The 144,179-nt window shown below is 37.1% G+C and overlaps 4 protein-coding genes and 1 long non-coding RNA gene across 6 annotated transcripts; 3 read left to right on the top strand and 2 right to left on the bottom strand.

Moving 5' to 3' along the window:
* The first annotated feature begins 42,982 nt into the window (after positions 1-42,982).
* On the top strand, positions 42,983-54,026 carry Ambn (ameloblastin). Of its 2 annotated transcripts, none has more exons than XM_070012265.1 (11): positions 42,983-42,997; positions 43,925-43,993; positions 45,757-45,822; positions 47,115-47,162; positions 47,670-47,780; positions 49,474-49,665; positions 50,085-50,123; positions 50,426-50,485; positions 50,583-50,627; positions 51,027-51,071; positions 53,053-54,026. In XM_070012265.1, exons 1-11 carry the CDS (start codon positions 42,983-42,985, stop codon positions 53,590-53,592), a joined length of 1,230 nt encoding a protein of 409 aa, XP_069868366.1. In that variant the 3' UTR covers positions 53,593-54,026. The 2 variants fall into 2 exon arrangements, with proteins under 2 accessions (XP_069868366.1, XP_069868365.1); XM_070012264.1 differs by having other exon boundaries at positions 49,429-49,665.
* A 19,348-nt stretch (positions 54,027-73,374) lies between these two features.
* Positions 73,375-90,980, top strand: Enam (enamelin). Its single transcript, XM_070013176.1, has 9 exons — positions 73,375-73,428; positions 74,163-74,231; positions 74,353-74,397; positions 75,433-75,474; positions 77,411-77,668; positions 79,353-79,415; positions 82,105-82,161; positions 86,909-87,431; positions 87,501-90,980. Exons 1-9 carry the CDS (start codon positions 73,375-73,377, stop codon positions 89,825-89,827), a joined length of 3,438 nt encoding a protein of 1,145 aa, XP_069869277.1. The 3' UTR covers positions 89,828-90,980.
* A 16,280-nt stretch (positions 90,981-107,260) lies between these two features.
* Jchain (joining chain of multimeric IgA and IgM) lies at positions 107,261-115,772 on the bottom strand. Its single transcript, XM_070013200.1, has 4 exons — positions 115,632-115,772; positions 113,867-113,993; positions 108,941-109,021; positions 107,261-108,173 (listed from the first exon to the last, which is right to left on the bottom strand). Exons 1-4 carry the CDS (start codon positions 115,693-115,695, stop codon positions 107,963-107,965), a joined length of 483 nt encoding a protein of 160 aa, XP_069869301.1. The 5' UTR covers positions 115,696-115,772; the 3' UTR covers positions 107,261-107,962.
* Positions 115,773-124,834: 9,062 nt separating this feature from the next.
* On the bottom strand, positions 124,835-139,280 carry LOC138821086 (uncharacterized). Its single transcript, XR_011370043.1, has 3 exons — positions 139,067-139,280; positions 125,753-125,804; positions 124,835-125,203 (listed from the first exon to the last, which is right to left on the bottom strand). It is a non-coding gene; the product is annotated as an uncharacterized lncRNA (long non-coding RNA).
* Positions 139,281-139,440: 160 nt separating this feature from the next.
* Utp3 (UTP3 small subunit processome component) lies at positions 139,441-141,084 on the top strand. Its single transcript, XM_070012442.1, has one exon. It carries the CDS (start codon positions 139,592-139,594, stop codon positions 141,023-141,025), a length of 1,434 nt encoding a protein of 477 aa, XP_069868543.1. The 5' UTR covers positions 139,441-139,591; the 3' UTR covers positions 141,026-141,084.
* The last annotated feature ends 3,095 nt before the right edge of the window (positions 141,085-144,179 follow it).

Raw genomic sequence — 144,179 nt, 5'->3', positions numbered from 1 at the left:
TGTCATGATGTATTTTCCAACTTAGGTCAGAATTGGATGAATTTGGAAGTAGACTGTACTTCTTCCTCTATCCCCTAACACACACACCATAAAAGACACATTTCAGCTCATCATGACTATTTCTCAGTGCAGTGATTGGAATGAGCCACACAACTTAAATAATAGTAGAAGCAGCTACTGGTAATGGGCTATAGTTAGATGAGTCGAAGAATCCATCTACATTTCTCACGGAGAGACTTAAAGATGAGTCAAAAAATCTATCTGCATTCTCCACAGAGAGACTTAAAGAAATATAGTAAAAATAAGCTTCTCAAATGCCAAGTAGCAAAGACAAGTATTTTTAACATATGAGTACATGGGCCAAATATTTTCTGGTTAGAAACAAAATGATTTGATATATTAATATTTCTGAAAATGAAACTTGATCTCATTTTTGTTTTTCAAGAAGGTTTTTGATGTTAAAACGCAATATGCTTATATCTACATTTAAGAGATATTTTGTTTTCTTCTAGGAAGTGAGCAAACTATTTGAAATTTCTTCAACTAAACAACTTTGAGTTTGCTGATACATGAGCATCTTTTTAAGTAATGATACCATGGAATAGATTGAGACCCACTGAACAACCTCAGATGAAATTCTTATATTATCGGAAAACTTAATGGAAATTTCAGGAAATATATTAAATGTAGAAAATACTAACCTCTGAAAAATAATAAATAAATGTATTTGTCTTTGAAATGCTACAGTATGCTTCAGAGCTGAAGTATGCTCATTAAAACATATTTTGAAAACTGATTCTTTTCTTCCTTGGGGAAAGAAGAAAAATGGATAACTTCAGAAATTATGTTACCCTGAGAAAGTTCCATGTCATATTAGCTTTAGGACTTTCTTTGGAGTAAGGAACACTTTGGTCAAAGAAGATGACAGCCAACAATATGACATATTTCAGTATCCTTTCAACTACCTCAAGACCCACTCTTCCATAAGAGACACATTTTTACTTTAATTTTCAATTAGCAAATTATTGTGATTTATAGCACAGTGTTCTTAAATTGCTTTACAATCAAAGTCAGTGATTATGGCATTTACTTTTTGTATCTCTGAAAGTCATAGGCATTGATAAAAAAAAAAAAAAAAAAAAAAGTAATCACTAGGCCTGGGAAGGAGGCTCAGTGGTAGAGCACTTGCCTTGCATACATAAGGCCCTGGGTTGGATTCCTCAGCACCACATAAGCAGAAAAAGCCAGAAGTGAGGTTGTGGCTCAAGCAGTAGAGCTCTAGTCTTGAGCTGAAGAGCTGAGGGACAGTGCCCAGGCCCAGAGATCAGGCCCCACAACTGACAAAAAAAAAAAGTAATCATCAAAGCAAATTAATGAAATATTCTTGCTACATCCACTTAAAAGAAATAATTTTTCTGATCAAAATGTATTACTTAGACCACTGCAGTTCATCCAGAATGAAAAAGAATAAATAACATTAATATACACTACTGTAGATCTCTACATAGAAGAGTATTTCTCATCATATGAATTTTCCCCATCAGTATGGAGCACATGTAAATACAGTGAAATGTATTGCACATCAATTTTTTCATGTGTTTAAAAATTTACTGGTGGCTAAAGATTATCATTTGTTGTTTCAGATTTGCAGAATCAAATGAGATAATGAGATAGATAGGTACACAGACAGACAGACAGACAGACAGACAGACAGACAGACAGACAGACAGACAGACAGATAGATAGATAGATAGATAGATAGATAGATAGATAGATAGATAGATAGATAGATAGATAGATAGATAGATAGATAGGTTTTTCAGGACCAAATTATAGTAAATTAGATTCAATCTTCCAGAAATTTCCATTAATGACCAGACTTTCCAACTAACACTCTATTAAATAAAAATTTTCTCTAGTCCTATTTCCTCATTTTTCTTATCTCTAAAATGGGGGGGAAATCTACCATAGGGTTAATCTTATTAAAAGGATCTACTTATCAAAGATTATTGATAGTACAAGTAAATACGTGATAACTAGTCAACTCCAAATCATTTCAGATATTCATTTCCTTTTTAATGCCCTGCAGGCCAACTGAGGTTATCTATCTTTCCAAACCCACATTTGCCTCCAAAACTCCAACATACATATCTTTCCTACAGCAGTAACACACTGTACTTTATTTTGTTTCACTATATGACTACGACTTAACTAATTTAAATCAATTGTGCGCCATTTGTAATATGCTACTGCTGGAGGAACCTGAAGACTTTAGAAGGACTACAGACAGATGAATTGTTTTAAAAAAGGGCTAGTTTCTAGGTTCAACTCTCACATTCCTAATTTGTTAAAAATATATCTGCCTTAAAATACACTCCCTTTTTCATTCTCTTCCCTCATAGTTACTTTTTCCCATCTTACTAAAGACCTATGCTTCATTTGTCAGTGATCTTACCATAGAAATTTGCTCTTCAGAACCCAAGACAAATGAGAAATTTGGAATACTGATGCCTTCATTAGAATGAGAATGAACTTTTGCAACTGAGGTACTTCTGGTTCTTAATTTTCAACAAAATTAAATAAAAACCTGATGGGACTGTCAGTTCACTAACCAATAAAAATAATTTTTGATAAAATTAAAACTACATAAGAGCTGGGTTCCCCTAGCTCACACCTTTAATCCTAGCTACTTGGGAGAGTGAGAGCAGTAGGATTGAGCTTTGAAGACAGATTACACAGAAAAGTTTAAAGTCTATCTTAAAATAACCAGCATAAAAACAAGTGGTAGATGACCAGCCTACAAAGTATGAGTACAGCACCAGTGTCTCACACCTGTAATCCTAGCTACTCAGGAGGTTGAGATCTGAGGATCGCCATTCAAAGCAGCCCAGGCAGGAAAGTATGTGAGACTCTTATCTCCAGTAAACCACCAGAAAACCAGACGTGGAGCTGTGGCTCAAGTGGTAGAGCACTGGCCTTGAGCTGAACTGCTAAGGGACAGCGCCAAGATCAAGAGTTCAAACCCCATGACCGACCAAAAAAAAAAAAAAAGCTACATACACAAATGACATTCTTTTTTTTTTCAGAGGTGACATTCTTGAAAAGGCAAAAATATGGGAGCAATACAATAATTAGTGATTTCCTGATAAGAGCATGAATAGACTGAAGAGAGCATTTTCAAGGCAATGAAACTACTCTATACAACATTGTGATTTTAGATATACTGTATGTTATCACACATATGCTGAAACTCATGGAATATACAACACAAGAGTGCAGTCTAGTATAAAGAATAGGTTTAATTTCAAAATAATCTATCAATATTGAGTCAGCAATTGAAACAAATATACCATACCACCATAAGATTATGATAAAATTACAATGGGAGAAAGGAAAACAGGGTAAAGGGTAAAGTTATGTGTTCTATAAACACATAACTTCTAAAAATTAATCTATTAATATTTATTAAATCACAACTTAGTACTTCAAATACTAGCCCCACACTGTTTGCAAACTGGTGTAATTTGCTAGAAATCCTCCCCTCGTACCTTAGACAGTGATGAACCAGCTGGAACCAAGGAAGATAACAACCCATACAAGACATTACTAGAAACAAATTATCTCTAATCTGATAGCCATTCATAAACCCAAGTAAGACCTCAAATAGTCAGAAATAAGGATGATTAAGAATGACATTTAGGAGAAAATTGTCACCAATGTAAATGAGTTAGTACTACCTATAATACCATGCTAGTGCTCAGGGAAAAAGGGATAACAAAAACCCACTGAATGAAGATGGCAAAATGTCATTCAATGAAAAGCTGCTGAATAATAAGAGGTGGTAGGATGGGGAAAGCAAGATTAAATGAGGAAGTTAATCGGATTAAAGTACTGAATATGTGAAACAACTTTGAACAATCAATGTACACTTAAAACATGAATGACAAGAAAGTAAAACATGTCTTGTCTATGTGAGGATACTCATGAGAGAGGGAAGGGTGAGCAGAAATGGTCAAGGAGATTAAATATATTCAAAATATTTTGTGTGCATGTATGAAAATAGAACACTGACGTTTGTTGAATTGTTTTGGGAAGGAGAGTAACAGAAGAGGTAAATCTGAATGAGGTATATTGTATGTATACATGGACACGTCCAAATGAAAACCTGTTGTACAACTAATTGATGATAATAAAGATGTGAAAAAATAAACTCCTCTAACAGTCTAAATATCCCTTGGCTCTGGAGACTCAAGAAGCTAGGAAAAAAAGAGTGAAATGAAAATACAGATCGTGTATGACAAACTTACAGCCAGCATTATACTTAATGGTGAAAAACTAAAGCTATTTCCTCTAAATTCAGAGACAAGACAAGGATGTCCACTCTCTCCACTTCTCTTCAATCTAGTATTAGAATGCCTACCTACAGCAATAAGACAAGATGCAAACATAAAGGGGATCCAAATAGGGAAAGATGAAGTAAAACTCTCCCTCTTTGCAGATGACATGATCTTGTATTTTAAGAACCCCATAGACTCCACTCCCAAGTTACTCGAGCTGATTCAAAACTTCGGCAAAATAGCAGGGTATAAAACTAACCCTCAGGGCTGGGAAGGTGGCTCAGTGGTAGAGCAATTGCCTTGCATGCATGAGGCCCTGGGTTCAATTCCTCAGCACCACATAAGCAAAAAAAAAAAAAAAAAAAGCCAGAAGTGGTGCGGTGGCTCAAGTGGTAGAGCGCTAGTCTTCAGCTGAAGAGCTGAGGGACAGAACCCAGGTCCAGAGTTCAGGCCCCATGACTGGACCTCTATGATGAAAACTTGAAAAAGGAAATCAAAACAGAAATTAGAAAGTGGCAAAAACTCCCATGCTCCTGGATTGGAAGGATCAACATCGTGAAAATGGCAATACTTCCCAAGGCTATCTACAAATTCAATGTGATACCTATCAAAATTCCAACCTCATTCTTCAACGAAATAGAAGAGGCAATCCAAAAATTCATATGGAATAATAAAAGACCCCGAATAGCAAAAATGCTCCTCAATGGAAAGAATGCTGCTGGAGGAATATCAATACCTAATTTCAAACTCTACTACAAAGCCATAGTAATCAAAACAGCTTGGTACTGGCACAAGAACAGACCTCAGGACCAATGGAATAGAATTGAAAACCCAGAAATGAACCTACAGACCTATAGCCATCTAATCTTCGATAAGGGAGCTAAAAAAATAGAATGGAAGAAAGCCTCTTCAGTAAATGGTGCTGGCAAAACTGATTAACTACTTGTAGAAAACTAAAGCAAGATCTTTATATATCACCCTGCACCAGAATCAACTCCAAATGGATCAAAGACCTCGGAGTCAAAGCAGACACTCTGAGCAGAAACCCTAGGTCTCCTTGGAGCAGGCCGAAATTTTCTTAATAGAGACCCGGAAATACAACAAATCAAAGAAAGGTTGGACAAATGGGACTGCATGAAGCTACAGAGCTTCTGCATGGCAAAGGACATAGCTAGAAAGATCAATAGAAAGCCCACGGATTGGGAGAAGATCTTCACTAGCCATACAACAGACAAGGGTCTCATATCTAAAATATACTTAGAACTCAAAATATTAAATCCCCCAATAACAAATCCTCAAAGAAACAACTGCGCAATAAATAAGTGGGCTAAAGACTTAAAGAGAAACTTCTCTAAAGAGGAAATAAGAATGGCCAATACACACATAAAGAAATGCTTCCGCACAACAGACAAAAAAAAAAGTAGTAGATGACATTTATTGAGGCTGGGAAGGTGGCTCAGTGGTAGAGCGCTTGCCTTGCATGCATGAGGCCCTTGGTTCAATTCCTCAGCACCACATAAACAGAAAAGACCAGAAGTGGTGCTGTGGCTCAAGTGGTAGAGTGCTAGCCTTGAGCTGAAGAGCTGAGGGACAGTGCCCAGGCCTCATTACAAAAAAAAAAAAGAAAGAAAGAGAGAGAGAGAGAGAGAGAGAGAGAGAGAGAGAGAGAGAGAGAGAGAGAGAGAGAGAGAGAGAGAGAGAGAGAGAGAGAGAGAGAAAGAAAGAAAGAAAGAAAGAAAGAAAGAAAGAAAGAAAGAAAGAAAGAAAGTGCTCAACCTCCCTAGCCATAAAAGAAATGCAAATCAAAACAACATTGAGATTCCACCTTACCTCAGTTAGAATGGTTATAATCCAGAACTCTAATAACAACAGATGCTGGAAGGGATGTAGCCAAAAGGGAACTCTACTGCACTGTTGGTGTTCAACCACTCTGGAAATCAGTGTAAAGGTTCCTCAAAAGACTCCACATAGAGCTCCCCTAAGACCCAGCAATCCCACTTTTGGGCATTTACCCAAATGATCACAAACAAGACCATACTAAAGCTACCAGCACAACTATGTTTTTGCAGCACTATTCACCAAAGCTAAGATATGGAACCAACCCAGATGCCCCTCAGAAGATGAATAAATCATACATGTGTGTGTGTGTATGTGTATATATATATATATATATATATATACATATATATATATATAATGGAATTCTATACTTCCATCAGAAAGAATGACACTGCCCCATTTGTTAGGAAATGAAAAGACTTGGAAAAAATCATATTAAGTGAAGTAAGCCAGGCCCAAACAAATATAGGTCCTATGGTTTCCCTCATTTGTAATAATTAGTATATGTGTAGGATAATCTTATCAAATGAGCAGAAAAGGTAAAAAGCTATGTATATATGACCATATAAGATGATGCTAAGCAAAATGAAACCCAAGATATGGACACAAGAGGTTTTTCTTTGTTGCTGTTGTTTTTAATGTACTATGTAATTGTTTTGTTTGTTTCTTTTGTATGTTCTTCCTCCTATGGTATATCCCTGTTGTCACTGTATTTGATTTTGGTATCTTGCATCTTGTATACACATTTATCTAATTTGGAGAAGGGAGGGGGAATAACAAAATTCTGAAACAAGGACACAGGGTGACCCATTGCAACAACAATACTCACAAGACACTATGTTGGAAATGAACTTTACAACTTTGGTGGGGGGGGGGGTAAGAGGGGGTGGTAGGGGAGGGGAGGGACAGTAGGAGAAAAACAAAGGAGGGGGTAACAATGCTATATAAGAAATGTACTCATTACCTTACTCATGTCACTGTAACCTCTCTGTACAGCATCTTTACAAGAAAATAAAACTGTAAAAAAAAAAAAGGGGGGGGTGAAAGGTCATAAAAATGCAAGTTCATTCTTTCAATGAAATACTGGCAGATCTGATTAATAGAAATCAAACATGAGATTTAAGAAGCCACATTCAAAAGGCTCAATGGGACGAAGAAAACACAAGTTGAATCTTTTTTTTAAGTACTGGAGTCTGAACTCATGGCACTGCACTTTCTAGGCAGGTGCTTTATCACTTGAACCACACCCTCAGCCTCCTTTGCTTTTAGGTTTTTTTCAGTCAAAGACTGAATTTTTGCCTGAAATTTATGCCTAAGCTGTACTAAACTGTGGTCCTCCTATTTATACTTCCTACATAGCTGGAGTGAAAGCTAGGTACATCATTACATTCATCTATTATTTTATTGGCTGAGATGGATGTCCCACTAACTTTTTCCCTGGGCTGGCCTCAAACCATGATCCTCCTGATTTCTACCTCCAACATAGCTAGTATCACAAACCTTAGCCTCTGAGCCCAGCTAAAGAATCTTTTAATATAGAAAATTATAATAAATAGACCTGGAAGTGTAGTTCAGGTGGTGGAGGTGGTGGAGTGCCTGCTTAGCAACTTCAAGGCCCTGAGCTCAAACACTATTACCATCACCAAAAACAAAAGAAAGAACATTATAACAAATAAAATTAGTCACCCAGTTCCATCCTTTACATGCTATTACCACAAACTCTTCAATGATTATATTCCATTCACTTTTTTTCTGTGCCTATATATTTCTTCACAAAGTTAAGTTTATACTGTTGTTTAACAGGCCTTTTGCACTAAACTGTAGCTGACATGTTTTATGTAATTATTTTCCTAAATCAATTTTAACAACTACATTGTTTTTTAATTTTATGTTATTGTAAAGATGCTGTACAGAGGTGTTACATGAGTAAGGCAATGAGTGCAATACTTTTCAATCATTGCTACCCCTTCCCTTGTTGGTGTCCCACTATCCTTATCCTCTCCCATCTCCCACACTCCTCCCCACCCCCACCAGAAGTTGTAAAGTTTGTTTCCAATATACTGTCCTGTGGGTATCCTTGTTGCAATGGGTCATCCTGTGTCCTTGTTTCAGCGTTTTGTTATTCCCCTTCCCCTCCCCAGATTAGACAAATGTATATACAAGATGCAGGGTACCAAAATCAAGTACAGTGACAAGAGGGGATATACCAAAGGGGAAAGAACAGACAAAGGAAACAAACAAAAAAGAAATAAAAATAATGCATTTAAAACAGTAAGAATAAAGACAGACCTCTTATGTCCATATCTTGGGGTTCATTTCACTTAACATCATTTTATATGGTCATATATACATAGCTTTTGAGCTTTTCAGCTCATCTGATAAGATTATCCTATATGTACACTAATTATTGCAAATAAGGGAAACCATGGGACCAATATTTCTTTGGGACTGGCTTACTTCCCTTAATATGATTTTTTCCAAGTCTTTCCATTTCCTAACAAATGGGATGGGTATCATTCTTTTTGGTGGAAGCACAGAATTCCATTCTATATATACATATATATATCAGATTTTCTTGATCCACTCATCTACTGAGGGGCATCTGGGGTGGTTCCATATCTAAGCTATGGTGAATAATGCTGTCATAAACATAGTTGTGCTGGTAGCTTTAGTATGGCCTTGTTTGTGATCATTTCGGTAAATGCCCAAAAGTGGGATTGCTGGGTCATAGGGGAGCTCTATGTGGAGTCTCTTGAGGAACCTCCATATTTCATTGTGCTTTACTTTAATGATTAACCCTAATTCATAGACATCAATTCCCTAACATACTTACAGATATTTTGTACTAGAAATCTTTGTCTATGTTATCTATCCATATCAAAAGTAAAATTGAAATTTCCTATCACTGTGTGTATGTTTTTCCTCCTCTCTATCCACAAATTGGAATCCATGCAATGATTTGGTGATTTTCTTTTCCTTTTTCCCTCTTCATCACAAAGATTAGTAGGTACAAAAACAATGAAGTGCATCTGATCATGTAAATAATATTTCTTGAAATGAACTCCAAGAAAAAAGTTTACTCTTTGTTTCAATTTTTGTTTTATTTTTGTCATGTTTGTTCATTTAGCTGTCTTTGGAAGGTAGGGGGAACACAGAAATGGAGGGACTAAAGGTAAACAAATGTAACAGCTGTACTCACTAGACTACTTTGAAAATGAAATACACAACTTATAGCTAAGGATGGGAGGAAAAAATGTAGAGAGCAAGGAGAAGGATGACATTGTCCAAAAAGAAATGTACTCTTAAGGTTCATATTTGAGTATGCACAGAGTAGCATAAAATCAGCAAGCAAGGTGACACAATTCCTGAATTGAAAAAAATATGGGGACAAAGGAGTTGGTAGTAAAACAGGAATGTAATATCTCTGTACATGACTCTGGAAAACCACATTACTTCAAATGGGATGCTAACCAATCTTTCTCCTATTTTAAGATACAAAAGTCTGATATTGAACTAGCTATTCTCAAAAATCAATGTAGTCACAATAAATTCAACTTTTAAACTTAAATTACTGATCTATAAAGCCACACCTAAACAAACTATTAGTATCTATGAGCAATATTTGTCCTTCTCTCTATGTATGTGTGTACAGAGAGGAGGAGTCTGGTGATATTTGAAAAAAATCAGTCTTGGCTATGTATGCATATATTTTCCTATGTGCTGTTAAACAGATTCATATAACTGTAAACATAAATTTTATCATCTCCAGTCTCCACAGCATCCTTTTCTCAGCTTTTCTCTAAATGTCACATAATATCATAAAAAGAATGACAGAAACAGAAACTAACATTGTCATGTCACAAGCTGGAAAGAATTTACAGTAATTATGGTATGTATGAAGCTGAATTTAGATGAACCTATTCTGGCTTCAGTCCATGATGTAATCTATGTTTGCTTCACGAATCAGAGATTTCCTAAAGTGGATACAAAGATGTTTCTTAACACTGAGAACAAAGACCAATATGCAATCTGGGTAGCCAATACTGTGCATGCCTTGGGCTCTCTATTTCTGAACCTTATTTAATTACTTATTTAATTACTTATTTAATTACACATTCGTGATGGTATTTTCATGAGTGTCAGCTTAGGACGTCAGAGTGTCACCTTGTGCATGCGCCAGCTTCTTCAGTAGTTACTTTTCTCAGAGCAGCTATCTCCTAGGAGAAATCGTGGTGTGGGTAAAAGACATAACCAAAACCTAAGAGCAAGCACTCCCAGCTCAGGAATGAAGAAGATGATTCCAAGATGGTAAAGATGACAAAAATACTTTTCATTTATGTTTTTTGCCAGTACCTAGCTTTGAACTCAGGGCCTCAGTCCTGCTCAGCTTTCTTGCTCATGGTCCATACTCTAACTTGAGCCATCTCCAACACGACTTTTTGCTAGTTTTTTTCCTATTTTTTATTGTGAAAATACCATACCAGAGGGGTTACAATTACATGAGCAAGGTTATGTGTATATTTCTTATCAAGTATTGTTGCCTCCTCCTTTGTTTTCCCACTACGGTCCCTGTCCCTTCCCATTCTCCCCTGCCCTGCCCTCCTCCCATGCCAAAGTTGTAAAGTTCGTTTTTCAGCATAACATCTTGTACATCTCATTGTTGCAATGGGTCCACCTGTATCCCTATTTAAACAATTTGTTTTTTCCCTTTCCCTCCACAAATTATAACAACATCAAATACAGTGAAAACAGGGGTTATACTGTGGGGCAGGGACATACAAAGCAACAAAGAAATATCTTATAAATATGTTAGAAACAATAGCAAGAAAGAAAAAATATTTGAGTCCTTATCTTGTGGTTCATTTCACCTAACATCACCTTAGCTGACCTTTTCTGCTTGACTCAGACATATACTAGTTATTACAAGTAAGGGAAACCATGGGACATATGTTTCTTTGGGCCTGGCTTACTGCACTTAATATAATTTTTTCCAAATCTTTCCATTTCCTAACAAATGGGACAATGTCCTTCTTTCTGATGGAGGCATAGAATTTCATTGTGTATATATACCACATTTTCTTGATCCATTCATCTCCTGAGGGGCATCTGGGTTGGTTCCATATCTTAGCTATGGTAAATAATGTTGCAATAAACATAGTTGTGCTGGTACTCCAGTTAGAATAGCTATAATCAAGAACTCTAATAACAACAGATGCTGGAGGGGATTGTGGCCAGAAGGGAACCCTACTGCATTGTTGGTGGAGTGTAAACTTGTTCAACCACGTTGAAAAGTAGTATGGAGGTTCCTCAAAAGACTCCACATAGAGCTCCCCTATGGTCCAGCAATCCCACTTTTGGGCATTTACCTGAATTATCACAAACAAGACTTGCTAATTATTTTTGAAGACAGAATCTCACAGGTTTTTCTGCCCAGGCTGACATCAAACTTTGCATCCTCCATATCTCAGATTCCTGAGTAAGGTTACAATAAAAGATGATGACATTGTTGTTGTTTTTAATGTACTGTGTGAAGTTATTTCTTTCCTCTTTCATTTTTTTCCTTTGGTTTATCCTCTGTTTTCTTTCTTTTTTTTTAATTGTGAAAATACCTCACAGAGAGGTTATAATTACATGGGCAAGGTAATGAGTACAGTTTTCAAGTTCAAGTTCTTTTTTTTTTTGGTCGGTCTTTGGGGCTTGAACTCTGGGCCTGGGCGCTGTCCCTCAGCTCTTCAGCTTAAGGCAAGCGCTCTACCACTTGAGCTACAGCACCACTTCCGGTTTTCTGGTGGTTTATTGGAGATAGGAGTCTCATGGTCTCTCCTGCCAGGGCTGGCTTTGAACCGCGATCCCGCGATCCTCAGATCTCAGCCTCCTGAATAGCTAGGATTACAGGTGTGAGCCACCAGCGCCCGGCTATGAGTACATTTTTTATCAAGCATTGTTGCCTCCTCCTTTTGTTTCCCCTTCCCAACCCTTCCCATCTCCCCGCCCCACTCCCCCCCAACTCCACACTCTCCCACCCCCATCTGAATTGAGGAAGGGAAGAGTAACAACAAAATGGTGGGACAAAGGGTGAACCAATGCAACAGCGATACTCACAAGACAATGTGTTGGAAATGAACTTTACAACTGGGGGGGGGAAGGAGATTGGGAGGGGAAAGCAAGTGGGAACAAAACAAGGGAAGGGATAACAGTGTTCAGCAAGCACTGTCCTCATTACCTTACGTATGTAACTATAGCCCCTCTGTACATCACCTTGACAATAAATTTTTAAGATGAAAAAATTGCTCTTTACTGTAACCTCTACGTACATCATCTTTTTAATAATAATAAAACATTAAACATTAAAAAATAACAAGGTGGAGCATGGAAGGTAGGTAAGAAGCAGTCCATCAGAGGCTCTCCAGCCACAGGATGGGAGCCCTTCAGTCAACCGCTGCTAATTTCAAATCAGATAACAGCGACAAGTTTCTTAGGAATTCTGGGACCAAAAAAAAAATATATATATATATATGAGGCTCTAATTTAATCTGGCATCCACGGAAAAAAATTTAAACTCAAAAGAGATATTGTTTTCCTAATGTGAAGTATAAAGTAATACACCAACATTAACATAAAATGATGTTTCTCAAAACGAACTCCACGAAATGGAAACGAGGTTTTTTGTTATTTTGCTTTTTTTTGTTTGGGTTTGGGGGGTGGGGAATGCCTGTGTTTTTCTCCTCTGTAGCTATTTTTATTTCTTTTTATTAAATTTTTATTTTTTATTTTGAAAATACTGTACAGAGGGGTTACAATTACATGGGCAAGATAATGAGTACATTTCCTATCAAGCATTGTAGCCTCCTTTGTTTCCCCTTCCCATCCTCCCCTCCACACCCCATCCTGCCGGCTTCACCCCCCCCCCACCCCCTCCACCCCCCTCACCCCCGCCCGACCTCCCGCACCAAAGTTGTAAAGTTCATTTTTCAACATAATGACTTGTATATCTCATTGTTGCAATGGGTCCACCTGTATCCCTATTTAAACAATTTGTCTTGTATGCAAGTTTATCCCTTTTGTGGAGAGGAAGGGGAATCACAGAAATGGTGGAACAAAGGGTGAACTAATGCAGTGATGATACTTACTAGACACTATGTTGAAAATGAACTATATAAATTGTGTAAGAAAAAGGGTCCAGAGGGAAAAACTGGGAGAACATGAGGGAAGAGGTGACATTTTCCAAAAAGAAATATCTTCATTATCTGACTTATGTAACTGTAACCCCTCTGTACATTGCCTGTACAATAGAAATAATTTTTTAAAAAGATGGAAGAACCCTCTTTTTGGAAGAGCTAATGTTTTTAATAACCAGTGAGGATGAGTGACTGACTACTATTTACAACTATATTCTGGTTAGAAAACGGGATTCTGTCTTGAAGAATTGTTTGGAACATTGTGTGTACACTGTATGTGCTTGGTCAGCTGATATAAGATTGCTTAATAATTTGCAGTTCCTCTTACCCTTTTTCACTTCAAAATCACAGTTATGTAGTTACAGAAAAGAAAAATCCATATACTATAATAAGTAAATGTGTATAAAAGTGCACATTTCTTGATCACTACTCAAGTCAGACTTTATGTCAGCAAACTTCACTTGGTTAAATACCAATCCTTTATTCCCTCCATAGCCAGTCTGGCCTACAAACTGTAATTGTGGGCTCATTTGTCTCGCACAGGAATGTCTCACCAAACTAACTGAAGCTAGCTATGCTAATGCAACCCTCAGAAACATGCTTAGGAAGCATCAACCCTTTCCCAGCAAGTAACTACTAGATAGTAGATGAGTCTGCTGAAAGTTATGGTCTTCTATCTGGCACCTGATCAAATCTGTCTTTAGTGCAACAGTAAGCACATTTAACTTTTTAAGCAGTGACAAATTATTCTAAGTATTTTAAAGAAGTGAGAGTAAGCATACCTGCCCAGTTCATAGTACACATATGACACATTCAAAAATGAAATCATCTTCCTTCATATTCCTCTTTCTTTTTTTTTAAAATTACCAACCCCATTAACATTTATTTATTTATTTATTTAGGACAGAGTTTGCCATGTAACAGCTCAAAATGGTTCATCGTTTTTTTCTTTGTTTGCTGTCCTAGGCTTGATACAGGGCTTAGGCATTGTCCTTGAGCTTTTTGTTGTTGTTGTTATTTATTTATTTATTTATTTATTTATTTATTTATTTATTTATTTATTTATTTATTTATTTTTGTCAGTCATGAGGCCTGAACTCTGGGCCTAGACGCTGTCCCTCAGCTCTTCAGCTCAAGACTAGCACTCTACCACTTGAGCCACAGCGCCACTTCCAGCTTTTTCTGCTTATGTGGTGCTGAGGAATCGAACCCAGGGCCTCATGCATGCAAGGCAAGCGCTCTACCACTGAGCCATCTTCCCGCCCTCACATTCCTCTTTCTATACCTTCTCTTTTTGTGAAGGATTCCAACACATTCCATGTCAACTAAGCTCAGAATCATCCTTTTTCCTGCCCTCTTCCTCCCATCAAATACAGTCCAATTCAAATTTTTTCCATGTCTGCTTCAGTCAATATTTTGCACTCTTATTAGAGTGCCAATATTGTACTTATTAGAGTGCCAATAGTATACTAGAATAGCAATCATATTGGTACTCTAGTATACTATTCGAATTCAATAAAGCCTAATTATGATTATTTATTACAAGTATAACTGTTTTCTGGTCTACAAATACAAGGGAATTTAACTTTCTACTTTCGCTCTCAAAAGATATAGGAAAAGTTCATTGATTCAATAAAGAATACCAGTTAATAATTTACTCTGTAGCCCTAGGCAACATCTCAGAACCTGTATTTTTAAATATGTAAGGTATACATTCTAATAAGAATTACCCTGTCTCAGCCGGGACCAGTGGCTCTTGCCTGTAATCCTAGCTACTCAGAAGGCTGAGCTCTGAGGATCATAGTTCAAAACCAGCACGGGCAGGAAAGTCCGTGAGACTCTTATCTCCAATAAGCCACCAGAAAACCAGAAGGGGCTCTATGGCTCAAGTGGTAGCAAGCTCGCCTTAAGCTGAAGAGCTGAGGGACAGTGCCCAGGCCCACAACCAACAAAAAAAAAAAAAAAAAAAAGAATTACCCTGTCTCATAGGAATGAAACATGAAGATGAACATTTAAAACCATTTTTCAAAATATAAATTAATATGTCATCATAGCGTCCATTATCTTTCTTAACTACAAACTCAGTATAAGCAATCTAAACTATAGGAGAGATCTAAAACACTGTTGATTGTGAAGAAATTTTGGATTACACAACAAGTGCAACTTTCATCTTACAAGATTAAGGTTTTACAGGCAGTGGAGGTGTGACAACTTCCCAACAAGGCTGCTTCTGCATTCTATAATAAATTAGTCACTTTTTATGAGAGGAAGTCATGTGTGTGTGTGTGTGTGTGTGTGTATCTTTGCTTCCTTTTCATGGAGATTCATGGTAATGAATCAAGAAAAGAGATATAGTTTAACTTTTCTATTTTGTATATAGTTGCTTTTTTTTTTTTTTTTTTTTTTTTTTGGTCAGTCGTGGGGCCTGAACTCTGGACCTGGGTGCTGTTCCTCAGCTCTTCAGCTCAAGGCTAGCACTCTACCACTTGAGCCACAGCGCCACGTCCAGTTTTCTGGTGGTAGCTAGAATTACAGGCGTGAAGCATTGGAAAAATAATATAGTGAGCTTCAATATAGTGTACAACCATTTCCCCAAAATATTAACCTCTTCCATAACCATGGCACCATAATCAGTGTTTAAAAACTTCATATTAGAGCAACACTATTGACTGGGTTTCAGGCTTTGTCGGGTTTTGCCAGCTTCTTACCACATCTTTTTTTCTGCTGCAGAATTCCACATTCATTTTGTTGCTACGTTTCTTTAGCATCCTCCAGGTGATGATAATTCCCAACTCTTTCTTCCTTTATCAGTCTCAACATTTTTTGAAGATTATTGGTTTGTAAACTAGACCTCAGTTTTAGGGTTTGGGATAATTTTACATGATTGTACTGGAGTTGTAGATTTTGAGGAAAATAGAACATAGTTAATGTGGCTTCTCCGTGCATTATTTAGAGAATAAAGATACTAATATTTCTCTTTTTCTTTTTTTTTTTGTCAGTCGTGGGGCTTGAACTCTGGGCTTAGGCACTGTCCCTGAGCATTTCAGTTCAAGACTAGTGCTCTACCACTTGAGCCACAGTGGCACTTCTGGTTTTCTAATGGTTTACTGGAGATAAGAGTCTCACAGACTTTCCTCCCTGGGCTGGCTTTGAACTGTGATCCTCAGATCTTAGCATCCTGAGTAGCTGAGGATTACAGGCATGAGCCACTGGTGTCCGGCTTCTAATATATCTCATTAATACTGATGCTGAAGTGGTATCTGCTAGATTTCACTGATGAATATTTATTATTTTGCCTTTGGCATTAATAAATAATTCATGAAAATAATATTAAGCTATTCAAATACCTTATTCTTCCTTAAGAAATATAGAACTAATTTTATAGTTTATCCATGCATCTTGCCTTCAATAGTGAAAACTGACATTCTAATTATGATTTTGTGTCCCCTCAAGCTTCTACATATGACAGAATTGGAATTATTGTATGGAAAAGTTGTCCCTTCACTAACAGAAATCACTATTCAATAATTCTCATGGTTTATGATCCAAATGTCCTAACTTATCATGGAAATTAATTTTTTAAAAGTGTTCACAATATATATATGGATGCAGTGGATGGGGGCTATGTTTCTTCCATTATTAATTTGTAATATTTGGTAACCTCAGTGTTTAAGCCATCCAATTAACACTCAAACAATTGCATAAATAACATACGTATTATTTAGTTAATTTCTTGCACATAAGTTGTAAGCTCCCAAGATAAGAAAATTAACTTCTTAATGGCCACAAGGTCTCATAGAAGTAGGACAGTATAACATATAGAAACAACCAAGAAATGCTTTGGGTGAATTAACAACTGAGTATCTGATTCAGTCTTAGAGACAAAATATAAATTCTAACAATTCTAAATAATGGAAGATCATCCTAAATGTTCTTTCTTTGGGATCTTTCCTCCATCTGCTTTTTGTATTATTTTTGTATTTATTTCTATATAGATTTAAATTTTTATGTCATTAGATTATTATTTTATAATTCATTCTGGGTTTTTTTTTTCATTTCTCTGAACATCTGGAAAAAAATCACCCTCATTTAAAATAGGCAAAAGATGGGAATGGACAATTTAAAAGAACTAGGTAATAACAATAAATTTATGGAGATAACATTTTTTCTTAAAAGTTAAACTTGCTAAAACTTAAATCCAAATTCAATGAAGCAGCAAAAGAAGCAGGGATTCTACACTTTTCATGATTGCCTAGTAATGCCATTGCTACTAAACTTAGAGATCACATTTTGAATCTAATCTTCAGGCCAATTGCAACCATAATGCAGAGTATTGGTTAAAATAGCTATATTTTATATGTTCCTTACTCTCCTGTAAATGATTACCATATTTTTGGAAAGTAGTTTGTCTATGCAGTTCAAAGGAGTGCTTCTATATAATAAAAGACCTCAGCCAGTAGCTTCTGCTTGTAATCCTACCTTCTCAGATCCAGAAGACTGCAATTTGAAACCAGTCCAAGCCTCTATCTCTAAAATTTCCTAGCTAACTTTATAAAATTCCCTGTCACATTCCAGATTAATAAGTATTTTCAATAAAAAATGAATATTTTATTGAATAAAGTTGACTATATAACTAATAAAATATCTAGAGTTTAAAAATAACAGAAAAGGGGCTGGGAAGTTGGCTCAGTGGTAGAGCGCTTGCCTTGCATGCCTGAGGCACTGCCTTGCATGCCTGAGGGTTCGATTCCTCAGCACCACATAAGCAAAAAGAAAAAAGCCAGAAGTGGCTCTGTGGCTCAGGTGGTAGAGAGCTAGCCTTGAGCTGAAGAGCTGAGGGACAGCGCCCAGGCCCAGAGTTCAGACCCCATGACTGGACCCAAAAAAACAAAAAACAAAAAAACAGAAAAGCCGGGCACTGGTGGCTCATACCTGTAATCCTAGCTACTCAGGAGGCTGAGAGCTGAGAATGGCGGTTCAAAGCCAGCCTGGGCAGGAAAGTGCCATGAGCCTCATCTCCAATAAACCACCAGAAAACCGGAAGTGTCGCGGTGGCTAGAGCCTTGAACTGAAGAACTGAAGGACAGCACCCAGGCCCAGAGTCCAAGCCCCACAATTGAAAAAAGAAAAAAAGAAAACTCAATATAATGCTAATCTTAAAATAATCATTCAAATTATTATGTATAATCTTTTTTTCAACAATGTAATCATTTAGTGCTAATAAATGTGCTAGACACTATTCTAATAGGCTCCTTAAATAACTCAGTAAGTAATTCAAAACTTCTACTCCTTGAAGAATTCTTAGTCTGTATGTTGTATATTTAGCTATAAATGTTAAGTACAGGCTACGTACAGTGGCTCACATCTGTAGTACTAGTTTCTCAGGAGGCTGAAGTCTGAGGATCATGGTTTGAAGCCAGCCAGAAAAGAAAAGTCTATGAGAATTTTATTTCCAATTAACCATCAAAAAGCTAAAAAGGAGCAATCTGGTAGTCTTGAGCACAAAAGCTCAGAGACAGTGCCTAGGCATTGAGTTAAAGCCTGAAGAGCAGCAAACACACACACACACACACACACACACACACACACACACACACACACACACACAGAATAGAAAGTACAAACTAAATTTGTATCAGTCCGTTTTTCCTTTAAACTTATCAACAGTTCTGTTTCACAAATAAAAATATTTTTCTTTATCACGTAGTGCCGAGATTAGTTATTACTCTAGTTAATGAAAGACCTAAATTAATCTCTCTGGAAGGAAGTAAAGGCTTTCTATGTGAAGAATATAACTAAGGATGTGTTTGTGACAAAGCTTAAGCTGGTGTGCTTGATATTTGTTTCCTCTTTTGGTAGTTACATTTCTATAATTAGAAATTTGCCCTTTATCCCTAACCATTTTCTGGTCTTAAGGTGGATCTTAGTGGATCTTGGATTCTTCCTGCTGGTAAGACCAACATCCGAGTGAAAAAAAGCCAGGATAAACAAAGCACAGCAGCTATCCATCTTATCCACACATTTGTTTTTCCCTTCTAATTATCCAAAACATAGTTACTGGGTGGTTATTACATTCGGCAATATGAAAAGTGCTGAAACTGTAAAAGTAATGAAATTCTCATTAAAATCCTCATATTTTTCTCCAAGAAACTGCCAGATACCAGATTTCTTGGGCCGGAAATGGGACAAGTGAGAATTCTTCCAAGAAAGAACACTTGGTATGTGTTCAACTAGGCTATGAAAAATATGGAACACTTACAAAACCATCTCCAGAAAGTCAAGAGATGTTTAAGCTTCAAGTTTCCATAAACAGCTATTCAGTCTGCACACAGTAAAAGAATTGAATGTGATCACTAAAACAGAAAAGTGATCCAAAACCTTGAAAAGTCCTACATAAAAATGTGGCCAGTTATCCCAAGGAAAATCAAGAATATTCTTGAGATTTTTTTTATCTCAGACATGATTTAAAGACATCATTGGAAAACTATAAAACTTCTCAGAACAAAAATACTGGCAGGCACTTCATTATTCTTACCCTCTTCACTACCTGAGCAGTAGTTATGTATTTGATTTGAAGAGCCAACAATTATCTAGGATTCCTAAAGAGAACATTAATGATCTCTTTTGAACTGATGTTTCAGCCACAGATGTGGACGACAGCTGGGATGTGAACACTGCTTAAATATCCACCAGTAAGTCGATACAACTTGCAAACTCATTGGGTTGGTTTTTGTTTTCTTGTGCTGTGTTGGGTTGTGTTGGGTTGTGTTGTGCTGTGTTTGGGGGAATAGTTTTTCTGGAGGTTTTAAGAAAGGGTCTCACCATGCATCCCAGCCTAACCTATCAAATGCACATTCTTCCTACTTCAGGATCCTAAATGCTGAGATTACAGGTGGCATGTTTGATCTTTTTGATACATGTAGGAATACAGAAATTGAGCTGGCCAGTTGCCAGTTGGTTGTAATCCTAGCTGTTCAGAGGCTGAGATCTAAATATCTCAGTTATAAACCAGCCAGGAATAAAAGTCTGCCATGAAAATGGCAGGCTGGAGGCGTGTCTCAGTCAGAAGAGCACCAGCTATGATTGAAAAAGCCAAGTAAGAGTTGCAGTTACCAGTTCAAATCCCACACCTGTAACTCCAGCTACTCACAAGGCAGCGATCACAGTTTGAAACCAGCCCAGTAAAATGGTAACAAGACAAGCTAAGTATGGTGGCACATATTTGTAATCCTAGCTAAGAAGAGAAGTACGGGGAGCAGAGTCTACGCCAACCAAAAAGAGAGAGACAGAGAGACAGAGGCAGGTAGAGAAGGAGGGAGGGAGGCAGAAAGGGAGGGAGAGAATGAGACAGAGAGAAGGAGGGAGAGGGTGAGACAGAGACAGACAGACAGAGACAGAACAAGACATATCGGTAAACTATTTAAAGCCAAAAGGCCTTAAGTATGGTTTAAGTGGTAGAGCATCTGCCTAGCAACCATAAAGCCCTGAGTACAAACACTTAGGACCATCAAAAAACTAAAAATAAAAACTGCAGAAAATGTAAAACTACCAAGTTGTAGATTTTAGAATAAGCTAAGACATTAGAACTTTCCAGCAGTCCTTCAATACTTTTTGAAAAAAAAAATCTGCAGTTCAATTTGTCCCTTAATCTGTTGGCTCTACACAACAAAAGGCTCTATCATTCTCTTAAGTCCACTAGTTTTACAGAATAGCCTTACTTAGTTCAGGTATTTTTCATTAATGTGGAGTAATAAAATTCATTATAGATAGGACTCCCCTTGGGGTATTTGGGCAATTTTATGGACATGTTTAACTGTCACAATGATTGGAGGTACCGTGTGTACTGTGTACTGTGTACTGTGTGTGTGTGTGTGTGTGTGTATGTGTGTGTGTGTGTGTGTGTGTGTGTGTGTGTGTGTGTGTGTGTGTGTGTGTGTGTGTGTACTGGCAGGGGACAGTGCTATGAAACATGCCACAATGCACAGGCAAGTGCCAAACAAGGCACTTGGTTACACCTTACATAGCTTTCAAATGCCGGTAAGATTTCCATGCAGAAATATAAATATAATTGTCTTATCTGAGCCTGGAGTCTAATTTTTTAATCTATTACACAAGATATTTTGTACAATGTTAATCTATGTACATGAAATAGAAAGGTTGTGCTTTGGGGTTTATTTCCCTAAATGTTTCCAGGAGTTGCTCTTCTGGAAAATAATGTCTCTCAATGCAGCACCACTCATGGCACTTGAGCCCAAACCAGCACATACTTAACCCATCACATTTGTAGTAAAGGCAAATACTTTCCAGTGAAAACCTGAGATACTATTTAGTGTACATTGGTGCATGGGAAAAAAGCAATGTACCCCCAATATTGTTTTATTTAATTTTGACATAAGAAAGTTACAACTAGTAATTATTCAAGCTATCTTTTCAATCTTAGTATCTGGGGTTGCTATAAAATTTCTCTATTATCCTCTGTACTGCTATTTCTTTTTCCCATGGAATTCCAATTTCCTGTTGACTGGCAAAACAATCTTGTCAAGTGGTCCTGTTAGACATCTGAGACAGTTAACACACCTCACTGTGCAGTTTCAAAATAGAATCCATTTTCTGGAATATACTACTGTACATTTCAATCCCACAGAAGATGGAATTATTTTAACACACACTCATAAAGGAGATCTAGTCCATTTACAAGAATACCATACTTCCTTATTTTCTCACTTTAACCATCTATAATTTGTCCAACATGCTATCTTCAGTATAATTAAGGTGGTCTCTCTTTCTATTAGCATATAGAGTCTGTTCTAGCCTGCCATTACTTATCCTAGCAAGACTTGGGGTTTTTTCCTAGTGTCCATTGTACCACTGCTCTTTCATTTTCCTCTACTTGTTCAGCAGGGCTTTTAATTTTGCTTCTGCTAGGTTCTGTCGTAGTCATGAAAAGTGGGTGCAAACATCTGACTACTTCATTTTGTCTACTTGTGGAGTCATGTACTGAAATATACAATCTTTAGTGTAACTTTTCCCTCCCCCTTAAATTATGCTAAGGACATTATATTTTTATATAATGTAGTTCAGTTTTTAATTATGAATGTAAATAGGTTATGCCATAAGTTCAAGCTCATAAAATGGATGTTTATTATTATAAAAAGAGGATTTAGAAAGAAAAAAATCTGAAAAAAAGCAAAAAATAGACACTATTTTGTCACATACTCCCAAACCCTAGACACTTTCTCCCTCCTTTCTGCCAATGGTCCAATCTGCTACTCAAGGCTTATTAAAGATGCTTTGCAATTAGGTTTTGCAGCTATTCCTGTCTGTGAAGTTCTTTTCTCTGAGAGACCTTGAAAATGTCTTTATGATTTGTGACTGTATCTGCTATAATAACTGGCACTTAATCTCTTTACTGCTGCCTTGAATTTAACTATCTCTGTTGTCATTGGATGGGGCATGGGTGGGTATAATTGTTTTACCAACTAGACTGGAAGCCTGTAGAAGTAAAATTAAGTGCCATGACCTTATACTTTATTCTAGATTGTAGAAAATTAGAACTTAAATTCTGGGTGAGTAAATAAATGAGCTTATATGATGATAGAACGGTACTACCCTCTGTTATACTACTTGACAGACCACACACTTCTTTACACATCTGACTCTCAGTTCCTTGAGGAAAGGGACCATGTTTATTCACTTTAGTCATCGCTGCATCTGAACAGACTGACTAGTTAACACAAATCATCCAGTAGGGGTTCATGAATGGCTAGATGAATACATTGAATTAATGAAGGAAATTCTGATGGAACTGCAGATGCATGGAATCTATTTAATATTGTTAATACATCTAAATTCACTGTAATATAAGAAATCATAGAAGTTCCCAGAATTTTACCTTCAGATTCATGTCATCATTTTGTTCCAACATTGTATCTAATTTTCAATCCTCTTCTCTGTAGATATTTTCTGAAATAAAGATATTTTCTGAAAGAAAACAGATAAAGAAAAAGATTAGGCCAATTCTAATGTCCAAAGAACTTTCTTCTTTTAAAATGGTAAGAATTATATTCAGGGATACATTATGTGCTAAAAACAATCCTAAATATCTAAAAAAAATTATTCCAGTTTATTCTGTCACATAAACACTACCCCAAATGTGGTATATTTTATAGCATCTGTCTTATTTCATTTTAATAAAATATTAACATTCATTGGAGAAGTTCTGGAAAAAACATATACTCAAATTTTAAATGATTAATAATACTAACAGTGATCATAACTGTTTCTGTGTATTTCTTTCCAATATCTTCCCAATATATCCACATGTCTGTGATTTTATACAATTAGGATCACATAACATAAACAAATATTTTTCCAGTTGTGTTTTGTTTTGGTTTTTGCTGGTTCTGGGGCTTGAATTCAGGGCCTGGGCACCGTCCCTGAGCATTTTTGCTCAAAGCTAGCACTCTACCACTTGAGCCACAGCTCCACTTATGACTTTTTAGTGGTTTACTTTTTAGTGGTTCTTGCCCTGGCTGAGGACTGGCTTGGAACCATAATCCTCAGATCTCAGCCTCCTGAGTAATTGGGATTACAGGCCAGAAACCCAGAACCCAGACTATTTTTCCAGTTTTTAAGTTATAGGACTATTACTGAAAGGTATTTTAACTTTTTAACTAATCAAAATCAAAAGTTATATCTTACTAGGAATAAAATATTTATATGGATAACATATCTATGTGGATATTTATAAAGTATTCATATAGACAACATATTTTCCAAAACAAAATAAAATCTTTAATAGTAATACTGATTGATTTTATGTATTGATAAATCTCTTTACTAAACAAAAATGACTAGACCCTGACATTTGCATGCATTTTTGTTGTTATTATGTCCACTATTCAATCATGGGAAAGTGAGAGTAAAAAGGGCAAATGATATCTTGATATTGTTGCAAAAGTAATCTGAACCTAAGGACGCCCAAAAGGTCTCAAGGACACTCTCCATGTGTTCATAAGCCATACTTTGAGTAGCACTGCCCTCACAGTATAAGATAGAGGTGAAAGTGGAGGGAGGGAGGTGGGGGAGGGAAAGGATAGGGGGAGAACAACAAAGAAGGGGTGATTGCTCCACACGAAATGTACTCATTCCCTTACTCATGTAAGTGTAACCTCTCTGTACAGCATCTTTACAATCAAATAAATTCTTTTTTAAAAAAAGATATAGGTGGGAAAAAAACTGTCAATGGGACTTTACTTCAAGGGCAAACTGTATTCCAAACACTACTAGAGTTCCATATTGACTAACCCATGCAAAGTAGACCCTCTCTTCCCAGCAGACCCTTAGCTATGGTCATGTCACAGTCCAAAGGACAATAGTTTACAAGACTACTAGACCTAGATTCCACAAGCAAAGTGGCACCGTAAACAACCACAGATTGTGCTGTGTTTAAATAAGTGTGATAGTCACAGTCATAAGGGCCACATACTACTGTTACAATACAAAATAAGATTTTTATTTTTATGTTGAAAAGAAGTATGAAGATTTCCACTCCTAGTCCGTCCGCGCTGGTGGTGAGTAGAAGCCATGCGCACTCTGTTTCTGGGTGCCTTTGTCTCAGGCTCTGTCTGCTGCTATGACGGTGGCCAAGACTTTAGCAAAAACTAAAGATTTAAGTACCATCCTAGGATAGTATAATTTTGTATGTCAATTTTGTATGTCACTGTGTGCCACAGTGTTTAGCTATTTGATCAAGAACATCTTGTCTGTGTCTATAGGGATCTTTCTCAAGAAGATTAACATTTGAATCCATAAAGCCAATTGTCCTGCCCAAGGTGAGTGAGTCTTGTTCTCTGGGTTGAAGGGCTGAATGGAGATGGAAAGAGAAAAAGGGATTCCTGCTGTTTGCCTACTTAAGCACTGTGACCTGGGGTTTTCTGCCTTCAGACTTCACTCAAATAGCACCTTCATTAACAAGCATATTTTGAGCCACACAAGGGGGCCTGGCTCAAGGGTTAAATGTCCTAACCAGCAAGCATGAGGCCAGGACCATGAGAAAAGTAATTTTTAAAAAATAGATAAATGAGTAAGTTTAGCCTAAGCTAAAGAATAAGCTCAAATCCAACCTGAAATCTGTTTTTTTTAATATATATTTTGTTCCTTACAGTTCATAACGTTGTACCCATGCATTGCTTTCAGCCACATTTATTCTGCAGATATGGTCTGACAAGGGAAAGAGAAAGCATTTAAGATATACAGCAGGTCTGAAAAACCACAGTGTCTACCCAGACAAGGATGGTAACATAGATAAGTGAAGCCAACTACATATAACATGACTATAAAGGACGTTTGTCCTATTAATGACAATGATTGGTCCCAAGCTTTGGTCACAGTTACCATTCAGTAGAATAGATGTTATCCCTCTGTACAGTATTTTCACAATTAAAAAAAAAGAATAGATGCTTCTCCAAGGTTTTAAATGAGATAATGCATGTCAAGTAATAAAAATACTGTAGCATATTGTATGAATTCTTCAATATTAATTATTTTATATAATTAGTCTTTATTAGTAGTCACATATCTAAAGGAATCATTCAGAGCAAAGAAACTACTTGGCCAATTCACATTTTCTAATTCCTTAGCACATTTTTTGCCTCACAAGTGTTAAAATGCTCTCCTAGTTCTAATTGCTTTCATAACTGTTTCATGAAAACCTAAAATTTAAGGCATGCTGACTCTTCTCATTTACTTTCTGCTCATGATTCACTTGTTTGAAGGAAAAAGTCTACCCATTTATTTCTTCTTCCCTAGATAATTATCCCCTGACACTTTCAGACATTGCCTACCAGGCAAAAATGAACAGTGGACAAAATACAGTTTTCTCCAAGTTGATTCAGGCCTTTAATCAAAGACTCCCAGTTCTGACCAGTTGTTCCAAAGCAAATCAGTAAGTTTTCTTGTCTTTGAAATCTTAACGCAATGAAGTTAACTAAGAAATGAGCAAGGAAAGTATTGAGCATGCACAATACTTTAACATTATTAACAGCTCTACATTTCACAGTGGTAGAAATTGATTTTATTTTTTAATGGATAAAGGCCTATCATCAAATGGCAATAACTGAGTCAAGTATGTGATCTTCCTTCTATTTAACAACTATTATGAATTAATATCTATAACATTTTTGAAGCACTCAAGATTTCACAGACAGGATTTATCAACAGACCCTACTGAATCTAATTTCCTGCCTAAGGACAGTAGAAATAGATTAGTTAATACATGAATTTTGAAATTAGATTAACTTGGGTGCAAATTATAACTTGTTTATTGGAAGTATATCTTTAGCACATTCCTTAAGTTAAGCTTATCTTATCTTATTATCTTTAAAGATTGAGACAATAAAACATTTTTTTGCTGGTCCTGGGGCTTGAGCTCTGGGCCTGGGTGCTGTTCCTGAGCTTCTTTTGCACAAGGCAAGCACTCTACCACTTGAGCCACAGCACCACTTCCAACTTTTTTGAGTCGTTTATTGGAGATAAGAGTCTCATGTAGTTTACTGCCCAGGCTGGCTTAGAACTGAGATCCTCAGATCTCAGCCTCCTGAGTAGCTAGGATTACAGTGTGAGCCAGCTGCTGCACCCATTAAGTCAATAAAAGTTTATAAGGCTGATGTGAAAACTAAATGAAACAACATATAAAAAGTTCCATCGTCTATCATATAGCAGACCTTTAAAAATAGTTATTTTCTTCTTTCCATTCAGTCTTCCTCCAGGGCAGAAAGGATCGAGTTGCAAATGGATTTCAAATAGAGAGATGATACAAATGTCCTTAGACACAAAACTGAAGCATATGAGATCTGCTCCTTCACACATTGTGTAAGCACAATGTTCCCCTCCATCCCAAATAGATGGAGTCTGGAGTAGCTGGAGTGGACTGTTAGTTGTTCACTTCTTTATCTAACAAATACTGACCCTCATTATGTGATAGGCATTGACAGTAAGCGGTTCCGTGCATCCTACGCTGTGGCAGGTTCACTTTAAATGAGCATTTCCTAATGTGGGTTGTGCAGAACACCAATCCCATGGGTAATTGTTCTGAGAAAAAACAAGTTTGGAGAAAAGTTTTGAAAGTTCCTTTACCATGAGGTTTTTTTTTTAGGAGGGGGGCCATTCTTTGGGACATAAAATGCAGAGCGTATCAAGAGGCTAGTTGTGCTTATTAGCACATGCCATGGGCATGTCTATATAGAGAAGTTCCCCCACTGACTGCCATTTGATGGCCCTTGGAGGAGACAAGTGCGAAGTGGGTATTCTTCCCAAGTGCCATTGTGCAGCACCATGTCAGTCCTGTGTGCTCTGGAGTAATCGGACCGCTGTGAGCTTTGGACCCAGACTAGACTGAAATTTGATACTGAGCTTAACTGAGGAGATAATACAAAAAAAAATATTATTCTTATTTCCCTATCTAAAAGTTCTTAGATCCTTATTTCCCAATAGAGATCATAAAATAATATATAAACATAATATATAAATCATAATATCTGTTTACTGGGGTTCCAATGAAGAATGAATATAATATCATAGGGCATGTACCAAGTATGGAATGAATGCAGAACTTAAGAGATACTATTCCCCCTCTGCCCTAGGTGTAAGCTATATTTTATTATATCCTAGGAAGTGCAGGACAACCAGTCAGAGATAAATACATTCTGCTACTTTCAAGAACAAATTCATATGCTTCATCATCTTCACTTCCTCTGCTATTTTGCTCTCAGTTTTGTACCTCTTTGCATGTCTACATTTTAGCCAGAAGTGCTGAGACAACATTTAAAAAGAAACAGGTCTTTTCGTCCTATGAGAAATCCTGACTGCTTTCTGCATAAAGCAGTTCTTATTTTTAACCTGTCAAGTGATTCAGAGTCCTACCTTTTTACATCAACCAAGCATCACCTGCTCTATCTAATACCCAGTGAAAATTATACATTGTATTCATAAACTGCTTTTTAAATGGCAATTCCTTTATACAACCACTTAAAGGTAATTTTTAATTTAATTCCATAGCCGGGCACCAGTGGCTCACGCCTGTAATCCCAGCTACTCAGGAGGCTGAGATCTGAGGATCAAAGTTCAAAGTCAGCCTGGGCAGGAAAGTCTGTGAGATTCCTCTCTTCAATTAACCACTCAGAAAACCGGAAATGGTGCTGTGGCTCAAGTGGTAGAGCACTAGCCTTGACTAAAGAGCTAAGGCACAGTGCCTAGGCCCAGAGTTCAGGCCCCAAGACCAACAAATAATCATCATCATCATAATAAAATAAAAATTTAAAAACTCAGTAGAAAGTCTTCCAACTTTTCATCTGAGACTTTCATGATCAAGAAATTCAAGAAAAGGATGAAGGAAAATATTTTCAAATATGTTCAATCCAACATTCCATATACCTTATGAAATGCAATGCCACTCATCTAGAAATACTTCAAATTTCTTTTAGTGATTAAGTTTAGTTTGAAAGAAATAATCATAAGAATAAGAATTGCCTTATCATGTGAAAGAATGAACATGTTTACATGCAGTATATAATCAATCATGTTCCAGGGCTGGGAATATGGCTTAGTGGTAGAGTACTTGCCTAGCATGCATGAAGCCCTGGGTTTGATTCCTCAGTACCACATAAACAGAAAAGGCCAGAAGTGACACTTTGGCTCAAGTGGTAGAGTGCTAGCCTTGAGCAAAAGAAGCTCAGGGACAGTTCCCAGGCCCTGTCAAAATAATAATAATAATAATAATGTTCCATTCAGTCAATATGTCCAAGAATGGTCTGATGATGATGATGATGATGATGATGATAATAATAATAATAATAATAATAATAATAATAATAATAATAAAATGTTCCATTCAGTCAATATATCCAAGAATGGTCTTATTTCATGTAAGTAAATTTTCCAAGTGAATGAAATTTATAGGTCACACATTTCCTCCCCCACTTATCCCAAATTCAGTAAGAAAGGAGCTCTAGGAAGTAGAAAAGAAAATGGGTATGTGAAGAAAGGAAATTTCCCCACTGAAAATTCAGAGTAGCTAGCCTGAGTGGAGATGCTTCTCCGCCTCTCCATCCTGCCAAGGAGACGCTCTCAGAAGCCACTGACGTATGGTCTTTGCTGAAAGGAATAAACCATAGGATTTAGAAACAAAATTTCTGAATTAAAACTTTTGTGGGGTTGTGGTCTACAGTGATTGTTTTAACATTGAAGGACTTGAAGGAAATTAGTCTTCATAGTCTTTGGAACTTATTGAGACTCTAAAGGCAGGTATAGGTCTTAGGATATGTCGGGGTGGGGTCGAAAACAAGGAAACTCATTGATGGGACTTGAGCTTGTTCTATGTAGTATTTAGTCATTTATTCAATTTATAAAATCTAAATGCATTTTTCTCTCTAAATGATTTGAAATGCCAAAGAATAATATCGTCTATAAGCACTTTACAAGTTATAATTTTGTCACAATTAACACTCATTTAATATCAGAGTAAGTTTGGTATCAATGTTTCAGTACATAGAATCCTATAAAATTAGAGTTGTGAACTATACTAACGTGACACAATTGTAAAGTGTTGACAAAGGGTAACAACACAATATTGAGCATTCAAATTATGAGTTCTTTTGCCTTATAAATTTTTTTTTGTTTTTTTGTTTTGGGTCCGGTTGTGGGGCCTGAACTCTGGGCATGGGCGCTGTTCCTCAGCTTTTCAGCTCAAGGCTACCACTCTACCACTTTAGCCACAGCGCCACTTCTGGCTTTTTTTCTTTTTGCTTATGTGGTGCTGGGGAATCGAACCCAGGGCCTCATGCATGCAAGGCAAGCGCTCTACCACTGAGCCACCTTCCCAGCCCTGTAGTTTCTACTTTTTTACCATGCATTGATATATGTTCATTTAACTGCTCAAAAAATATAATTCCTTTTTAATGAAGTAATCATTCTAAGTCAGTAATAGATTACTGCAATTTTATTTTTTCCCTTCACTACTCTGAAAAATAATGTTTTCATACCACATTTTAATGAGCATACAATTGTCACATTTCATTGTGATCATTGCAGAGAGCCATAAAATGTACTCTGAACACATTCGCTTCCTCTATTGTATTCCCTTACCCACCCCCATCTCTCCTACCTCCTTTGCCAACAGAACTTGGTAGGTTTCGTTGTCATCTTTCTCAAAACTAGCTTCCTAAGTACAGAGATACAGATGAGTGACATTGTTTGATTAGTTTCCCATTTTAAAAGAAAAGGGAATAGAAAGGTTCTCTGCACTTTCTTCAAGTTTTTTTTTTTTTTTTGGGGGGGGGTCCGGTCATGGGGCCTGAACTCTGGGCCTGGGTGCTGTCCCTCAGCTCTTCAGCTCAAGGCTAGCGCTCTACCACTTGAGCCATAGTGGCCACTTCCGGCTTTTTTCTTTTTGCCTATGTGGTGCTGAGGAATCGAACCCAGGGCCTCAGGCATGCAAGGCAAGCGCTCTACCACTGAGCCACCTTCCCAGCCCTTTTCTTTAAGCCAGATATCTCTGTGAGTTCTACAGAATCCTTGATGTTCTCACTACAGAAATTGAAAAGGGTGAGGAACTGCAAGACCATTTATTTATTTGATCATTTTACCTGTCTTCTTGACCAAAAAGTCAACATATAATAGAACCCAGTTTCAATGACACAATAATAATGACATTCACACGTTCCTATGTTAGCAAAGGCTTTTAAGGCAATGAGAAACATTAGCTTCTCTGATATTTTTGTTTTATTTTGTTTATTTTATTGTCTTTATGTTTTTCCTTGGTATCAGCTCTTATTCTGGTGACTATAAACTTTCCTAACTCTTGGGCAGACTTATCTTTTCCTTTCAATTTGCTTTTTCTAATATCAGATGATCCAAATGAAAAAAAAAAAGGTTTCATTTAAAGATGCCTCAGATAAAAATAAAAAGGAACTAAGAAAGTATCTTGCATATTCTTTTAGTGTAATATCTTCTTGGCTTGGGGTGGCTGTAAAGCAGTTTTTTCTCATTTTTTTTCTTGAATATATTCCAGGAATTTGCATTTGAAGAAATATGGCTTCTATATTAGTGAAGAACAGAATCACTTGATGAGTTATGTGTCACTGTTGTTTGCACTCTTTTTCTCTCTCCACATAAAGTCCATCATGCTTCATTCATTTTAGCATTCCCATTCTACCCAACCCATTATTCTCTCTCAGCTGAATGACTACAATGTCTTCAAACCTGTGTCTATATTTTTACCTTTAACCCCTTCAATTTGTCAGACAGCCAGAACGGTCCTATTAAAATACTGTCACACATGCTTTGTCCTTGTTCTGCTCAAAACCCTCCAATGCCTTCTTATTTCATTCAGAATAAAAACCATGCCAGGCATGGTGGCACACACCATGGAAGGTTGAGGAAGAAGATCATGAGTTTGAGGCCAGCCTGTACTGTGCTACGTGACAAGATATGTTCTCAAAAACAAACAAACAAACAAACTATCATCATGACTACTGAGATCTTACATGATTTCATCTTTGATAACTCTTTCTCATTTAGGTCATTTCTACCCACACTGGCCTCCATCTCTGTTCTTCAAGCATACCTACAACCATCTCCCTGCATCTTGGCTTTTATATCTACCCAAAACATGCTTCCTTCAGATATCTCTATGCTCTTCTCTCATACTTCTATAACCATTTTACCTAATGTTTCAGCAACAATTCATATTTCCCTTAGCTACTTAATTTGTTTCTGCATGTCATACTATATGTACAGTATATGTCTTATTTACTATTTCTTCACTAGAAAGGTAAACTCTTTAGGGATTTTTTTCCCTAAATCTTGTTTTCTTTTATATCTCCAGTGTATAGAACAATATCTGTACATACTGGCTGCTAAGTAGTTGAATGAACAAGGAAACCCTTTCCACCTCTCCTTTAAGTTACAATGAAATTCAAACATTTAATTGATGTATTTGTGTTCCTCTCACTGAAATTTGTTTAATATTTTGGTTCAATCTGCCTCTATCACCAGTCAGTCTTAGGTAGAATCCGGATTGCCTCTTTCTAAGTATATGACTTTGGACAAATTATTAAATCTTATTCAACTCGCTTTTTTTTCATCTATAAAGCACGGGCATTAAAATATCACTTGCTCGTTGAGCTGTTCAAAATGCTTAAATAGGGATACAGGTTGACCCATTGTAACAATGAGATGTACAAGACACTATGTTGAAAAACGAACTTTACAGTTTAGGTGGGGAGGGGGGAAAGGAGAAGGGGTGAGTATAGTTGTGGAGGTGGGAGGGAAGGGATGGTAGGGGAAAAACAAAGGAGGAGGTAACAATGCTTGATAGGAAGTGTACTCATTACCTTGCTCATGTAACTGTAAGCCCTCTGTACCGTATTTTTACAATAAAAATTTTTAAAGATTTACATAAAATAAATGTTCAATATCTGGAACATAGATAGACAATACATGGAATTTTATTATTTTCATATAAAATTTTAAATGTATGTTTTTAAATGTCAAATTTTTATATTATGGAGGACAAAAAATCCAAACACTAAAATAAAACTTTTAATTTTTATGGTATTATATTTTGGCTACTTGTAGATTAAATGCAAAGAAAGACAGAGAGAGAGAGATTGAGAAAAAAACAAAGGGGAAAAAAGACTGATTCTAATTTGTCTCCAACTGTACTAAGCAGTTATTACATCTATCTTCCAAAAGGAAAAACCATTGTTCCTGTATGTTTGGCATCACAATCAGATCCAATCCAATCAATCAGATGCATTTTACTAGATTCCCTAGCAGTAATCAACCTCAGCAAATTTGCTTATATCTCACTACATAGTTCATTTCTTTTCACAAATTCTTCCTTCACTACATAAGTCTGCCTGTCAGTCCATATTGTTTATCTTCTGAAAACCCAAATTAACTTTTTTAATTTCTGTAAAAATACTTCTGTGATTAAGTCTATATTATTCTAATAACCTACACATTCCTTCACCATTCGTGCTAAGTCAATGACTATCTGTATTAACTGTGTGCTTGCAATGTACTAGACACTTCCCTTAGGGAGCTATTTCATTGCTAATATGTAGGTTCCCTTTTTTATACTCTTTTAGAGTTTAGGGAACTAAGGTATGGAATGGCTAAATCATTTATCCAAAGCACAAAGCTAGAGAATAAAGAACTTCTAACCCAACTAAGCAACTGATCCCAGAGCCACATTTTTCACAACTATGCTATTCATGACCTACTTCTTCTACATAAAGTTTTTGCAAAATATCACCGCTAGCTCATGCATCAGTGCAATAGTTTCTCCCACTAGAATGTAACATTTTGAGGGAAAAGTTGTTCTCTTTCCCCTCACTAAACCTAATATGATGTCTGCACAAAGTCGTTGAAAAGCATTCTTTAACAAACTCAGCTTTGAAGAATAGCATGTGACATGTTGCTTACTCAGTTTCAAGTTACTTACACCAGAAACGTCTCCAAAGCAGAGAGACACTGCCATTATGTAGCACCAATGTCTGGAGAGCTCAACAGATTGGATATTAGCTTTTTTCCAAAAGAACCTTGGAAGCAACTTTACTAAGGCTGTCCATAGCAAATAATAATCCAACAGAGACTAAATGCATTATTGTTTTAACATGCAAAGCAGGTAGGCATTTTTACCTGGCAACAGCTACTGTATCTATTTCACATAATCCGCTACAAACCCCCTTATTTGTAAGGTTGCAGTGCCAGATTTGTTCTCTGTTGTTAGAGTTTCTAAGTATGTGACTTTAGAATCTACTGTGCCAAGAAATACAGGCGGGGCAGAAGATGAGATGAACCTGACTCCAAAAAGAACATATGAAATACATATTATATAGAAATTAGGGTTGGGAAGGTGGCTGAGTGGTAGAGCGCTTGCCTTGCATGCCTGAGGCCCTGGGTTCAATTCCTCAGCACCACATAAGCAAAAAGAAAAAAGGCAGAAGTGGTGCTGTGACTCAAGTGGTAGAGTGCTAGCCTTGAGCTGAAGAGCTGAGGGACAGCGCCCAGGCCCAGAGTTCAGGCCCCACAACCGGACCCAAAAAAAATATTTTTGTATATAGAAATTACTATGAAAACTATGTATACATACATACATGGAAAGAGGAAAAGAAGGAGGAGAGAAAGAAAGGAAGGGGGAGAGAGAGAAATTCTTCTGCAGCAGTTTTCAAAGCTTGAAACATGGTATTTGGAGCTCAATGTATTTGTTTGCTTTGTGGAGCTATAAACTCCTGATCTTTACTTAATAGATGTCAGCAGAAAATTCCTTCTCTTTTCCAAACCATAAAAAATTGTGATAACCAAACATATTTCATCCCCCATTCCTATGGGAGCAAATGTTCTCCAGGGTAAGGAGTAATCTTCTGTAATTAAGAATCACTGTTCTGTAAGATTCTTTTTTGAAGGTTAATCCACGCAGGCTTATGCTTTTTGATAATATATTTCTTTTTTAATGAAGTTGTTGATAAATTACATGTTTCATTAATGATTGGCTATATCTTTTCTTAAAAATCTAATTAATTTCCCATAGTATAACACAGTGCATCAGTCTTTTACTTGGAAATTTATTTTATTTTTGACATGATAGATAAAAACAAAGACTCTAGAACAGATGACTAAGTTTTATCATGTATAAAAAGAAGAAGAAAAGCAGCTGGGCACTGGTGGCTCGTATCTGCAATCCTAGCCACTCAGGAGACTGAGCTCTGAAAACTGCAGTTCAAAGTCAACCTAGGTAGGAAAGTCCAATTAACCACCAGAAAGAAGGAAGTGGAGCTGTGACTCAAAGTGATAGAGCACTAGCCTTAAGCGGAAAAAAACTCAGAGACAGCACCCAGGCCCCAAGTTCAAGCCCACAACAGACAAAAAAAAGAATACAAGAATAGCATCTTCTTTACAGAGTTCTTTTGAGGATTAAATAAATACATGCAAAACAAACACATGAAAGCCAAATACTGAATGGTATTATATGCATCAAACACAAAAGGATGTAAGTTAACATGTTGAGTTTTACCCTATAGAAATTTTTCATATCATTAAAAAGTCACCATTTTTATGCCATATTCCAAAAGTAGAAGAATATTTATAAAGTAAAATGCTAAAGATCTATAATAAGCAAGATGTCATAATGTAATGTGCGAATGATTGCCAAATGAATGGAACATATATCTGGAATTTAAAGAAGGGAAAAAAGTCATACTGGAATGGAATGGTGGGTAAGGAGTCATGGAAGAGGTAGAATTCAAGGAGGACTTTTAAAACCAAATTGAAAAGAAGCGGGGGGAGGGAGGGGGAGGACGGGGGACGGGGAGAAAGTTTAGGAAAAGCTACTGTGTTCATAGCCACATTATTCCCAACAGCTTAAGATGTAAAATAACCCAAATGTTCATTGGCAGATAGATGCATAATAAAAATATGGTATATAAATATAGTGCTATATTGCTATATTATTCTATCCACAATTTTTTTGGAGGGTCCAGTGGTGGGGCCTGAACTCTGGGCCTGGACACTGTCCCTCAGCTCTTCAGCTCAAGGATAGTGCTCTACCACTTGAGCCACAGCGCCACTTCCGGCATTTTTCTTTTTGCTTATGTGGTGCTGAGGAATCGAACCCAGGGCCTCAGGCATGCAAGGCAAGCACTCTACCACTGAGCCACCTTCCCAACCCTGCTATATTATTCTATGCAACTATATAAATGAAACTAAAAGACATTATGCCAACTAAATCAATTACATATGGTCAAATACTACATGATTTCACATGTGAGATATCTAAAACTGTCAAATACACTGAAACAGAGAATGAAATGGTGACTGTCAGGACATGAAATAAAAGAAAAATGAAGAATTTGTTTACAGTGGAGAACAAACGGAGTCCATCATTCATCTGCAGAGCTATAGAGCTGCTATAGCCTGATGCCTATAATTAACATATTTCATACGAATTAAAACATGCTGCTAGTTGGATACAATGGAATACTTTCACAATCACAGCTACCAGGAAGTATGGCATTAACATATATAAAAAGACTCAAATTAATGCCTGCCCACAATAAATACTATCAAAATAGAATGGGATGTAGTTCTGACAGCCAGGGCATAATCACGATATCCTATTTGAAAAATAAATTAATTTAAAAGGTCTAGGAGTCTATCTAGTGTAGTAGAGTGATTTCCTAGCCATCACAAGACCCTGAGATCAGAACCTCAATTGGAAGGGGAAAATGCTACAACCTGGTTCCGCAAGGCTAGTATTACTCTGATACCAAAACTAGAAAAGGACACAATCAATTATATATTCCAATTATCTTGATGAATATAGATGCAAAAATGTTCAATAAGCAAATGCTTGCAAACTGAATTCAAAAAGATCATACATTATTATCATTTTATTTTCATTCTAGGCATTAATGGATGGGTAAACAGACATAAATCAGTAAACACTATATACCACATAAACAATACAGGGCAAAAATCACATAATCATCCTAATAGCTGAAAGAAAGAAAAGGCCTTTGACAAAGTAATGATAAAGGCCCTAAGAAAACTAGGAATTGAAGGAACATACCTCAATAAAATATACATTCTATAGGATAAATTAATAGCCAATATCACATGAAACAGGGAAAAACTGAAATCACTCCTTCCAAAGTCAGAAGCAAGACAAGTACATCTACTTTTTCCACTTATTCTATGTTCTTCAATTTTTAGTCCAATAAGCTCCTAGCTTATTTTCTCCTAGAAAGACTTAGGAATACAAATAAGAAATGAAGAAGTCAAATTGTCCCTACTTGCAGCCATATGATCCTATCTGTACATAAAAGATCCTAAAGACTCCACACACAAAAACAATCTTAAGTTTGACAAATATTTTTGGGAATTACCAGGATAAATAAATCAACACAAAAATCAGTAACTTTTCTGTATACCAATAATTAACGTGCTAGGAATGTAATCAGGAAAAAAATACCATTTACAGTAGCCTTAAAAAATAAAACCTCAGGAATAAACCTAACCATAATGATAAGCATATACTATAGTCTGCAAGAAAGACTATGAAAGTTGAAAAAATTAGTAGAAGCTGGAAAGACTTTTCATGTTCATAATCGGCAAAATTGATACCATAAAAATTGATATCCTACCAAAAGCAATACCTATCAAAATTACAATGTCATTTTTTACAGAAATAGAAAAACCAATCCTAAAATCTATTTGAAAATATAAAAGGTCCTGTGGCTTAAAGGTAGAGTACTTGCGTAGCATGCATGAAGCTCTGGGTTCAGTACCACATAAACAGAAAAATCCAGAACTGGTACTATGGCTCAAGTAGTAAAGTGCTAGCCTTGAGCAAAAGGAGCTTAGGGACAGTACCCAGGCCCACAGGTCAAGACCCAGGACTGGCATCAATAAATAATGATTCTGAATAGCCAAAATAATATTGATCACAATGTCATCTTTCACAGAAATAGAATAATCAATCCCAAAATCTATTTGAAAATATAAAAGATCCTGAATTGCCAAAATAATACTGATCACAAAGAAAATTTGTGTGTGTGTGTGTGTGTGTGTGTGTGTGTGTGTGTGTGTGCAGAAATTCTATGCCTCCATCAGAAAGAATGACATTGCCCCATTTGTTAAGAAATGGAAAGACTTGGAAAAAATTATATTAAGTGAAGTAAGCTAGGCCCAAAGAAACATAGGTCCCATGGTTTCCCTTATTTGCAATAACTAGGTCAAAAGCTATGCTCATATGACCATATAAGATGATGTTAACAAAGGAGGAGGCAACAATGCTTGATAAGAAATGTACTCATTATCTTGCCCATGTAATTGTAACCCCTCTGTATGGTATTTTCACAATTAAAAAAAAAAGATGATGTTAAGTGAAATGAACCCCAAGATAGGTACACAAATTTTTTTTCTTTCTCGCTATTGTTTCTAATGTATTTATAATATACTATGTGATTTTTTTTGTTTCTTTGTATGCTCCTCCCCCATGGTATAACCCCTGTTTTTACTGTATTTGAATTGGTACCCTGCATCTTGTATATACACTTCTCTAATTTGGGGAGGGGAAGGGAAAAAACAAAATGCTTAAATAGGATACAGGTTGACCCATTGCAACAATGAGATGTACAAGACACTATGTTGAAAATGAATGTTACAACTTCGGTTGGGATGGGGAGTAGTTGTGGAGGGGGGAGGGAAGGGATGGAAGGGGACAAACAAAGGAGGAGGCAACAATGCTCGATAGAAAATGTACTCATTACCATGCTCATGTAACTGTAACCCCTCTTGCAGTATTTTTACACTAAAAACATACAAAAACAATAATAATACTGATCACAAAGAACATTTCAGGTATCATAACACATGATTTTAATTATACTACATAGCATGTACACAAAAAAGACACATAAGACAATGAAATAGAATAAAGACCCAGAAATAAACCCAACAACTACATCAATCTGATTTTTTTACAAATAAGAAAAAAATATCTTTTCAATAAATGATCTATGGAAAACTGGATAGTCCCATATAGAACATTGAAATCAGGTTCTTATTTGTCATTCTTGTAGTAAAATCAATTCAAAATGGATCAAAGACATTACTGAAGACCTGAACTTTGAAACTACAAGAAGACAGAGGAAAGACTTAAATAAGTACAAGCAACCTTTCTGAATAGGACACCAATTGCTGAGGAAATAAGAACAAGAATTAACAAGCTAGATACAGTGCTTCATGCCTATAATCATAGCTACTTTAAAGACTGAGATCCGAAACATCAAGGTTCAAGGACATTCAAAGCAAAAAGGCTGAGAGACTCTATCTCAACCAATAAAAAGCTGGTTAGGTTGTTTCTCATGACTGTTATCCCAACTATGTGGGAAGCGTAAATGAAAAAACCACAGTGATACCATATTTGAAAAATATATTAGAGTGTGGCTCAAGTGGTTGTACACCTGCCAGCAAGTTCAAGACCCTGACTGAGTTCAGCCAGGTACTAGTTTCTCACTCCTAGTTACTCAGGATGCTGAGATTTGAGTTTCATGGTTCAACACAAAAGTCTGTGAGATGTATACCTCCAATTAGGCTCCCAAAAGCTGTGTCTCAAGTGGTAGAGTGCGAGCCTTGAACAAAAAAAAGCTCAGGGACAGTACCTGGACCCCAGAGGTCAAACGTTCAAATCTCAGGACTGCTGGGGGTAGGGTGTAGAGGGAAGGGGACTCTGAGTTCAGAGCACTCAAAAAAAACCATGACAAATGAGACTATATCAAATTTAAACAGCTTCTACATACCAAAAGATGTTATTGCCAGAATGAAGAGAGAGTGCACAAAAAGGAAAAATCTTTGCCAACTATTCATCAAAGGATTAATAATATCTAGACTATGTAAAGATCTGGACATTTAAACACCAAATGAACAAAATGAATTAGACAGTCTTCAAAAGAAATACAAATGGCAGTTAAGTACATGAAAAAAATGTTCAGTATCCTTGGCTATCAAAGAAATGCATAGCAAAACTACACTTAGATTCCATCTCACTCCAATCAGAATAGCTATAATCAAGACAACAACAAATGCTAATGAGAATCAGTGTGGAGATACCTCATAAAACTAAAAATAGAATCACCTTGCTATCCCTATTTCTGGGCATTTACCCACAAGAATATTATTCTGCATACAATCAAGGCATCTGCACATACTCACATTTATAGTAGCAGTATTCACAATAGCCACATTGAGGAGTCAGCCTATGTGCCCATCAACAAATAATTAGGTGAAGAAAGCATGGTGCATACACACAGTGGAATATTATTCAGCCATAGATAAGACTTAAAAGTATATATAGGAAAATGATGGACCTACAGATCATCATGTTAAAAAAAAAGTAACCAGATTCAGAAAGATAAATACCACATTTTTCTCTCATATATAGAATCTAGACCTAAAGGAAGTTGGCATCAATATAAAATAAGAATTCATGGGGGCTAAAGCCTGTCGGAGGGGTAAAACAAAAGAAGACAGTAATGAGAGGAATGTAAATATGATCAATGCCCTTTATCTGAATGTATACAACTGGGCGAATAAAAACTTATTAAAATTATAAATAGCTAGGAGTGTGGCTCACACCTATAATCTTAGCTACTCACAAAGTACAAAGGGGGAGGATCGTGGTTTTTACTTACGCTAATTTCTAATTTGTTTGTAACTAAAATATGTTTCAAGTAATTTACTAGGGACATAGTAAATATATATTTATATTCATAAGTATATATTATGTTACTTGTATATTTATAAATAAATATATAACATATATTATATCATTAGACTGTTATATATTATATAAGAAACCAATTATATATATGAAACCAATTTCAAGTTATTAGAATAATCATTATTACTATTATCAATGCACAGGACCACATATAAAGTAGTAGATTATATTGGAAAAGTGAAAGTAAATGTTCAGTTCTCTATACAATTATAGAAGGGGAATTTTACATGATAGTCTTAGGGATCTTAAAAAGTTATGCATTTGGTAGTGAGTTGCTAAAATTAATACTTCTGGAAAATGTTTGGTGCTGGTAAGCAGGATAGTGGAGGGGAAAAACTGTCAGGCAAACATCTGAGAAAAAATAATCCATAAATGTGAAGGGATTTAAAAACAGGAAGGAACTATAGTCACTATGAAATGCTTTGTATTTGGCTCAACAGCAAAGCAGAACATATGACTCATACTAAACATCATTATTGCGTGACATGAAAAAGAAAACTGTGATACACACTTACATGTAACATTTGCCAGTTGAGTCATCAGCTGGGAAGGTCAATGCCATGGATTCAGCATCACCATCAATACAAAGGAAATGCCTTTCATGGGGTCTTTCTCTACCTTCATGAAATTCATGGAGCTAACTGTAATACACCTCCTCCCCTCCCCAATGTACACACACACACACACACACACACACACACACACACACACACACACACACACCACACACAGAAACACATACATACACTATGGTGTCCTTAGGGCTCCATGTTTATACAATTTCTCCCACAAGAAGGACAATTAACTCATTTACTGAGAATCTATTCTTTGCCATCTTCAAGACAAGCCTGTGTTAATTTTTTAAAAATCCATATAGAGAAAGAAAATGGGGCCCAGACAAATTGAGAGGCTTGATCAAGCACCATAAGTAGAACAGGAGAGAATAAAATGTTGCAAAACACATTGACATTGTTTCTTTGCTTCCTAAAATAATTCTATTACCCATGGGAGGAGGAGTTTTTTTTTTCAGGGATTCCTACTTAGGTAACATTATTTGAAGCTACTAGGCCTGTGTTTAGGCATGGTGATGACTTTCATCCAAAATACTGGCTTCCTCAAATCTCCCTGTAATTGAAAAAATCTCTACTTCCCTGAAGACTGTACTGACTCATCCCTTCTTCAAAAACTAATCTTAAATGCTTACTCCATATTCAAAATCATACCCTTGGAAAGACTTAGAGGGGCAGAGAAATAATAAAAGCAATTGATGTATCCATGTATAAGACATTCTTATCTGTTCATGTAGACAAAAAAATCCATCCATAAGATTCAATTAAGTAACCCAAATGTACCTTAGTAGTCGGGCTGAGTGCCTGATCTAAAAATAGGAAAACACAATAGCAACTATTAAATGCTGAAGTAAGAGTTCTACTCATTGATTTGTTTGGTTCATGGAGACTATTCTGAATTTTGCCTTTTTCACATACAAAGAATGTGAGTAATAGGTTTATCCCAACTGATTCTTATAAAGAGTCCAAATGAAATTCCTTGTAAAAGCTTGACTATCTCTAATTAATGATGCTCAGATACAAAAATACCTAGCAAATACTGAAGGAAAAATATCACAACATCTTTATTGTTCATCTAATGTGTTCATAGTCTCTTAAAAGTCCAGGAAAATTTTGGTGTTTCACTGTAGAATTTGTGTGTGTGTGTGTGTGTGTGTGTGTGTGTGTGTGTGTGTGTGTGTGTGTGTGTGTGTGTGTGTGTGTGTGTGTGTTTTCCCTGGAGAAAAGGAAAGAAGTAGTTTTATCACAATCAAGAAGGGGAGGAAAATCCTGAGTCTGCTAGCATTGGGTCACTAACTTTATCTACAAATAAACAAAACAAATAATGGCTTGCTTTGCATGTATTTTACATATATCCCCCCACAGCTCCCCAAAATGATTATTTTCAGAGCCTATATCCCTTTACTGTCTTCCCTGCAATCGAGTTCTCTGAATAAATACAGGGGCTGACTTACAATTAAAAATAATGAGACCCTTCAGGGCCAATGTCCTTGCATGAAATAAAAGGGTGTGGACTAATTGCAGGAGCAGAGATTTTTTTTTTCCTCCATTTTGCTTCACTTTGATTGGTGGATTGGCACTTTAAATAAAGGTTTCTGATCTTCTCCGAATGAGAGGTAAAGAGTGAGTCCCAGGTACAGTCCAGAAAAAAATTTAATCTGCTTTTCTTAGAACTATCTTTATTGGCATCACCAGGCCCAGAGAACACAGTGAATGTCAGCATCTAAGGTAAAATGTGATTTTATGATTTCCATATATTACCTGTAAAATCTTTTTTCCTGTCTTCAGGCAGTCTTTATAAAGAATATTTATCTTTATTTGTAACCAGATGCTACATAATAGCTTATTGTAATCCATTAGAATGTTCCAGAAAAGTCATGACTAATACCCATCAAGCTAAGCAAAAAATAAAAATAAACTTTTATATATATCTTTTTAAAGGATTCATGATTATTGACAGTGTCTAACTTTTGAAAACTATTAAAAGATAAGCATATGTCTTTCCTAGTCAGATCTCTATGTAAGAGTTAAGAGTATTTTGAACGTATAGAATAAATTTAAAAACATAATTTATTTTAGTATGGAAATTAAATTTGGGGGCATATTTTCCACAAATATCGAGGGAAATTAAAATATTTTATTTACTCTAATTTGAGAAAATATAATTTTGGAATAGCTATATAAATAACCTATTAAATGTATATATGTATACTTATACATATATACACAAATAAAGGTTTGTTGTGAATGATTATTGGTTACATTACATTTCAAGTGCATGTCAAAATTTTTCCCATAAGTTAAAATACAAACTTCTGTGAATTGTACTTCATTATTTCACCAAGTGGAGGAATATTTTTTTAACTTCATAATCCATTTTAGGAAATAACGCACAGCATTTAAAGAATATCCGTAGAGATTTTCCCAAATTGTTTATTTAGATTGTAGGTCCATTGAAAAGTGCTTAGGTCTTCTCTACTTAATTGTCAATTCATTCCAAGGACCTTCTGAATACAAACCAGTTGTTCAGCAATATTTGGTGATTTTTTTTTTTAAGCCTGATCATTTTAGAACAAAGATACTTATTTTGTAAAAACGTCTTTTCACTATTCTGAAGTAAAAATCCATCTGATTTAAAACCCAATTGTGTTTTAGATTCCACTTTTCAAAATGAAGGACCTGATATTGTTCCTGTGCCTCTTGAAAATGAGTTTTGCAGTGCCGGTAAGTCTAGCTTCCAAATGGTGCCCTAGAGGGGCTTCTGATTGTTGGGTACCAAGCAGTCCTGAAGGGGTAGAGCACCTATGCTGTGACTCATTTAAGTAAGTAAGTAGTATAGTTCTATTGAATCACAAGTCATAGTAGCCTAGATGCTTGCCTTACTATCAAAAAGTAGGAAGTCAAATATATAATTTATCTATTCCAAACAATATTTAAAATATCCAAAAGACAGCTTCTAAACCTTATTTCACCTGTTTTTAAAGTCAAAAGATTTAGATGGTTTCCACAATGTCATGGCATAATTTTATTATCATTTCCTTGCTATGATTATGAAATCAGAATAGAAAAGGGAAATTTCTCTGAAAAAATGGATTTTGTTTTAATAAGGAAATTATTAGTCAGATTACTATGGTTTCAAAACTAAGCTAGATATTCCAGTCAAAACTAACAAAGAATAAATTTACTTTATAGAAACTGTGTGACTTAAGGTTAAAACTTCTCAGATCAAAACATGTCAGGACAATGAGTTTCACATGTGATGATTTTATCACATATCCAAAGGATATATCTCATATATCAAAAGTATATATCACCTTCAAATTCAGTCCTTTGAGTACTGAACTATTCCAGCCAATATTATACAATTCTGTTAACCTCATTTCATATCTACATGACAAGACTTTGTCTCAAGGAAAAAAAATAGGCCTAGGGATGGAGCTCAGTGGTAGAGAACTTGCTTTCTTGCTTGGCATACCCATGGCCCCGTGTTTGATCCTCAACACTATGAAAATAAAAATCCAATTTTATTCTACCTCTTATTTTCATTCTCCTTTTATTCACTGCTATTTGTGCTTATTAGTAAGTGAAATAAGAATTCTTTAGAAAGGGAAATACCTTAAAATTTTAAAAAGCTAACGATAAATATAGTTACATTTTTAACAGCTTTTTAGTGGCTACATTAAGTATAACAGTATAGTAGTTAGTGCTGACACGCATTTTACTTAAGGAAAATATCTTAGGTATATTCTTAAAATATATCAACAATCAGATACATAAGCATTGTGGAGGACTTGTTGAAGCCTTCTGAATGGAAGGCAAGTTGAGTTTTGCACATGATTTTCTCAAGGCCATGTTCCCAAAACACATGCATAAATCAAAAGCATGTGGGTTTGCAGAAAGCTCATGAGATTCAGATTTCTATGTGAACATTTTTAAGAATATGAAATAATATTAGTTTTATATTTTGTTAATTTATTGCTCATTATGTTCCACTTTAAACTATCCTAAATTTTGCTTTTAAAACAATGTAACATTAAGATGCATTCTAAAGATAGATAGCTCATGGGGGAATGAAATTATTAAATATAATAATTTTTCCAAATAACTGAAATTTTTCAGTCTATCCAAAAGATCAAGTTATTTCCATTATAAATTAAAATGATGGCCTCTGCACCAGCTCTGTGTACTGGGGTAACTTTCTATTCCCAGAGTTAAGAAAGTTCCCTATTGGGCTAGGAAGGTGGCTCAGTGGTAGAGCGCTTGCCTTGCATGCATGAGTCCCTGGGTTCGATTCCTCAGCACCACATAAGCAAAAAGAAAAAAGCTGGAAGTGGCACTGTGGCTCAAGTGGTAGAGTGCTAGCCTTGAGCTGAAGAGCTGAGGGACAGCGCCCAGGCCCAGAGTTCAGGCCCCATGACCAGATCACCCCCCCAAAAAAAGAAAGTTCCCTATGAAGGGCGCTCAAAATTATTTTTATTTCTATTTAGGCATTTCCTCAGCAGCCTGGGACACAGGGTATGGCACCACCAGGCATGGCTAGTTTGAGCCTTGAGGTATGTATTACTAGAATTTTTGTATATTACCTTTACACCTAACAAGAAATTTATGGTCAGATCTAAAGAAGTTAACAACATTTTACTCCAACTTTAAACTCTCAGTTGTTTTACTTTTTAGAGCATCATTTACATATAAAATCAAAGTAATATTAATATTCAATATTCAGTATACATCATATATACACATCAACGAGTTTCTACATTAAAACATCTTGCTAGATAGTCACAAATATTTCATAAAAGCTCTGTTGTCATGTTTTACATGATAAAATAAATTTATCTAAAAATAATAAAAAGAAAATGTATCTGTAAAAATTTGTTCATCAGGGGCTGGGAAGGTGGCTCAGTGGTAGAGCGCTAGCCTTGAGCTGAAGAGCTAAGGGACAGCGCCAAGGCCCAGAGTTCAAGCCCCACGACTGGACCCAAAAAAAAAAATTTGTTCATCAGAAGTCTATAAAATGCATTAACATTGTATTATGATATATATACTATATACCAAAATTTTTCACAGTATCAATTAAAATTTGAGAGAAATACAAGATCATAAATATCACAATTTTCACAAGGTCTTGTAAAGTTTCCTTGTAGCATGACAATCTTAAGGCAGTGTATATATGTCCAAGATGTTAATTTCATGTGTAGGCTAATTTTACTGAGATTTGTTTTATTTTGCTTTCTGTGCCTTTACTTTCTAGCTTAAACTAAATCCAAAGCACTCTAAATCCCTTTCCATTAAAAAAAAATGTGAAACTGGCTTTCTGTAACAGTAGTTACACACTTCACAAACTATTCAGATATCATTTCTTCCAATGTTTGTGTATTTATTATTTTGAAGTCTTTTTTTATTTGGGGTAAAATGGTGAGGGCTGATTTGTTTGCATGCTCTTCCAAATTCCTCTTCAGGATGAGTTTATAAGATATAAAGTAATTGAAGAGGGTAAAAAATAGCAATATTTTCATAAGTTCACATATATTCCAGCTTAATGAACTATTTCCCATGTTTCAGTGCAACTCGCACTTAACTAATAATTTTTCTTTTCTAATTAGTGATAAAAGCCAGATCATTGCTTTAATAGAACAATAACAATGGCAAATCCATACTTACAGTTGTATCTTTCAGAGATGATTTGTGTCTACAAAGTTGTATCTTCAGAAATAATTTTGTTTTATACAAATTGACCCACCTCAACATTGTGTTGATAATGTTTAATTTCATGAGAAATCAGTGAGTCAAAATGACAGGTAATATGTGTCACAAATACTAATATGTAGCCTTTTTTTCTTGACAGACAATGAGACAGTTGGGAAGTTTGCAAGGATTAAATGCACTTTCTCAGGTAATTATATTTTCAAATACTTATTACAAATGTAAATGGTGGTGGCTGTGATATCAGCAACACCATAAATCATAAAATTGATAAATACACAAGATACTAAATACTGAAAGAATAAATAACTGAGGTAGCTTAAAACAAAATAAAGCATACTAACAAAGGAAATAATAACAGTAATGGTCTTCATTCAGGAGGCTGATACAGGAGGATTGTGAGTCTGAGGTCCCTAATGATTTCATTTGGATTACTCTGTCTCAAAAAATAAAAACAAAAATGAAAAAAAATACTGAATTTTCTTTAGTCAAATTTTTAAAATATCCTTTCTCACGCTATCAATTTTAATAAATGGCCCAAAGCACACGTCTTAAAAAGATAAATTTCAAACAAGTTTATATGAGTATTACAGTCAGAACCAGTCTATTTTACATTAAACAGCATCATTTTTTAATCTTTAAGTTCACAGTATATGTTGAAATATAAACATGTTCATTGTGTCCTCCATGTCTGCAGTATTCTAGATTTGGCTTTGGAAAAGCACTCAATTCTTTGTGGTTGCATGGTCTCCTACCACCACCAGCCTCTTTCCCGTGGATGAGACCAGGGGAACACGAAACTCAACAGGTAAGTTAATTTCATCTATGTGTTTAAAACTTCAAGCTCTAAATCTTTCTTCACTTGCTTTCTTCAATGTATATCTACCCACAGTAAAGAACTAGTGCTTAACAAAAATTATCCTAAAGCCAAATAAATAAAATCCTATACTATTCTTAGGAAAAAATTAAAAATTTCATTTTCATATTTATTTCAAATAGAAAAATATGGCCTCTAAAATATAAGAGATTTGTTGAAGGTATTAACAATCACAGTAAACAGTCTTCAAAAGTGAAAATAGATTGTATTCTGAACCATTTTCATTTTAAACAAAATTGTCCAAGTTATTCAAAAGCTAATTTCAAATGATGGTAGGAATCTGGTTAAAATACCAAAACCACATCTACATGCCAGTGGCTCACACCTGTAATCCTAGCTACTCAGAAGGCTAAAATCTGAGAATCACAATTCAAAGCCAGCCTAGTCAGGGAAGTCTGTGAGGCTATTATCTCCAATTAACCACCAGATAACTCAAAGTGGAACTGTGGCTCAAGTGGTAGAGCTCTGGGGGGGGGGGGGGGACTCAGAGACAGTGCCCAGGCCCTGAATTCAAGCCCTATGGTTGGCACACACACACACACACACACACACACACACACACACACACACACACACACACACACACACACACACACACACATACCATGAACCCTTTAGAAATCAGTATCAATGTTAACCATTATAGATTAGGTGCCAAATAAATACATTAACAAAACTGTAATTTGGGAGTGAAAGTAAAAACAGTTTATAAGGGCTGTGAGGCTCAGTAAATTTCAAATCTGATTAGAGAAAAGGACAACATATTCCAAGGTACTCAGTTGTAACACAGAAGTAACAAATCCCATGTGAAAGTATAGTTATGTGCAATAGTTGAAGGGGCAAAGCAGAACCAAATCATATTGGGATTCCCATTTTTATTTGGGGAGTTTGTAGTTACAAACAATTCAGAGCCATTTTCCAGAAGTAATTTCTAAAACAGGCAAAAAGCCAAACACAAACTTTTAATTATAGATGCTCTTCCATAACAAGAACATCACCAGGTCTCATTGAAAGATAATAAATTATGGTAGTGGCAATTGTCTCCAAACTGGACTCCATGAGGAAGGAATTTGATTGGTATTTTATTTGACTCCCCTTTTAACTTTTCATTAATAACTAAATTAGTATTAAGTACTCACTCTGTGCCAGACATTTTTAAGAAGTCTGTTAATTAGGTCAAAATACAAGATCTATAAAAATACAGTAATCTCCCTCAGTTGAATGGAGAACAGATATTTATTACAAATATTTATAATCCCCTGAAGGAGAAAAATAAACATACATACAGGTAGTCATGGTAACCCAATAAAGGAAATAACTCATTCTACCAGAAAGTTAAGGTATATAGCTTTCTGTCTTTGCAAGAAATAATGTTCTTAAGGGAGGTGAAGGGACAAACACACACGAAACTTTCTCCAATACCATTGACTCTGCCACCTGTGTAAACTCTGTTTCCAAACAATTCTCCTTATCTTCTTTCCAAATAAAAAGCATCCAAAGCCCTTTGGCTGTAGAAATTCTAGTCACCACAGTTCAATAATCTATCCTTTCCTGACACTCTTTTCAAATTTCTCTACAGTATGAATATTCTTTGCCTGTGCATCCCCCACCTCTCCCATCACAGCCACCCCTGCATCCTCAACAGCCAGGAATGAAACCCTTCCTCCAGCCCACTGCTTCAACCGCCTTCCAGGCCACAGTCCAGAAGGGAGGTCCCCATCCTCCAATGCACCCAGGACAGCTGCCCTTGAAGGATGGAGAAATGCCAGCAGTTCAGCAGCAGGTGGCACCATCGGAGAAGCCACCAACATCCGAGGTGATTTGTTTGTCTAGGGTCAAATCGGGTTGATCTAGTAAACTAATGGAAGAACACTAATTTGCATGTGATATTTAAATAATCACAGCACTTGGGCCCCTAAAATACAAACATATTGCTTATTTGTCTTTTATTTTGAGGCTGTATTTTGTAATCAAATATAAATACTCATTTCTGTCCTTTGCTCTCAGAGATAGTGGATCAGTTCTTGAAAGATTTAATGACTTTAAACTTTGGTTTCTTAGTTGCCAAAGATGACAGGTTCCATAGGAAATAGGGGCTATATATACCTCAAAAGACTAAAAGAACATAAAACAGAAATATATTTTATATTGTTTTCTTGTAATTGCAAACAAGATAAGTGCATGTTCCGTTTGTTTTGTCTCTTTTGACTGGTAACTTCAATATTTATGGTATAGATGCCGCTAATGGATTTTGCTGGTCAAGAACTTCCAACAGTAAGTACAAATCTCAGTGATAAGCTCCTTGAAAAAAATAATCGCTATAGGTCAAAAGGATTTGAATGTAATTTTTTAATTATCTCATTTATTCATGAATATGAAGAAATATTTACTTCTGAAATATTAATTTTTCATACTAATTTTCTGCAAATGTGTTTCATATAATTCTTAGAAATTTGTGTAACAGAACAATGCAAAAATAAAGTCTTCTATCTTAAGAAAGAGAGAAAGGAAGGAAGGATACTGTAATGAGAATTTTCCTGTGAGAATTATTTTTTTATGTTTTCTACCACTTAAAGGTGTTCCATTTAGCCCGTTTGATATCTCGGGCACCAATACCAGACAATAAACCAGCTACAGTAAGTTTTGTTTTTTAAAATATCACTTCTCTTAAACTTAATTATAAGGTTTTTTACGCTGGAAAATGCATTTTTATAACTATTTTATTTTGTTTAGCTTTATCCAGGAATGTTTTATATGTCATATGGAACAAATCAACTGGTAAGTCCCTATTCTAGAAAAAGTATTTTTTAATTAAATATTCTTTTAATGGCTAGCATTATAAAATCTAGATACTACATAAGCTGTTCCAAATAAATTCCTATAGTTATTGAAATAGTAAGGTGGTGGCATTCTTATTCCAATCATTCTAGCCAAAGATACACACACACACACACACACACACACACACACACATACACACACACACACACACATAATGACATTAAATAGGCTACATTTATTCAATAATGATCCAACTCTCCTCTGCCTCTGAACACAGCATTAATGTTGAGGCTTTAGGGAATAATACTAAGAGACTTTTAACTTTGTCATGAGTAGATAAGAAGATATTAGAAGGCAGCTGGTTCAAAATGTGATGCACTATTTCTTTTTGAACAGAATACTCCTGCCAGACTTGGCTTCATGAGTTCAGAAGAAATGCCTGTGAGTAGTATTTTCTAACTCTTCTTAAAATAGTGGCCAGGGAAAACATTTACAGGTAACTGTCTATAAGAAACACTGGCCATTAAAATAGTCAAAGGAGCATAGGACTCAAATTTTTTCACTCCAAAATCAAAAGCTTGATTCATTGCCTTCCCTACACAAGTCATTCTTTTTGTTTTTCTTCCTCTTCTTTATTTTTTTAATTTTTTTATTTCTTTTAATTTTCTGGTGCCCAGGCTGGACTTGAACTCAGGGCTTGTTTACTATCCCTGAGCTTTTTTGCTAAAGGCTAGTGCTCTATCACACGAGCCACAGCTCCCTTTCCAGTTTTTTGGTGGTTAAACGGAGATAAGAGTCTGGCAGATTTTCTCTCCCCAGGCTGGCTTTGAACCCAAATCCTCAGTTCTCAGCCTTCTGAATAGTTAAGATTACAGGTGTGAGCTACTGACGCCCAACTATAAATCACTGTTTTCTACGTAATGACCATTCTTGAGCATAGTGTTTTGCTCAGTTCCTTATATATAAGAAGAAGAGATACTTTCACTCAAAAGCTATAATTGAACTGTGAACATTTCAAACCCAAAAAGATATACATAATTCATTCAGAGTTCCCATTCCTTTTAAAACCATTTATCCACCCAAAAGTTTCAACAGGGGCACAAAGTAATCCAGACTTCAAAATTAAAAGACCAAAAAGAAAATTAATCAAGTATGAAATTTGATTACTATGAACTTCAAAATGTATTAAGCAATAACACTATTTGTTTACAAGTATACCTGTGTATGTTTGCAAGTTTCAGATTTGAGATAAACTCTAATAACTTGACTTTTCCCCTCAGAAATTTCTACCTGTTACAACTATTAGAGCACAAAACAAAAACTATAGTGAATTAACAAGACATTAACTATATAGCCTATTGAATAAATAAATATACACATATGCTAATCACTAAGAGAATACTCACATCTAAAGATTTTTAGTGCCTTCTGTGTGCCAGATACATAGATAGATACTATAGACAAGATAAATATTCTCAATGATCTCAATAATCTAATGATGGAAAAATATATACAATAAAGATAATGTTAAATTCCAGGAAAGGAACATTTTATTAGAAGGAAAAAGGAAGACAGGAAAGATAGCCCAGATTAGAGATTCATAGTACAATCTCTGGATGAGACAATAGGACAACTGAAAGTTAGTAAAGAGACAAGAAAAGAGAAAAGGAAAGTGTATCATATTTATATACTAACATAAATAGCTGAAAATTAAAAATGCAAGTGCTAATTACTATCTTTAATATTAGGTTATTTATTTTGTGCTTCATTTATGAGAAGCATAAAATAAACATTTTTAAAGATCGAGTCAGGTTTTAATGAGCCAAAACTGCAAGAAAATGAGAATATGTGTATACAAGTTATATAGCCCTGCTCACTTGCAATTGGTTGCAGATTTTGGTTCCCATATTTCTAGTAGCACAGGTAGAAAAAGAACCAAGGTTGAATGACCACAGAAATAAAATATTTTAGTTCCTCCAGAGAAATTGTAATTTGTTAAAGAAGGAATGTGAGGAAGGGAGAGGGAGGGAAAGAGGAAGGGGAAAAAGAAAAACTCTTCTATTGAGGCTTCATCCATTTGGAGCCATGGGTAAGAGCCTTAAAAACGTTCCTCCATACTGCTAAGGATTTCGGTATTTCTTTATCATGGTAGTATCCATTTCAACTTCTTGTTGCTTTCTTAAAGTTAGCATGGTGAAAAGCCTCTATCCTTCATAGAAATGGCCTTTCTTTCCACAGGTAATCCACTCCATTCAATTTCAAAGCTAAAAAGTATGCTTTCACAAAACTATCTACTGAACACTGTTTCCTCTATCAGATTTTTTTTTAAATATTGCTTCTCAGGAAATTTGACCGGGTATAATTACGTGGCATTATTAACAGTATGTAATAACAGTATCTTTGATAAATGTTTATTTTCCAGGGAGCCAGAGGCCCAATGGCCTATGGAGCTATGTTCCCAGGATTTGAAGGCCTGAGGCACACCCTTAGAGGACTAGGCCCCAACACAGCCAAAGGAGGAGACTTTACTCTGGAATTTGACTCCCCAGTGTCTGTAACCAAAGGAACCAAGGGTCCTGAGAAGGGAGAAGAAGAGCCCCAGGGGTCCCCTCTGCACGAGGGCAACCCAGAAGGCCCAGCTCGCCTTTCCCATATAGCATCTGGTGCCCATGCAGGGCTCCTGGGTTTCCCTGATGACAACATTCCCAGTCTGGCAAGGGGCCCTGCTGGCCAAAGGCCGGGATCCCCTGGGGTCACCCCAGCAAACACTGATCCACTGATGACCCCTGAATTGTCTGAAGTTTATGATGCCTATGGTAGTGATGTTACCACACCCTTGGGTGAGGGCGAGGCTACCATGGATACCACAATGTCCCCAGACACTCAGCAAACATTGATTCCGGGAAACAAAATGCACCATCCCCAGATGGTACATGATGCCTGGCGTTTCCAAGAGCCCTGACAGCCTTGATATACCAGCTACGTTCTGTATGCACAAGCTTCCTAGCTTTGTCCTCATAGTGTACCTTTTTGCTAAAACACTTATTACCCTCCTGCAGCAAAGGCATTAAAAAGCACTAAGCATGTATTAATAAATACAAGTGGCTAGAAATAGTGTAGGTCCCCTTCTTGCTTCCATTCTCTTATTCAAATAAAATGTGTCAACTGTCTCTGTGATGTAGACAACCTATTAACAACATTAGAGCAAGCCTAAGGCTCAGAATTTGCTAATCTTGTTTCCTAACTGTCTTAGACATAATAGAATTTCTCTTACTAGCATGATACTATTATATCAAGGAGAGGGGGCACCACTTTTTCCTTCGAACAAAGGAATTTTAAGATATTGCATTTAAGCATTATTAAATGAGGATTGGTGGAGGACCCCTGGCTGGTATTACTGGGTTTAATATATTGGATTTAAAGTTCTCATGTGTAGAAATATTTTATTTAATCTAGTAAAAGAAAAAGCAATTAGCCTATTTTAAATAAAGAATTTTTCTCACTGAAAATATCAGGAATCGTATGCTTATTGTTTATATATGTAAATAGTTGAGAAAAGCATACTCATCCTTTCTATTTGCTATTTACTAACTCTTTTTATATAATTCATTAATTTTTAGCAGCTAAAGTTTACTGATTATTTACCTAAGTCCAAGGCATGGTGCTAGGTATCAACCATGCAGGACTTTCCTTCAAAAATTACAATGGCTATGACATTAATCACAATAAAAACAAAAATAGCCATACTCAATTACAACACATATATTGTCTCAAACTAACACTGCACATCCCACATTCTGTGAAAAGACCTAACACAAGGTGCCCCTGTTACTGGAGCAAAGACTCCAAGCACCACTGGAGGGGCTGGGGGAGATCAAACAAGTGTTTCTTACAACACAATGAAAAATAAATCTCCAGAATGAAGAATGTTCCTCCAAGAAGAAGAAATACAGAAGAGTTATGTAGGAATTAATTCATTCCTGTGAAATATAACAAAGGGAAAGGGCTAAAGAAAATGATGCTTGCTTGTTACCAGGACTAGGTATATGTCCATCAGAACTAAATGTCTAAATTAAAAGGTTTCAAGTCCACATCTGGTCATCTCTGAAAATTAGTCTCTCGCTTTATTTTCTCCACTGCTCCTAAGTTGCCCAGCCCAGATCTTAGATTCTGTGGAACTCAGGCTCTCCTCTATACCTAGTCAAAGAGTTTATAGAGATATAGCCAAAGAAAAAGAGCCCTGAGATACCTCCTAACCTGGCAATCTTCTGAAGTCTTGGAGCATGTTGCCATTCTTACTGCTTCCCCTCCTTAGGTTGGCTCTCCTACCTAATAATCAAATAATCCCTGAGACCAACCTTTTCATTCAAGAGTCTCCTTAAAAAACACTATGGGAAAAAAAAAAGATAGATCTAGCTTTCATCCTTGACAACATTTACCAGCCATGATATTTTAGATGTGAAAATCTTGGTGTCTGCACTTTACTTCTGTAATGAGATTACTGTCTAACTTACAGAGTTATAATGAGAACTGAATGAGCTGATGTACAGAGATGAAATTGCTGAATTATACAATTTCCTTCTTTTTGATACATTTTATAAAGAGAATTCAGCAGTAACAACAGCACTAATGGTGGAGAAACAGAATTATTCTCATTATCTGATGAATTTGTGCTTTTTTGTTCATATTTTACATATAACCCCCTTCTCTTCCTACTTTGTAATTCACAGCTCTTATTTGTAAGACAAATTATGCTAGGGAATATTGTCAAATCAGGGTTCAAAATTGGCCTCTGCTATTTGTAGACTGGGTATTTAAGAGAGGAGCTAAATTTAGTCAGAAGAGTTGTCATATTGTTATGGTCTTTTCTTTTTCTTGTGCTGATACTGTGACTTGATCTCAGGACCTGGGCATTGTCCCTTAGCTTTGTCACTCAAGGTTGGCTTCCTACCACTTGAGCCACACCTCTACTTCCAGCTTTTTGTTGGAAGTTTCACAGAGTTTCTTGACTGGGCTGGCTTCAAACCATGATCTTCAAATCTCAGCTTTTGGGTAACTAACATTACAACAGTGTGCCACCAGCATCTACCTTGTTAAATTTTTGAGTAACTTCTATCTCTGCTATCAGAGTTATTTGAACAATGGCATATTGAGCAAACATTGTGACAAGGGAAATGTCACCAGCAAAAAGTGCCATCTTAACTTTGAGATTTCCTCTTGTGATTTCTTTCACAATAAATGTTTCACAGGCATTTACATGAATAACAAAAATCTTCATATGTGTCCCATCCTATGTCTATCGATAAAACTTTGTACTAGTATCTCCTTATCACCAATTTATTTTTTTCAATGTTTTATTCTTTTCTAATTTATGACCAGGTGAGCAATCTGGAGTATCCTGAATCAGTTTAATTCTGTATATCAGATCATGTCACTTTGTATACAAAATACACAACGAGATGTCATTTAAAAGTTGTAGTACGTTGACTATCAACTTCTAAATAATACCAAAATACCAGACTGAAATCTATAAACAAAGCACACACTCATTTCTCTCCATAATCTAGTCACATGCAGGGTAAGCAAATAAATGGTTCTCTAAACTAGGACACTTTTTTTTTTTTTTTTTTTTTTTTTTGTCGGTCGTGGGGCTTGAACTCTGGGCCTGGGCACTGTCCCTCAGCTCTTCAGCTCAAGGCGAGCGCTCTACCACTTGAGCTACAGCGCCACTTCCGGTTTTCTGGTGGTTTATTGGAGATAGGAGTCTCACGGTCTCTCCTGCCCGGGCTGGCTTTGAACCGCGATCCTCAGATCTCAGCCTCCTGAGTTGCTAGGATTACAGGCGTGAGCCACCAGCACCCAGCTTAAACTAGGACACTTTTGACAATTAATTATTATGATGAGCACCAGGTACAAACTAATACTACCTAAGGAGATCTAGAAGGCCACATGGAAGTCCCTGTGATGACAAACCTACGGATTGATGGAAAGGTTTCAAAGTATAAAGAGAAAATATATGAAAGTCTAAACTGGCACAATGTACTTGTGCACACTAGACCTGGCATCATATTTAACATTTCCATGGCTGTTATTTATGTTCTATTTTTTGTTTCAGTGACTATATACCACCTAGTCCAAGATGAGCAATTTAAATAACATAATCACTTGGACTCCCAATAGGAGGGCAAAGCAAAAATTTCTTTTCACAAAACTCAAAGGTTCTGGGATGGTATGGCTCAAGTGATAAAGTAACTGCCTAACAAGCATTAGGCCCTGAGTTCAAATAGCAGTACTGACACAAGAAGGAAGCGGGAGAAGAAGGAAGGAAGGAAGGAAGGAAGGAAGGAAGGAAGGAAGGAAGGAAGGAAGGAAGAAAGGAAGGAAGGAAGGAAGGAAGGAAGGAAGGAAGGAAGGTAGGAAGGAAGGAAGGAAGGAAGGAGTGAAGGAAGGAGGGAGGGAGTGAAGGAGGGAGGGAGAGAGGGAGGAAGGGAGGATAGAAACGGAAAGGAAAGCAGGAGGTGAAATATGGAAACGGGGTCTAAGTAATGCCATCTTGTCTTGGCTGCCATCTCGTCTTCATCATCATCTTGGCATCTTAATACAAGGTGGGGACTTTCACCCAGTTCCAAAAACTCTAGAGGTGATATAGGTCATTCTTTGAATTGCAGATATGCCATGGGTTCTTTAGCTCCCAAAAAGTCTTGCTCCGGGGAATTCTTGCCCTAGGGCCTGATCCACCTAGCTTGCTTTGCTTCTGTATACATGATTTTGGTAGGTTTAGTTCCTCATGTCAATCATGTAATTTTTGCTTTTATAAATTTTGTATTGGGGCTGCTTTGGGGCTGTGAGTTCTTTGGGACATGAATCTGCTAGCAGTCATAGGCTTTGTAATAAACACTTCTGATTGGATCTCTCAAAGTGTGGCTTCTCTATTTCCCTGATTGAATTCCCCTATAACAAAAGAAAAGGGGAAGGGGAAGAGAGAATGAAGGGAAAGGAATGGGAGTAGAGGGGAGGGAGAAAAAAAGATTAATATCCTAAGATTCAGTGTTGTTATTCTCATGTTAGGGCTGGCCATATGTCCCATATTTCCAGACACGTAGTATATAAGTATATGGCATCACAAGAAATAACAACTTGTCAACAACTTCAGTTATCATAATATGCCTGAGCCTACAAGAACCCAAGAAATGCTTTAACCCCATGGATGTTTACAGTATTTATGTTCTAGCCTGTGGGAATCCTCTCACCTTGTGGGAATGTGATTGGCAAAAGAAATTTGACAGGTGTCTCGATGTTAACCCTAGAAAACCCAGAGTGAGTGAGTGTGTGTGTGTGTGTGTGTGTGTGTGTGTGTGTGTGTGTGTGTGTGTGTGTGTGTGTGTGTGTGGACCTTCTTCAGGAATTCTGTCAAAAGACAGGATTCCAGGCATTCTGGATCTGTTATCAAAACTGCCTACCTCAGTACTTCCTAACTTCTTACTATCTACCTCTTGGAAAAAGCCCTTTTATTTTCCCCATAACACCATTAATTTAGTTCCAGGCCAATTTGAATCTATAAAGCAGAGAGTGGAGAAGAGAACTGCTTACCTATGTCTGTCTGTTAACCCATTCCTTGCCCCATGGTGCTATTGGATTATTACTCATTTAATATTAAAACTGTTAAAAATGAGGCATCACAACTGCCTGAGCATTTCTTCATTTCTCACCTGGAATCTGCTAGTCAGACTAGCAGTGCCCTGTGTTTTGTTATTTTTGTAAGGTCCACCCTGAGAAGGGCAGACTCCTCCCACCTTTTGGCTAAGTCTTTGCCCAATACCTGTGTCATATAAGTAACTGGCACACCTGTAGTTAGTTATCCCCTCCTTCAAGGTCACATCCAGGGTCATCCCTCCTCCACCCATCCCCTCTCACACCTCCCATGGGGAGGGTGGGGGCAGGGGGAGGCGGGGCTCGGAGGGGAGGATCCCAGGCCCTGAGGTCACATTGGTATCCAGTGTGGCCACACCTTCCCTCACCTGGCCACGCCTTCTCCCGGCCCCCTACAAACCCAGGCCAGACCTCAGCCCGCCCCTTTAGACACGTGGTCTCCATCTGGCACAGCTCGGGCAGCAGTTCAGTAAAACAATAAACTGCTTTTACTGCCTGAATACCACGTGGAGTTCTCCTTATCAGCTCCCTAATTCATCTACCTAGTTAAACCTACCTATTTAATTTACTTTACAATTTTATGATAATGAAACTATTACAGTATATCTTCAATGTTGTGGACAGTCTTGGTTTACTCTGGAGCACAAAGATGATCAGGGACCGTGAGGATTGTATTACCACAGATTGCAGGACATCTTCTAGACATATAGTTCTAAGACAAAACGTTATCATCTGGTGGTCGTGTCCTTTAAAAGCAAACTGTAGCCAGTGGAATCCCAGTTACTCAGAAGCCTGAGATCTGGGGATCGGAGTTTGAAGCCAGCCCAAGCAGGAAAGTCTGTAAGGCTCTTATCTCGACTGAACGACCAGAAAACCAGCAGTGGAGTTGTGGCTCAAGCGGTAGAGCTCCATCCTTAAGGAAAACAAAACTAAGGGACATTCCTCAGGCCCCGAATTCAAGCTCCATTACCAGCGTGGGCACACGCGTGTGCGCACACACACAAAAATATAATATCTACGTATGAACTGCCATGTTCTATATCAATTTGTTCCAAGAAAGTTAGCACTTCTAGAAATAAATCTGAAACTAGCAACACTACTTGATTGAGTTCACAATAATCCACTGTAACACCTCACGACTATGTAGCTTCTGCACCAGACACGAAGATGAATTAAATGGAGAGGTAAAACCCCTTACAGGGATCTCTCACATTTTCAATGGTAAACTTAATCTCTGTAATTTCTCCTGAAGTATTTACGGTCTTGTTAGAAATGAGAAAGAAGGAATATAGTTCCAGGGTCTTCTTTCCCGTTGGCCCTTCCTACCATAGCTTTCATTTCATGGGTGTAGGAATAGTTGTGAGAACCTGCCATTTCAACAGATAGATAGATAGATAGATAGATAGATAGATAGATAGATAGATAGATAGATACATACATACATACATACATACATACATACATACATACATACATACATACATACATACATACATGCATGCATGCATGCATGCATACATACATACATAGATATAGATTCTTATTATACAGTCAGTGATTGAGGAAATAGGTAATCACCTGATAGGTCCACTTTAGCAGCTATTAGATGGACATGGATGAAGATTCCATCTCCCTTTGACTCCTATAAACATTAATTAGTAAACTGTTCAAGCTTTTCAAGTTCAGAAGCATTATGTAATAGCCCCACCAAAAAAAAGTTTTGGAATTTCCCTTTGCCCTTTCAACCCTATACTTTCTCCTGAGAAAATTGCCTCAAGACCCTCCAATAAGGCTCAGGGAAACTTTGATGATATACGCATGTATACATAGGTATAAATACATATAGCCATGTTGCAAGGAACTCTTTCATAAAGATCTAGTATTTAACTGAGATTTCCAGGTCGGGCAACTAGATAAAGAACTATGAATCTCATTTTGGTGATTTGAGTTTAGTTCGGTGAACCTAGAATTTTTGTGTCAACCATAACCCCAACAGGATGTTTATTATTTTTCCTAGAGCTCTCGTTCAACTGGTGATCATAATTGAACATTGTTGTTAAAGCATCCTGATCAATATCCCATAATACAGGCTTTTGTGGTCACTGCATCTGCCTTGTTTCTCAGATGCAAGCACCATGATCTAACTTCCATTACTTCTGATACTATTTTTTTCCCATTAAGACTCCAAAACAGCATCCTTCCATTATATCTATCTACAGAGAATAAAATCACAGAGATCTTCATTTCTTAATACTAGAGTCAAGACTGCCTTCTGGTCTTTTGTGGGTGGAGAGAATAAAAAGTAAATCTATACTTACAAAACAAACATCTCATTACCACCACCATGTCTGGTGGAGCTTACCTACCATTGCTATAAAGATAAGAATCTTCATAAAAAATGTGAATAATCTTTTAAGCTAACATCAAGTAATACTTACTTTCCACTTATAGATGGCAAGGAAGTTCCTTTTTAAATGTTTTATATTTTAATGTTTAGATGAAATAGTATGAAAAGTTTGTCTGTCTACTGAAAGCTGTAAATCTTCTTTTTAGTGGCAGGAAAGAGTTCTGAGGCCTGAACTCAAAAGCCTGAGCACTGTCCCTGAGTTTTTTTGCACAAGGCTAGTACTCTACCACTTGAGCCACAGCTCTACTTCTGGAATTTTTGGTAGTTAGTTGGAGATAACAGTCTCAAGGACTTTCCTGACCAGGCTAGCTTCAAACCATGATCCTTAGATCTCAGCCTCCTGAGTAGCTAGCATTATAGATGTGATACTCTGGTACCCAGCCATCTTTCATTATGTAGAGAGGACACATAACGTACCATCTATGAATTTAGTGATAAATTAGATAACTTAGATTCCTTTTTTTTGAAAGTAAGGTTCAAAAATCTTAATCATTTAAATACCCACCAAAGAGATGAAGAAAATAATTCACTTTGACCCAAATTAAGTGCGAAAATTTATTAGAACTTGAAACATGCTCGTCAGGACAATATGTCTCATATACACAAAAGCTTCTAAGAATGTTCCCCTCCTCTCAAAAACAGCTAAGCAGCCAGGCTACTCAGGAGGCTAAGATCTGAGGACAGCAATTCAAAGCTAGTCCAGGCAGGAAAGTCTGTGAAACTCTTATCTCCAGTTAACCACCAGGCCCTGAGTTTGAACCCCATGACGCCCCCCCCCAATACACACACACACACACACACACACACACACACACACACACACACACCACTAAGCACCAAAAGGTTGAAACCAATAGACAACATGTGGCTACCGACGTCAACAGACAGTGCTGCATTTTGCAAAGAAGGAGACCAAACTATAAGTTTAGACTACCCCCTTTCTCCATAAACATTAGAGACTGGAAGAAAAGTAGAAGCAGCAGAAACCACACTTCACAGAAGCCAGACATTAGAAGCAAAAATTTTCAGTTTGAGAAATGATCATTATTGTCATAATAACTTTTGCTGATGCCTTCAGTTTTCCCTGCACTTTCATCTTTCCCCAGGGTTCAGCAGCTTTCTACCCAGACACTCAGCTAACAACCAGTTTGAAAATAACTTAAAGATAAGCTGTAGTGAGCAGAGCTAAGGAAATGACTATGGGTTTTTCCAGAGTGGGTGGGAATTTACATTCTAATTTATTCACAAGCTCAAAATGTGTAGGTGTTATTTAAAGGTGTATTTTGGAAAAACCGGCATTAAAAACAGATCAACCCTGGACTTAAGTGTCTAGCATATTTTGGGCATCATTTCAGTATGACTGTTTAAAGCTATGTAAATCCAAACAAGGAAGGTAGATTCCCAGAAGACAGAAATGATAGCACATCTATGGATGGCAAGCTACTGTAACTTCTCATATAGAAAAAAAAAATGGAAGAAACAAAGAAATCCTGATGGACTTTGACACTGATTTAGCTCTTAAAGTGTTCCCTTCATATATATCTAATGCCCAAATATGCTAAGTCAGCTACTTTCAAGCCAATATAATGAACTGTAGTTTTCTCTTTAGCAGTAGATTCTAAATTTCTTTTTTTGGGTTTGGAATTGTTAATGTCAGTCATGGGGCTTGAACTCAGGACCTGGATGCTGTCCCTGACCTTTTGTGCTCAAGGATAGCACTCTACCACTTTGAGCCATAGCTCCACTTCCAGTTTTGGGGTGGTTAATTTAAGCTAAAATTTGTGGTCTGGCTTCAAACCACAATCCTCAGATCTCAGCCTTCTGAGTAATTAGGATTATAGGTGTGAGCCACTAACGCCTTGTGAAAGTCCCCATGCTGGTTCTAAGGGTTATTGTCTATCTCACTGTATTGGATAACACACTTGTTCAATAAAAGTTCAAGTGAGTACAATGTACCAAGAACTAGTACCAAACAAAAACAGGAAAACAGTACCAAAACATCAATTCTAAGCCAGGCACCAGTGGCTCATACCTGTAATCCTAGCTACTCTGGAGGCTGAGATCTAGGGATGGTGGTTTGAAACCAGCTGGACAGAAAGTCCAAGAGAGTCTTAACTTGAATTAATTACCAGAAAACCAGAAGTGGCACCATGACTCAAAATGATAGAGCATTAGCCTTGAGCAAAAAAAGCTCAGGGTCAGCACCCAGGCCCTTAGTTCAAGCCCCACAACCGATAAAAACAAAAGCTATTAAATCTAAAACACAGTCTAAGATCATGATAAGCTCTTAAAAAAAAAAAAAAACAAAAAAACGAAAACAGGATGAAAGATGAAAAAGGTAAGAGGGACACTGGAATAGTCTAGAAGATCTCCTCAAGGAAATGAATTTGCATAATGATTCCAAAACAGAAAAGTCCTTACAAAACAACTATTCTAACACACATTTTAAAATCTCTAAATGCTAGATAAGCTAGACTACTTGCTCGTGGTTGTACTCAGAGGATTATAGGGCCTGCAATTAGAAGTCAGACAGATGTCTCTTTGGCTGAAGTATTTCCAGTCTACTGTTCAGTGTACACTTCTGCTACATTCTGAAGCACTTTCTTGGTCATAGTGTTATGCTGATGCAGGAAAAAAAATCAACAGGTAAACAGACCTGGATTCCATACCTGGTTTCATTAGAATTTGAAAATATTTTTTAAAAAAAGAATTTGAAAATATTCCTTCTTATACAAGTACTCAACAACAATATATCATACTAGCTCAGAATCCTGGCCATGACCAAGACTTTCTATGCTACAGCTTCCTCAAATGGAAAAAAAAAAAAAAAAAAAAAGGATAGTAACAACCCAAAACTCAAGATTAATAGAAATACTGAAATTCATTCCAACATGAAAGAACAAACCACCTGCACATAAAAAGAGACCAATGGTAGGTATTACTGTTCTTTTTAGAGCTGCTGACACATGAAAATATCAACTGTTATTACAGTGTTCTACCTAGTATTACAAGTACAAAAAAATCATTATTTGTATAATATTTCAGATTTGCAACTCTGGTAACCATAAGCATTTTGACTGCAGCAGAAACATTTGTCTTAGCAGTATCTGGAACCCTAATATGAAATGCATGCTTAAAAAATCACTAAATTAATTTAAATGCATGTTTTCCACAGTCATTAAAAGGAAAAAAAAGGATAGTAAAATTTTTTATCATCGAAGCCTACCAATGGACATTGATTTAAATGAGTCTCTAATCTACAACTTGTTATTTGTGCCACAAGAGAGAAATTTAAATAAGCAGTAACCTAATTTTCATTTGTATAATCAGCCAAGTATACATGACCCCTATCCCATATGATCCATAATCACTTATAATGAGTCCTTACATAATAAATGTTACCTCCAAGAAAAAAATAGGACTCAATTGCTACGGACATGCAGAGGACTGAAAGTCTAGCTCTGTAAGGAAAGCAGAGGAAATTTCACAGAGGAGAATTTTTGAGATGATTCATTAAAAATATGAGAACTTTCCCAAGTAGAAGAAAGAAGAGGTCATTCTGGGCTCAGTAAACTATACATGCAGCTGGACAAAAATGTAGAAAGATCAGGAAAATCTGAGAGGAGAAAAGGTAGAACACTGGTGTAAGTGTCAATATATCAGGAAAAACTATGTGTGGCATGCTGAGGAAAACAGGAGATAAATGGTGAATTTGTGTGCCAAGTTAAGAAGTGTTCTTTTTGTTCTGTATTTACCAGGGAAATTCAAGGGCTCGTAACTGGTTTGAGAGAAATTGACCCTGAGAGTGAACAAGGATTACTGGAAGTTGTACTTATATTTTGGTGTCTTTTTTCTTGTTCTGTCATCTCTATCTTCCTTACTTTGTGGGCATAAGAGAGACAGAGACAAAAGCAGAAGCAAACAGATTTTCACTTTCATTCTCAGGTTCTCTGCTTTTCCCACTTTATTATTTGCTATAGTGAGTTTCTAATATAGAATATGACATCAACTGTTAGGAATTGCTACCAAAAAAAAAAAAAAAAGCTGGGTATTGGTGGCTCATGCTTGTTATTCTAGTCACTTAAAGGCTGAGACCAGAGCCTCCAACTGTGATTCTAATCCAATGTCTTGGGAAAGATCAATTAATGTCTTGAGATCTTCCTTCATCTATACAATAAAGGAACTAAAATGCCAGATTTTATTTTACTATACTTGCATTTTCTTGGCACCTACTATGTTCTAGGTTACCTAGGGAGACAGTAATTTCCTGCCTTTGTAGAATTTACATTGTAGTAGAAAAAAAATTTAAGTTCAAAAACATGAGACCCCCTCCCCCCCCCAAAAAAAAAAACAACATGAGGGCATGGTGATGAATATGATGGAGAAAAATAAAAACAGGGAAGGTGATCAGAAAGATGAAGGTGTTACAATTTACTTTAGATAAAACTTTATTGAGAAGGTAGTGTTTAAATGGAAACTTGAAGGAAACAAGAGAATGAGCTCACCAGACTTTCAGAGAAACTATTATTCCAAAGGACACAGCCAGTGCAAAAGTACAGAGGCAGGTGCATGTCTGATATAACCCAGATAAAGCAGGAGGGCTGTGTAGCAACAGCAGAGGAAGGATAGTTTAGGAAGCTGGCCACTGGAGAGGTGGGATAAGATCACAAAGGGCCCCGCAGTTTATAGGCTATAATGAGGAGCACTGGAGGAAGGTTAAGATCTGACTTGTGTTTTGAAAGCAATATCTGCTGGTGATTTGAAAAAATACTGAAGTACAAGAAAGAGAGGTGGTAAGATTTTCCTGCAATGGATGGGGCTTTGTAAAGTAGTCTCATTCTGGACCTATCAGGATTTACCTGAAAAGAATGGAGTCAACAATTAGTTTTAGGCCTGGACAAATTTCTTCTGGCTATGAGATTCTACAATTAGGAGAGCTTTTTTCTTTCTTTCTTCATGGTGAAACTTATTTCTACTTATTTAGAAATTATTTAAAAACTAAAATAAAATTAAAAAAAAAACTAAAAGTATCTACTACCTTTTAAATTCATTTTTGTTTTCAAAAAGCTTCATAATAAGTACTGGGGAGTGGCTCAAAAGATAAAACACCTGTATAGGAAGCATAAGGTCCTGAGTTCAAACCCCAGTATCCATATAGGTTAAAAATAAATAGCACATGTATATATTTTTAAATGCTTTATAATAAAGGAAAGTGTGTGGCACATGTTTTAAATAAAAACACTGAGAAAAATATCCATTATAAAAATATTTTCTTTTTTTATTTTCTTCCTTCTTATGCTTATTTTCTTCTTTCTTATTCTTATTTTTTTTCTTCTTCTTATTTCTTATAAAAATATTTTCTTGTGGTATATATACACAATGGAATTCTATGCCTCCATCAGAAAGAATGACATTTCCCCATTTGTTAGGAAATGGAAAAAATTATATTAAGTGAAGTAAGCCAGGCCCAAAGAAGCATAGGTCCCATGGTTTCCCTTATTTGCAATATCTAGTATAGGTATGAGTCAAGCAGAAAAGGTCAGATAATGTGACGTTAGGAAAATGAACCCTTAAATATGTATTTTAATGTTTTCGTTTCTTTCATGCATATGTTTCTAACGCATTTATAAGATTATTTCTTTGTTGCTTTGTATGTCCCTCCCCCACAGTGTAACCCCCGCTTTCACTATATTTGATGTCAGTACAACATGTGGAGGAGATGGGGGCAAACAAGTCGTTTAAGGATTCAGGTGGACCTGTTGCAACAATGAGAAGTACAAAATGTCATGTCAAAACCAGCTTTACAATGTCGGTGGGGGGGGGGTTATAATTGGGTGGGGGGAGGGGGGAGACTGGGAAGGGAGGTGAAGGGTAAACAAAGGAGGAGGCTGCAATGCTTGGTAAGAAATGTATGCATTATCCTGCCCATGTAATTGTAGCCCCTCTGTACAGTATGTTCTCAAATAAAATAAAATAATATAAAAAAAATATTTTCTTTTGGGGGCTGGGAAGGTGGCTCAGTGGTAGAGCGCTTGCCTTGCATGCATGAGGCTCTGGGTTCGATTCCTCAGCACCACATAAGAAAAAAGAAAAAAGCCAGAAGTGGCACTGTGGCTCAAGTGGTAAGAGCACTAGCCTTGAGCTGAAGAGCTGAGGGACAGCGCCCAGGCCCAAAGTTCAGGCCCCACGACCGGACCCAAAAAAAATTTTTTTTCTTTTTATTTTATTGTAAAGGTGATGTACAGAGGGGTTAAAGCTACATAAGTCAGGTAATGAGTACATTTTTTTGAGCAGTGTTACCCCCTCCCTCGTTTTCTCACATTTTCCCTCCCCCACTGACTCCCCTTCCTTTCTAATCACTTATCTCTGAATGCTAAATTGCACTATGTTCCTACATTTCTTGTAAATAAGATAGATGTTGAATTGATGATGGACTCAGAATGATCTTGTCATCAGAGGAAGACAGAGGAAGCAAAATGATCTACATCCAGACACAGGAAAACAATGTGCTAGCAGCACTCCCAATTTCTAACACTGGTGGCCTGGTCCAGCAGTGTTCATTGCCATACATCTATCAGGAAGTAGAGGTAGGCAGATCTTGCTGCAAATCCATGACCCATGTATCCTGAACACAAGTTTGTTATTTATTCACTCAGAGCCTTAGTTTCCATATGTTTTAAATACCTCATGTTCAAAATTTTGAAGAACGCAAAATTTGTCTAAAGTATAAAACCTTAGAGTCCAACCACACATTAGTCTAACATCTTGAGAGTAGATGTTTTTAGATTTGCAAATGGACGGATGAAGTTAAGTAGTGATTTTGTGGATAAAGGAATCTACATAAAACCAAAGCCAGAAACAAAGGGTAACACGTGATATACATGGACCTTGTTTGTGTATGGAAACAGGGCTTGAACTGTATGCATCCTTTGGATGTAGATGTAGGTGCTAACATAGAGTAGGTGCTAACATTTCTGGAAAAAGTGATTAGATTGTGTCTGGTAAGAAATGACATAATAGACTCACTAAGCTTCAACTAACTCAATTATCTAGTCTGCCTCTGTTTATTTAAAACATGATTCATCTTTCCCAGTATATGATACATTTCCAATACCAAAAAAGTAATCTGCCTTCAAGGAAAGCATTTTTTTTCACATTTTATGCAATGGAATTTTTTGTCTTAATTCATATAAGTATTTGGAATCCAAAATTTGCAAGCCTCTTATATTTAATTTTACACCTTACTTGTTATTACCTAGAAGACTTTTAGAGCATACTGATCCCAGTATCCTGACACCATAATAAAAAAGACATACTGACAACAAATGACTCACACCTGTAATCCTAATTACTCAGGGGGCTGCAAATCTGAGAATCATAATTCAAAGTGAATCAGCAGAAAAGTCTGTGAGACTATCTCCAAATAATTTTTTTAAAGCTGGGCTGGAGGAGTGACTCAAGTGATAGAGCACCAGTTTTAAGTGAAAAAAGCTAAGCAAGAATGTGAGTTAAAGCACTTACCAGTACACACAGACACATAGACACACACACACACACACACACACACACACACATGACATACTGAAAATAGCCTATATACAGTGAGATGGTTAAACACAAGCAGAGCTAAGCCCAAATACCTCTTCTAGCACGTAGCCTTGAACTAGTTATTAAGATTCCATTCATTTCAACAGTACAATGGCCAAAGTGAGAACACAGTACCTATCTCGGGGCTTTTGCTAATAAGAAGTCATCTAAAGCACTTACAGTGCTTAGCATATAGGAAATGAAGTTACTATTGATATTCATACCAAAATGTATGAGGATATTATTTAGTGCCAATATTTATATTGGCACTGTTTTATTTCATATATGCATATACATATACACATATCCTCCCAAAAAAGTTTTGTAGAGAATTCACAGCAAGAAACAAGAATGACTGATAAAGTTAGAAGATAAGCACAAGCACAAAGAAAATCTATGGGCAGTCTTAGTATAGGGTCAGATGCAGAGTCATAATGAAAAGTGTAAAACAGGCCCCTTCCATACTCTACAAGTGGTGCCCTCAGATGGAATTTAGGTAATGTGTTCACATGGCCATGAGATTTTATAAATTTTCTCCACAACTGGCTAAAAATTCTACCTTTCTATTCCAATCATTTTCACTGTCCCACTTCTAAAATCAAATGGTGCTAGAATCACCAAAGACATTTTAAGAAATTTGAGAGGGGAAAACATATAATTTTTAGAAGAATATATTTATGAGATGCTAAGTCAATTTCTGTATACTATATAGTTAAAATATTACTGGCCATCTCATGTAGGAATGGTTTCCAAGAATATTCCTATACTTTCTGCTGGAATCTCAATGACCAACCATTCATTTTGCTATGTGACTCAAAAGTACAGAACCAGTGCTTTTACTGTGATATGAAAATGTTTTTGGCAGCTGGCACTAGAAACAAATGGTAGTCAAAATAAATGTTCCTAAAATGCACCAAATGAGATACTATTATAGAGGTGCACCAAGTACTTAGAAAAAATATTAAGTTGTTTTCTGAATTTTGTAGTGGTTGTACTGTGACCTTTTTAAAATATGAAATTTGTTGCAATTTCTTATCTAATCAAAATGAATATTTGCTTTCTTATTTTTCTAATGTTTTTCTTAAGGCAGACCCATGAAATTTTATTAGCACAGGCATCAAATAACCCCCATCCATTGTAATTAAGCATTAAATTCAGCTCTGAGTTGCCTAGTAATTTGTGAAAGGGAAACACAGAATGTTACATAGTTTTTCTAGCCAACAGAGGACATAAACTGTAACAAAGTTATGAAAAAGGTAATCAAATATAAGATTTTTCCATGATGAGATAACAACACAATCAGTTTATCTGAAGTATAAGTTAAAAAACAAACTATATGACACACTGCACATCAAGTGCTATTTAAAACATTCAGCAGCACCAATCCCAAGGCCTAAATTCTTAGCCAAAAATTATGATAAAAGTTTTCTTTCTTTAGGGTTATAATGAGACAATCTTCTTTGATATGATCCTTTTAAAGCTAATATTGTGCATACATTTAGGATATATATGTGTGTATATATACGTATGTGTACATACGTATATATATGTCCAATATGAATTGTGATTGCACAAAGCTCTAAGAAATAAATACTACTTCTGAGGGTAATCCAAATAAATAACACCATCAACATTAACTCACTGACTCATTTTCCTACTCACACATCAAATGCTAGAGTTAAATTAGATAAAACCTGAAAAGTCTTATGATACTTTCTTTTTCATATTCTATATATGTAGATGCTTAGTTGTTGTTTTATCTATTCTGATGAACAAACAAGTAAGGGAAGAAGATCATTCCTAGCTGGTCACTAATAAAGCAACTATTGAGAAACATCTAATAATTATAATAAGTGACATTTATTTATTTAAAATATTTATTTGAACTATGCTTGAACTCTGGGCCTGGGTGCTGTCCCTGAGCTCTTCAGCTCAAGGCAAGCACTCTACTACTTCAGCCACAGCACCACTTTCGGTTTTCTGGTGGTTAATTGGAGATAAGAGTCTCATGGACTTTCCTGCCTGGGCTGGCTTTGAACCATGAACCTCAGATCTCAACATCCTGAGTAGCTAGGATTACAGGTGTGAGCCACTGGTGCCTGGCGACTTGACTAAGATTTTAAATCAAGTTGTAGAATATAAATCCACTACTAAGCCTGAGTCAGAAAATGTCCTATCCTAATAGCCTACGCAGGATGGGTCAGTACCTAAGCCTAAGGCTTTGAGTGAAGAGGCTGCTCTAGAACTGTCAGAACCATTTAATCAAGGAGATTAGGCTACCCTTTTTCTTTTATTTTAAAAAAAGTGTCTTTTATGTAACTATAACCCCTCTGTATATCACTTTTATAATAACAATTTTTAAAAATTTTTAAAAAGATTAGCACCAAATTTTTAAAAATAGTTTTTCATATTTATGACCTTAGAACAATGTTATTTGGTTGATTTCAGAGAGAAGCCAATGTTTTGGATAGTTAATACACTATTCTATACCAGCAATGGAGACTTAAAATTGCTTTAATTTCAAGAGCTTTATTCGGTGATCCTGTAGGGTTAGCATGCTCTGCTACTGATAAGCCACAGAATTTCAGCTCAATGGTTAGACATAGAAAAGGTATTTTTTTCTATACTATATATGACTGTATTTCTCAAGTCATTAGTAAATCATTGTAAAGTCACTGTCACTGAAAGTTATCTCATAGATAACTTTTACATATAAAGATACTATTTCACCTTTACTAGAAGAAATTTTACTAAACAGGAAATTAGATAGGTGATCTACAGAAAGTTTAAGCTCATCTGGTAACTTAAAACCTGGTCTCTTTATAAGAGTTAGAAATCAAAAGACTTTTCTGTTACTAATAACTTTAAATCTACATTAATAAGACTATCTTAACAATTGGGCTCAAAGAGAAGTGTGGTGGTCAGACCTTTGGGAGATGTGTGGTTTCTCTTGAGGAGAAGAGGATTTACGCACAAATCACAAATTCCAATCCCAAACTTTGGATTATAAATGAGAGCTTTGTTTTAGGGATTAAAAGGAAAATATAGAAGAAGAAAAAAAAAAGGCAGGCTCTGGTGGCTCATGCCTGAAATCCTAGCCACTCAGAAGGCTGTATCTGAAGATTCTGGTTTGAAGCCAGCTGGAGCAGGAAAGTCCATGCGACTCTTATCTTCAACTAACCACCAAAAAGCCATAAGTAGAGCTCTGACTCAAATGGTAGAGCCTTGTGCTCAGGGACAGCCCCTAGGTCCTAAGTTCAAGCCCCAGGACAGGCACCAAAAATAATAATAAGCATTTAAAAAAATGTTAAGCCAAGTCATAAAGCATATTCACAAACACTTGTAACTGTTCAGAGGAAAAAGAGAATTTATAAAAATAAGTGATGACTAAAATAAACGAAGAAAACTCATAGAACTGTTTCACAACATTTTATGAAGTTAAACAATTCTTTATTTCTTTGTTTTGTCTTGTTTTATTTCCTAAGGGGGGGAAAATACAGATTTAGCACCAGTGGCTCAACCTGTAATTCAGAAGACTGCAGAAATCAGCTTTGGATCAAATTCAATCTCTCTGTTTTTAAATTCCAGCCTTAAATTAAGCAAACATCACCATGTTAAACATTTTTCTCTTATGGAGATATAAGAGAACAGAAGCATCAAGTTCAACAAAGAATGCAAAGCTTGCTCTTGTCAATGAAAAGTATATTGAGATTTATTTAGAAGTGAAATTTTTATTATGAATAGTCAGGTTGAAAGGGGAAAATCCATACTATAACCCCTTCAGTGAATTTCTTAACACCTGTTTTGTCCAACTCTTCTGAAACTGTAAATCCCCAGTAATTGAACTTCATTTGACTTTAAAAAAAGAAGCTGTATTCTATGAGCCTTACATAATTGAAATCAAATCAAGTCATTGAACTGGCCATATATATAATATTTAAGTTTATTTTAATTATACATTAACAATATATTAATTAAATATATTAAACTGCATATATTATTGTCTTTTGATAATGGCCAATAATTTCTGACAATAGCACATAGTTAATACTCACCTTTGTTCCCAAAATATATTTGTATAAATGAAGTATCTACACTTCAAAACCCAAATTCACAAGGAAAGCATCTTCTAAATCTTACTGCTGTAAGCTCCTTTTCGTAAACTGTTATTATACATAATAAGAGACTTGATTTCACAGCTCCTGTAATAACACATTATAAGTTTTACATTGGACGTTTTTTTAACCTTAAACTCTTTTGATGGCAAAACCATTTTCCTCAAAGCTGATTGGTTGTACATGTCCAGAACAGTGCTTATATGTGATCTTGCTATGCCAAGCTTTCTGACAAGGAGGAATACTTTTATTTTAAACCTTTTGGATACTGAACATGGCACCTTCATGAAGAATTTTTGTTTTGTTATTAAGAAATAAATGTGTCTTGCTCCTTGGTTCTCCCTGACTTCAGCAATTTGTAGTCATTCCCATATAGACCATTAAGAATAGATTTCCAAGACAGACTAACAAGGTTCAAGTAAAAGTTTATTTTTTATATATTGCAGCTTCTACCTGGCACTGGGTGAGTACTAGAGATTATCAAGAAAAACTGTATAAATTGCCGAATAATGAACTTAATTCATAGAAGTTGATGGATTTTTAATTGACTTCCTTAATATTGGTTATTTAATAATTTTTATAGATTAATCTGATCAAAGTTTCACCTCCTTGTCTTATTTGGTATGTTTGTTTTTCTTGTAGGTTTTCTTCCAAACTCCTTAAGACCTCTTAAATACCATATCTTTGTTCAGTTCCCCATAAAGAAGTGAAGTTTTGCACTAGAAGTATCTCAAAATACAATGCCCATGTCATTTTCTCTCTGATTTAGCTTTCATCCTAATCTTAAAACAACAGAAGATTAAACTTGATTTTGAGGACTGTCTAATAAGGGTATGATCGGATAAAATTTAACATGACATGTGCTACCTTAGAGGTGAAGCTTTGCTATTTGTTTCATTTACTTATTCCACTTCAATATTTTAGCTCTTTTCTCATACTAAATCTTTATTTTTCCCAAAAGGCTTATGAAAATTTTGGAGAAAAAATGTTGCTGCTTCAGTGCAGAAATAGAATCTCTTTTCCTAAACTACATAACTTGGTGAGTATTTTCATTTTTTCCCTAGTACCTATTCTACCAAACTATCAAGTCACACTATCTAAATATGTAAAAAGAACCTAAGAGCACATGTGTTCACAGATGAAAGAAGTAAAAACTTAAATGATCATGGTACTTCATAGCAATCATGATTATTTCAAGTTCAAAGAATAATCATAATCAATTGGATAATCATAATTATCCAATCGTGTGCTTTTTTTTCCACTTTTAAAAATAGGCATTTATTGTGATTTGTTCCTTTAAAAGTACCCCAATGGTAATGTGTTCACCAATCATCTACTTTAAAGGTAGACCATATCTTAAAAATCATCTGACAAAATATACTAATTTTACAAAAGAGATAATAAGTAATTTTATATTTGTAAAATAAAGACCATAGTTATCATTGTGAAACATTGTGAAAGTTGCCTTTCTAGCAACTTGATAACTTCCTAATTTTTAATTTCCACATTTTATTGTTATGAACCATTTTCTTAGCATCGTTGTGTTCTTTCTTCCTTTCTCTCTCCTCTTCCTCCCCCTCTCTCCACTTTCTCTTATCTTTCCTTTTTAATCTGGTTTCTTTGAGTAATAACTATTTAGTAGTTTCTTAAAATAGACAGCAGACACTTCTTACGTTTCTCTTCGCTACTTGACAAAGTGAGCTTCTAAGTAACCACAGTAATCTAAGCATAATTATTTTGTAGTTCAAAAATAATATTCAGTTTTGTTTTTAGGTACCTAGTGGGAAAATGAAGATTTTCCTGGTCTTTCTAGGTCTGCTTGGCAATTCCGCTGCGATGCCAGTGAGTATTTCTTAAAGCGTTAGGCTTTTCTTTGTTTCTGTTGTTGCGTAGCTGGGGAATCATTGTTGGGATTATTTCAACTGATATTTTGCATTTGTCATTGATATTCTTTCAGTTCCAGATGCCCATGCCCCGAATGCCTGGATTTAGCAGTAAAAGTGAGGAGGTATGTATGCTCAGTATCAGAGGCTAAGTTAGAGTCTAGAAATTCCTTTAAAAGTGAAAATACCAGTGGAGGAACAAAGGGTGAACAAATTCAGCAGTAGTACTAACTAGACACTAGACACTTTGCTCTCTGGGAGAGAGCAAAGGAAGGGGTGACATTGTCCAAAAAGAAATGAACTCATTACCTGACTTATGTAACTGTAACTCCTCTGTATATCACCTTTATAGTAACAAATTTTTAAAGAAAAAAATGAAAATACAGGTAAATTTTCTAACTAACTATTCTAATGCCCATGATAAAAGTGAGGGAGAATTGAAAGTCTTAAACTCTCAAATCAAGACAAAGTAATAATTGCCCTAATATGATCCTATTTGTGCTTTCAATATTGTTAAGATGCTATATTTTATAATATATTTTCAAGATAATATCTTTTTGTAATATCTGGAGATATCTTTTCAAGATAAATGTAAATTTATGCTAAAATTAATTGACTAATTTAGTTAGCTTCTTGGTAACTTTGTTACCCAGTTATTTATAGCAAAGGTGGTTAAAAGTAGATACTTAAGTATATAAATATATTTTATATAACTCATTATCAATAACCAAATTCAACATACATCAGAAAGAAAATTCATCTTAGAATTACTTTGTTCCCAATTCTGAAGTTCAAATTAACAAAACACTCAAAAACTTCAAAGTAAACCACAAGTTTGTTTTCTATTATTCTATATTGATTCTGCACAAAATGAAATTCTGACTTAAATATTAAAATGCCCTACATCTTTAAAATTTATTTATTGTTATTGTAGAGGTGATGTACAGAGGGGTTATAGTTACATATATCAGATAAAGAATACATTTCTTTTGAGCAATGTCACCCTTTCCCTACATTTTTTAATGAATACTCATGTTAAATTCACATATAATTAAAAGTCATTATAAAAAACATGACTTAAAATAAGAAAATTGACATATTTCTTAAAATTTAGATAAAAGCATTTTGTGTGTCACATTAATAGATTCCTTTCATTGCAGATGATGCGTTATGGTCAATTCAACTTTATGAGTCCCCCATATGTAAGTTCTTTTTTATATTATTTCTGAAGACTTTTTATTTATATTCAGATAGCTGCTATATGGTTTATCTTAAGTAACAAAGACAGTAAGAGCCATCTACGGGCTTTAATTATGCTATAATCACTATAAAAATAATTTTGTTGTACCTTCATGTAAGATTTTTCCTTATTTAACACTATTATCTCTTACTACAAATAAAAATAATCTATAAATTGTAAGAATTTTTCATATCCAACAAAAATGTAGTTCTGGGACTATATCACAGAAGATATGTTCACAGTAATGACAATAAAAAATAATGAAGTAAGTGTTATTAGAAGAGTAAATTTTATTTGGAGTATCTTGAAAAGTAACACGAAAGGTGTGAGCTTTTTATTTTATTAAAATAAATGTTGGTTAACATGACACTGTATTATAATCCTCAGAACAAACTAATGAAAGAATTGCATCAAGCATCAGTTGGAATGTTTGCAAAATTTGTCTGACAAAATTGTATAGTACAAATGAGAACATAGCATGTCACTTTCTTGTGGTATTAACATAAATGGTCCCTCTTTTTCACACCTTCATTCCTGGTTTTAGTGCTTTTGCCAGTGAGATGAAATTTTTGCCAACATAACATTCTAAAATCCTTCATTTTAATGCAAGATTTACAATATTGTCTTCCATTAGTTCTATAATCTTTGCACTGTAATATGAATATCCAATAGATAATAAAAGAATAAGTTTAGGTCTGGGGAGGTGGCTTAGGGGTAAAGTGCTTGTCTAGTATGCATGAAGCCCTGGGTTCAATTTCTCAATACCACATAAACAGAAAAAGCCAGAAGTGGCACTGTGGCTCAAGTGGTAGAGTGCTAGCTTTGAGCAAAAGAAGCTCAGGGACAGTGCCAAGGCCCTGAGTTCAAGCCCCACAATGGCAAAAAAAAAAAAAAAAAGAGAGAGAGAGAGAGTAGCTCTGGAGGCCAGCCTGGGCTACATAGTGAGACCTTGACTCAAACACACACACACACACACACACACACACACACACACACACACACACACACACACACACACAAGAGCAAGTTTAGAAACACAGAGTTTAGCATTAAATCAGGGTGAAAATATTTGAATGGGAACTGACTGATTGCAACTTAAATCACCTGATGAATTAGTAATTTAAGGTTATAACTACTTTGTTTTCCTATCCAATCTGGTGGACCCATCTCTGACAAAGGAGCATATGAACAGATATAGGTGTTTACACAGACATAATTTTTAGACTTTCTTTTTTTGTTGTTCTGCTTTTTCTGTTTTTGCTTTGCAAACTCACTTCCTGTATCTTTTGTTTTTTTCTTCCATCTGACCTATAATGAATCACATGGGTTTTAACTTTGACATCAAAGTCTGTAATTTATTTATACTTCTTACGTCTGTATCAGGGTTGCAGATTTAGAAAATCACTGTCAAATATTTAAACGAAAACTAAATTCTGCCTTTCAGTTAGTTGTTTGGTTTCCTAGAAAACTGAAGTTCATTTTGCAAAACAATAATTAAAGAAGTTCTGCTAAAGTTAAAGTTTTCATTGTTAAGCTCCATAGAATATTTTCTTTTTTTTTTTTTCTTTTTTTTTTGGGGGGTCCGGTCGTGGGGCCTGAACTCTGGGCCTGGGTGCTGTCCCTCAGCTCTTCAGCTCAAGGCTAGCGCTCTACCACTTGAGCCACAGCTCCACTTCCGGCTTTTTTTTTCTTATATGGTGCTGAGGAATCGAACCCAGGGCCTTGAGCATGCAAGGCAAGTGCTCTACCACTGAGCCACCTTCCCAGCCCCCCATAGAATATTTTCTTCCCCATAAGTCTTTTTAATTCCTTGGCTGGATTTTGGAGACTGACATTAGAAGGTAGGGAGTCTGCCTCTCGAACCTGATGTAATTTCATTGTCTTTGCATCTCTTTCAGATGGCACCTATGATCCCTTATGGAAATGGCTTGCAGTTTCCCCAGCAGTTCCCACAGTTCCAGATGCCTATGTGGCCTCAGCCACCACCTAGTGCATGGCAGAATCCCCCAACACCCAAACACCAGGGCAACAATGACCATACCCCAGACACTCAAAAACCCAACCAGACTGAGACAAACACTCCAACACAGAAGCAGCCTTCAACATCACCACCACATGAACCAACTCAGGGCAAAGAGGAGGCTCCACCACCTCAGGTGAGACTTGAACCAAAAATTACAAATCAGTCATAAAAAGACTATGATTTGAAAAGGATTTGGAGGGCAAAATCCCTGAGTACATATTGCTTCATATCTACATATGTACTTCTTTTGAAATTAAATGTAAGTATCATTCCATGATAATACAATATTCACTTTAGATATTTACCTAAAACTTCCAAAAGACTTAATGCCAGCCTTGTTTGTTTCTAAAGTACCCAAGTATTACTACCTTAAAGAAAATCCTTTTAAAATATGGAGTCATTATGGAATAAGAGTATAACTGTAAAAGTCAAAGACAAAGGTTCAAGTTCTATCTCCAGCCCTTATTGGATGTATGAGCCAGCCATTTCACCTGTCTATACACAAGTTCCCCATGAATAATCTAAGTGGCCTCTAAGTTCTTTTCAGAGCTATGCTTCAATGAAAGTAGTCACACTACTCTCCTACTTCAGAATGACATCATACAGTTATGAAGATATGCAAATGGTTTCTCAAATCTCATTCTAAGTAGAATATAAAAAATACTAACTTTGGGTAATGTATTATCATGAATAGTTACAGATATAGGTTATCAAAAATGAATACAATGTGTTTGTGAATTTAACTAAGCATCACTATCCCACAATACTGTAAAATTTGTGAAATTATGTAATCACTTAATCACAATAAAGAATTTACAAAAAAAATAATGAATAGAACAATACTCTCAGGTCTAAGCCATGAGGAGGCTGAGATCTGAGGGAATGCCAGTAAGACTCTTATATCCATTTAACAAAGAAAAAAAGTTAGAAGCGGAACTGTGCTCAATTGGGAAAGCACTAGTCTTGAGCAAAGAAGCTCAGGGACAGCATTCAAGCCTTGAATCCAAGACTGGCACCAAATAAAAGAGATACTTTTAGACTTAGACTTGAATATTAGTTTGTTGTTTTGCTTTTCTTTTTGTTCATACCAGTCCTGGGGCTTGAACTCAGAACCTAGACCCCGTCCCTGAGAGCTTCTTTTGCTCAAGGCTAGTGCTCTACCACTTATCCACCATGCAATTTCTGGATTAATCTGAGTAGTTTATTGGAGATAAGAGTTTCACTACTTTTCCTCCCAGGTTGGCTTTCAACCATGATCCTCAGATATCAGCCTCCTGAGTCACTACAGGCATGAGCCACCAATGTCCAGATTGAACTCTAGTTTAAATCATTTCCCTGCCATAAGGTTTTGGGCAAGTGACATCATTTCTCTGAGACTCAGAATCTTAAGTAAAATGGAAATATGAATGTTACATATCTAAGTAGTTTACATCTTTAAAAAATGTTTTGGGAAGGGGGAAGTGGGTAGAAGGGAATAGTACAGGAAGTATGCATGTATGGAAATATTATAATGGAATTCCCCTTGTACAATTAACATATGACCATAAAAAAGAATAGTACATATCTTTCATGGTTATCTGAGAATTTAACAATGTAAAATGCTCATGATAGTGCTTACATCATGTTCCATAGCTGGTGTTCAATATTGCTAACTATTATTATCTTTGCTCAAAAATACACACTGAGAGAAAAGAAAGAGACTAGTGTAAAAGAAAATATAACCCCTCGAGTTTCAAATATAAACAACTGATTAATTTGATTCATTTTTTCATTTATTCTTCTTATTTCCAAATAACTCTGATTCTTCCTTTTTCTAGCCGTTTCCACCATTTGGCAATGGGCTATTTCCCTTTCAACAACCACCATGGCCAATTCCACAGGTAAGAATTTTTTTCTTTCTTCCTTTCCCTCTTTCTTTCTTTCTTTCTTTTTTATTTATTTTTGTTTGGTTGGTTTTGTTTCTTTAGCAGTCATGGGGCTTTGAACTCAGGGGCTGGATACTATCTATACCTGAGCTTTTGTGCTCAAAGCCAAAGCTTTATCTCTTTGAGCCACAGAACCACTTCTGGTTTTCTGGTAGTTCCTTGGAGATAAGAGTCTCATGGACTTTCCTGACCAGGGTTGCATATGAATCCCAATCCTCAGATCTCAGCCTCCTGAGTAACTAGGGTTACAGGAATGAGCCACCAGTGCCCAGCTTTACACTAGAAATGAAAGATAATATTTGCAGGTTATATCGTAAGTAATAAAGTTCATTCACTGCTAGAATGCTATACCAAACAGTAGAGAGTATGAAACAATACCATCAAATCAAAAATTATTCAGGAAAATATCTAATAAAGAATTTTTTTAAGAGTTAAGTATGTTGACACATAGCTGTAATCCCAGCTCTTAGGAAGGCTAAAACAGGAAGAATTCAAGACTAAAGAGACTACATAAGGAATTCAGGTTCATTTTGAGTAAGGTAGGGAGACTTTGTCTTAAACAAGTAAATCAATTAATTAAGTTTTTTAGCTGGTACTAGAATATGAACACGGGACCTTGCAACTGCTAGGCTTGCTTGTTCTGGTGGCACCCTGCTGTTAGATAAATTAAATAGGCAACCAAAGAAAGGGAGAGCAGCACATGGTATTCAGGCAGGGGAAAGGTTTATTTTCGAGCTGCAGGCCGCCTCTGGTCACGTTGGCAGCCCTTGCAGCTGGGGGAAAAAAAGATTGAACCACAGCAGGGGCCAGGGCTTATCAAGGCCAGGGGTTGGTGGACAAGGTATGGCCACACCAGATGTGGACGTGACCTTAGGGAGGGGCGGGGGGGGGTGGAGATTAGCTGCCTGCAAGTGTGCCAGTTACCTAGGTGATGTAGGTACTGGGGAGACTTAACCAAAAGGAGGGAGGAGTCTGCTCCCCTTCCCAAGGCCAACCTTACATCTGCAGCCTGAGTCATATTGGCTGGTTCTTTTGAAGACGGAGTCTCATGAACTTTTCTGCCTACATTGGCTTCAAACCAACATGCTCTGAATCTCAGCCTTCTGAGTAGCTACCATTATAGGCATAAGCCACTGATACATGTGTAGATTAAGATTCTGAATAAAAATTTACTTTAATTGCTGGCATGACCACCGTTTAAATTACTGGACAGCCATTGATTATCAATTAACAAGTTAATTTTAAAGGTTTGTGTTTCTCTATGTCTATTTCCTGGCTTCTTTAAAAGATTCAAACTAACAACGATTAGTCCTATTTAATGTAATGGAGGGACTTTTTTGCTTTTTTTGTCAGTCGTGGGGTTTGAACTCTGGGTCTGGGCACTGTCCCTCAGCTCTTCAGCTCAAGGCTAGCACTCTACCACTTGAGCCACAGTGCCACTTCCAGTTTTCTGAGTGATTAAATTGGAGAAAAGAGTCACACAGACTTTCTTGCCCCAACTGACTTTGAACCATGATCCTCAGATCTCAGCCTCCTGAGTAGCTAGGATTATAGGCCTGAGCCACCACAGCGGCAACAGAGATACTGATATAAAATGAAGTTTGAAAAACATTTAGTAAGTTATTATTAGAGTAAGATTTTTCCATCTTATCCTATCTTTAATAGCCATAGATATATAAAGAATCTTACAAAATATACGAACTTTCAAATTTTAAAATCAGATAATAAAATGTAATACTGAAAATATATTACAGGCAATATATGAAGTCAAATAAATTATTTGAATTAAAGAAATAATGAAGACCAGTTATTGAAAAAAACTAAATGTCAAGAAATACCTAGAATAAAAAATATTTGATGGCTTTTCATTCCACAATGGCAAAAGTTTTTCCTTGCCTACAACTCTATAATCAAGAGAACTTTTTATCAATAAGGAGAAAGAGTTCCTTACTTTTTTGTCTTAAAACATTAACTTCTTTTTACTGGCCACACTGAACTAAGGAAACTAAGGAAGTTCTAGGTAAAGCTCAAAAGCAGTATAACTCTCACAATGAAGTATCTTATTAAGTTCACTGACTAGAATTTCTTGAAAGCCTGTTGGAACCAATGAAGTATCTTATTAATCTCATTGACTAGAATTTCTTGAAAGCCTGTTAGAACCAAACAACCTTTTCTAAACTCTCCAACTTTATAACACTTTATAACAACTGAGCAAACACTGAATCTCCAAATATCTAATCTAATCTAATATCACTCAAGTGTGTGTGTGTGTGTGTGTGTGTGTGTGTGTGTGTGTGTGTGTGTGTGTGTGTGTGTGTTTCCCTCTTCCCTTCCTCTTTCTCTTGTAAGGTAAGGTATGATATGTGTTTGGGAGTTAATGAGTGTTTGAGGTAGCAGGATAGAGTGGTTTCTAAGAGTTGTAGACACACAGATATTTAAAGAAAGATAATCTAGGATCCATCTGAAGCCTTGCATTTATCCATAGTCACTAGTAGATCATCTTAATAGTCAAATAGTGAGAAGCAGTGACTTAGAAGCTAAAAGATCACAGTATTCACATGTAAATCAAGATGAACTTCCATCTTACACATAAATAGCAGCAAATGGTTTCCTCCTGTGTTCACTGCAGTTTTTTACCTTTCAGAGGGTACCACCACCAGGGTTTGGACGTCCACCTCTCAGCAGTGAAGATGGAGGAGGAGTAAGTTTAAGTAAAGCTACATTCTCCATTAAGAATTACCGGCTCCTGCCTGTAATTCTACCAACTCAGGAGGCTCAGATCTGAAGATCAGGGTTAGAAGCCAGTTCAGGCAGAAAAGTCTGTGAAACTCTTATCTCCAATGAACTACAAAAAAAAAAAAAAAAAAAAAAAAAAAGCCAGAAGTTGGGCTGTGGCTTAGTGATAGAGTGCTTGCCTAGCATGCATGAAGCCATGCGTTCAATTCCTCAGAAAAAACTGGGAGTGGTCCTGTTGCTCAAGTGGCAGAGTGCTAGCCTTGAGCAAAAGATGCTCAAGGACAGTGCCCAGGCCCTGAGTTTAAGCCAAGGAAAGGAAAGGAAAGGAAAGGAAAGGAAAGGAAAGGAAAGGAAAGGAAAGGAAAGGAAAGGAAAGGAAAGGAAAGGAAAGGAAAGGAAAGGGAAAAGGGGAAATGGAAAGGGAAAGAAAGAGGAGGAAAGGGAAAGAAAGAGGAGGAAGGAAGGAAGGAAGGAAGGAAGGAAGGAAGGAAGGAAGGAAAGAAGGAAGGAAGGAAGGAAGAAAGGAGAGAGAGAGAAAGAAAAGCTGGAAGTGAAGCTGTAGCTCAAGTGGTAGAAAACTAGCAAAAAAGCTCAGAGGATAATGTCCAAGCCCTGAGTTCTGAGTTCAAGTCCCAGGACTGGCAAAAAAGAAAGGGAGAAAGACAGACAGACAGACAAAGAGACAGAGAAGAAGGAAGGAAGGAAGGAAAGAAGGAAGGAAGGAAGGAAGGAAGGAAGGAAGGAAGGAAGGAAAAAGGAATTGCAATCTATTAGCTTATTCCTGTAGACTCAAATCTAATAAGAAAGGAAAATGCAACTTAAAGGAATTGAGCCAGAGACCTAAATAAAATGTAATATATCATTTCTTTTCTACATTTATTTCAGAGATCTCTCACATAATTATAAATGAAACTAATAGGGTTTGAGTTTTTTGTTTTCTTTTGTGCCAATAGAAGGGCTTGAATTCAGGGCCCAGGTACTATCCCTCAGTTTTCTCACTCAAGGCTAGCACTCTATCACTTGAGCCACTCCTCTACTTCCTAATTTTTGGTGATTAATTAGCAATAAGAATCTTTCAGATTTTTCTGCCCAAGTTGGCTTTGAACCATGATCTTCATATCTCAAACTCCAGAGTAGCTAGGATTACAAGCATAAGTCACTGGCGGCCAGCTAGATGTTTTAAAGGTTGATAGTAGACTCAGTATTAGACAGTAAATAAAAAGACAAAAATTAAGAATATCTTACAATGATATCCTGAGAACTAAATGATCATTTAAGTACCTCATTGTACAAGTAAATTGAATCTCAGAAAAGACAAACTACCAATTTGACCCCCTAGGTTACAGGACAAATTAGACCAAAAATCTCACTCTTAAAATATCCTGTCCAAGGCTGGGAATGTGGCTTAGTGGTAGAGTGCTTGCCTTGCATGCATGAAGCCCTGGGTTTGATTCCTCAGTACCTCATAAACAGAAAAAGCCAGAAGTGGCACTGTGGCTCAAGTGGTAGAGCACTAGCCTTGAGCAAAAGAAGCTCAAGGACAGTGCCAAGGCCCTGAGTTCAAGCCCCAGGACTGGCAAAAAAAAAAAATATATATATATATGTATATATTACATATATATGCATATATGTGTGTGTATATATATATATATATATATATATATATATATATATATATATATATGTCCTATCCAATAGGCTGTTTCTGCTTTTTTACTGAATCATTCCAGGAAAAGAATCAAATAGATTTCATACAGTGCTAAACTGTATGAAATACCGTAGCATTGTTCAATCAGGTAAGTCAATATAGTTATTGTAACATGGCACCCTACCCTGGAGCTTACTTCCTCTTTTTTATTAAGTATTTAAGGTAAATACAGAAACCAATAAGCTGATGAAGGCAGGGAAAAAACACAACAAATTCTTAAAATACTGATATTGAAGATTAATAAGTCAGTAACAATACAAGGTGCTTTCTAAAGATTGTTATGAAATATTCAAATAAAAATAATTCAGATAACTGCATACAACCTAACCTAGAAACTGGCATTTCAGATTTTCACAAACAAAAATAAAAAGTGAAACAGAATATCCTAAGCAGTTAACAAAGCCATTAACTCTGTATTCTACCTCTTGAGGACACTGTACAATTTCCTGCATGATGTTAGAGATATCTTCTTACCTGCCTGTTTCATTATCTATGTCTGCAAATGAGGATAAAAATACCTTTTTTCAAGCTGAGCACCAGTGGCTCAAGCCTATAATCTAGCTACTCAGGAGGCTGAGATCTGAGGATCACGGTCCAAAGCCAGCCCAGGCTCTTAACCTCAGAAAAGCGGAAATGGCACTGTGGCTCAAGAGGTAGAGTGCTCGCCTTGGGCTGAAGAGCTCAGGGAGAGCACCCAAGCCTAGAATTCAAGTCCCATAACCGACAAAAAACCAAAAAACAAAAACAAAACACTTTTTTCCTATAGTGCATTTAAGATTAAAAACTAGAGTTTTAGGGGCTGGGAAGGTGGCTTAGTGATAGAGCGCTTGGGCCCTGGGTTCGATTCCTCAGCACCACATAAGCAAAAAGAAAAAAGCCGAAAGTGGCGCTGTGGCTCAAGTGGTAGAGCGCTAGCCTTGAGCTGAAGAGCTGAGGGACAGCGCCCAGGCCCAGAGTTCAGGCCCCATGACCCGACCCAAAAAAAAAAACAAAAACAAAAACTAGAGTTTTAGAGGCAGCTCAGAAGAGCTTGCCTGTCATGTGCAAGGCCCTTGATCTGATCACCAACATCATGAAACAAACAAAAATAAAATGCCAGACAAATACAAAAAAAGTGACAGGCCAAGGCTGTGATGATTAAATCATTCATTAACTGATAAAATAATAAACTATGCACTTCATACTGTGCAGGAAGACTCATAAAAATATTTTCATTCGGGCTGGGAAGGTGGCTCAGTGGTAGAGCGCTTGCCTTGCATACCGGAGGCCCTGGGTTCGATTCCTCAGCACCACATAAGCAAAAAGGAAAAAAGCCAGAAGTGATGCTGTGGTTTAAGTGGTAGAGCGCTAGCCTTGAGCTGAAGAGCTGAAGGACATCGCCCAGGCCCAGAATTCAGGCCCAATGACCAGACCCACAAATATATATATTTTTTTTCATTCAAAATTTTACATAGAAAAAGCTAGTGGGAGAATCCAAAGAAAATAAGTAACCGATATCAAGTATAATGATCGTTGTGGCCGAAGTCTGCACTGCCATGTACACTCATGAGTAGAAGCTATACCAAATTCTGCCCACTGAAGTCAGGACACAGAGGTTAATAGTCAAGGTGTGTCTTGAAATATGGAATGAGGTATATGCCAGGAGATATAAACATGTATTTGGAAAAGCTGGATATGAAGAAGCCATTTTCAAAATTAAGTACTCAAAGAACTAATAAAAGTTATGATTTGCAAGGCCAGAAAGTACAAGTGGGAGGAAATAAGGTTGAATGTTATGTCTGGAATTATTATTAAAATAGTGTATATATAATATTATACATATGTTATAAAATAATTATATAATACTGTTTAGGTACTCAGCTAGTTCCAAGCGCTATTTTTTTTTTTTTTGTCAGTCTTGGGGCTTGAACCCTGGGCCTGGGTGCTGTCTCTCAGCTCTTCAGCTTAAGGCTAGCGCTCTACCACTTAAGCCACAACACCACTTCCAGTTTTCTAGTGGTTTATTGGAGATAAGAGTCTCACAGACTTTCCTGCCTGGGCTGGCTTTGAACTTCAATCCTCAGATCTCAGCCTCCTGAGTAGCTAGGATTATAGGCGTGAGGCACCAGCACCTGGCACTCTATCTTTTTGACCCTCATGAAAAACTATAAAGTTGATATTTTATTACTTTCTCTATTTTACAAATGAAGAAAATAAGGTTAGTCAAGAGTCATGGTACTAAAGTTGGTGAAACAAGGATTTCAACTCACCTCTTTAGAGGCCCACATTCAGTACAAAGTTGCACCACCTTCTGCATTTTGCTAAGGGTTTTAGAGTGTATCCTTGGAGGTAAATAGCTTTACATATCTAAAGAAGAAAATGGCAAAAATCATACACTGGAATGCCTAGCCTCCACTCTCTGACTGCCATAGTTAAGGAAGTAAAGGTACAAAGTAGCCAATAAGGAAATTACTATATTAGTTCCAAATAAAGAGATAACGGAAGAAAAGACAGACACATTTGAGACGGCAAATTAATTGAGGAAATAAAGGAAAGAGCAAAACTTGAAAAACTACGTTAACATTCTCAGAGAATGAAATTTGAGGGATGATGAGCCCAGTTCCGGTGCATTCCTTTGGAGATAGTTGTAAAATCTGTAGTGTAGTTTTGCTGAACTAGAGATGTATGCGTGGGGGAATGAGAAGAACATATCCATATCGGGAATACTGGCATGCAAACAGATTGCACAAGGTAAATTTGTAAAATGAAAACAGAAAATGGTTAGAGGATAGCAAAAGTTAAATTAAAAACTCTTAGATTTAAGACCTAGGCCCCAAAATATCAGAAAGTACTATGAGGAAGAAACAGAATTTCAAGAAAGGAACCATAGCCAATGGTGTTAAAGCAGCATGTAACTTCTACGATTTCCCTATTATGCTAAAAAAAAAAAAAAAAAAAAAAAATTCCAAGTGAGACCATGGTGGGAAATAAGAATAATTATTGTTTTTCATCTTCTTTCCTGCAGAATCCTTATTTTGGATTTTTTGGATATCATGGCTTTGGGGGTCGCCCTTATTATTCAGAAGAGATGTTTGACGATTATGAAAAGCCTAAAGAAAAAGATCCTCCTAAAGAAGAGAGCCCAGCCACAGAAACCTCAACTAATTCAACACTGACTGAGACTAATTCTACCCAACCAAATGCAGGAGGGAATCAAGGCGGAAATGACACCAATACAACAGGAAACAGTGCTCCTGGGCCGAACCCTGGAAGCAACCCTACACCTCAAAATAGGGTCTTCCCACTCCCTAGAGTTAATGTTTCAGGTCAGGCAGTTACCAGAAACCAAATCCCATGGAGATCTGGTCAACCAAATATTTATAAAAATTATCCAAATCCTAATATCCGAAATTTTCCTTCAGGAAAACAATGGCATCCCACTGGTACTGTGACAGATCACAGACAGTTTGGGCCTTTCTACCGAAATCAACAGGGTCAAAGGGGTCCTCAGTGGAACTCTTTTGCTTGGGAAGGCAAACAAGCAGCTCGTCCAGGAAATCCAACTGCTCGTCCAGGAAATCCAACCACTCATCTGGGAAATCCGACTGCTCGTCCAGGAAATCCAACTGCTCATCCAGGAAATCCAATTTATCGAAAATCTTACCCTCCTACTTCAAGAGTCAACTATCCCAACTATGTAGGAAATCCAGCGAATTTCAAAAGAAAACCTCAGGGGCCAAATAAGCAACCTGTGGGAACCAATGCTGCTTCATTGGGTCCCAAACAGGGCATTGTTGGCCGCAATGAAAAAATCCAAAATCCAAAGGTAAAGTCACCAGGTCCACAAACCCCGTCTACACAGGCTACACCGGCCCCCTGGAGAAACTCTCAACATTACAGAATTAACAAACCAAATTATAAAGTGCCTCACCCTGAAGGTAACATGATAGGCCCAAATTTTAATTCTGTTAATCAACGTGAAAACTCCTATTATCCAAGAGGAGATTCCAAAAGAGCACCAAGTTCCAATGCACAAACCCAAAGCCATAATTTACCGAAAGGGATTGCTTTAGAGCCAAAAAGAATCCCTTATGAGTCTGAAACTAAACAGCATGAACCAAAGCACAATACACACCAACCTGTGTATCCTAAGGAAATCCCTTCTACAAGAGAACGTTTTCCTGCTGGAAGAAATACCTGGAACCACCAAGGAATCCCACCATCCTTTAAGGAAGATCCTGGAAGGCAAGAAAAACATTTACCTCATCTGTCCCATGGCTCTAATAGAAATATTTTCTACCCTAATTATAGTCCTTATTATCCTAGAGAAAACTCATTATACATTGGAGGCAATATATGGGATGAAAGAGTTGATGATACTCCCAAAACTGTGAGGCAACCAGAAAATTCACAGTATGTCATGAATGCTCTAGACCAGAAAGCCACTGTTCATTATAATGAAGAAGACCCAATTGATCCAACTGGAGATGAATCTTTTACAGAACAAAATAAATGGGGTGAGGATGAGATGGACTATAAAGGAGGCTCAAAAATTAGGCTTTTCAAAGGTAAGCAATATGCCTCAAATCAACCAAAGGAATATTTTCCCTATTCCTTGGGTAATCCATCAAAACCCAGGGAAGATTTCCTTTATGGTGAACTTTATCCCTGGAACCCAGATGAGACTTTTCCCTCAAACAGTCCTGGTCCCACTCTATCACCACCGGTGGAGAATGGGGACTATTATCTTACTAATGCTATTGGACAAGAAGAAAGCACTCTCTTCCCTTCATGGAACTCCTGGGACCACAGGATTCAAACCCAAGAGCAAAAAGAAAGAGAGCAAGATTTCAACAAAGATTTCTGGGAGCAGTCAACGAATTTACACACAGCTAATCTACCAGACCACAATGAGAACTATCTCTATCCCAAGAATTCCCCAGTTGGACTTCAGAAAAATCCAACCTGGCATGAAGATGAGAATTTGAACTATGACTTGCAAATTACTAGGTTAACTTTACCAGAAAGAGAACATTTGGCTTTCCCAGATTTAATTCCTCAAATTTACCCATCAAGTCAAAAAGAAGCACATTTATTTCACCAAGGCCAAAGAGGTTCCTGCTGCATTGGTGGCCCCATCGGGCCTAAAGACAATCCAATGGCTCTACAAGACTATACGCCATCCTATAGTCTTGCACTAGGAGAGAAGCAAGACACAAACCCTATGTATACCGAAAGTAGCAATACCAAATATACAAGATCTGTGGTCTCTCCAACAAGTATCCTAACTGATCAGAGAAACAACTCAGAGAAGGAACTGCCTGGAGAAAGCCAAAGCCCAAGTCTTTTTAGAGATGATATGTCCACTGTGAGAAGGAATACACCATGTTCTATAAAGAATCAACTGGGTCAAATAGGAATTATGTCCTTTCCTGATGCCAGCACCCTTCAATCAAAGAACACACCTTGTCTCAAAAATGATCTGGGAGAAGATAGAAATAATGATCTGGAACAAATTTTCGAAAGCAACCAGCCTGACAAAAGAACTGTTGACCTTACTCCTGAGCAGCTTGTTATTGGTACACCTGACAAAGATCCCAAACCAGAAGGTATTCAAAATGAAATGGAAGGAAATGACAACAACAGGGAAGAGCAAAGACCACCTAATATCTTGAAGGTACCATGCCTTGGCTCCAAATTAACAAAGCTTCACTCCTCCACCACAGCAACTCCATCTAGCAATGGAAGGCAAAGCCTAACTGATAGTGATCTTTCTATGCCAACTGAAAGTCCTAATACATTAGTTGGGTTAGCTACAGGGGAGCAATTTAAGAATATAAATGGAGACCAACTTAATGCAGATAAACATACTTCATTTGAATCCTTTCAAGGAGGTATCGATCCACAGGACCAAGTAGAAGGCTGCTTATTACTTCAGGCCTAGGGATTCTTTTAACCAAGCATTCTTAGGGGAAGGAAAATAATACTCTATACCAACGGTTCCCCAACTTTTTTTCCCAAGAGTTAAGTATCCCCTTGGTGATCCTTTAGTGTTTCTTCATTCCAGTAGTAGTGGAATAGTGGCTTAGGTGGAGCTAATGAGATTAGGCCTCTTTGGAGTGGCTGAATCCAGCTCTGTCACAAATTAGTGAAGACCTAAAAGAAAGTACAAAAGCCATAACCACTTCTGCCTTGAAACTTGGAAGCTACTTGTCTGAGTTTCCTTTTGCTTTCTGATTCCACCCTTTTCTCTCAAAAGTCCCTGTTTGCAAAATTATCTGGTTTTGTATGTGATAAAGGCAGACGAACATTCTATTTTGTATATGGAGATCTATATACCAGTATAATCCTGATGCACTGTATATTTTATTTTCTTGCATTTATTTTTTGTTGTTTTTTTCCTAGTTAGTATTCTTTGTACTGTATTTATTATTTCCTTTCTTGCCATTGTTCCTTCTTTCTTTCTCACCCATTCTATAGTTAGCTTTCTATTTTTCTCCCCATCTTTCTATCACTTCTATACAAGGATAACTATTGTTAACTATAATTAGTCTTTTATATTCACTTCCTCCACTTTCTTTCCATCCTCCTGTTCTGGCTCCTAATGTGCCACTTGACAATCAATCCCTTTCAGTTATTCACCTTCACTCTTCCCCCTTTCTCAATTACTTTCTAAATTCTACTACTCTCCCATTTTTATTTCTTGGCCCAGCCAATCCATTACTGTAAGATATATTTGACATAGCACATACTGATACTTTTTTTTTAATCTTCTCACGAAGACATGTAGACAGCTCAATTGAAGTAATATATTCCAGGAGAAGAGAAGACAGTTACCAGAATTAGATAGTTACCAGAATTAGAAGCCTAGGGCAAAGACTTAGGAAAGTAGGAAATGAAGAACTAAAGAAACTGTCACTGTGGAACTGATTGTCCAGAAAAAATACTGGGACTTGCTACATCCCATCACCAATTCACAATTTCAGAATCCATAGAATCTTATGCAGATAAAACCCTCAATATATTTAGCTTTACTAGTTCAGAATAAATTATTCTAACAATGTATACTACTACTAACATGCTTATTTTTCATGTCCTTGTAGAATTATTCACAGACACAGTTTCTTGGTATCTTTAATAAATAGTGTAAATTATTTTGTAAAGTAGATATTTCTATGTTGTCTTGAGTTTTATTATTATTTTTACTACTGTTAAAGGCATTTTGGCCTATTATTTGGATATTTGCTTGCATAGAGGGGATTTCTTTGAAAGCTACCTTTTAACTCTGTGACATTTCTAAGGAGAAAATTTTCTGAGACAGATTTCATAAAATCTCAGAGATCTGGGAAATATACTATCAGAAAAAACCTAAGGAGGATAATCCTTTCTGAAGTTTTCATTAAATCTGCTAAAATATCTATCAGTGTCTTGTCCATAGAAAGTGCCAGTAAACTTTACTGATTGGTTTTTGAATGGCTTTCAATATTTGCACAAAAACATTATAGTCTGCTTTCCTTGCAAGTAAAAGTTTGAATGTTAAATTAAGTGATGCATCATATATATATATATATATATATATATATATATACACTAACATTTACATTTACATCATAGAATTGTAAATTACTTATGCCATCCACTGATCTATTCAATTCTTCATCACACTGTCAGCTTTATACTTTAATCATGTGTCAAGAATCATTAACTTCTTCTGTATAAAACTATTCCTTAAGAATTACCCTCTCAAAATAAAATTATATTTGAGTGTTTTATCAAATGACTTTTTAAAGTCTCTTTGTGAATACTTTCATTGTACATACTCTATATTTTATCAAAATATAACCCACATAGTTGTTTTGAAAAATACTTTGAGACCCCCTAAATCCACAAGTACCTCTGTTTGAATTATCATCTGGGGCTTCTGTTATTTTAAAAAAATATAAATTGAGCCGGGCGCTGGTGGCTCACGCCTGTAATCCTAGCTACTCGGGAGGCTGAGATCTGAGGATCGCGGTTCAAAGCCAGCCCAGGCAGGAAAGACCGTGAGACTCCTATCTCCAATAAACCACCAGAAAACCGGAAGTGGCGCTGTAGCTCAAGTGGTAGAGCGCTCGCCTTGAGCTGAAGAGCTGAGGGACAGCGCCCAGGCCCAGAGTTCAAGCCTCACGACCGACAAAAAAAAAAAAAAAAAAAAAAAAAAAAAAAAAAAAAAAAAATATATATATATATATATATATATATATATATATATATATATATATAAATTGTCTGACCAAGAGTATCTAATGCATTTGAAAACATAGTTTAAAAAAGAGGGGAGGGGGAATGTCCCTGTAGAAAATGACTCTTCTCAGCACAAGGATGCTTCTGTAAGCCTGGAGAGTAGACCTGAGTTCCTTACATTACAAAGGTTATCCACTCTGTGTGTCCCAGTTAAATGATTCATAACCCTTTAAAATCTGCTCTAAAGTTAAGGTACATACAATAAAGATAACAGGCTCTGAAAATAATTCCTCTCTCATTTTTCATAATGCTAGATATCAGTCCCAGGGGCACCTCTTTTACAGTGATGGATGTCAATCCCAGGGCATGCTACACAGTGCTGTACCTCTGAGCTACATGCCTAGGCCTGAAAATGGTACCTCTCACTAGTATCACCATCTCATTACTAGTGTCCCACTTCTGGGTGAGTTTGTGCATCTAGCCATTATCACTTACAGGTTAAATACTTACAACATATGCTATCTTTAATTAATAAAGCAAATGAAGAAGAAAATAAGATCTGAGGATTACAAACACAAGCCAATCCAGCCAGGCTAATATAGACCTGTCTTAGAAGCTTTTCTGCCACAAAGTCTATAATGAAGTTCGCTAGAAGTATTGGTCCAGTTGGTCCAGGAAATCTTATAGTTCTTCATTATTTAGAAGGCAAAGGAGGAGGATGAATGTAGGAGCTAACCAGATCTCTGCAAATTTAGCCTACCAACTATTATTATGAAGTTTTCTTCCTCTGGCTTTTTGGAACATCTAAAAATGTAAATAACATGTTTTACTTTGGTCAGCTCACATCAGAACCTTAACTTATACATCTTCAAAGAGAATTTTAAGTTACTTTTATTTCTTCTTTGTATGTATCTTTATTCATTTAATTCCTCTTCTTTCATTTACCCCAATCACCTTAAGAAACCTAAAAAGATTCTCAAATTGCCCTTAGGAATCGAATTTCATTTTTTAAGAACTGAAAAGGGAACTAGATATGTTTGATTTAAAACCAATAGGTCCCTCTCTATCCCTCTTTTACAAATTATGAAAGGATTCACTCTGGCTATTGCCAACTGTTCACTGAAACTCAGGAAAAAAAACTGTACTGGATGAAAAGTAATCATCATTTCACAAATGAATATAGCATTTAATTTTGTCTGCATGTCCTTCTTTTCTTTTCCACTCTACCCTATTCTAGAAACAACACTGGACCTTTTACTCACACTTTTGAATTTAAACTCAATTTGATTTAGAAACATGATTCAACTTGTAACAAGAAAAATTCCATGCTAGTAGAGAAGAAGCCTTCAAAGGAATCAAGGAATTAGCTGAACTGTAATTTGACACAGACAAAATTGTTAAAGAAATGAAGCTATCTGGGTGCTTCCACTCAAGGCCTCTGATTTCATAATGCCTTGTTTCTTCTTCCCTTCCTCAGAGCCTAGAAGGAATTTCCCTTGTTCCTCTCTGTAGTATACAGCAGGTATTTCCTGGTTAAATCCTGTTTTTAAAAAAGGAGAGTTTGTTTGTTTGTTTGTTTGTTTAATGTGCTGGCTAATATATAGTCTTCCCAAATCATCATTTTTTAAAGAAAGAGTCTAATCATAGTACACTTAGGGAAGGATAATGGCAGAAATTTTTAGGAAAGACCTTATTGGTCCCTTAGTTGTTAAATAATAGAGGCAACTGCATTTTTAGTTAGGATTGTCATTCTTTTCTGACAGGGCTGAATGTCATATGAGCATTTCTCATGTTTTACTGTGTTGTGAATCTCATTAAAATGAGATATTAACTTCAGAAGATCTGCAGCAGAGAGTTCTATAATATTAACATGCTCCCAAGTGATAATGATTAAACAAGTGAGTGGCCCAAACTTTGGGTGACAAAGTGCATGGCTATTTCCTATAGGTTTTGACTATATACTAACCAGAGATGGATCAAAAAAGGTCTTGACCATTTAAAACAAAAGTGAGGGCTGGGAAGGTGGCTCAGTGGTAGAACATGAAGCCCTGGGTTCCATTCCTCAGCACCACATAAGCAGAAAGAAAAAAAAAGCCGGAAGTGGAGCTGTGGCTCAAGTGATAGAGTGCTAGCCTTGAGCTGAAGAGCTGAGGGACAGTACCCAAGCCCTGCGACCGACCAAAAAAAAAACGTATGACACAGAACACAAAGAGAAGGTTGATCTTGTCTCCTCTCCTACATTTGTCCCATGTGCCTACATGCACACACCCTCAAATTGTTCTAAAAGATTCTACACCCTCAAATGTGAAAACATCAATTTAGTTAACATCTTTTCCAAAATTATTCCAGCCATTGTATTTTCAAGCTCATATCACAACATCTTTTACATTTAATCATTCATTTGTCCTAAATCATGCACTAAATTTGGCCTATGTAAAGAACAGGAAAATGCTACAGAGATCTGATCTTTTCTTATATATCCTTCATAACAACTGGCACTGCACTGGGCACAGTAAGGCTAAGTAAATATTATTTTCTCTTTAAACACTTATGTAAGTGGATAAAAATATAAAATTTCTCAAATATTACTATAATTAACATTTAAATTAAAAATAATCTTTTTCTAATAATATAAACTATAGAATATTTGCAAAATATTGGAAAGTAAGAAACAAAAAATACCAGCTTCTTCCTTAAAACCTTTCCTCACTTATGTATAAGATTCACCGCGTTTTCTTGGTCCATTCATCTACTGAGGGGCATCTGGGTTGGTTCCATATCTTAGCTATGGTAAATAATGCTGCAATAAACATAGTTGTGCTGGTAGCTTTAGTGTGGTCTTGTTTGTAAACATTTGGGTAAATGCCCAAAAGTGGGATTGCTGGGTCATAGGGGAGCTCTATGTGAAGTCTTTTGAGGAACCTCCATACTGCTTTCCAAAGTGGTTGAACAAGTTTACATTCCCACCAACAATGAAGTAAGGTTCCCTTCTGACCACATCCCCTCCAGCATCTGTTGTTATTAGAGTTCTTAATATTTGCCATTCTAACTGGGGTGAGGTGGTATCTCAATGTTGTTTTGATTTGCATTTCTTTTATGGCTAGGGAGGTTGAGCATTTCTTCATGTGTCTATTGGCCATCCTTCTTTCTTCTTCAGAGAAGTTTCTCTTTAAGTCTTTAGCCCACTTATTTATTGGGCCGTTGTTTCTTTGAGGATTTGTTGTTGGGGGATTTAATTTTTTGAGTTCCAAGTATATATACACAATGGAATTCTATGCCTCCATCAGAAAGAATGACATTGCCCCATTTGTTAGGAAATGGAAAGTCTTGGAAAAAATTATATTAAGTGAAGTAAGCCAAGCCCAAAGAAACATAGGTCCCATGGTTTCCCTTATTTGCAATATCTAGTATATGTATGAGTCAAGCAGAAAAGGTCAGATAATGTGATGTTAGGAAAATGAACCCTTAGATATGTATTTAAATGTTTTTTTTCTTTCATGCATTTGTTTCTAACGCATTTATAAGATTATCTCTTTGTTGCTTTGTATGTCCCTCCCCCACAGTATAACCCCTGCTTTCACTATATTTGATGTCAGTATAACTTGTGGAGGAGATGGGGAAAAACAAGTCGATTAAGGATACAGGTGGACCCGTTGCAACAATGAGAAGTACAAGTTGTCATGTCGAAAACGAACTGGACAACTTTGGTGGGGGGGGGGGGGGAGGATTGGGTGGGGGGGCTGGGAAGAGATGTGAAGGGTAAACAAAGGAGGAGGCTGCGATGCTTGATAAGAAATGTACTCATTATCTTGCCCATGTAATTGTAACCCCTCTGTACAGTATGTTCACAATAAAAAAAAAAAGAAGTTAATATTGATGGAAACCATAAAGGTGATTTGGTAGAGATGGCCAACTCTCCACCAAAGAACATTTCTTCCATTTCATTTTGCAGGTGTAGGTTTCAGCTTGTTCTTGTTCTCTGTGTCCTTCATGACTGTGAGTCAAATTGCCCTATATCACTTGAACATTCAGGTTGACAAAAAGAAGTGGTAGGCTTGCCATCAGCTGTCATGTTTACTAACCTCTATAATAAATTCATCGTTCTATAATCTCATAGAAATTCTGCTTCACTGAGTGAATCTTAACATAGGCTTGATCAAAGTATTAATCTTCAAACATTCTCTCTTGACCTCTGCATCTTCTATATACATTTAACTAATTGGGGAGAGGAAGGAGAATAACAAGATGCTGAAACAAGGACACAGGATGACCACTTGTAACAAGACACTATGTTGGAATTGAACTTTACAACCCTGGGGTAGGGAGTGGAGGAGGTGGGGGAAGGAAGGGATAGTAGGAGAAAAAGGAGGGGGTAACAATGCTTGACAAGAAATGTATTCATTACCTTACTCATATAACTGTACCTCCTCTGTACAGCGTCTTTACAATAAAATAAACTTTAAAGAAATAAAAAAAAACAAAAATAAAAACTAAGAGCTGGAGAAAATCCACTCAAAAATAAAGATTCTTTCCCTTAAAAAAAAAAAAAGATTCACCGCGCACTGCCCCCTCCCCGCCCCCCGGCCCCACCAGGCGCTGGCGGCTCACACCTGTAATCCTAACTACTCAGGAGGATGAGATCTGAGGATTGAAGTTCAAAACCAGCCCAAGCAGGAAAGTCCCTGAGACTCTTATCTCCAATTAACCACCAGAAAACTAGAAATGGTGCTGTGGCTCAAGTGGTTGAGCACTTGCCTTGAGCTAAAGAGCTCAGGGACAGTACCCAGGCCCAGAGTTCAAGACCTACAACTGACCAAATAGAAAAAAGATTTTTTTTCAACTAACAATAACAGACACTGGTGGGGCTGAAGCCAAAAGGGAATGTTACTACACTGTTGGTGGGAATGTAAACTTATCTGACTATTCTGGAAAGCAGTATAGAGGTTCCTCAAAAGACTAAACATAAAACTTCCTTATGACCCAGCAAAACAAGGCCATACTAAAGCTACCAGCACAACTGTGTTCACTGCAGCATTTGGGGGGGGGGGGGGGTGAGGGGGTCTGGTCATGGGGCCTGAACTCTGGGCCTGGGCAGTGTCCCTTGGCTCTTCAGCTCAAGGCTAGTGCTCTACCACTTGAGCCACAGCCCCACCTCTGGCTTTTTCCTTTTTGCTTATGTGGTGCTGAAGAATGGAATCCAGGGCCTCATGCATGCAAGGCAAGAGCTCTACCACTGAGCCACCATCCCAGCCCTGCAGCATTGTTTACCATAGCTAAGATATAGAATCAACCCAAATGCCTGAGTGGAGAAATGGATCAAGAAAATGTAGTATATATGCACAATGGAATTCTATGCTTCCATCAGAAAGAATGACATTGTCCCATTCATGAGGAAATGGAAAGACTTGGAAAAAATCATATAAAGCAAAGTAAGCCAGATCCAAAGTAACATAGGTTGCATGGTTTCCCTCATTTTTTATAACTAAAATGTGTCTATAAATCTACAAGTAAACACACTGGATTGTAGAAGACAAAAAAATATAGTTGGTCATAATAAATTATACAAGACTCTAGACATGTATACAGTGAGACCAAAGGAGGATATTCTTAGGAGAAGATCACAAAGGCTCAAAAGCTATATGCATATGATCACATAAAATGATGTTTATTGAAATGAACTTCAAGAAATGGAAATGAGGTTTTTTGTTATTTTTTTCTTTTTTAGTCTCCTTTGCCACTGCTTGTGTTTTCTAAACCTTTTGTTTTTGTCTGTTTGGGGGAGGGTAAGAGAGAGAACAGAAATGGTGGTACAAAGGGTAAACAAATACAGCAGTGATACTGGCTAGACACTATGTTGAAAATGAACTATACAATTTGTGGAGGTGGGGGAGGGTCAGTAGGGAAATACTGGTAGAAAACAATAGAAGACATGACACTGTTCAAAAAGAAATGTGCTCATTACTTGACTTAGGTAACTGTAACCCTTCTGTACATCACCTTTACAATAATAAAAACATTTTAATTATATTTTCAAAGTTAATTTCCTTTCTTTTCTTTTTTTTAATACTTTTTTTTTTATTCAAGGTCTATGTTTACTAGAAAGGCATTCTGCCACTAACTACTGGGAATTTCTTAATGCAAAAATCAAATTTTATTCACAGTCTGCAAGTTATGAAATAATAAAATAGCCAATGACACAACCTTACATTTTAAGTCAATCAGTGAACCGCCCTCACCAGTTTGGTCTCTACCAACTTCTTTTTTTTTTTTAATTTGGGGGGGGGGTCCGGTCATGGGGCCTGAACTCTAGGCCTGGGCGCTGTCCCTCAGCTCTTCATCTCAAGGCTAGCGCTCTACCACTTGAGCCACCGCACCACTTCCGGCTTTTTTCTTTTTGCTTATGTGGTGCTGAGGAATCGAACCCAGTCCACCAACTTCTTTAAACCAAAGAATAAAGCTCACCAATCTTATCACCAAATCCTGAGGCATGTATTTATGGGTCAGGAGTATGTGGTTATAAGAGTGAATGTTCAACTAATTATTATGTTATGTCTTCTGGAAACATTCTTTCTAATAGGCCCTCTTGAAACTTTATAATCATTTTAAATACTAGTAAGAATTTAAGAAGTCATTGTAGGGCTCCTTCTTAACTTACCTCCAAGAATTTATGGAGTTCTGTGCCTTTTTTTTTTATTGCAAAGGTGACTTACAGTGGAGTTACATAAGTAAGATAATGAGTACATTTCTTTTCAGTATTACTCCCTCCCTCTTTTTTTCCTGCTTTCCCTTCCTCTGACTCCCCTCCCCCAACTGTAAAGTTCATTTCCAACATAGTATCTAGTGAGTATCACTATTATATTGATTCATCCTCTGTCCTACCGTTTCTGTGATTTCCCTTCCCTTCCCCAAATCAGATAAACTTATATACAAGACAAAGGATACCAAAATAAAAAAACAGTGACCACAGAGAATAAACTAGAGGGGAAAAATGAAAGAAAAGAGAACTAATTGCAAACAGTCCACAAAAAAAACCCTCTTGTTTCTATATCTTGGAGTTCAACTCAATTAGCATCATTTTATATGGTCATATGTACATAGCTATTAAACTATTGTGATCCTCTGCTAGAACTATCTTAGGCATCTACCAATTATTACAAATGAGGGGAACGATGGAGCCTATGTTTCTTTGGGTCTGGCTTATTTCACTTAATATGATTTTTTTCCAAGTCTTTCTATTTCCTCATGAATGAACAATGTCATTCTTTCTGATGAAAGCACAGAATTCCATTATGTATATATACCACATTTTCTTGATCCAATCATCTATGGAGGAGAATCTGGGTTGATTCCATATCTTAGCAATGGTAAATAATACTGCAATGAACATAGTTGTACTGCTGGCTTTAGTGTGGCCCCAGGAGTGGGGTTGCTGGGTCATAGGGGTTGTGCCTTTTTGATACCATATGAAATAAATGTTCCTTGGAAGTTCAAGACATTAAGTTTCAAAACCCACAAGACAGGCCAAATAAAGATAACATAAGAGTCTAGTCATACTTCCCCCTAAAGTTTGAAGCTAGATTGAACTGCAAAATATCTCTGCTTTCCTAAACAAATTGTTGCTTCTGCCACTCACTAGACTTCCAGTTATCTTTTTAAGGTGTTTCATTAATGTCAGCCTCCAAGGCTGTAGGACCTTGTAGGACCTAGGATGGAAAAGCCAGCTACAGGATAGAGATACTGGAGGCTGGGGATATCCGAGAGAACTCCATCAAGTTTATGTTCTTTGGCATTTGGAGAGGCATCCTCCAGCAGATACCAGCAAGTGCCATTATTATTTTAGGCATTAGCCCATCTCCCTCCATATCTACTTTTTTGTTTTACTCAACTTTTCTTATTAAATGTCCTTTCTTTATAACATAAATCTGAAAAATCAAAGTAAACCTAAAGATAGACAACTTTGGAAATAAAAAAAATCTAACATTGTCCAAAGCTATACCCTCCCATTCACATCTTTCATCAACCCAGAAACTTTTGATCCCTTTAAAAGAAAAGACAGCAGCTACTCTAAACATACTTCAAAACATACTACTAATGGGCTACTATAATGCAATCAAATACTATTTACATAGCATATACCTAATGTAAGAGCATGTTTTGGAAATCATTCTTTTATGCAATAGCCTAGAATTTCTTCTACAAGAAATTTTGTAATTCTAAAAATATTTAAAATTTTCATTTTTGTTAGGCTTTGTTTTTGCAAAACAGAAGCATACTAAATAGCCCAGGCTGGCTTCAAATTTATGATCTCCTTGCTTCAGCCTCCCAAGTGTAGGAATTACATGTATATACTACCATACTAGGTTCTATTCTCCTTTATTAATATTTCTGATTATTTCCTCAGAAGTGGAATTACTGAGGAAGACAGGGTGCCGGTGACTCATGTCTGTACCCCTAGAAACTCAGGACGCTGAGATCTGAGGATCACAGTTCAGACCCCGCTGGGGCAAAGTCCATGAGACTCATCTCTAATTAATCACAACAAGAACCTAGAAGTGGAGCTGTGGTTGAATTCGTAGAGAGCTAGCTGTGAGCAAAAGAAACTCAGAGACAGTGCCCAAGCCCTTAGTTCAAGCCCCAGAACTGGCATAAATTAATTAATTAAAAAAAACAAATGAGAAAATAAATAAATGTGCTGGGATAGAATAATATTTTAAGTGCCCTTTACACTTGAATTCACTGTCTCCATATAATACTTGTATAATAAGCAGAATAGTTTTATTTGCATCATTTTTATCAATTGTGAAATACGGAACCTTTTCTTTTCTTTTCTTTTTTTGTGTGGGTCGTGGGCCTGAACTCTGGACCTGGGCACTGTCCCTCAGCTCTTCAGCTCAAGGCTAGTACTCTACCACTTGAGCCACTTCTGGCTTTTTTTTTTCTGCTTATATGGTGCTGAGGAATCAAACCCAGGGCCTCATGCATGCAAGGCGAGCACTCTACCACTGAGCCACCTTCCCAGCCCGATACAGAATATTTTCATAGGAAGTTGTGAAACTCTTTAAAAAGCCAAGTGCTGGTGCTCAGGCCTGTAATTCTAGTTACTCAGGAGGCTGAGTTCTGACAATCATGGTTCAAAGCCAGCCCAGGTGGGCTGGCTAAAAACTGAAAGTGAGGCTGTATCTCAAAGTGGTGGAGCATGAGCCTTGAGCTCAGGGACAGTGCCCAGGCCCTAGTTCAAGTTCAGAACCAATCCAAAAAAAAAAAAAGTATATTCAGTGTGCTTCCTAATTTTACCAGTAGGTGGAGGAAGTAAAGATTTACAATCCCAAAGCTGAATGTCTGTGTTTCTCAATCAATGCCCATAAACTGCAGAGCTGGAATTTGTAACAACTAAGATTTCCCTAGCACCCTAGAACTATCTAATCAACATCTCTGGGAGGGAATAAGTGATCTACTTTAAGGAGCACTCCAGATCATTCTTGTGTATTCTAAAATTTAAGATAAATTTTGAAATCGGGCAGGCACTGTTGGTTCATGCCTAGCTACTCAGGAGGCTGAGATCTGAGAATCTAAGGATTGTGGTTCCAAGCCAGCAGGGGCAGAAAAGTCCCCATTAAAATCTCTTACCTCCAATTAGCCATTTAAAAAAGCCGGAAGTGATGCTGTGGCTCAAAGTGGTAAGGCACTAGCTTTGAGCTCAGGGACAGCACTCAGGCCCTGAGTTCAAGCTCCACAACAGACAAAAATAAAATAAAATAAAGGTAAAGTTTAAGAACCATTGATCTGGGCTGGAAAGGTAGCTCAGTGGTAGAGCGCTTGCCTTGCATGCCTGAGGCCCTGGGTTCAATTCCTCAGCAACACATAAGAAAAAAGCCGGAAGTGGTGCTGTGGCTCAAGTGGTAGAGTGCTAGCCTTGAGCTGAAGAGCTGAGGGACAGCGCCCAGGCCCAGAGTTCAGGCCCCACGACCAGACCCCCCCCCAAAAAAAAAGAACCATTGATCTAATATATATCTACATTTTTCGCTGGTTTGTCATCTTGGCAGAGATAAGTGAAAGGACACTTAACCACTGTCATACTGCTGACTGCTAAATCAGATGTCCCTAAGTTCATATTTACATTTATCCTTACTTATTAAGTAATTCCTTATTTCCATAGAAAGCTATGTATAGCTATCTGTGCATATAATCTGTCTATTTGCAATTGCAGAAGTGGAACTATGGTACATTTTGAACATCAATCGCATAATACCATTAAAAATAGCCGTAGTCATAGGACAAATTACACAGGATTCTAAATACTCACATACAGTGAGACCAAAAGAGGATAGTCTTAGGAGAGAATCACAAAGGTGCAATGCCTAAGCACCTCTGTATGTTTACACAGAATAATATACAAACTGAAATGAATTCTTTTTTTTTTACTGAAAATGTGATGAGCTGGGGGTTACAGTTACATAGGTAAGTACATTTGTTTTTAATCATTATTACCCCACCCTCTTTACCTCCCATTTACCCCTCCTTCTCCCCACCAAGTAGTAATGTTCATATCCAACATAGTGTCAAGGGAGTATCAATGTTGCTGTGGTTCATCCGTTGTTCTGCTGTTCCTGAGATTCTCTTTCCCTTTCACATATTGCATTGTCTGTTATGCAAAACACAAGGTACAAAACACTAATAGAAATGAAGAAAGACAAAACCAATAGAGAAAAATGAACAAACTATATACAGAGTCTAATGAGAACCTCTTGTTTTCATAAGCTGGAGTACATGTTAATATGATTCATTATATATAACCCTTTGCACTCAGCACTTGGGTTGTTGAGATCTCCTGTTAAGAATATCATATACAGGGGCTGGGAAGGTGGCTCAGTGGTAGAGTGCTTGCCTGGCATTCCTGAGGCCCTGGGTTCGATTCCTCAGCACCACATAAGCAAAAAGAAAAAAGGCAGAAGTGGTGCTGTGGCTCAAGTGGTAGAGCGCTAGCCTTGAGCTGAAGAGCTGAGGGACAGCGCCCAGAGCTCAGGCCCACAACCAGACCCAAAAAAAAAAAAAAAAAAAAAAAAGAATATCATATACAGCCAGGTGCTGGTGGCTCACTCCTGTAATCCTAGCTACTCAGGAGGCTGAGATCTGAGGATCACGATTCAAAGCCAGCCCAAGCAGGAAAGTCTGTGAGATTGTTATACCCAATAAACCACTAGAAAACTGGAAGTGTCGCTGTGGCTCAAACAGTAGAGCACTCACCTTGAGCTGAAGAGCTCACAGACAGTACCCAAGCCCAGAGTTCAAGTCCCATGACTGACCAAAAAAAAAAAAAAAAAAGAATATTATATACATATTCTAGTTCTTACAAATGAGGGAAATCATGCAACCTGTTTTTCTTTCAGTCTGGCTTTCTTCACTTAATATAATTTTTTCCAAGTCTTCCCATTTCCTTATCAATGGAGCTAGAATATGTTGGTTCCATATCTTGGCTATGGTAAATAATGCTGCGATGAACATCGTTGTACTGATGGCTTTGTTTGTGTGGCCTTGTTTGTGGTCATTTGCATAAATTCCCAGAAGTGGGATTGCTGGGTTCTAGGGGAGCACTATGTATAGTCTTCTGAGGAACTTCCACATTGCTTTCCAGAGTTGTTGAACAAGTTTGCATTCCCAACAACAGGGTTAGTAGCATTCCCCTTTGGTCACACCCCCCCCACCAGCATCTGTTAGATTTCTTGATTATAGCCATTCTAACTGGTGAAAAGTGGAATCTCAATGTTGTTTTGATTTGCATTCTTTTTTTTTTTTTTTTGGTCCGGTTGTGGGGCCTGAACTCTGGGCCTGGGCGCTGTCCCTCAGCTCTTCAGCTCAAGGCTAGCGCTCTACCACTTGAACCACAGCGCCACTTCCAGTTTCTTTCTTTTTTGCTTATGTGGTGCTGAGGAATCGAACCCAGGGCCTCATGCATTCAAGGCAAACACTCTACCACTGAGCCACCTTCCCAGCCCATTGATTTGCATTTCTTTTATAGCCAGAGATGTTAGGATGTTTCATGTGTCTCTTGGTCATTTGTATTTCCTCTTCAGAGTGGTCTCTTTTAAGGTCTTTAGCCCACTTTTTTAATGGGGTGGTTGTTTCTTTAGGATTTGTTTGGGGGGAATTTAATTTCTTGAGCTGTTGGTATATTTTTTATATGAGACCTTTGTTGTGTAGGTGGTAAAGATCTTCTCCCAGTCTGTGGAGTTTCAATATATTTTGCTAGCTATGTCCTTTGCCATGCAGACGCTCTGCAGTTTAATGCAGACCCATTTATCCAGCTTTTCTTTGATTTGTTGTGTTTCTGGATCTTTATTAAGAAAATTTCATCCTGTGCCAAGGAGTCCTAGTGTTTCTCCTATTTCTTCTTGTAGTATTTTCAAGGTATCTGCTTTTACTTAAAGGTCTTGATCTATTTAGAGTTGATTCTGGTGCAGGGATATACAGGGATCTAACTTTAGAGTTCTACACATTTAGCCATTTCTGCCATCACCATTTATTGAAGAGGCGGTCTTTCTTCCATCCTATTTTTTGGCTCCCTTGTCAAAGATTAGGTGCCTTATATACAGTGTATTCACATGTATATTTGAAGGGAGTGGGGGAGGGCACAGAACTGGAGGGGAAAAGGTGAAAAATGCAGCAGTGGAGCAGAGCACACTGGACATTGATGAAAGTGAACTAACTATACAACTCATGAGTAGAGATGGGAGGGAGGGAATGGGACAGAATGAGGAAACAGATGACACTGTATGAAAGGAAATGTAGTTATTACCTCACTCATGTAAATGTAACCCCTCTGTACTTCACCTCTATAATAACAATAAAGTATTTAAAAATAATATATAACAATATAATATATAATAACAATAATAATAAAGTATAAAAATAACAAAGGTTTTTTTGTAAGTTGTGAGGCTTGAACTCTGTGCCTAGACACTGTTCTTCAGCTCTTCAGCTCAAGGTGAGCTCGCTTTTAAAGTATGTTAAAAAAAAAAAAAAAAAGCCATGCCAGGCACCGATGGCTCACACTTGTAATCCTAGCTACTTAGGAGGCTGAAATCTGAAGATCGCAGTTCAAAGCCAGCCCAGATTGGTCTGGGAAGGTGGCTCAGTGGTAGAGCGCTTGCCTTGCATGCATGAGGCCCTGGGTTCAATTCCTCAGCAACACATAAGCAGAAAAAAAAAGCCGAAAGTGGCACTGTGGCTCAAGTGGTAGAGCACTAGCCTTGAGGTGAAGAGCTGAGGGACAGCGCTGAGGCTCAGAGTTCAGGCCCTACAAACCAAAAAAAAAGCCAGCCCAGACAGGAAAGTCCATGAGATTCTTATCTCCAATTAAGCACCAAAAAACTAGAAGCAGCGCTGTGGCTCAAGTGGTAGTGCACTAGCCTTGAGCTGAAGAGTGAAGGGACGGAGCCTAGACCCAGAGTTCAGGTCCCGTGGCCGACAAAAATGAAAAAGGAAAAAAAAACCCACAATGTACAGGGTTTTGTTTGTTTTTTGGTGAGATGAAGTTTTGCAAATTTTTGCCTGGCTTGTCCTCCAATCACATCCTCCCTATTTCTACCTCTCTAATACTGAGAGTCAGGAACTCCATTCTCTTACTGAAACTGACTTTCACTAATCATTCTCCCATGATTTTTCAGTCACAAGTCAGCATTTACTATGCTTACATAAATCTGTCAGCCTTGGTTTTCTGCCTAAAGTTTTTTGTGGTGTTTTTGTATTGTTTTGTTTTGTTTTGTTTGGGAACTAGGGGTCATCCCTAGTTTTTTGCTCAAGGTTAGCACTCTACCACTTGAGCTACAGCTCCAGTTCCAGATTATTCTTTCATTCTTTTGTTGTTGTTTTGGTCAGTCGTGGGGCTTGAACTCAGGGCCTAAGCGCCTTCTCTGAGCTCTTCAGTTCAAGTACTCTACCCCTTGAGCCACAACAATACTGGATGGGTGAAAATGTTGAAAGGAATGACTTTGATAAAGATATATTCTATCCACAAACTGCTTTGTTAATGGCAATTCCTCTGTAAAACTACTTAAGGATAATTTTAAAAGAACAAGAAGTCTCAAGATTTTCCTGCCAGGGTTGGCTTCAAACCATGATCCTCACATTTCAGCCTTCTGAGTAGGTAAAATTACAAGCAGGAGCCACCTGCACCCAGCATTTGCCTAAATTTGTATATGTCAAGAAGACCTTCCCTTTTTATTTAATTTTACATATTCTTAGGTAAATTCAGTGACTAATGCATCATTAGATCATATTTACAAACTAGTCTTCAATAACAAATTATATTTAATTTACAAATAAGAGTTAACACAGGGGGTGTAGCTGAGGGGATGGGGGAAGGGATGGTAGCAGGAAAACAAAGGAGGAGTCAACAATGCTGGATAAGAAATGTGCTCATATATGTCTGAGTCAAACAGAAAAGGTCAGATAAGGTGATGTTAGGGGAATGAACCCAAGATAAGTATTCAAATGTTTTTTTTTCTTTCATGCAATTGTTTCTAACATATTTATAAGATGATTTCTATGTTACTTTGTATGTCCCTCCCCCACGGTATAAACCATGCTTTCACTGTATTTGATGTTGGTATAATTTGTGGAGGGGAAGGGAAAAAACAAATCGTTTAACTAGGGATACAGATACAGGTGGACTCATTGCAACAATGAGATGCACAAGTCGTTATGTCGAAAAACTAACTTTACAACTTGGGTTGGGGGTGGGGGGAGAATTGGGTGGGGGGAGAGGGGAGTATGGGAAGGGATGGGAAGGGGAAACAAAGAGGAGGTAACAATGATTGATAAGAAATGTACTCGTGGGCTGGGATGTAGCTCAGTGGCAAAGCGCTTGCCTAGCAAGTGCAACGTCCTGTGTTCGATCCCCAGTACCAAAAAAGAAAAAAGACAAAAAAAAAAAAAAAAGAAATGTACTCGTTATCTTGCCCATGTAATTGTAACTCCTCTGTATGGTATTCTCACAATAAAAAAAAAAATAGTAAAACATTAAAAAAAAAGAAATGTACTCATTACCTTGCTCATGTAACTGTAACCCCTCTGTAGTATCTTCTCAATTAAAAAAAAAAACTTAATTTAAAAAAAGAGTTAACACAAATTTTTCCAATAAATTATTTCACACAAGTATATGCTTATGATTCTATTTAATCGTTTAAACTGTGTTAGAGAAAACATACTTTGAATACATATTTCATTAAATTTAGTTGCATTATAGGTGAGTTTAATGGGAATTTCTACCATAATCTGTCATAAAAATTTATCAGAAAATCTTTTTCATCTGCTGCCAAGTCTATATATTATGCCAAAATACAATGTTCAATTATTCACTTAATTATATTACTTTCAGCAAGTTGGTTTTATAAATATTACAGACCCCATCTTAAACTATTTTATAAATATATTTAAAGCATGTTTATGAATTATTTTCCTATTGAAGACATGGAATTCATTTTTTACAATATATTTTCTCTACACAGTGAAACTTCTAAAAGAGAAAAGTATAGAATGTGCAAAAACTCTGGTTCTCCAACAAAAAGAAAATAAAGCATTTAATTATCTCTTATGATTTTTACTTTTTACTTGTCTATTTTTTAATGTTAGAAATAATATTCACATCAGCAAATACCTCCAAGCATGATAATTGACTGTTTTTAATATGTAAGAGTTGAGAAGTAAGTACCTAATAAGAATAGCAAAGTATTTCAATTACGTGAGGGAGAAGGAATTTTTACATTGTCCAAAAATATCTTGGTTTCAAATTCATTTCATTCTGGATCAAAATGGAGAGACTCTTAAGACAGAGTTTTGCGATCAGCAGTGATTGAAATTAGTCAGGGTAGCAGGAATCTGGGGTCAAGGCTGTTTCCACCATTTTAATCTCGCCATTATATGCAAGCGGGACCATAGTTGTATAGCACTTGTTTCTGTCATAAGTGTAACAGGTCTCCATATAACTGTCTTCATCGCAGTTATTACTCTGGGTAGCAGTAACTACCTGATTATCCAGCTCCACTTCTACAGGATCACATTTTTTACACCTGAAAAACAAAATACATGTATTAGAAACTCCCTATTAAATGTCATCTCAAAATGTGAGTACACATTTCTATATGAAATTAAGTCATTCTTGTAGTTCTTACCTATAATTAAAGATGATTCCTTTCAGGCTTAATTAGCTGTACAATACGGAGTTGAATTGTTCATGAGACTTTTCAAATTCAACTTCTGGGATTACAGTTTGACATTGAATTCTGTCATTTCCTAAGAAATGTCTGTATCCTTAAAAGCTAAAATCCATTATAAAACTATTAAGTTTGGCCCTTCTCATATGAATGGCCATAATTCCTTCTTTAGGATAAATTTATAGCTGTGTTTTATCTGTGACAAAGTTTTATTAATATATTAAACATAATATTTAACATAGGAATCATTGTATTCAAAGTACAAGTATTTGTAAATGTTAATTCTCCAACATATTTTCAGAAGCATTTTTTTCTTTTTTCTTTCTTTTTTTGTTTTTGTCAGTTGTGGGCCTGAACTCTGGGCCTGGGTGCTGTCCCTCAGCTCTTCAGCTCAAAGCTAGCACTCTACCACTTGAGCCACAGCACCACTTCCAGCTTTTTCTGCTTATGTGGTGCTGAGGAACTGAATCCAGGGCCTCATGCATGCAAGGAAAGCACTCTACCACTGAGCCACCTTCCCAGCCCCAAAAGCACTTCTACTAAGTAGATTAATTAAAGGTTATTAACTTTATATACACACACACACACACACATATATATATATATGAAGGAAAATCTCTTACAGATCAGACAGATGGTACACAAACTTGGTTCTTAATGGTGAAGTGGGATCAGAGATATTCTCTCTGCTGTTTAGAGGAACACTGAAAAAGAAAGAAAACAAAGCAAGATAATGAGACATAAATATTATTTCTTGTAATAAGAAAATTGCTAGAATAGTAGATGCTCTTTAATCAGAACATTGCCTACCATTTTATTTAAGCATTTTCTTATAATGCAATTCATATTTTTATAGTTATGTGCTGTATTTCATATCTTCCCACCATACCCCAGTTAGAATGGTAATTACCAAGAAACAAACAATAACAAATGCTGGCAAGGATGCAGCCAAAAGTATTTCTAATGTAAGCTTTCTACTCTGGAAAACAGTATGGAGGATCCTCAAAAAACTAAACATAGAACTACCTTATGACCCAGAAATTCCATTCCTGGGCATTTATCGAATAATTCACAAACAAGATTAGAGTAAAGCCACCAGTACAAGCATGGTTTTTGCAGTACTGTTCCCCATAGCCAAAACATGGAATCAATCCAGATGTCTCTCAATGGACAACTGGATCAAGAAAATGTAACACACACACACACACACACACACACACACACACACACACACACACACACACACACACACACACACTGGGAATTTACTCATCCATCAAAAATACTGATACTGTACCATTTGTAAGGAAATGGAAAGACTTAGAAAAATTGTATTAAGTGAAGTAAGTCTTCATTTGTGGTAGCTAGCATGTACCTATAAATCTATAAGTAAACATATATAGGGGGTATGCACATGGTTACAAATGAGCTAATTGAAGCATGGAAGACTCTATGGAGAGTTCAAATAGTATAATTCCTTAGAAAGACAAAGTCAAATCCCAACAAAATAAGCACCAGATAATGGGAATTGGCAAAGGGGAGAGGGGTAGACAAATGAAGTGGAAAGAGAGAAGAATACAGTCAAGAATTCATTGTACATAGTACGAAATTAAGAAAAGAAAGAGAGGGAATAGGTCAAAGAGAATGCTGAAAGAGGTGACATAGATCAAGATTTATTGTATTCATAAAAGGCTTTATTAAATGGCAACCCTTTGTACAACCATTTAAAGATAACAAAAATCAATAAAACACTTCACATTCAAAATAAACCTGAAATTAATTTCTCTATTGATTATTTTATGCTTACTTAGCAAGTCTCTGGTTTTCCTTTAAAAACCTAGCTCAAGTTTTATACTTTTGTGGTATTGACCTTAATTTTATTCCTTCCCAGTAATTGTCTTCCTCCATAGTCTCATAAAAGATCACATACATTTATTAATGTTAATCTCATTTGTTAATGCAATTAAAACACTTTCTCTTTAGAGTGGTTGTTTTCCTACACTATGGAAGTACTTATACAAAACATCTATCTATTTCCATTGCCTCAATAGATGTGTGATATGTGAAGTATGTTTAATGCTGGAGAGACATACAAGCAGATAATATTACTACCCATATTTTAAAGATGTGAAAAGTATAAACAAGAGAGGCTGGTGACTCAAATAGGTCAATTAACATTTATGTAGCAAAGTAGAAATATTTTCATGGTGATATCCAATGATAAATAGTGATTATCAACTAGCTCAGATGGTTTTGTTACCTTTTAATTTTTTCATCCATATCATCACTCCTTCATTTACAATCATTTCTATTCCTACTAAAAATCTGTTTCCTAACTTTTTTTGGGGGGGGGTCCAGTCGTGGGGCCTGAACTCTGAGACTGGGCACTGTCCCTCAGCTCTTCAGCTCAAGGCTAACACTCTACCACTTGAGTTATGCGCTACTTCCAGCTTTTTTTCTTTTTGCTTATTTGGTACAGGATAATTGAACCCAGAGCCTCATGCATGCAAGGCAAGCACTCTACCACTGAGCCACCTTTCCAGCCCCTGTTTCGTAACTTTGTATTTAATAATATTGTTCATATAGATATCCAAGTCAAAAATTTAGGTATCATTCTTGAATCTCCTTGTCATGACCAATATCTAATCAGTAACAATTTGTGACCTAATTTTTTGCATGTGTCAAAGTTATCCACTTATCTCTTTTCTCACTATTACTGCCTTTGTTCAGGACACTACTATCCTTCACCTAAATTGCAGTGGCCCTCCTTTTGTCTTGACTCCTCCAAAGCACTAACTGTATTTTTACCAAAATGGTCTAAAATGCAAACACAGTTCCCTCCTCTGCTTAAAATTTCCTGCATTTCCTCCACAAATAAGAGTATCCTTAGCAGAGCACTGAAGGCACTGCATAATGGCTCATCAGCAGCATCTCTCTCACCACAATATGCTCTTCACAGTGAATGCCAGTTGTTTAAAAGCTTACAATTCCATGCTTTTCTTTCATCTCTAAGCCTTCTAACATACACTAAGTACTTACAGTATACCTGGTACTATGTGTGCTAAGTGTATTACCTGTGATAACCTCATAAAATACAGTAAACCTGTTCCATTTACCAGAAATTTCTTGCCCCAACTATCAACCCTCTCACTGCCCATACACATTTACCCAATTCACTCCCATTTGGCAAACTGCCAGCCACCATTAACTCATTACCTCATTTCCTCCTTTCCTGTCTCTACTCTGCCACCCTTCTACTTCCGATCCCTTAGGACTGGATAGACAAGCATCCTTCTTCAGTGCTCCTATAATACTGTATGCCTATTCCAATTGTAGCATTTACAATATAATATTAGAATTGCTTTAATGTTTTTTGCCAGTCCTGGTACTTAAACTCAGGGCCTGGGCACTGTCCCTGAGCTTCTTTTTGCTCAAGGCTAGTACTCTACCACTTGAGCCATATTGCCACTTCTGGCTTTTTTTGTTTAAAGGCACTGAGGAATAGAACCCAAGGCTTCATGCATGCTAGGCAAGCACTCTACCACTCAACCATATTCCCAACCTGGGACTGCCTATTGGTTTAAAGTTTCCTATTCGATTATAAATTCTCCAACGGCATTGTTTTATATACATTATTATATACCCAACACCAAAATCCTCAATAGGTTATTCACTACAGATTTGTTGCATGAGTGTATATACTTGTCATTAGCTTATACTCTTATAATATCAGAAAAGGTTTTAAATAAGAATAAGAAAATAAGAGAGTAAGGGATAAAAGGAGAATAAAAAGAAAACAGATATGGGGGAAAAAAAACTTTTGTGAGGGTCTGCTATGAACCAAACCCTATTTTTTTACAAATAGTTATATCTACTCCTCAAATAATTATATCTACCCTATATATGGATATCTATATATGAAAACATATGTAACTATTCTTTTTTAAAGTTTAGGAAACAGGCTTAAGTTAATTAAGTAACTTCCACAAAGTCACATCATTTCAGTCAGTGATGGCTTTAGACATAATGCCATAATGCCATAAATCGTAATGGTAACATACTTTCAGAACTATCATCATAGAAAATCAATATTTGGGTTGGGAAGGTGGCTCAGTGGTAGACTGTTTGCCTTGCGTGCATGAGGCCCTGGGTTCATTCCTCAGCACCACATAAGCAGAAAAAGCTGGAAGTGGCGCTATGGCTCAAGTGGTAGAGTACTAGCTTTGAGCTGAAGAGCTGAGGGACAGTGCCCAGGCCCAGAGCTCAGGCCCCATGACCGACAAAAAAAAAAAAAAAAAATTATCAGGGAAATGACATGAAATTAACCAAATTATTTGTTTTAAATAAGCAAGCAATGCAATGTGATCTTTTAAGAAAAAAAGATGCATAAAAATAAATTATAAAGTCATATAAGGCTTTTTTTCAATCTCCCCATAGTTAATTTAAATATAAAATAGACCACTAGTAGTATGGCTTAAGTGGTAGAATGTCTGCCTAGCAAGCACAAGGCCCTGAGTTCATACTCCAGTATTATCAAAAATACATATAAAGTAGGCATTCTTTTTTGGGGGTTTGGGGGGTCCAGTCGTGGGCCTGAACTCTGGGCCTGGGTGCTGTCCCTCAGCTCAAGGCTAGCACTCTACCACTGGAGCCACAATGCCACCTCCGGCTTTTTTCCTTTTTGCTTATGTGGTGCTGAGGAATTGAACCCAGGGCCTCATGCATGCAAGGCAAGCGCTCTACCACTGAGCCATCTTCCCAGCCCGGCATTCTTCTTTAATGTGGTTTAAATGCCAATGTCATGGATAACTCTCTTCCAATTACCCAACCCTGGAATCATTGTGTAAGAAGTGATGAAACTAAGACATGCAGAGTAACAAGAAAAATTAAGATAAATCAGTTGATATCAAAGGAAAAGGACTTACAGGTCATGCCTGTAAACTTAGCTATTCAGGAAGCTGAGATCTAAGGGTAATAGTTCGAAGCCAGCAAGGGCAGAAAAGTCCATGAAACTCTTATCTTCAATTAATCACAGAAAAGGCAGAAGTGGAGCTGTGGCTCAAGTGACAGAACACTAGCCTTGAGCAAAAGAAGCTTTGGGACAGTACCCAAGCCCTGAGTTCAAGCCCTAGGACCTGCACAAAAACAAACAAAAAAGGATGAAAGCACTAGCACCAGTGGCTCTCACTAGCTACTTAGGAGACTGAGATCTGAGGAGTGTGGTTCAAAACCAGCCCAAGCAGAGAAATCCATGAGACTCTGTAATTAACTACCAAAAAGCAGGAAATAGTGCTGTCTCAAGTGGTAGAGTGCCAGCCTTGAGTGAAAAGCTAATGGGGAGGGTGAGGCCTTTTAGTTCAAGCCCCAGTACAAGCACAAAAAGAAAGAAAAAGGGATAGAAATTACATTTAAACAATCCTTAACAAAGGAAGGTATCTGTTTACAGTGGGAGGGGGTGTAGAGGGGTAGAGCTAGGTAGGGAGGAGCGGGGGTGGGGGGGGTGGGGGGAGAGGTGGGTAAAAGGAAGGAAAGAAAAAAAATCCACATACACAATCCGGATATTCCTCTCCATAATGGTTTCATTCGGATCCTTAGGAGACGGGATGATCCTGGAAGTAATACGGGTGCACTGACATTTGTTGTCAGCAAGAACAATCCTTTCATCTTCAGCTTCGGCTTCAAAGATAAAATACATTATGGAAATAAAATCTATATGTTTTCTGTTGAGTCATTTCTCTTTCTGTATTCTGGTATATTATATTAACTTGAACTCCGAAAAATTTAAATTTATCATTCATCAGTCCCAATTTTTTCCATTTGTTTTCTTGTCTAATGTAAATAGTTAAGTGTTGAGCTGGATGGGATTCACTAGCATAAAAGCATCTCCCTAGCAAGCACCAAGCACTTAGTTCAAACCCTATCAAATAAATGAATAAAATAAAACAGCTAATTGTAATCTCACATCATAACAAAGGAAATCAAAGCATGCTGATTTTCACCTAATATTTCTAATCTTAGAATTATGGGCCTTGGTAAAATCAGTGACAAACACCAAAAGAAAACAAAAAACTAGATTTTACCCCCAACCAAAGCAATTCACTCAAAAATAGACAGAAATAGAATTTGTATTCGTAGATGTAACTTGAAATGTCTCCTTCTTGAATTATTGTAATTAGAAGTCTAATTATTCCTTAGATGATTCTTAGAGCAGAGAAAAACCTAATTGTAATATTTCAATCCTAATAACTGCCATTACAAAATATTTTTAGATTGTTATTATATTTATAATGACTTAAATTACTTTATGATACATAATTATTCCATTATTCATGTTTTCTATCAAATCTAACAAAAGTCTTAACATGGTATTATTAAGAAAACATCAATTCGAGACAATGATATAAGTATACCAAGTTATTACTCCATTTACTAATTATTAAATAGAAAATATCCATATCCTATTAATAAATATAGTATTCAAAAATGATAGTTATTTTAAATACAGCTAAATATATTGTATATTTTTGGTAATAAACATATTTATAAACATAAATTTCCATGTTTAGATATATATGCATGTTGTATGTGGCTAACTGCTAATATTTTACATTTTAAATATTATTCATCTCTATGCCATGTGTGTATGTATATATATGCAATGACAATTCTAATTACATTTGTTACATTATCTTAAAATAAGTATAAGCTCAGTAAACGTTAGAAACAATCCAGTCAAATTATATTACTAACTCATGTAACTATCTAAAACTATGTTCTTATCTAATCTTATCAATACTTATCTAATCTTATCTAATACTACATTCCATTCTTTCAAATTGTTTGAATGGTCCTTAAACAAAATATCAAAAGTTATAGATAATCCGTATTATATAAAATATTATTTAAGGATCAGAATATATCTGTGGGATTAGGAAAAATTGTTAAAATTAATATGCAGGGGAAGTAAATCACAATGCGTTCTATGTTGTACATAACAGTAATAATGTACTACTCCATTTCTCTAGAAGCTTACTGATTCTTGAAATTAGATGTGTAAATTCACATAAACATGATGATAATTAACCAAAAATATTTACTTCCTTATTCTATAATCTGCAGTGGGCAAAAGAGAAGAGTAAAAGAATAAGAGAACTGACCTAAGCCTTATCTACTAAATATCATTTGATGTATATAAATTAAAGCATGCTAGAAAAAAGTATCCTGACAAAGAATAAACTTAAATCTTTAAATCTGCAAACCAGATTAAATTTATATTTTCATTTTGTTTGGTTTTATCTTATAGATACTACTTACCTGTCACAAGAACAGCCTTTAGAAAAATGGCCAGGACACCCCAGAAAAGGAAATGGCTCTTCATCTTGACTTTCTTCTTTTGAAAAAGTAAAGCCAGAAAGTCAAGGATAAGGTATGTGACCTTGAAGGAGTGTGCAAATTAACAGTGCTTCTGCTTTCTTAAAATAACACTCCAGGCAACTATAAACAATCACAACTGTAGTTGAACTCTGAATTTTAAAAGCTGAACTGGAAAAAAAATGTAGGATTCATAGTTAAGTATTTCTATCTAAATGATCTGATGTAATGATTTTTATTTTGCATTTCTGTTATTAAAAATGTGTGAACCAGCAGAGTAATAATAAAGTCAGGAGTATATTAACAATATTTAAATACAAATTCTCAACTTCATTGTCTAGAGTTATTGATATTTATCTTCAAACTAAATATTTGACATTTGTTGTAGTTGGAACAGTAAATGAAGGAAAGGGAAGGGTAAAAAAAAAAAAAGGAAAACAAAATAAATGAGGACCATTTAAGATCCCAATTATATCTTGTATAAATTTTTTCTAAGTCTTTAACCACAGGATCAGATTTAAACATCAGTGTGTATGTTCTTATTACCTTGAGTAATTTTCTAAGTAATAACTTGTAATTAGAATTATATTTTGGTGGATTGGATACATCACTTGCAATGTTTTAATTTCATAACAAGACAACTGTTGTTTTAATATTTAATAACCCTTTTAGAATTGTAGACTCATGCTATTATTCTTCTTTGAGATGCCTCAATACAAAACTAAATCCATGAAATCTTTTGCTTACTATTTTTCCTCTAAGTGTCAATTTTTTTTTTAATCATGAGTTTTGGAGAACAACCTCCCAACCTCTATCTCCAACATATTAGAATTTCCTGTATCATAGGCATGACTAGTTCCAAGATTGTGTTGGTTGTATTTATATGAAACAACATCATAATCTGTGTTACTTTTCATTCTTACCTCTGATTTTTAACTGGTCTTGGCAGAATTTTAAGAGGAATAAATACATTGCAGGACCTTAAGTAGACAAGCTAAAAGTCGAAAATGGAAGGATAAAGAGATATGAAATGCTAGCACAAAATTGCATTCAGTTATTGAAAGTCTAGCAAGAACAGTGTAAGGATAATGCATATGCTGAAATCATATGAATAATTTAATCGATTAGAAAAAGAACCAGATTTGAAAGCATGTCAGTTTAGTTTGTGGTCAGGATGTTGAAACAAATAACTACTCTACAGAGTCCTCAGCCCTCACTATAGTTTCTAAATGACTAGCTTATTCTATAATTAAAAGTTAGCTGAAGGGCTGGGAAGGTGGCTCAGTGCTAGAGTGCTTACCTTGCATGCATGAAACCCTGGGTTCAATTCCTCAGTACCACATAAGCAGAAAAAAGCCTAAGTGGTGCTGTGGCTGAAGTGGTAGAGTGCTAGCCTTGAGTTGAAGAGCTGAGGGACAGCACCCAGGCCCAGAGTTGAAGTTCCATGACCAAAAAAAATAGCTGAAGAGTTTAGGTTATTATTTTCTTCAAAATATACCAGTGTTCAACAGTCTCCTGAAAACAAGACGGATAAATCCCTGGACATAAAGCTTTCTCCAAAGCTTCTTTAAAAAAAAAAAAAAAAAAAGCAGGGACTAATGAGGGACAGTGTTAGATGTAGGTGAGTAGGGCACATTATATGTATCTGTGGAAAGGTCACAATGAAACCCCTTTGTATAACTAATATATACAAATAAAGTTTTATGAATATTATTCGATTTTTATAAGTACTAACCTAAATAAAAGCTCTAAATTTTGTTTCTCAATTACTTTACTTTGCAGTTTTATAATTCTATTATGCAAACTATATATCTAAAAATAGACAAAAAATTAAGGCATGTGCCAGGTGTCAGTGGTTCATATGTATAATCCTAGCTACTCAGGAGGCTGAGATCTGATGACACAGGTTCAAAGCCAGCCTAGGCAGGAAAGCCTATAAGACTCTTATCTCCAATTCACTGCTAAAAAGCTAGAAATAGTCCTGTGACTTAAAGTGGTACAGCACTAACTTTGAGCACAAAAGCTCAGGAAAAGCACCCAGGCTTTGAGTCCAAGCCCCAAGACTAGCACAAAAGAAACAACAACAAAAAAGAGTAAGCTGGGCATCCCATTGTCTCACACCTGTAATCCTAGCTACTTAGGAGGTTTAGATCTGAAGATCACCATTCAAAGCCAGCCCAGGCAGGAAAGTCCCTGAGACTCTTATCTCCAATAAAGCACCAGAAAACCGGAAGTGGTGCTGTGGCTCAAGTGGAAGAGCATTAGCCTTGAACTGAAGAGCTCAGGGACAGCGCCCATGCCCAGAGTTCAAGCTCCAGGACTGACCAAAAAAAGTAAGACCCTTTGTCACCCAAAGAAATAAACTATATTGGCATTATCAGGACTGAAACTAGTGTTTCTTTACTTTGTATAGTCTAGGGATTATCTGCCTAGAGTCACTTGAAGAGCTAGTTAAAATATAGATTTCTCAGTTATCCTTACTCAGAATTTCTAGAGACATGATCTTGGTTTTGTTTTTTTTAAAATCAGACTCAATTGCCTCTGATATATACCAAAGTCTGAAAACTGATTAACAAGAAACCTGTGAAAGAGGGAATAACTATCAACATTAATTAGTTATGAACATGCATGAAGTTAATAAAGATTTTTTTAAACTCACAATGGAAATAAGTTAGTTGAGATTCTGTTTATATTAAAAATTCTATGCTGCAGGTAAATTGTTTCAGATAGTTTTAACATTAATTAACCATATAGATTTCAAATTACCTAAGCTCTCATTTCAGTTATGTTCTTCCCAAAATGTGAATAGTAGAGTCCTTTATGTGCAAATGAATGAAGTGATTTGAGGACTTTGCCTCATTATAAATTCTTCACCAAAAAGAAACTTTTTTTTTCATTATTTTTAGTTGTACAAAAGAGTTGCCATGTTTTTTAAGATTCATGTGGTTCAGTGGTAGGCTCACTTGGATAAGAAATAAAGGTAAATCATTCTGAGATTAACATTTGTTTGAAAACCAGCTGACTTAGTTGGATGCTTAATTTCTTCTTGATATAGCTTATTATGAGAAACTCAAATCAGGACAAGATTTTATTCTCTTTAGACATAAATTGGGAGAGTGTGCTCCCTGGTTTCTTTCTTTTCACTTCTGCTAACTCATCAGTCTCTTATGGATTTTTTTCTGAATATTAAAGGAATCAAGGCTTAATCCTTAGACATCTCATCCTCTTCCTACTTTATTTTGTTCTATGGCTTTCAATACAGGGCACGCTGAGGACTCCCAAATGTATAAACTCTAGCCTTGTCTTTAATCATTAGATAGCTTCACTCCAACTTTTTGGTATTTTTCTGATATCTCTACTTTGTTATCTAATGGTTTTCTAAAATTTAAACAAATAAAACAATTCTCTCTCTCCCTCTCTCTCTTCTCCCCTCTCTCCTCTCTCTCCACCTCCTCTCAATTATGTATATTGGGAAAACATTAATACCTGTCCTTCTGAGTCTGGCTTATTTTTTCAGAGCCTCAAGTTCCATCTGTTTTATTGCAAACAATACAATTTCATTTGTCTTAATGCATATGTCACATTTTCTTTCTCCATTTATCCAATAATGGCATCTAGGTTGGTTCTATAACTTGGCTATTATGAATAGTGTTGCAATAATCATGAGTATAAAAGAAATTATAAAACACTGAAGAAAGCAGTGGAAGAATATATCAGAAGGTGGCAAGATACTGGTGGCTTATGCCTGTAATTCTAGCAACTCAGGAGGCTGAGATCTGAGGATCATCATTCAAAGCCAGCAGGAAAGTCCATGAGACTCTTATCTCTAATAAACTACTCAGAAAAAGCCAGAAGTGGTGATGTTTCTCAAGTGGTAGAGCTCTAGCTTTCAACAAATTAACAAATGAAGCTCAGGGACAGTGCCCAGGCCCTGAATTCAAGCACTAGGACTGACCACCCCTCGCCACCCCCAAAAAAAGATACAGAAGGTTTAAAAAAATCCACATTCATGGAACAGCAAAATTAATACCATTAACAGGGCCATATTACTGAAAAGAAACTACATGTTCAATGTACCCCCTATAAAGGGTCAAATGGTATTTTTCACAGAACTAGAAACAACTCTAAAATTCAGATGGAAACATACAAGACCTCAATTAGCCAAGGCAATCTTGGGGGGAGGGAGCGAGAATGGTGGAGGTATTACAAAACCGAACCTCAAATTACACTGTAGAGCCAAAATAACAAAAACAGTATGACACCTAGGCCAATAGAGTACAATAGAAAGACCTAGAAGATAAACTACACAGTGACCAATGTCCGATAGGTTGTTACAAGGTTTGAACTTGTCATTTGCTAGTCTGCCACTCTACTTCTTGTACATCTCTGTCCCTGATTTTTCTGGTTATTTTAGAGATGGAGTCTAGCAAATTTTTCTGCCTGGATTGCTATCAAACTAAGATTCTCCAGATTTCAGCCTCCTAGCAGCCTGGGCAGAAAGTCTGTAAGACTCTTATCTCCAATTAACCACCAGAAAACTGAAAGTGGCACTGTGCCTCAAGTGGTAGAGTGCTAGCGTTGAGCTGAAGAGCTGAAGGACAGCACCCAGGCCCAAAGTTCAGGCCCCATGATCGACAAGAAAAGAAAAAAGTACTAATGATCTAGCTATAATACTCCTGGATATATAACCAAAGGAAACAAAGGAACCAAAGGTATAAGTTTTTAAGCCAATTTTGGTGACATTTTGAGGGAGCTGAGGCAAAAGGATAACAAATTTAAGGCTAGCCTATGCTGCATAACAAGACTTTTTGTCTAAAAATAAAAAGCTAGAGCTGTAGCTCAGCAGTAGAGCACTTACTTAGAATGCTCTAGGCCCTGGGTTCAATTTCTAGCACTACACTCAGACACACACACACACACACACACACATTTATTTATATATAAATATATATATATATGTTTTATCTTAAACTAGACTTTAAGAAATATGCTGTTTTAATATTACAGCAAGTAAAATTAGGAAAAAATATAGAATATTATAAATTAAACATGATCAAGTTGAAAAGAAATTTAATTATAGTAATTTGCAATAATTTGGGAGAAATATGGCTTCATGTTTATTAGCTATTAAGCTATGCATTACATCTTACATTACTATTACGTCCTGTCTCACCCCCACAACTCATTGCCCACTCTAAAAAGTAGTATTTTTTCATTTTCTTTGCTCATCCTGGGGCTTGAACTCAGGACCTGGACACAGTCCCTGAGTATTTTTATTCAAGGCTTGCACTATACCCCTTGAGCCACAACTCTACTTCCAGCCATTTTTGGTGGTTAATTGAAGATACGAGTCTTACAGACTCTTTCCTACCTAGGCTGGCTTTGAACCAGTCCTCAGATTTCAGTCTTCTAACCATCTTGGATTACAGGTGTGAGCCACTGGTGGCCCAGCTCAAAGTAGTATTTTATCTATTTATCTGTCTGCCTATCTGTCTGTCTTTCTTTCTGTCTGATTTACATATTTTTTTGTCTGTCCTGGGGCTTGAACTCAGGGCCTGGACACTGTCTCTGAGCCTGTCTGTACACAAGGCTAGAACTCTACCACTTGAGCCACAGTGCTACCTCCAGCTTTTTCTGAGCAGTTCACTGAAGATAAGAGTCTCATGGACTTTCCTGCTGAAACTGGCTGGGAACTGTGATCCTTAGATCTCAGTCTCCTGAGTAGCTAGGATTACAGATGTGAGCCACCCAGCCAAAGTAGTATTTATTTTTATTTTTTTACTCTGGGCCTGGGTGCTGTTCTTCAGCAATTCAGCTCAAGGCTAGTGCCATCCACTTGAGCTACAGAGCCACTTTGGCTTTTTTCTCCTTATGTGGTACTGAGGAATCAAACTCAGGGCCTCATGCATGCAAGGCAAGCACTCTATCATTGAGCCAACTTCCCAGCCCCCAAAGTAGTACTTTTCAAAGCTAAATCACATCATATCTGACTTAAAACCTACCAATAGCTTTTCATTGCATTCATAATAAATTCAAAGTCATTATCCTACCTACTTCTCAAAATTATCCCTTTCACTCTCCATCTTCCTCTGCTCAGCAACTTTGTGCTCTCTATCCCCTCTGCCTAAAATATTTTTCATATTCTTGCATGAATGTTACTATTCAAGTCTCAAGTAAAATGTAATTGCCCTAAAGAGAAAAATCAAGGGTGTTAATCATCCTAACCAATCACTTCACCGTCATATTACTTTTTCAAGGCACTTACCATTGTTTGACATTCTACTTTATTGAGTATCTCTATCTCCTCTTCATTGGACTTAAAGGTATTAAAAGAGTAGCATTATCCTGTTGTTTGCCTGTTTCTAAAAAGCAAAAAACATCTCAAATATACAGATGAAGGATAATAAGCATTTTTACAAAAAGTTGAAAACTACCAAATTTAATGTCCAAACAATTACTAGTCTCTTTTTTGGATAGGCTTCATATTGTCAGTGTCCCTTTAAAAGTATAATAGTCAGGTGCCAATGGTAATGTTAGCTACACCAGAGGCTGAAATCAGAATTATAACATTTTTTCTATTAAACACGTTAAAATGATATTGTCTTCTTTCTTTGCAACTACATACTACACAGTTGGCTTCAATTTGATCAAATACAATTTGTTTTTAAAAATAAGTGTTTTGAAGCTGAAGGTGTAATTCAGTGGTATAGTGCTTGCCTACACTATACACAGCCTTTGATTTAATCCCAGTACCACCAAAATTTTTTATTTACTTTTTAATTTTTTTAATTGTGATTAAGTGATTACATAATTCCCCAAATTTCACAGTATTGTGGGATAGTGGTGCTCAGTTAAAGTCACAAACATATTCTAACTTTCCTGGAGGAAATTTGTCTATCACAGTCTATAACATTTATGAGTTCTATGAGCTTTGTGACAGTTATTTCTTCCACATTGGGTGGTATGTACATTTCTTTTGTTTTGCATAGCATCAGCTGTTTCCTCTTTCCCATTTGTTCCCTCCTTCTCATCGCTGCCATTAAGTTGCTTAATTCATTTTGGTCAATGTCCAGTGTAGCTGATGGGTCCTGCTGTTGTATGTTCAAAAAAAATTCTTAAGTAATGACTTCTTCAGATTCAATTTTTAAGCTCTTGTATTTTGGGTATGAAATTTAGCTTTGATCTATGAAAGTTTTAGCTTGTTAAATTCACACACATTTTATCTTGTTAAGTTACAAGCTATCAAATTCTTTTCAAATCAATATTCTGAAACCTAGATTATTATTTCTCTTGCCTTCATACTACCTGCAAACTTGACACATATGCCGTCAGATCCTTATTTAAGTAATTAATATTCAATAGGATAGTTCTTAAGATAGATTTTCATGTCATACATCTGAAGTTACACTTATTCAGTAACAACAATCCATTATTACATACAGTAAAGGAAGTAATTTCAAGTTAACTCATATGTCTCATATTAGCCCATGGACTGAAACTTTCCATTTCATCTGTAAGAGCTGCATCAATATAATAGATCTATCCATTAACCTTTATTTTTCCACTTGAACATCTTCTCTAACATACAAGGCTCCTTAAAGCAACATGGCATTCTGCCACTTAAACACTTTTTAAAAAATGATATTTTTAATATCCTTCTTGGCTTTAAATAAGAGATATAGCTGAATTCCCTTGATTTTCCATTTAATAGATTTAAGTTCTTCATTTGGTATAATTACGTATATTTCCATTTGTCCTTGAACTTGAAAAACAATTTTTGATAATGAATAGAATTTTCCATTACCTATTTTTGGAGCAACCAACTCCAAACATAATGTGGCCTTTCTGGCCACATAAACCTTGAATTAAGTATCTGTCTACTTCGAAAAATCTTACAATTTTACAAGTAACTTCTTAGTGTCTCCAAAAATATGTATTCAAAGCCCTAAATATATTTGATAGTAACTATGGTGGTATTGCAAGGTGTACATGAAAGAGAGCTATTAGCCTTGAATCTAAAAATTATTTTTAATTTTCTTAATGACTCCAGAATCTATTTGTTCCAAAAAAGTAAATAAAAGCTTTTAAAGAAAACTGTAAAAATATACACTTGAGATATTTTTTAATCAGATGAATTCATAGTACATTACAGAGAAACTGTATGTCAACTTTTGTGTGTGTGTGTTTCAGTCCCGGGGCTTGAATTTAGGCATAGGGCATTGTCCCTGAGCTTCTTTTCTTCAAGGCTAGCACTCTATCGATTGAGCCGCAGTGCCATTTCTGACATTTTCTGTTTATGTGTTTATGTACTTGTAAGGTCTGCCCTGGGCCATGCAGGCACTGACATCCAGACCTCCTGCTTACCTTATAATACTCAGGAATCGAACCCAGGGCTTCATGCATGCTAGGTGAGCACTCTACCACTAAGCCACATTCCCAGCCACACGTCAACATGTTTTGTTTTTTGTCTGTCATGGGGCTTGAACTCTGGGCCTGGGCGCTGTCCCTCAGCTCTTCAGCTCAAGGCTAGGGCTCTACCGCTTGAGCCACAGAGCCACTTCTGGTTTTCTGGTGGTTTGTTGGAGGTAAGAGTCTCACAGACTTTCCTGCCAGGCCTGGCTTTGAACCGCAATCCTCAGATTTCAGCCTCCTGAGAAGCTAGGATTACAGGCATGAGCCACTGAGGCCCAGCTCCATGTCAACTTTTATAACCAATCTCAGATACCTAGAATTAATTGACCACCCCACCCCCCCTGCAAAGGAAGATACATGAAGGGAAACATGGATACAAGAGACTTCTTTTCCCAAAACATGTTTTTGAAATATGTTAAAGGACAATGAGAAATGCAGCATTTACAACTTCTCCATATACCTTGAGATATTAGACAATGTTAAAGGAACTTTTGAATCAACACAGAGAAATAAATCATGAGAAGATTTTATTGGCACTTGAGGAAAGAGCTGCTGTCAGAAGACAAAAGCAAAAACACTTTGTAAATGTGAAGCTGGCGGAAGGCTACAGGTCCCCTGGAGCCCTAAACTTCAATTCCATGGTCCCATCTCTGTTACTGCCTTGCAGGTTAGCATGCGGTGGGTTGCAACACCTGGCGCGCAACGTGGGGCACGCAGCAGAGCACTGGGGACGGAAGAATTTGGGAGGTCAGCCGTGGAACGCTGAACAGCTCGTGATCCGGAACCCACGCCAGGACACGCTTCAGGGCTGCCAGGTTGTCTCAAGGATCTCCGGAACCAACTGGGCCCAACTTTTCTTAAATAGCAGATTACCATTTATTACATCCTTCCTCCAAGTAAACAGCTTGTCCCTAAATGACCAGACTGTGATTGAAGATGTCCTAGAGGAAAGTGGCTATTACAGTTGTACATCTAACAGGGGGGACCAAGAGTCACCCAACCAAAAGATGAAAACACTGCATTTTCAATGGACTTGGTTTCCCCAGTGAACTTCAAGTTCTGGACTTCAGCCATGCTGCAAGATGCCCAAGGCCTGGATGTTGCTAAAAGGTGTAGAAGAGGAAATAAACTTTTATGGGCCAGCAGAATCTCTATCTGGGGGTCTTGTTGAGGTGGAATGTGACTAGCTATACGGCTGGGGGCCTCCATTCACTGTATGCTTTATATACAAGATGGCAGGGCTGTCAATGCGCTTCAAGGAGAAATCGCAGACTTGGTTGGGGAGAGGGTTGGGAACACACACAGAACTTTCTTCCTTATTTTTTCAAACTTCATATTTTTCAAAAGAACATTTTATCCTCAGGATTGCAAAAACTATTTAGTATCTAGCCTTCCATGTATTAAAAAAAATAGGGCTGGGAAGGTGGCTCAGTGGTAGAGTGCTTGTGTTGCATGCATGAGGCCCTGGCTTCAATTCCTCAGCACCACATAAGCAGAAAAAGTCAGAAGTGGCGCTGTGGCTTAAGTGGTAGAGCACTAGTCTTGGGCTGAAGAGCTGAGGGACAGTGCCCAGGACCAGAGTTCAGGCCCCACAACCGACAAAAAAAAACAAAAAACAACAACAAAAAATAGTTTTAGATAAAGAAACTTACGGCTCCCAAAATGACATTTCAGGTGATTTACTGTTTCTCTCATTTTTTCAACCTTAAAAGAAAAAATAGGCAATTAAAAATAAACGAAAGGGGGCTGGGAAGGTGGCTCAGTGGCAGAGCGCTTGCCTTGCATGCATGAGGCCCTAGGTTCGATTCCTCAGCACCACATAAGCAAAAAGAAAAAAGCCGGAAGTGGCGCTGTGGCTCAAGTGGTAGAACCCTAGCCTTGAGCTGAAGAGCTGAGGGTCAGCGCCCAGGCCCAGAGTTCAGGCCCCACGACCGGACCCAAAATAAATAAATAAATAAACAAACAAACAAAAGGATTGGTTCTCATTAAACCACTTGGGTGCTAATGGTCTTGAACCATGATCCAATGTAGACAGTATTTATAACCTTGCACAGCATCTGGGAAACTTGTCAAATTGTCAGATTTATGTTAGCCTAGTAGAATATCTTATGTACTGTTTATAAGTATATATTTAGGTTTATGTATATGAGGAATGGGGGTAGTTTCGCTTAGATTGATGCTTTGCTGCTAATCCAACTTTAAGGTGCAGTTTGAAGAATTCATAGAATCTGTGAAAGATGGAATATTCTGTATTCTTAGTCTCCCTTATTAAAATTACCTACATTTAAAATAAATTTTTGTTGTGGGTAGACAAGAAAAAACCTCTAAGAAAAGTGAAGATACTTCATTATATAGTGAAGTTTGTATATGTGTGTTATTCTTAATGTTATTAATTTAATAATATTAAAGAAAATAAAATCACAACTATTCCAGAGTTCCACAAAGTCAGTCATATATGAGGTTATTACCAAAAGATAAAGAGGAGTTTTTTTCTTATGACAAAGGTAACCTAAAGCCTCCTGATTTGTCAGTCTATCCTTCTAAGATCTATACTGTGTTGCTCTGAACTCCCAAAACTCTCTTGAAAAAAAGCATTCTCCAAATTTGGAAGAGGAGTTATCCAGATCATTACCAATAAAAGTTTAAGTTTACTTAACAAGGTTAAGGAATACACAAGCAATACAGCTATACTTATGATATTTTATTTGCTAAACTGAGTAGAATATGGAGGTTCAATATGTACCCTTTATAATTTTCATATTCATAATAAATTATAAATTTAATCACTATCATAAAGTGCTTTTGTGGCTGAGTACCAATAGCTCACCCCCAACTATTTAGGAGGCTGAGATCTGAGGATTGCAGTTCAAAGCCAGGTTGGGCAGGGAAATCGCTAAGACTTTTTTTTTTTTGGCCAGTCCTGGGACTTGAACTCAAGGCCTGGGCACTGTCTCTGAGCTTTTCTTGCTTAAGGCTAGCACTCTACCAGTTGAGCCAAGTGCCACTTCCGGCTTTTTCTGTTTTATGTGGTGCTGAGGAATCGAACCCAGGGTTTCATGTATGCTAAGCAAGCACTCTACTATTAAGCCATATTCCCAGCCCTAAGACTCATACCCAATTAACCACCAAAAAGCCAAAGGTGGAACTGTGGCTCAAGTAATAGAGCTCCAGGCTTTACTTAAAAAACAACAACAACAACAACTAAGGGACATTGCCTGGGCTGTGAGTTAAAAAAAATTTTTTTTTGAAAAACAAAACAATTTTTTAGCCTAGTGGTGGGCTCACACCTATAATCCTAGCTACTCAGGAGGCTGAGTTCTGAGGATCTTGATTCAAAGCCAGCCCAGGCAGAAAAGTCCATGAGACTCTGTCTAATTAACCACCAGAAAATCAGAAGTGGTGCTGTAGTTCAAGTGGTAGATTGTTTGCCTTGAGTTGAAGAGATCAGGGACAGCCCAGGCCTAGAGTTCAAGCCCCACAACTGACAAAACCAAACAAAAACAATTTTCTGTTTCCTTCAGGCACATATATTTTTATATACCAATTCTCAAAAATTAATGTAGAACATGTTTGCCTCTGAAATAGTTTGTGATATTTCAGTATTGTTTGCCATAAATGCTCTAGTACTCTACTTACGATTATCTCATTTACAATTATATCAAATTTATTTTTCTACTAATATTTTTTCAGACGTAGGTATTACAATACAGTGATGAGCATGGGATCAAATAAGCCCTGTCTTCCCAAAGATTATATTCTGGTGGGGAAGGAGACAAGAAATAAGTAAAACTGTTTTTTGTTTGTTTGCTTGTTTTGTCAGTCATGGGGCCTGAACTCTGGGCCTGGGCGCTGTCCCTCAGCTCTTCAGCTCAAGGCTAGTGCTCTACCACTTGAGCCACAGCACCACTACTTTTTTCCTCATGTGGTGCTGAGGAATCGAACCCAGGGCCTCATGCATGCAAGGCAGGCACTCTACCACTGAGCCACCTTCCCAGCCCATAAAACTTGTTTTTTTTAAAGTCAAAAACCAGGCACTAGTGGCTGACACCTATAATCCTATCTAATCAGGAGGGTGAGATCTGAGGATGGCAGTTTAAACTCAGCTCAAATAGCAAAGTCCATGAGCCTTTCATCTCCAGTTAACCACCAGAATACCAGAAGTGCTATGGCTCAAAGTGGTAGAGTATTGGCCTTGATTGAAAAACCTCAGGGACAATGCCTAGGCCCTGAGTTCAAGTCCCATGACTGATGACAAAAATAAAATAAAATCACACTTTGTAATTAATGAACAAAAGAAAGAAAGTACATGAATGGAGGGAGGGTGACCAAATATATTCATTATATTCAATGTATGCTATATAAAAATTGAACTATGTAACTTGAGGGCAGGGATGAATGGGGAAAGAAGGGAGGAATAATGAAAAGAGTGATATTGAACAAGATGCATTATATTCACAACCTGACTTCTGGAACTAAAACCCTTTGTACAAGAACTTAATAATAATTAATAAATATTTTTAAAGTAACATGAAGAGAATGTGTACAATAAGGTTGGGATAGTCTAAAACATATTTGAGAAAGGGCTCTCTAGAAACAATTGCATGAAAGAAAAAAAAAACATTTGAATACTTATCTTGGGCTCATTCCCCTAACATCAACTTATCTGACCTTTTCTGCTTGACTCAGACATATACTAGTTATTGCAAATAAGGGAACCATGGGACCTTTTCTTTTTTTTTTTGGGTCTGGTCGTGGGGCCTGAACTCTGGGCCTGGGCACTGTCCCTCAGCTCTTCAGCTCAAGGCTAGCACTCTACCACTTGAGCCACAGCAGCACTTCCAGCTTTTTTCTTTTTGCTTCTGTGGTGCTGAGGAATCGTACCCAGGGCCTCGAGCATGCAAGGCAAGCGCTCTACCACTGAGCTACCTTCCCAGCCCCGGGACCTCTGTTTCTTTGGGCCTGGCTTACTTCACTTAATATAATTTTTTGCAAGTCTATAAGATGATTTCTATGTTGCTTTGTATGTCCCTCCCCCACGGTATAACCCCTGCTTTCACTGTATTTGATGTTGGTATAATTTGTGGAGGGGAAGGACAAATCGTTTAAATAGGGATACAGGTGGACCCACTGCAACAATGAGATGTACAAGTCATTATGTCGAAATACGAACTTTACAACTTTGGTTGGGGGAGGGGAGGATCAGGTGGGGAGAGGCAAGTATGGGAAGGGATGGGAAGGGGAAACAAAGAGGAGGCAACAATGCTTGATAAAAAAATGTACTTGTTATCTTGCCCATGTAATTGTAACTCCTCTATACAGTATTCTCACAATAAAAACTAAATAAATAAAAAATAAATTTTAAAAAAAGAAAGGGCTCTCTAAAGAAGACAATCTAGGATAACGCAGAAACAAAAAAGGCATCTATGCTGGCATAATAAATGACCAAAACTGAGTACAACTCACCACCAGCATTCTATTAAGTCAGAAATCTGGTTAGGCAAGGCTAACTGGTCTACTCCAGTTTTGCAATGTAGGAAAAAAGGTGTCGGCTAACCTTTTCTCTCCCTAACCCTTACCCCCTCATTCTAGGGGTTAACTCCAGGGCTTTATGCAGGCTGGGAAATTCTATCACTAAGCTATATCCCAGTTCTTGAGTTCTTAAGATTTTAAAAGAAAACTACTTCTGAGCTCACTAAAGTAGATGGGAGGATTCAGTTCTTGAGTCTTACATTGTAAGCCCTTGACATTGTAAAGCCCTATTTTCTTGCTGGCAGTCAGAAATTCTCAGCTTCAGAGCCTAACAACATTTCCGGTGATAACTTCTTTCACCATCAAAGAAAATAATGGTGGGTGAAATCATTCCCACCTTTCCCATTTCTCTAAACTCTGCTTATTCTGGCTAGTAAAGGTTCTCTGCTAATTTTAAGATCTGGTGTAGTTATATTGAGCATATTCAGATAGTCTAGGGTTATCAATTAATCATATCTAAAGTTGTTTTTGCTATGTGACAGATAACATAGTCACAGTTCTGGGGTCTGTGAGGGGAACATTATCCTGTTTATCAGAGTCAGAAAAACATTATTCCAAGAAATGAAACAGCAAGTAAGTACAAAACACGAGTTGGGAAAGAGTATGGCCGCACAAATAAGCAGTAAGGAAAAAAAAAAACCTAAAGATGCAACACAGTGAAAACTATAGTAATAGTAGATGATACCATGTACTTCTACATATTTAAATTGTACAAGTTTAACATTTGAGTTTTAGAATCAATCTTGTGATTCTAAAGCTAAAAGTGGAACTTAAACTAACCCAGCCTATTTGAATTCTCATAGCATCAAAAGTCATATCTGTCTGGGGGAATTTCTTTTAATTGGCATTTTTAGGACCAAACATTTTCATCTCTGTATATAAGCATTGCAATATTGACCATTACTCAATCATGGTATTTGTAACATTTATATTTAGATACCAGGAGGCAAAAAACAAATTGAAAAAGAATTCACAATAAAAAAGAAACCACTCCAAATTCTTGCTAAAAATTAAAAAATTAACACCAAAAAACAAATTGTTTTCCAACAGATTTCCACAAGATTTTTACAGCACTGTTTGTGGTTAAATGTTTATAAGGAGAATTGCACCTGTGCAGTGGTCCGTTTTTAAATAAACTTGCACCTGCAGTGGCTTTTCATAGAACTGCTATTTGGGATACTACATGTCAGTTGCATGACATCACACAAAGCTCACTCTCAACCACACAAGTACTGTTCATTCTAATTTGTAAATGGCCTACTTCCAAAAACATTTGAAAAAAAGCTTATATTTTATGATTATTTCCCTAGACTCACAATGATAAAGTTCCTAAGAAACTACTAAAAAAATAACATTTTCCTTTCATCTTATGAATTACTACTCTGGGTCTCTTCTTTCAGAAAATTTCTAATCTATTTTGAGAAAAAAAACTTCTGCTACAAATGTCTGCTCTCCTTTTTCTGTACTATATGGTTTGCTAATTCCTGTTTCTGAATCATTTCTATGCTATCTTTTTTTTCTTACTACAAATTTCTTTATCTTTCCAACCAATTTTTATCAAAATCCTAAAATCTTTAATACTAGTTCTGTAAGTCTTTAATTTATTATATCCCATTCTGTTCATTCAATTGCTTTCATAATAATTGCTAGTATGGGGCTGGGAAGGTGGCTCAGTGGTAGAGTGTTGCCTTGCATACATGAAGCCCTGAGTTCAATTCCTCAGAACCACATAAGCAGAAAAAGCCGAAGTTCAGAGTTCAGAGTTTACAACTGACAATAAATAAATTGCTAGTAAATATACCTTATATCTCCACATACCATTTTACATGAATTGGCATATTTGCTTTTACATCTTTTTTTCCTAAGTATATAATTTCTGTCCTATAGAAAATGCTTTCTAGATGCAGAGAAGGGATCAGAAAGACTATCAAATGGCATGTAAAAAGGCTGGGAAGGTGGCTCAGTGGTAGAGTGCTTGCCCTGGGTTCAATTCCTCAGCACCATATAAGCAGAAAAAGCCGGAAGTGGCTCTGTGGCTCAAGTGGTAGAGTGCTAGCTTTGCCCAGGCCCTGAGTTCAAGCCCCAGGAGTGGCCAAAAAAAAAAAGGAAAAATGATCTGAAGTTGTGTGCTAGTATCTCACACCTGTAATCCTACCTATTCAGGTGGTTGAGATGTGAGAATCCAAGTTCAAAGCCTACCCAGGCAGACAAATCCAGAAGAATAATCTTAACCTCCAATTAAACAGCAAAAAGCCAGAAATGTGAGTAAAGAGGAGAAAGAGGAAGAATACATTGTATATGCCACAAAATTAAGAAAAGTAATGGAAGAGGGATGAAAATGTTGAAGGGAGTGACACTGATCAAGATACATTATTCAAAACTGCTTTGTTATATGGCATCTCTTTTGTACAATTACTTGAAAAAAAATTTTAATTAAGGGAAAAAACCTTTAGTGGAGGTGTGGCTCAAATGATAGCATGCCAGCCCTCAGCAAAAAAGCTAAACAGAATGTGAGTTCCTGAGTATAATCTCCAGCACGAACACACACACACACACACACACACACACACACACACACAAACACGAGCTGTGAGGCAAGAAGTACAGTTAAGTAGTAGAATGCATGTTTAGCATGGATGAGACAGGAGGCATAGCTAAGTAGTATGCATATTTAGTATGAATGAGATCACCAGCCAAAAGGTGGGGGCACTATGAAGATTTATCTGGAAAAACAGATGAAAATACATTTTTCTTGTTCTTCTATTCAGAATGTTTATATCACATGTAATTGGCATACTAAATCTATTATCTTTAACAATAAGGAGAAAGTATAAGTGCATATGAACACATGTGAATTATTTTTGAAGTATTGGCGATAGGCTTGGCATCAGTAGTTCATGCCTATAATCCTAGTTACCCAGGAGGCTGAGATCTGAGGATCACGGTTCAAAGCTAGCCAGGGCAGGAAAGTCCTTGAAACTCTGACCTCTAATTAATCAGCAAAAAAGTCAGAAATGGAGCTGTGGCTTAAGTGCTTAAGTGCTAGCCCTGAGCAAAAAAGCTGTAGGACAGTGGGCAGGCACTGAGTTCAAGCCCCAGAACTAGCACCAAAAGAAAAATAAAAGTATCAGATATAACTGAAAAGATATACCTTAAGCTGGGCACCAATGGCCCATGTCTTTAATTTTATCAGAAGGCTGATATCTGAGAAATACAGTTCAAAGCCAGCCAAGGTAGACAAATCTGAGAAACTCTATCTCCAACTAACCAGCAAAAAGCAAGAAGTACAGGTGTGGCTCAAGTGATATAGTAAATAAACTAAACATGAATGTGAGGCCTGAGTTCAAGCCCTAGGACTGCCACAAAAAAAAAATTAAACCTTTCCAAAATTAATAAAGGAACAACAGACCAATCTTGAATAATATCTCAAATTATGCTTTGATATCCCTTATTCACTTTTTAAATGTCATGTCGTTTAAAATTCATACTATGTCTCTGAAAACTGTTAGGCTATAAGTCTGAGGGCTCAAGTTTTTCCAGTACACACTGCAGCAGACTCATGTATCTGTGGACCTCAAGTTTTTCATTAGTGATAAATATAGATAAAAAAAAACCAGTGTAGGGGCTGGGAAGGTGGCTCAGTGGTAGAGCGCTTGCCTTGTATGCATGAGGCCCTGGGTTCGATTCCTCAGCACCACATAAGCAAAAAGAAAAAAGCCGGAAGTGGCGCTGTAGCTCAAGTGGTAGAGCGCTAGCCTTGAGCTGAAGAGCTGAAGGACAGCGCCCAGGCCGAGTTCAGGCCCTACCACTGGACCCCCCCCCCAAAACAAACAAACAAAAAAAACAGTGTAACAAGTAGTTGAGAAAAACAACAACCTTAGAATGAGACTTGAGTTCAACAAGCAGTTATATGGCTCTAAAAGAAAAACTAATTTTACCAATAAAGTTATAATTACCACTTATTAGAACAAACAAGTAATTATATTTGTAAATTTTCTAGTTATTTGTTAGATAAGCATTTTTTGGAAGAGAAAACAGTACAATTTCATTAAATCCTTCATTCTGTAAGACAAATCAAAGACAACCAAAGACTTTCAAAATACAAACATAAAATTACAATATTTTATCACATACTTCCAAATCTCTTCTAGGATTTTGTGAGTTAAAATAGATACCTTGTCTGCAAAAAACAAAAACGAAAAAGGAAAAATAGATACCTCATTTGCAAAAAGAATCTATTACTGGTTAGTCTCAGAGTAAGTGGTTTCTGACAGCAGAAATGACACCTATTTCCATCAAAAATGAAAGCACATGGAAACTGCTTTGCCTCTTCCATTTTCTGTCTTACACCTAAAAATAGTCCTTGCACCATAAAGTACTCTAATTTTGTGATTATATTACATTAAGATGGTAGACAAGAACACATTTTCTTAGTATTAGTCTATCAAATTACTATTTTTACTAGTACTACCTCAACTAAGGATTTAAAAGGAAAGAAACACTACTTTTTTTTTTTTTTGTCGGTCATGGGGCTTGAACTCTGGGCCTGGGCACTGTCCCTGAGCAATTCAGCTCAAGGTGAGCACTATACCACTTGAGCCACAGCACCACTTTTGGTTTTCTCCTGTTTAATCTGAGATAAGAATCTTTCCTGCCCAGGCTAGCTTTGAAGCACAATCCTCAGATCTCAGCTTCCTGAGTAGTTAGGATTATAAGTGTGAGCCACCAGTACCCTGCTCATCAGTAATATGAATATTCGAGGTAGTATGCATTCAACTATTAGCTTATTGTTCACAAACTGAACATTAAATATTTCATTAACTGAGCATTAAATATTGCTAAGTAATTTGAATTTTAAAAACCTGTGCTTCTGAGTGTGGTGGCACAAGACTGTAATTATAGCACTCAGGCCAGGCACTGGTGGCTCAGGCCTGAATTCTAGCTATTCAGGAGGTTCAGATCAGAGGATCACAGTTTGAAGCTAGCCTGAGAGACTCTTATCTCTCTTATCTCTCAAAAACTGGAAGTGGAGCTGTGGCTCAAAGTGGTAGAGCTAGCCTTGATCAAAAGAGCTAAAAGGACAATGCCCAGGCCCTGAGTTCAAGAACACCAACTGCAAAAAAAAAATATATAGCACTCAGGATGTTGAAGTAGAAGGACCACAAGTTCAAGGCAGCTTGGCCTACACAGTGAGACTCTGTCTCCAAATAAAAATTTGTGTCAGAACCTAGTACACCTCTCAGTGTTGTCTATCATTAATGATTTTGTTTCCAGGAAGAAATAGAGATGAATTTAAACAAATCTGACGGAACAATACTTTCAACACCTAGAACACATGCTCACAGAACCCTAATTTTATTTTTTTTTTCAGAACCCTAATTTTCACACAAAGAAAATCCCCTAGACAGCTTAAAGCAGGGAAAAACAAAACTTGTTCTCACTATGTTTAGTTTGCTAACTCTTGAGTCAGACATCACAATAATGTAATGTTCAAGACAATGGTTAATTGTACTTGCCACAAATAGTAGCTAAATGTCAAATATATATTTTTTCATTTTCTCTGAGGACTTGGTGCTTTGTCTGTTTTGTGCCAATCTTGGGGCTTGAGCTCAGGGCCTGGGGCTGTCTTTGAGCTTCTTTTAGTTTAAGCCTAGCACTCTACCACTTGAGCCACAACTCCATTTCTGGCTTATTTGGTAGTGGAGATAAGAGTCTCACAGAGGGCTGGGAAGGTGGCTCAGTGGTAGAATGCTTGCCTCCCATGTGTGAGGCCCTGGGTTCAATTCCTCAGCACCACACAAACAGAAAAAGCTGGTAGTGGTGCTGTGGCTCAAGTGGTAGAGTGCTAGCCGTGAGCTGAAGAGCTGAGGGACAGGGCCCAGCCCAGAGTTCAGACCCCACTGACAAAAAAAAAAAAAAAAAGTCTCACAAACTTGGTTGCCTGGCTTCAAACCAAGATTCTCAGATCTCAGACTCTTCAGTAGCTAGGATTACAGGCATGAGCTCCCAGTACCCAGCTAATATTTTCGTTTTTAATTGGCATAAGCCTATTAATAAATCTATTAACAGACTTTCAAAAATACAAACTTTCAATTAAGAAATCCTGACTTGTAAATAATTCCATTTTGGTTAGGAAAAGTATAATGGAACTGCTAGAACTGAAGAACTGACTGCTAAATTGTTCCTTATTATGAAGAATCCTAAAAAAAAAAAAAATGAAGAATTCCAAAAGATTAGAATTCAACACTAAATATTCACTACTATTAAACCCCTATTTTATACAGATAGGAACATTAATGTGTTTTACTAAATATTACAATAGTATAATTGCTCATATTTAAATTACCTGAAAGTTTTATCTATATGTTCATTCTATTCAAATCAGTCTATAGATTCTAAAATGTGTGTGTGTGTGTGCATTGTACTGGGATTTGACCTCAGGGACTGAGTACTGTGTTCTTCAGCTTTTTACTCAAGGCTGCTACTCTACTACTTAAGCCACACCTCCACTTCTGGTTTTTTGGTGGTTAACTGGATAAGTCTCAAGGACATTCCTGCTTGGGCTAGCTTTGAACCATGATCCACCATAGCTAGCTAGGATTATAGTAGCTAGGATTATAGGCATAAGCAGTCAACTCCTGGCTATATTTCTAAATAATTTTAAATAAAGATATTTTATTCCCCCAAGTAAAATGCTTTAATATAAGGGAAAGATGGTTTAGTTAAAGCTAAGGTAGCAGCTGGTGGTTCCCATAGATAGTTAAACATATAGATAGGACAGATATACTGGGTTTGAACTCAGAGCTTTGTTCTCTTTTTTTCTTTTGTCAGTCACTGGGCTTGAACTCTGGGCTTGGGCACAGTCCCTGGGCTCATTTGCTCTACCACTTGAGTTACAGGACCACTTCCAGCTTCTTCTGTGATTAACTGGAGATAAAAGTCTCAAGAACTTTCCTGAGCTGGCTTCCAACCACAATCCTCAGATCTCACTTTCCTATAATATTTTACAGGTAAGAACCACCTGACCGCCACCTGACCACCACCACCACCACCACCACCACCACCACCACCACCACCACCACCACCACCACCACCACCACCCCCTGCTGAGCCATACCTCCAGCTCTTTTTTGGCTTCTGGCTGTTTTTGAGACAGGTTCTGTACTTTTGCTAGGGCTGGCCTGAACCTTTATCTTATTTATGCTTTCTACCATGACTGAAATGACTAGCAAGCACATCACACCCAGCTTTTTCTGATGAGATGGGTAATGATAAAACTCCTTGGCACACTGGGTTTGAATTTAAGGTCTCACACTTGCTAAAGTGATGCTTTATCACTTAAACCATGATATTCATGAACTTTTCTAACTTGTCTAACCTCGAACACAATTCTGATCTCAGCCTGAGTACGTAGGACTACAGACGTGAGCTACAAGACCTAACTTAAAGGCAATATTTTTAAGCAGTATTTTCAAAATAATAATCTATAATCTCTTATTCCTCTAATTTCTCAGAGCACTGGGTTTAAGATACATACTGCTTTGTATTAGTATAATCTACATTGTGTTTTCTTTTCCAAATAAGGCCATGTTTTTTTTGTTTTGTTTTGTTTTTGTCAGTCATGGAGCTTGAACTCTGGCCTGAATGCTGTCCCTCAGCTCTTCCGCTCAAGGCCAGTGCTCTACCTTGAGCCACAGCGCCACTTCTGGCTTTCTAGTGGTTTATTAGAGATAAGTCTCATGGACTCTCCTGCCCAGGCTGTCTTTGAACCAGGATCCTCAGATCTCAGCCTTCTGAGTAGCTAGGATTACAAGTGTGAGCCACTGGTGCCCAGCAGGCCATGTATTTTCTACTTAATAAAATTTAACCTTTAAAATAATCATAAAAATTTGTATCATAAAAATACCTGCCTTATCTCTACACTAAATAATATACTAGGACTGCTTTGTGAACCATACCATGTTTTACACATATGAGTTAGTATTATATATATATTCTGTGTTTGGTGAGGAGGGCATGTTTACAGGTGCTAATCCAGGACACTGCATCAATACAGTCTAAGGGGATGACAATTCAGCTTTAACTGCTAAAACCCATGCTGTGCCTTATCTGTTAGGGATTAAAATTTTAAAATTTAGGGATTAAAATTTAAATCCAGCAATGAAGCTTTCTCTCTCTCTCTTTTTTTTTTTTTTTTTTTTGCTGGTCGTGGGGCCTGAACTCTTAGCCTGGGTGCTGTCCCTCAGCTCTTCAGCTCAAGACTAGCGCTCTACCACTTGAGCTACAGCGCCACTTCTGGCTTTTTCTGCTTATGTGGTTGCTGAGGAATCAAACCCAGGGCCTACATGCATGCAAGGCTACCACTGAGCTACCCTCCCAGCCTCTCTTAACATTTCTGTTTAATGACATCTTGGGAAGAACAATGTGGATAAATTTCCTCTGATCAATGAATGAATTTAGCTGAACTAGAAAAATAGCTTTTCTCACCTACAGCTTTAAGCTAGTCCTCTTTGATCTCTTATTGTTATGGCAGTCTAGGAGCTTGAACTCAGGGACAGGGAACTGTCCCTGAGCTTTTTTGCTCAAGGCTAATGGCCTACCACAGCTCCACTTCGGGCTTTGGGGGCAGTTAATTTGAGTTTAAGTCTCACGGACTCTTCTGCTCTCTCCTGCTACTGCTGGCTTCCAGCTTCCATCCTCAAACATCAGCCTCCCGAGTAGCTAGGATTCCAGGCCAAACCCGTTGTTGTTTTGTTCGCATGAAATGCAACGTTGGCATTTAATGGATTTCTACAAATTACCATCATCTAATACAATACGTGTAAGTGAAGTAAACTTGTTCTATGCTTCCGGACGAAGGTGTCTTAAACGAAACCGATGCTCCGTGTTCGTGCGCGAGTACTGGCCTCGCGTTCGCTAGGCTTCTCTGCGGGTGGGCCCCCGTGGGGTTGGCGCCCACAGACTACAGCCGCCAAGCCGGGGATCGGACACGTCCTTCCGTGTTCACGGAACTTAACCCGGTGCTAAGGTGACAGGATCCCGCTGACCACAGGCTCCCCGGGGGTGGGTGGGGGGAGGATCTGCTTTGGTCTCGCAGCCTCCCTCGGGGTCTCCGGCACTGTGTCCGGCACACGCGTGGCTCTCCTCAGTGCTGGAAGCACACGAGGTTCCCTTCCACCCACCCCGAGGCGGGGTCCGTCCCCCAGTTTCCACCCGAAGGAAATCGCGGTACCTCTTCCCTTTCCCCCGAGGGTGGAGCCCACCGACCCCCGAGGTCCGCGGGGGGGGGGGGGGGGAGAGGCTCCGCCTCGGCTAGGGGCCCCGCAGGGCTCGCCCGGGACCCCGGCTCGGCGGCCGTCGCCGGCCTCGGGCTGTGCTGACCGGAAACGTGGGTGCGTTCGCTGTCGGTGTGGGGAAATGAAAGAAAGAAAGCATACCGAACGTTAACTTCTACACGGATGAGGAGAGAAAACCAACCCCGCGCAGGACGCTCCCGCCCCTCTCGGGATCCAGTGACCGCGCGGCCCGCGGGGCCCGTCAGAGCACGGGCGTGCGGCGCCCTCTACTGACCCCCGGCGGACGCGCCTCGCTGCAGAACCGCAGTTCTCGCCCTTCGCCACGCGCAGGCTAGCGAGAGTCTCGCCGCGGAACGGAATTGTCGCAATTTGTTTCTACCCGGAAAGATTTTACAGCGGCTGGGAAGGAACTCCCCGCCCATCTCCCCGCTCCGCCCCGCCCCCCGGCTAGGCCTGCGGGGCCGAGCGGAAGTGGTGTTCCGCGCGCCGCGCGAAGAGCATCCTGGGGACCGGAAGGAAGCGGAGGTTTTCGCCGGGGAGGGCTGGGGTGCCGGCGAGCTCGCGTGGCCGGCGGCGGACTGTTGGACGTGACTGGTCGCGGAGGCGCGTGGCTCGCGGGCCGTGGTCAGAGGTGGCGGGAGTGAAACCTGCGACGGTGTGCGCGCCATGGGGAAGAAATCCCGGCGGCGTGGAGCGGCCCAGTGGGCGTCCGTGCAGTCCCGGGCCGGTGGCCACGTCGAGGAGGAAAATGAAGAGGACGCGGGGTTGCCGCCCTCACCCGGGAGCGCCAGTTACTACCAAGATCAGGTAGACGACTTCCACGAGGCACGATCCCGGGCGGCCTTGGCGAAGGGCTGGGCCGAAGTAGACAGTGGGGACGAGGAGGATGGCGAGGAGGAGGAGGAGGAGGTGCTAGCCCTAGATGTTGATGATGAAGACGACCGAGATGCAGACAGTACGGGGGACGAGGAGGATGGAGACGATGATGATGATGATGGCGGGAGTTCGGTGCAGAGTGAGGCTGAGGCTTCTGTGGATCCCAGTTTGTCTTGGGGTCAAAGGAAAAAACTGTACTATGACACCGACTACGGTTCCAAATCCCGAGGCCGGCAGAGCCAACAAGAAGTTGAGGAGGAGGAGAGAGAGGAAGAAGAAGAGGCGCAAGTAATTCAGCGGCGCCTAGCTCAAGCCCTGCAGGAAGATGACTTTGGCGTTGCTTGGGTGGAAGCTTTTGCCAAACCAGTGCCTCGTGTAGATGAGGCCGAGACGCGGGTGGTGAAGGATTTGGCAAAAGTCTCAGTGAAAGAAAAGCTGAAAATGTTGCGAAAGGAATCACCGGAGCTCTTGGAACTAATAGAAGACCTGAAGGTTAAGTTGACAGAAGTGAAGGATGAGTTAGAGCCACTGTTAGGTTTGGTGGAGCAAGGTATCATCCCACCCGGGAAAGGAAGCCAGTACCTTAAGACTAAATATAATCTCTACTTGAACTATTGCTCCAACATCAGTTTTTATTTGATTCTAAAAGCTAGGAGAATCCCTGCTGAAGGACATCCTGTCATAGAACGGCTTGTTATCTACCGAAATCTCATCAACAAGCTCTCCGTAGTGGATCAGAAGCTGTCCTCTGAAATTCGTCATCTACTCACAGGTGAGGATGATGCTGTAAAGAAAGAATTGAAGCAAAAAGAAAAATTCACAGTGGCCAAGTCAAAGAAGTCTGTTTCCCAGACAGAGGCTGTTTCTACTGCAGATGTTTCTGATGATTCTGATTTTAATGAAGCTGTGTTGAAGCACTATAAAGAGATGGAAGACCGACAAAAGTTGAAGAGAAAGAAAGAAGAAAGTAGTACTGAAGAACAGGCTCTCGAAGATCAAAATGCAAAGAGAGCTATTACCTATCAGATTGCTAAAAATAGGGGACTTACACCTAGGAGAAAGAAGATTGATCGCAATCCCAGAGTAAAACACAGGGAGAAGTTCCGAAGAGCGAAAATTCGAAGAAGAGGCCAGGTTCGTGAAGTTCGCAAAGAAGAACAGCGTTATAGTGGTGAATTGTCTGGCATCCGTGCTGGAGTTAAAAAGAGCATTAAGCTTAAGTAAAAATTTTGTTTTAAAGTTTTGACTGTTTTAGAATAATAAATTTTTATATTTAACCAAAATGATTGTGTTAATATATAATCTAAACCTAATAATTTAATCTGAAGTTTTAAAATTTTTGTTAACAGAAATTTGGGTTATTGCTTTATTTGCTTTTTAATTTAAGGTCACACTAAATTGGGGGAGCAGTAAGAATATGCTTAGAAAAAGCCATGGTGTCTGAAGAGCTCTTCAATATTTTGTCATGTTAGCCTGAGAAAATTCCCAAAGTAATTAATGGAATTACAACACATAAAATGTTTCTCATCAAGAAAGTAAACCGGGGCTGGGAAGGTGGCTCAGTGGTAGAGCACTTGCCTTGCGTGCCTGAGGTGCCCTGGGTTCGATTCCTCAGCACCACATAAGCAAAAAGAAAAAAAGCCGCAAGTGGTGCTGTGGCTCAAGTGGTAGAGCGCTAGCCTTGAGCTGAAGAGCTGAGGGACAGCGCCCAGGCCCAGAGTTCAGGCCCCACGACCGGACCCCCCCCCCCAAAAAAAAAAAACCATTAACAATGCCTTATTTGTAGGATAGCCTATGAGATTGTGGAACTTTGGTTAAAAGTGGAAAGGGAAAATTATAGACCTTAATTGCAATTTATAAATACTTTCTAATAGTCCTTCATATGGAAAATAAGGTAAAAATTCTATTTATCCTCCGATGGTAATTTACAGTGATTGCTGTTTTTATTCATACTCAGTTTCTTGGAACTCTGGTAAGTGGTTTAAAATTACATTTTTCTTTATAGCTATTCAGGTCTTCATAATGGGAAATATTGATAAACAAAGTACTTGGATAATGTTATTGAAAAAAAATCAGTCTTCTCTGTCACTGTTAATTCATTAAATATTGTACTGTACCTGCTAAGGATACAGAGATTAATGCTAAACACTTCCCATGAATGGTTGTTTATTGAAAAGGAAGCTAATGAAATTCTGGAAAGGTATCTTTGAAAGGGACACCTGCTTGAGAATTAAACCCAAAGAGTATCTTATTTTTACTAATTTTCTTACTCCTTAACAACCCTAGTAGTAAATTCAGTTCATGTCTTTTGAGGATGAAGAAATATGGTAGCAAAGAGAATTTATTTTCTCAAGGTCTCATAACTATTAAGACTGGTAGGATATCAGCCCAGCCTTTGTAGCTTCAGAACCCATCCCTGTAATTTCTTTCTGGTAAAGTACATGTTTTGGAGTTACTTACCTGGGTAATGTTTAGTTAATGTCTTCATTTTGTAGGATTATTATGAGTATTAAGTTAACTAATATGTGTTAAATATTACATAGTTATCACCTAATTAATGTTGCATTATCAGTAGGAAATTAATATGCTAAACTTGGGAGGGGAACACATAAGAGAAAACCTGGGATAGGGTCCAAAAAGAGTATATAAAGTTAATATTTAAATTTTGGTGTTCTATGTCAGTCCCTGCAAAATATATACATATTGTGGTGAAAACAAAATGTTTAAAGGAAGAAATATCTCACAGGAACATGGGAAAAATTAAGCTTATATTAGATAACTTTCAGAAGCTTCACAACATTTTTATAAATACTGATTTGCCATTTTGAAATAGGATACAGACAGTGATGTACTATATTATCAACTTTAAAAGGTGGCTCTGTCATTTGTGAGTTAATACCAGAAGAAGTGGCTGGATTTAGTGTTTACATTTTCAAAAACTCATTTATTTCAATGAATGTTTAAAGACACAGATGTGCTGAGACAATTAGGAATGAAGAGCATGGTCATTTTTTATAGCTCACTATGTGAACGTCACAGTTTTTACAAATTGGTCAGTAGATTAGTGTTTGTTTCACAACTGAAAATGTAAATGGCTACGGAAAACGTAAAATACTAGATAAATTAGTGAACCAGTGACTTGCACAATCAACCTGGCTGATTAATTACTTGGGGCTAATTTCTCTAAGCCAGTTTCTAACCTATACTTTTATTTGTAAGGAATATAAAATGTCTCTTTAGTTTTTGTATGGAAATGAGTTTTATGAAAAATTTAAAGCTACCTAGTAGTCCACATGTAGCAAACTGGAAAATGATTTTTGTAGTCTTAGTAATTAGGTAACTAGTTATTTTTATTACATATCACAAAACATTTGATATATCGAAGAATGGCTGCAGTTCTTGCTGGTTCTATGAGGTGAAAACAATGGACAAATGGAATGGGGATATGATTTGAGTGGTAGGCCCTGAGTTCAGTCTCCAGTATAGACAGAAAAAAATGCACTCAATGACTAACACTTGCCTGACATTCACAAGGTCTTGGGATTGCCCCTGTTTTAAAAAAGTATACAAGTTAACTACCAAAATCATTCAGGAAGGGGTATCATACATGTAAGGGATCACAGTGCACAATGATGAACACTGAATGATAGGTCTGTACAATTCAGCTAAAATTTTAAGCCAACCTGAAAAATTCTCCATATAAATTTTTTCTTATATAGGCATGGAACCTAGGACTTTGGGCAAGCCCTCTTCCTATTGAGCTATACCTACCTTGTCCCTACATCCTTGTAGATAATCCACTCCCATTTTGTTACTGGTTAGTGACTCAGGATGGCCATTTGCTGCGTAGCCCAAGCTGGCCTCCAGCTCTATCTAGCCTCAGCCTCCTGATGTATACCATCATGTCTGGTGTAGTTACATTAACCATAAGTTCTAAATTATTTGATATTTGCTTCAAAGTAGAGGGTAAAATAATATATATGGTGAGTTAAAATTTGGCACACTACAAAAGTACAAGACTGGAGGGCTGAGATCAAGGGAGAGTACTTGCTAGCAAGTACAAGACCCTGGGCAGGAGGCATAGCTCCAATGGTATAGCTCCAGCCTAGCAAGCACACAGCCCTGAGTTCAAACACCAGTATTGACACACAAAGCCAAGTACAAGATCCAATGTTTAAACCTACTACTTAAAAAAAAAAAAAACCTGGGCTGGGAAGGTGGCTCAGTGGTAGAGCACTTGCCTTGCATGCATGAGGCCCTGAGTTCAATTCCTCAGCACCACATAAGCAGAAAAAAAAAAAGCGGAAGTGGCGCTGTGGCTCAATTGGTAGAGCGCTAGCCTTGAGCTGAATTGCTGAAGGATAGCACCCAGGCCCAG

Source organism: Dipodomys merriami, unplaced genomic scaffold (genome assembly GCF_024711535.1).
Source record: "Dipodomys merriami isolate MVZ:Mamm:240054 unplaced genomic scaffold, mDipMer1.0.p SCAF_9, whole genome shotgun sequence".
NCBI classification, from domain to species: domain Eukaryota; kingdom Metazoa; phylum Chordata; class Mammalia; order Rodentia; family Heteromyidae; genus Dipodomys; species Dipodomys merriami.
The sequence above is the reverse complement of the archived record's forward strand: the minus strand, read 5'-3'. Positions and strand labels throughout refer to the sequence as shown.

What these genes read in the sequence shown, in the direction of transcription:
- Enam (XM_070013176.1), top strand. Translation starts at nt 73,375, where the DNA reads ATGTTGCTGCTTCAGTGCAGAAATAGAATCTCTTTTCCTAAACTACAT. An exon ending in ACTTTATGAGTCCCCCATAT is followed by an intron (nt 75,475 to 77,410) that starts GTAAGTTCTTTT and finishes CATCTCTTTCAG; the next exon opens with ATGGCACCTATGATCCCTTA. An exon ending in GGAAGGCAAACAAGCAGCTC is followed by an intron (nt 87,432 to 87,500) that starts GTCCAGGAAATC and finishes CTGCTCGTCCAG; the next exon opens with GAAATCCAACTGCTCATCCA.
- Jchain (XM_070013200.1), bottom strand. Translation starts at nt 115,695, where the DNA reads ATGAAGAGCCATTTCCTTTTCTGGGGTGTCCTGGCCATTTTTCTAAAG. An exon ending in GAGAGGAATATCCGGATTGT is followed by an intron (nt 109,022 to 113,866) that starts GTATGTGGATTT and finishes TTTCTTTTTCAG; the next exon opens with TGTTCCTCTAAACAGCAGAG. An exon ending in GTGTACCATCTGTCTGATCT is followed by an intron (nt 108,174 to 108,940) that starts GTAAGAGATTTT and finishes TTTGTTTTTCAG; the next exon opens with GTGTAAAAAATGTGATCCTG.
- Utp3 (XM_070012442.1), top strand. Translation starts at nt 139,592, where the DNA reads ATGGGGAAGAAATCCCGGCGGCGTGGAGCGGCCCAGTGGGCGTCCGTG.
- Ambn (XM_070012264.1), top strand. An exon ending in CTGGTCAAGAACTTCCAACA is followed by an intron (nt 50,124 to 50,425) that starts GTAAGTACAAAT and finishes TACCACTTAAAG; the next exon opens with GTGTTCCATTTAGCCCGTTT. An exon ending in CAGACAATAAACCAGCTACA is followed by an intron (nt 50,486 to 50,582) that starts GTAAGTTTTGTT and finishes TATTTTGTTTAG; the next exon opens with CTTTATCCAGGAATGTTTTA.